At 42.2% G+C, this 144,179-nt stretch overlaps 2 protein-coding genes and 1 pseudogene across 3 annotated transcripts; 2 read left to right on the top strand and 1 right to left on the bottom strand.

Annotated features, from left to right (window-relative positions):
* The first annotated feature begins 11,017 nt into the window (after nt 1-11,017).
* On the top strand, nt 11,018-15,294 carry TEX37 (testis expressed 37). The gene is made up of 4 exons (XM_032880591.1): nt 11,018-11,116; nt 11,911-11,947; nt 12,689-12,781; nt 14,757-15,294. The coding sequence occupies exons 2-4, from the start codon at nt 11,921-11,923 to the stop codon at nt 15,183-15,185; spliced, it is 549 nt and encodes a 182-aa protein (XP_032736482.1). The 5' UTR covers nt 11,018-11,116; nt 11,911-11,920; the 3' UTR covers nt 15,186-15,294.
* A 20,344-nt stretch (nt 15,295-35,638) lies between these two features.
* Nucleotides 35,639-103,085, bottom strand: EIF2AK3 (eukaryotic translation initiation factor 2 alpha kinase 3). 2 transcript variants are annotated; one of them, XM_032880604.1, is made up of 17 exons: nt 102,584-103,085; nt 91,167-91,296; nt 69,380-69,574; nt 67,725-67,855; nt 65,918-66,152; nt 64,410-64,572; nt 63,287-63,427; nt 61,946-62,068; nt 60,348-60,568; nt 59,893-60,005; nt 56,510-56,632; nt 54,276-54,425; nt 52,374-53,151; nt 48,620-48,787; nt 41,066-41,167; nt 38,352-38,414; nt 35,639-36,866 (listed from the first exon to the last, which is right to left on the bottom strand). In XM_032880604.1, the coding sequence occupies exons 1-17, from the start codon at nt 102,892-102,894 to the stop codon at nt 36,687-36,689; spliced, it is 3,327 nt and encodes a 1,108-aa protein (XP_032736495.1). In that variant the 5' UTR covers nt 102,895-103,085; the 3' UTR covers nt 35,639-36,686. The 2 variants fall into 2 exon arrangements, with proteins under 2 accessions (XP_032736495.1, XP_032736496.1); XM_032880605.1 differs by lacking the exons at nt 69,380-69,574; nt 91,167-91,296; nt 102,584-103,085 and adding an exon at nt 66,615-66,745 and having other exon boundaries at nt 67,725-67,813.
* Nucleotides 103,086-112,338: 9,253 nt separating this feature from the next.
* Nucleotides 112,339-114,178, top strand: LOC116881057 (annotated as a pseudogene).
* Nucleotides 114,179-144,179: the final 30,001 nt, after the last annotated feature.

Raw genomic sequence — 144,179 nt, 5'->3', positions numbered from 1 at the left:
TCCTCTCGGCACTTCATTCCAACGTGATGGCATGAAGGGAGATCCCCTCGCAGATTACACGGCCGGTGCCAGGTCAGGCAGCGAGGGACAGAGGTGTGACTTACTGGTCACCTTGCCCTTTCAACATCTAAATGGCCCGACCCACCACTGACCCCAGACTCACGGCCCAAAAGGCATTTGAAAGAACTTAGAAAAGTTGACAGAGGTCCAAGAAGATAAAATAAGGGCTGTTAATATGTGTCGGTAACTGTTGGCAGAGTAAGGTCTCTAAGGAACAATCTTCTAATTCTCTTGGGCAGAGAATTTTCCCCATTACCATCTTCATCTTCATCATCATCATCAACAATCACAATAATCAATAGTTACTGAGCACCCAGAGAAGGCATCTTTGATTTACGATGGGCAAGAGACCCTGGAGGTTATAAATTTCCATTATTTCCATTCCATTTCCAGGCCCTTGGGCACAAGCATTTTATCCAGCTGTCTCCTAGGGTAACAAATCATTCTTCAGTATCGTCACAGAAATGGTTTCTCAGCCTTCCATTTCAGTTCTTCTGAAGATGTATCTATTTTTCTTTAAATACTTACTAGTATTTCACAGTGTGGGTATTTAATCAGTTCTTACTGATAATAGAGTTGGCTTGTTGCCCGTATTTGTTACTCGAAGCGATGCCAAGGTGAACGTGTCATGCCTGTCTTTGCAAATGTGAGCGATCATTGATGTAAGGGCAACATCTAAACACACAATTGCCAGGACACCTGGGTGGCTCAGTGGATTAAGCCTCTGCCTTTAGCTCAAGTTCTGATCTCCGAGTCCTGGGATTGAGCCCTGCATCCAGCTGCTCAGCAGGGAGCCTGCTTCCCCAACTCTCTCTGCCTGCTTGTGATCTCTCTGTCAAATAAATAAATAAAGTCTTAAAAAAAATAAAAACATAATTGCCAAAGGTAAAAAAGTACAGCCATTTCTTAATTTTTGGCAGATACCTCTGATAGCCTTCAGAAAGATTATGGCTGCTTATACTCATAACAAGAATGTGTGAGGAAGTGCCAGTTTTCCTTACACCAGGACTGGAAATTATATTGAAAGCTTTTATCTGGCACTCTGGTAGATGGAAAATTGCATATGTTTGTTTGCATTCCTTTTGATTTGATTCCGATGATGTGTTTATGGGTCGTTTGTGTACTTCAATTCGGAGAAATGCCTGCTCTTCTACTAAACATGAAAAATTTTTAAATTATTAAACAAGCTAATTTTTTGGAAATGCATCATTTAAAAAATAGTAAGCTTCATTTATTGAGACTATTTGGCCGCTGAGCACCTCACCCCTCTCTTACATCACATATTTTGAGTCTTATTGTAATAAAATAGAAGCTGATAATCTGGATGGATTTTTTTTTTAATGTTTTTGAGCATGACTGAAATAACAATAAAATAAAACAAATTAAGAATTGTAGTTTGCGGGGCACCTGGGTGGCTCAGTGGGTTAAAGTCTCTGCCTTTGGCTCAGGTCATGATCCCAGGGTCCTGGGATCGAGTCCCGCATCGGGCTCTCTGCTCAGCAGGGTGCCTGCTTCCCTTTCTCTCTCTCTGCCTGCCTCTGCCAAATTGTGATCTCTGTCTATCAAATAAATAAATACAAATCTTTAAAAAAAAGAAGAAGAAGAAGAAGAATTGTAATTTGAGCTCTCTCCACTGGTCACCAGGCTGGACGCGGCCTTGTATCTTAGCATTGACTCTTCTTAACAATTCTTCGATGTTGGTAAGATTCTCATCCTTACTTCAGGAGAGAATTCATGCCCCTTTCTATGGGAGAGATTAGAGAAACAAAAACGAAGCAGCCAAAGATGAGGACAGTGACACTTTCCCTGACCTGACAAATTTTTGGCTTCTGACTGGGAGAAGTAGTCTGGGAAATGGCTTGCGTGCTAAAACATCAGGATTTCCAGAGAGATGTCAATGACTTCCATCCAAAGACCATCAGGAATCGGCAGGGACTTGAACAAGTTGGGGTTCTGTCTAGTTGCGAAGAGGGAACTTCTAGCAGGAAGCTGTTAGCAGAATAAGGTATCCAAAAAGTCTTTATTTCTAGGGTATTTAGCATGATTTGTTGTTACCTAGTTGTGTTCAAGGGATAAGACCAGCCTAGGGTTCCCCTATTACACCGCCGTCTTTCCCATATGCTTTCAAAAAATTATTTATTATAGGATTTGGGTCTGTATTAGGTGATCTGAGGGTGGGCTCAAGGAAGCGGGGTTTTCCTTTAGATTGGACATTTTCAGGAAGCAGATGACTCTGTAATGGGCTCTCTTAAGAATTCCTGTCTATCAGGCAGGAGGAACGTGTTCTGGCTTCAGAAGAAGCGGAGGTTCATTAGCTGGCGTAGGGCAGTGTTTGGTCATTTTTGGGTCTAGGACAATGCTCCTGGTTTGTGTGTGTTCAAACATAATTATCCAGCTGTCTTGTTTTTCATATGACCCATTGTGATCACTGTGGTCTTGTCCAACATGGCATTGTGTGAAAGGGTTTATTTCGACCAGAGAGCACCATTCCCTCAGTGTGAGAGCGAGCCTCTGGTTCAGGAGCCACTTTTCATTCCGGCATATAACTTGCCTTCTTTAGAACCCCATCCTATTTCTCTCCATATGGCCCAGTGATTGAAAACATGAACTCAGGCCGCAGGCAGCTGGGGCTGAAATCCTGCCTCTGTCACTTAATACCTGTGTGGAACCATAAGCAAGTCGCTAATCTTTTCTGTGCCTCATTTACCAGATGAAGAGCGTAGGGAGGATCTATAGGGTAAGGTTTTGGCGAAGCTGTCAGGACAGACCCCAGGACAGAGGATGTGTCCAGTCGTTAACACTATCACCAAACATCCAGTCAGTTCTCCGGTGCCTGGCCAGTGGTAGGAGCCTCCAGTGGCTGTCATTTCTTTTGTGCCCTCCTCCTCCCTGTCTGTGCTGTGCCCTTCCCTGACACTGGTCTTCTTTAAAAAAAAAAAAGTCCCTTTCATCACGTCCTGTGGAGAGAGAGTCTCCACACTCACTCTTATTTACTGACGGTGGGCTAGGGGCCAGGGGCCAGACTGAGAAAGGCATTTACAGGATTGTAGTCCATTCTCCTGCCAAGCAGGTGTTTTTAAATCCCCATTTTACCACTTGAGAAGGAAACTGAGGAGATAATATAAGGAACTTACACAAGGACACCTGGATGGTAAGTGGCAGAGCTGGGTTCAAGTGCAAACTCATCAGACTCTCAAAGTCTTTGGGGTCTGTACTCGGCCTGCCCTCTGAGCATCCGTACTCCTTAGCCCCGCATGGAAGGTGTTTGGTGTGCGGCCCCCGCCGGACCTTTAGAAAGCCTCCAAACAAGCCAAGAACACGATGGGAGGGTCTAGCATTTATCAGCCTAGTCTGGCAGGCTCAGGAGAGGCCAAAGGCACTTCAAGTCTTTCAGAGAAGTAAAGAAAACGCATACCTAAAGAAAGACATGGAAATGGGATCCATTAAGAAACAGAGCTCTGTGGGAGTGTCATAAATATTCAGAAAGAAGGGATGTGGGTGACCACGAGCAGGCAGGAAGTGGTTCCCACCAGAGGTCGAGGGTTGCCCGAACTTTCAGATATGGGCCAGATTTGGACAAAAGGAGGCTCTTCATTTAAGACTTGATTTCATCACGTCATCTCTGCCACATGTCTAGTCCCCTCTTACGCCCGATGGCCCTCACTTCTGGAACCCCTACCTGAGCTTGCTCACTCTCTCTTTGGGTGCTTCCTCCTTCCTCCCCCTCACCAGTCTGCTAAGTTCTAGATGGCAGGAACCCCGTGTTTTCCATCTTGTATTATCACCCCGACAATGTCCCCTTCTTCCCTCTGCACCCGGGGACACGTGCAGCATCGAACGCCACGCCTTGCTCACCTAAGGCCACCGACAGTTGCCTGTTGAACAAATGAAGCAGAAGACCCTACATTCTTATCCCAGGTTCACAATTTCACAAGATTTTTTGGTATCAGTTCTCGAATACTGAGCACATCTACCGCCCACGTGCTCCCCATGCCAGGGCCTGAGTGGCTCTCTGTGCTGGTACAAATCCCTGGAAGGCTCTGGTCTTCACCTCCCTCCTCTATAAAGAGCTACGGATGGCCCGGCTATAGTTTTCTTACAGGTGAGTGTAAGAATCATGAGAATCTCCAGGGAAGCTTGTCTAAAGGCAGATTCTGGGCTTGGCTCCTCCTCCCAGAGCTTCTGACACAGAAGGTAGCGGCAGAAATCTAGGTTTTATTTTATTTTATTTTTAAAGATTTTATTTATTTATTTGGCAGAGAGAGACACAGCGAGAGTGGAAACACAAGCAGGGGGAGTGGGAGGGGGAGAAGCAGGCTTCCCACCGAGCAGGGAGCCCGACATGGGGCTCCATCCCAGGACCCCAGGATCATGACCTGAGCCGAAGGCAGACGCTTAACCGCTGACCCACCCAGATGCCCCAGAAATCTAGGTTTTCATATGTATCCGGGGGACTCTGAAGCAGGTGCTCCCTGGGCTGCACAAGGTGACCCAGCTATGGCTATGAAGCTAGAATGGAAGAAGTTGACAGGCCCCGTGTTTGGGGCCAATGAAGGCATCTGTGTGAGGACAGACCCCTCCAAAACACAAACAGGTCTTAATTTTCAGAGTCGTCCACTTGAAAGCTAACAACCCGGTTGTGTGAGTCCCCAGGGGAAATCTAGAAGAGGAACCTGCAGGACAATCTAGCATCCGGCATCCCTCTCCAAGATGAGATTCTTCCGCTGGGCCCTCTTGCCCCCCTGAACTATAGGGCAGGGGCTGATTCTAATTAAGTCCATGGATCTGTTTTTGTTTGTTTGTTTGTTCTCCATGTGAAGGGGTGTCCATTTCTGCGCAGGGCCCTCCCAGCTAAGGCACCCTGTTTGGGAAAGGCAGCGTTTGCTAAGCCCTTTGGAGGCTCCTGGCTCCTGGAGAGGGATTGGTATCCCCATTGCTCTGGGAGGAGGCCTTTGTAGTGTCGACTTGCTGTTTGTGTTTCGGGCTCTAAGGGAAGGTTTGCTCCTAATTAAAGGCGTAAATGCTTTAATCCCTGGCCTGAGGGCTTCCCATAGCGCATTAGCCGTATTAGGAAGGAAATGGATTGTAATCCCTTTAATATAAGCCTGGAGGAACTCGAAGGCTTCTGGTTTGGGAAAAGAATTTCCTCCTGTGATTTAACAATATTAACATGCTGAATTTGCATAGACAGAAGCTTGGGGCCCAGCTTTCCCTCCAGAAAGAGACCAGCGGATTCTCTCTCAGATGAATGAATGTTGCAATAATTAAACTCCTACAGCATACCAGACCCGATGCCAAGGCATTGTACATATTTTTCTCCTTTAGTTTTGTCCTCCAACCCTGCCCACATGTATTTTGTCACTAAGGAAATGAAGCTAGAGGGGTGATTATTCTCACCAGAGGAAGGGGACAAGGATCTCGGTGAGAGCCGTTGGTGTGCCCTGTGCTTTGTATATACCGTTCATGGATCTCTGTCCACACGATGTTTTCTGTGTGTGCTTTTAAACATATACTTCCCCCTAACCATGCTTTTAGAAATACACTCCTACCGGTTTTTATTGTGCAATGAATTTAGTCTTTCCCTACACAATTTGAACCCAATGCTTGTATTTAGGCTTAAAAAGAAACAAACAGGATTTGCTTTCTGGTTTATTTTTCATCCCTGACAAATGTTGAAAAGATTCCCCTTGCATGCTGCTAAAGGAGACTGCGAGAACTATGAGAAACGTAGCTGTGTTGCTTCAGAAAAAGAACATGGATCACACCACGAAAAGGTAAACGTTGGTACATGGGGGTTTTGCCATGCTTTGGGGTGAGCTTACAAAAGTTCCTAACAAGACTGATGAATCACAGACCTGTACCCATGAAACAAATAATACATAAATGTTAATTTAAAAAAAAAAAAGAATATCCTAGGAACATTAAAGAGTATTTTTAAAAGAAAAAAAAAGTTCCTAACGGTGCTTTAGTGTGGATGGAGGAAGTCTCCACATTTCATTTCTCAGGAGGAAAGGAGGGCACTGAGGCTCGCGCAGTGGACCTGCCCACGACGTGTGGCCAGAGGTGGCCCATCTGAGGTCCCGCCCGGCTCCTGCAGGTTGTTGCGTGGACGCCGCTGCATTCACTCTGAGATGGTGCAGAAACATGACCGCGATGAAATCGACAAGCACCGGAAACCAGAAAGAAGGCAGCGTAGGTAGACCCCTTCACTCTTTCCCTCCTGTGACCTGATTTCCCTTCCTGCTGCCCTTGAACACCCTTTTAGGGAGGCAGCAGAAAGTTCTCAAGACAGCCTTGCACTGTGTGGCCATGTTGGAGGGAGGCTATGCTCCCCAAATACGGCAGACTCTCTCTGTTAGCTTCAAATATCCCCTATATCACCAGCAATTCCAGAGTGTCCAGAGCTTTCTTCCCCGGGGCTGTAGATCCTCCTACCCAGGTGTGTACCCGGCTTCTCCACCTGGAAGCCAGGCCGTGCAAAGGCAGTATGGTGGTCTTACTCCTCAAGCTGGCTCCTCCGCCCCCATTTCCTACCTCACCAAAGGGCGACCAATCCCCAGCAGCTCATTCCAAAAATCTGGGAATCATCTTTGATACCTCTCTCTGTCACGCCTCTGTCTCTCCCTTGCCCCTGCTGATTCCTGATAATGATTAGTCTGTAGGGTTTACTTCCAAAACACCTCTTGAATCCACACAGGCTTCTCCCTCCATGTCACTGCCATCTCCTCCAGCCTGTCCCAGCCACCATCATCAGCCAGTGGCCAGACCGCTGGGATCCTGCTTCATCCTCCCCCCAGGCCATTGTCCACCAGTGATCTTTTTTTTTTTTTCTTTTTAAGATTTTATTTGTTTGACAAAGATATAGCACAAATAGGCAGAGCAGCAGGCAGAGGAAGAGGGAGAAGCAGACTCTCCACTGAGCAGTGAGCCTGATACAGGGCTTGATCCCATGACCCTGGGATCATGACCTGAGCCAAAGGCAGACAGTCAACTGACTGAGCCACCCAGGCGCCCCACTAGTGATCTCTGGTATGTTGCTTTATCCTGCTTAAACTCCCTGACATTTCCCATTATTTCCAGGATAAAACCCACTGATCCTCCTGTACCCCGCTGGACGAACCACCCCCACCCCCAGACTCACCTGGAGACACACGTGTCCCTCTTGTTCTGCACTAACAGAACAGCCTCTGTCTTCCACACAAGACCAGGCTCCCTTTGCCCTACAGCGGTCACACGGGCCAGAGCATCCTCCTGCCTCCCCAGCACTGAGGTAGGATGTCACTACTTGATGCAAGTCTTCCCTCCAGGACCGGATCAGGTCCTCGCACCCCATTTCTCTTCCATGACATTGTCACAGCTGTAATTAAAGACTTACTTGTGCAAGATATTTACCTGTCATCACCCTGTAACTTCATGAAGGCAGAGGCCACTCTGGGATTTCTTCGCTACCCTGATTACAGGGCCCTGTACCATGTCTGGCAAGGAGCAGAAAGTCAGACAATGCGAGTGAACCCTCGCCTGAAGAACACCAAGGACAATCACAGACACCTCCGTTTGACTTTCTGCATCCACTTCCCGTGGATATCACGTACCCATTTTACAGCAGGTGATCACACTGACTTCTATTGAACTTGCATGTTTTATCCAAGGGCAAGAAGATAGCAAATATCAGGATTTAAAGTCAGGACTCCAAAAGCTACTTGGTAATGTTTTCCTGAAAATATATTCTTAAGGCACAAAAAAATCACTTCTTATGGCCCAGCTGTCCCTCTACTTTCATCTCTCCGGCCATTCTGTTCTTTACCTGTTCTTTGTCATTTCCAGGATTATTATATTCAAAAGCACTTCTTAAATCCCTACATGTAAATGACAGTGCACTGGGATAAAAAGGTGACTAAGACCAAGTTCTTTACCTGAAGGATACCACAGTTGGTTAGGAGAAGGAACTACTTTAGCTCTCCAACCTTGAATTTGTTGGAACTATTTCAGCTGTAACTTACATAAACTCAACTAAAACCGGCTTCATCAGGAAAAGGAATGTATTGTATATACCTTTTATATTGTATATAAAGGAATGTATGGCATAAACCACAAGGTCCGGATGTAGTTAAGCTTCAGGCATGGTTGTATCCAGGGGCTTAGTTAGTATCCTCATGATGCAGTCACTCTCTGTCTTCATCTCCTGGGTCTTCTTTCCTTTGCTGATTTTATTCATGGCCAGGCTTCATATAGCTCCAGGCTCCCACAGTTCTTAGTGACTACTATCTTAGAAAGAGAGAGACTGTGCCAGGTGCTGAGGGTGACACTTATCAGCCCACCTCCAGTCATGAGCCTCTCCTTGCATCAATCGGGTGGCCTGGGGGACAGACTATTCTAGAGACAATACATCCGTTTAGAGCTGGAGTAGGGTCGGTTCCACACAAATCACATTATCCCCACAGGGGAGAGAAATAGTTCTCCAAAGGGAAACTGGCATGCCACTACAGAAAGGCAAAAGTCAAAGATTCACAACCCTCTTGCTCTTGGCCTCTTGCCCTTTCCCACTCCTTTCCTGGGCCCCCCTCACTCCCCTTTGTTCCTGTCTTACAGGCTTTGCACTTGCTGACATGTGCTGAGAAGCCCTATCTTCCAGATCATTCCATGACTGCTTCTGACACTTCAGACCTCTGCTGTAATGCCACCCTTTCTGAGAGGCCTTCTCGGACTCCCCTAAAGTGCCACTCAGTCATTCCCTCAGACTTCACTTTGTTTATTTGCTGGATCTAATAGAGCAGTTGAGCAATTATTACTTGTTTACTCTGTGTTTTGCTCTTATCGGAATGTAAACTCTGCAGTCAGGGGGATTCCCATCTATCTGGCTCACTTGAATCTGCAACATTAAGAACAGTGCCCAACACGAAACAGTGCTCAATAAATATTAGTTGCATAAATGAAAGGCATCTGTGGTGGCACCCAGTGAGAGACCAAGGAGAGCTTCATGGAAGAGGGGGCCCTTAAAGTAAGTGAATGATTTTTATTGTGGTAAATATATATAACATAAAAATTTACCATTTTATCTATTTTATCAAAGCATAACAAATTAGTGCTTTAAATACATCAACAAGGGTGCTTGGGTGGCTCAGTGGGTTAAAGCCTCTGCCTTCAGCTCAGGTCATGATCCCAGGGTTCTGGGATCAAGCCCTGCATCGGACTCTCTGCTCAGCAGGGATCCTGCTTCCTCCTCTCTCTCTCTGCCTGCTTCTGATCTCTGTCTGTCAAATAAATAAATAAAATCTTAAAAATAAATAAATAAATACGTTAACAATGTTGTGCAATCATCATCACCCCTATTCTTTTCCCAAAAGTTTTTATCTTCTTAAAACTCTACCCTTTCCTCCCAGTCCCCTGGCAACCATGGCTCTACTTCCTGTCTTTATGGACTTGAGGAGCTTAGGCACCTCATATAAGTGGAATATAGGGTCTTGTTTATTTTACTTACCATGTTTGCAAGGTTCCTTCATGTTGTAGCATGTGCTAAATTTCTTTTAAAACGGAATAATATTTGAACAAAGGAAAAAAAAAAGACCAAAAAACCAGACTTTTAACAATAGGGAACAAATAGCTGATTATCAGAGGGGCGGCAGGTCTGGGGAGGGGGACCTAGGTGATGGGGATTAAGGAGGGCACTTGCCAGTGAGGAGCGTTGAGAAATGTAGATTGTCCACCTGAAACTAATCTAGCACCACATGTCAACCATACTGGAATTAGACATCTTTTAAACTTTTTAAAAAACAGAATAATGGATACCTGGGTGGCTCAGTTGGTTAAGTGTCTGCCTTGGGCCAGGTCATGATCCCAGGGTCCTGGAATTGAGCCCCGTATCAGGCTTCCTGCTCATCGGGGAGCCTGCTTCTCCCTCTCCCACTCTCCCTGCTTGTGTTCCCTCTCTTGCTGTCTCTTTCTCTATGTCAAATACATAAAGTCTTAAAAAACAAAACAGAAGAGTATTTCATCATATGTAAACACCACATTTTGTTTATTCAGTCACCAGTTGACGAATATTGGGGTTGTTTCTATCCCTTGGCCACTGTGAATGCTGCTGCTATGAACATGGTCGCACAGGTGTGTGTTCGAACCCCTGCTTTCACTTCTCTGGGGCACGCACTCAAAGGAGGAATTGCAGGATCGTACGGCAATCTATGTTGATGTTTAATTTTCTGAGCAACCACCATACTGTTTTCCTCGGTGGCTGCACCAATTTACATTCCCATCAGCAGCACAGGAGGGCTTCAATTTCTCCATATCCTCATCAGCACTTATTTTATTTTTCATTTTTTGGATCACAACCATCCTCAAGGGTGTGGAAGAGGGTGAAATTCTGACGGAGGAGGGACAAGCCAGCCTTTCAGGCAACAAAGACCCCGGTGGTGGTGGGGGGAGGGGAGGGGGCTGGTTGTGGTATGCAGTAAATCGAGTCACCCACTGTCTGATGTCAAAATCCATGTTGGGGAGGAGCGCCTGGGTGGCTCGGTGGTTTAAAGCCTCTGCCTTCGGCTCAGGTCATGATCCCAGGGTCCTGGGATTGAGCCCTGCATTGGGCTCTCTGCTCAGTGGGGAACCTGCTTCCCTTCCTCTCTCTCTCTGCCTGCCTCTCTGCTTACTTGTGATCTCTGTCAAATAAATAAATAAAAAATCTTAAAAAAAAAAAAAATCCATGTGGGGTTCTGTTGCCCTCCCTCTCCTGGAAACGACGGATTCTGTAGAGTATTGGCTAGCACTCGCCTCCCTAAAACCTTCCAATGCCGCTGCTGGAGCTCATGTTGGCTCATATTTCTGGAACGCCAGCAGCTTGCCATGAGAAGGTGAGCCAGGGACCAGGGGACTGCCACACAGGAGGTGAGCCAGTCACCCCATCACAATGACCAGGGACTGTGACCAAAGCAGCCTGGGTCACATAGGTGAGGCTTCATCTCCAGGACAGGTGTGGCAATGGGACACAGCAGCAGCCTCTTCATGCAGTGGCGGCACCTGGAGTGGGAAGGGCAGGACCATTGTCATCCTCTTGGTAGCAGGAGGGGTAGGTGCTGTTTTTCACTGAAGCTGGCCCCCAGCCCCAGGAGGGGAGCTGTCCATGCACAAAACGGAGGGGACACAGGGATAATTTGAGGTTTGGCAGCTGCCGTGCTGGGCCACAGCACATGGAATGGAGTGACGTTCAGGGCAGTGGTCCGTGGGAATGAAGTGGAGGACCGGCCCAGAACTGGGAGCTCAGATTGCTCCCCAGGGGCCAGCTGTAAGGCTCCCCACTAACACTTCAGGGCTAGGGAGTGAGGGACAGGATTGGATGTATCTGCTGCTATTGCTTAACTGGGAACGCAGAGCCTCACAAAATTTTCCACCCTAGATACCCCCAACCCCACTAGAAAACATGGTTTGTGCTTCTGACCCAGTGTGCCACTAAGTCCTAGGCCTGCTGCCTGCTCCCTCAGGGCAGCTCAGAGCCCTGGTTCAGGGGCACCTGAGAGTTCGAGTCCGCTCGATAGATGCTACCAACCACTGTTGATTATTTGCCTCAAAAGGCTGTTGTTAAAGATTTATTAGCACACTACCCACCTTGTTTGAGAGGTGAACCTGCTGTTTTCCTCAGTTCTGATTCCTTCTGGGACCCGCTCCTACCCCTTGGTCCCAGGACCCCTGCGCACCTGCCCATTGATCCGTTCGGCTGCCTTCAAGCCCTGGGTGACTGAGTAACGTGCAGGGGGCGCTAAGAGGACTGGGGCAGTTTGCTTGCTTGACATGGCTTTGGGGACAACGGCTGCTTCCCTTGGCTTGGTCGGAGGAAGCAGGTCTAACCAGCTTGTCTGTGTCTAGGTTGTCTGCTATGGCAGGTGTGGTGTACCCCAGACAGGTGAGTGTTGTGGGTGTCTGTCCCCTGTGACCACCTCAAGGTCGAGCATCTTTAGCAAACAGGCCCAGGTGCCGTGGGGGTCCCTCTGGTCCTCATTCTGGAATGGGGTGTGTGTGTGTCGGGGGGGTTAATAGGCAAAGAGGAAAGCAAGGATATACAATTTTCTGGGAGTTCATTTATTATTTATTACTATTTATTATTTATATATCTCATTCATTTATCCAGCATGCATTTATAAGGCACCCTCAGCCCTGTGCTGGGCTTCAAGGCTGTAGAGATGCCAAAGGTTAGGTCCTGATCTAGTATACTTCATTCAATCAGTACAATCCCCCTGCTAAGTGCTGTAATGAGGGAGGCAAAATGTGCTATGAAAGCAGAGGAGAAAGAGTGTAATTTGGGGGAGGTGAGGAATAAAAGGATGGGAAGAAATTCACCTGGGTTTTAGAGGATGTGTAGGAGTTTGTCAGTCCGGGAGGAGTACCCCTAGCGTTTCCAGCAGGAGATAACAGCATGTGCGTCTGTGAAAAGCTGAGTTTTGTGAGGCTGGAGTGCAGAGGGCATGGAGGGGTGTCAAGCGGGGTGAGCTGGCAAAGGTCAGTAGAAACCAGATCATGAGGGGCTCCGAATGCCAGGCCCAAAAGTTGGTCTGGGTCCTATGGACAATGAGAAGCCGTCGAATGCCTTTAGGTGGAAGAATGGCAAGATGGGATCTCTTGTTTTGTAATCTCCCTTGCCCTCCAGGCCCCTGTGGATTTAGACATATACAAGAGCTCCTACATGGTTGACTACCAACCCTACGGGAAGCACAAGTACTCCAGAGTCACCCCACAAGAGGTAAGAAGTTACTCAGTCTTGTCTTCTGTTCGATGGCCCACGGAAATCACCTTCATTCCATCTTTATTATGTGTGGGAATTGGGGGCACTTCTTTAGAACAGTATCTGACGCCGAGAGATCTGAAGAAATCTTTTATGTGTGTGCATTGTGTGTATGTTTTAAAATGTACATCAGCCTGGGATGCCTGGGTGGCTCATCTGTAAGCGTCTGCCTTCAGCTTGGGTCATGATCCCAGCGTCCTGCTCGGCGGGAAGGCTGCTTCTCTCTCTCCCACTCCCCCTGCTTGTGTTCTCTCTCTTGCTGTGTTTCTCTCTGTCAAATAAGTAAAATCTTAAAAAAAAATGTACATCAACCCTAAGTCATGAACACGAGAGTATAAATGATACACATTCACGGTTTAAATAGCATTGACAAAACAAACACCAGTATGCCCATTATCAGTCCCCAGAATGAAAACATAGCACATTAGAAGTACCCTAGAGCCCCCGTCCCTCCCCCTTAAGAGGTAGCTACTATTCTGAATTTGGGGTTAATCATTCCCTTGGTGTCTTTTAAAAACAGTTGTGCTCTATAGGTATGTATCCCTATAAACTGTTGAGGTTTGCCTTTTTGAGCGCTGTTACACACTGTATCATTCTATTTGTACTCTTCTGTGGCTTTTGCTTTTTGCTGAATATTATGTTAATTATAGTATGTTATTCATTTTCTGCTGTGTCTTATTACATTGCATGAATGTGCCACCATATACTTGTCCCCTCTCCTGTTGGACATCTAGTTTTTTACTGGGCTGGTGCTCCCACTGCCCCGTGTTGCAATGAGGATTCCATAGCCTAAGGTTCAGGAGTCTGCTGCCCCAGGAGGGGAATTGCTTGTCCCAGGGAACATGATTACTTGCCAAAGTGGCTGTGTCACTGGAGCGGGCGACAGTCCCTTCTTTGGCTCTCCAACCTTGCCATCAACTTGGTGTTGAAAGACTTTCCGATTTTGGCTAATTTGGTGGGTTTGAAATAATATCTTCTTGTGCTCTGGTTTAGCATCTTTTCATATGTTTATGGACATTCATTATTCTGGGAGATGTCTGTCACGTCTTTGGTCCCTGTTAGTGGGATGCTTGTCTTTTTTCTTCTTAATTTGTAGGAGTTCTGTAGATATTCTAGACATGTTTCATTTGTCAGTTATAGAAATGGCAACACTCTTCACGGGCTGTGGTTTGTCTTTTCCCTCCCTTTCAGCCAATAGAAATTTTTACTTTAATATAGTTGGATTAGCAGTCTTTCCCTTTATCATTTGCCCTTTTAAAGTCTTGTTCAAGAAATCCTTTCCCATCTCCAGGTAGCTCCACTAAAAATAAAAAGAAAATCTGTACAAACAAGGAACAATTTCGGGGATATAGTATTTAGTGGAAGCAAAATGCAGAGTGGGGTCATAATATGCATCCATTGAGGACAAGCCAGGGGGTATAAAACTCCATTATATGTTTTTTTTTTTAAAGATTTTATTTATTTATTTGACAGAGAGAGAGATCACAAGTAGGCAGAGAGGCAGGCAGAGAGAGAGGAGGAAGCAGCCTCCCCGACAAGCAGAGAGCCCGATGCGGGACTCGATCCCAGGACCCTGAGATCATGACCTGAGCCGAAGGCAGAGGCTTAACCCACTGAGCCACCCAGGTGCCCCTCCATTATATATTTATATGAACATAAACTGTGTCTAGAAAGATAGGAAAAAACTCTTACCTCAGTGAATATGTCTGGAGATGGGAATCAAGGGAGAAGGAGAAGTGGGAAAGAGACAGACTTTTCACGAGAAACCCTTTTCTATTATTTCAGTATTTCCCTGGGTCATACATACCACCATTCAAAAACCAGTTTAAACTTTTTTAACGAAAGAGAAGTGTGCTCTGTCCTGGATGAGGCCAAGGAATCTTCGCCTTTCCCCTGTCTCAGCTGTCCATTCCTGTGTGATTTATTTCCACAGCAAGCGAAGCTGGATGCCCAACTCCGGGAGAAAGAATTTTATAGGGCCATCCCCAGCTCTAAACCCAAGCTAGAGGATGGATACCCCGCCTTCAGAAGACTCCACATGACCGCCAAAGACCTGGGACAGCCCGGCTTCTTCCCGCTGCAGGACCAGGACCACGTGGCCACAGCGGAGGATGAGTGCAGGTTCACCAGCATCTGCCATTCCATGTACCCCGTTTCCCATGCCCTGTACCTGGCCCAGGGTACCCCTAACCGGGTCCACCAGAGTGCAGGCTTTCCGTGCCTCCTGGAGCCCGAGCTCCAGCCTGTGCCGGAGGAGGGCAAGGGCTACTTTCTACTGCCTGGCTGCCTATGTCCGTATCACCACAAAGTCAAGTTCCCTGTCTTGAACCGATGGGGGCCCTTGATGCCATTTTACCAGTAGGAAGGGTGAGAGGGCCCTCAGGGGCCCTAGGGACATCCTCCCTCTCACAAAGGCAATCCCTGCAGGGCACTTGGAGAATAGACAGGAGGGCTGAAAATAAAACCCTGGAAAGACAGCACTGAGGGTGCTTGTTCTACCTGGTTCCCTGGCCTGCGCTGGGACAGCATCCACCCCTTCCCACCACCTGCAGAGGGGAGGGGCGGATGGGGGGTGTGGAAGCGGGGAGGGAGGAAAACTGGTGTGTAGGGAGGCTGGAATTCGTGGGATATCTCATGACACCGAAGAGTCCTACTGGAAAGATTCTTGTTGTTTTAGGCATTTACTTACAAAATGGGACAAATGAGGTTTCCCACAGTTGTCTCAAGTTGAGTGAATGCTGTTGGGGAGCTTCCCTTGTGTATTTTGTTGGCTCACCACACCCACCCTGTAGCAATCAGCAGTAACCGTCTCAAGGGCACCTTTTATACTTTCCTTCTTGCTCAGCGGAGCTTTGATCAACATATCCACATATGCGTGAGTTAGGGAGCCGCTGGAGCTGCGGAAGCAAGGAACCTGGGTGCAGTGGCTGGAACCACACCCTAGTTTCTTCCCCATCTAACAGTTCAGAGGTAGGCAGCCGAGGGGTGGGGCACCACTGCTGTGGCTCCCATCTCTGTGTCCCTGGTGGCTACCATAAGCTAAATTGTGTCCCTCCTCCCCAAAATTCATAGGTTGAAGCCTTGACCCCCGATGTGACTGTATTTGGAGATAGAGTTTTTAGGAGGTAATTAAGGTCCAATGAGGTCATAAGGGTGGGACCCTGTTCTGATAGGATTGGTGGCCACACACACACACACACACACACACACACACACAGGAACAGCCAAATGAGGGCACAGCAGGGAAGGCAGCCATCTGCAAGCCAGGAAGAGGGAAGAGAAGCCTCACCAGAGACCAGCCTCGGCCAGACCTTGATCGTGGACTTCCAGCCTCCAGAACTGCGAGAAAATAAATTCCAGTTGTTGAAGCCACCGGCCTGTGATATTTTGTTATGGTAGTCCAAGCTAAGATAGTGACTCATTCAGTTATCGACATTTTCCTGTGAGCAGAAAGCAAGAAACACCCAGACGAATACAGGGTGATTCCCTTTTAGGGGTGCAAGACAGACATATTCCTGACCTTCAGTCCTGTCCTCTTGGCTAGAGCGCAGCACCTGGTCCCAACAAACCGCAAGGAAGGCTGGGAAACTCGCCTTTAAGCTACGGGTGCAGCAAAAAATGAGAAGTTTGTAGAATAGAAGGAGAGGATTATTCGGATGGAAGACTCTCCATTTTTGCCACAACACATGAAAAGGCTTTTTCCGTGGGAATCACCCTACACACCAGGGCTCCCCTAGGAGATCTTGTTAAAATGCAGGTTCTGAGTCAGTTGGTCTTTTCCATTGAACTGATGGATCTCGATTTATGAAACTATTTCCTTACTGGGAGGAGGCAGTCATGCTTTTCCAATTTCTTTCCTGCAAATTATGCAGCAATAACAATTCGTGAGCATATATCCTTACAAGCGATGCTTTTATTTCTGTAAGTCAGAGTCTTCCAAGTGCTGGGTTAAACGGGGTAGATGCTTGGTGCTCATGGATAACACCAGAACAGCCCCCTTCCTCCTTCCCATCTCCTCACCAGCACATGGATATTAACAATCTTTTTGGTTTTTGTCAGTTTCATAAATTGGAAATGGTACCTCATCATGGCTTCGATCTGCAATTACTTGGCCGCTAGTGAGACACAGGATCTATTTTATCTAATTAGCCACTGGGTTTTCGAGTCACATTTTTGGCCCTGAATTATCTTTTGTCTTACCAATTTATAGGAATTTTTTTCACATGGTCCTGTTAGCTCTTTATCTAGCACGTGTTCCAAACATGTTGTCTTACCTTTTAAATACATGATTTAAAATATGTAATTTGAACATATTTTGTTCTAACATAAAATTAATACTTTCAGTAGCAAATGATGCATAGTGAAGAAAGGTGTGAAGAGGGGCACCTGGGTGGCTCAGTGGGTTAAGCCTCTGCCTTGGGCTCCAGTCATTATCCCAGGGTCCTAGGATAGAGCCCGCATTGGGGCTCTCTGCTCAGCAGGGAGCCTGTTTCCCCCTCTCTCTCTGCCTGCCTCTCTGCCTACTTGTGATCTCTGTCTGTGGAATAAATAAAGAAAAATCTTAAAAAAAAAAAAAAAAAGAAAGAAAGGTGTGAAGATGAAAAAGAAATCACCCCTAAACCCACTCAGTCAGTGAAGGCCACTGTTAACCTTTTGATGCCCAGGGTGCCAGATAACAGTCAGATCTTTGGGCTGCTGAGCCAGACAAAGGTGGGAATCCCCCCATGCCCGAGTTTACATCTCAGCAGCTGAGGGGTATTCTAGAAAGTTATTTCATGTCTCTGATCAACCATGTCCTCCTCAGCAGAAGCACTAGTAACGGTCCTCCCTTTTGAGCGGACCCTGTTTGCACGGCATCTGAGATACAGTCAGTGTTCAGGGAGACCTTTCATAGGCATTGTTACAAATCTCGTACTGAATATGTAATTTCAAATCCTGCTTGGTCTTTGTGGCACTAACTGTAAACATTGCCACTCAACCTCAAAACTTTATAAATATCCTTGCACAAACGTACCATAATTACTGTTGTTAGACATTCAGGTTGTTGCCAATTATGTATTTTTCTCTTACAAATTAGGCTACAGAATTAACTTTTTTTCTGTAATTAGGTGGAAAAAGAAGCAAGGTTACTGCGTCCAAGTGTATGGGTATAGTCTCAATGAGTATTACCAACTCGCTTTCTAAACAGGCGTTATCTTTACTATTAAGGAACCATTTCTTAGGTGTTATGATGGCATTTTGGTTATTCAGAGAGACTTCATTTTGAAATATTTACAGGAGAGATGATGTCTGAAATTTACTTTAAAATGCTGTAGCAAGTGGCGCCTGCATGGCTCAGTGGGTTAAAGCCTCTGTCTTCGGCTCAGGTCATGATCCCAGGATCCTGGGATCCAGCCCCGCATTGGGCTCTCTGCTAGGCGGGGAGCTGGCTTCCCCCTCTCTCTCTGCCTGTCTCTCTGCCTACTTGTGATCTGTCTGTCAAATAAATAAATACAATCTTTAAAATAAAATAAAATAAAATAAAATAAAATGCTGTAGCAAGAGGTGCCTGGGTGGCTCAGTCAGTTAAGCATCTCTCTTTGGCTCAGGTCATGATCCCAGAGTCCTGGGAGCGAGTCCTACATCAGGCTCCCTGCTCAGGGGGAAGCCTGCTTCTCCTTCTCCCTCTGCCTGCAGCTCTTCCTGCTTGTGCTCTCTTTGTCAAATAAATAAAATTTGTACTAAATAAATAAATAAAATGATGTAGCAAAAAGTGTTATTAGAACAAGGGAATAAATAAAATAAGATCAGTGACAAAATTAAAGCTGTAGCTGATGATGGGTGCATAGAAGTCCATTATTCTACTCATTCCACTTTGGTGTATGTTTGAAGTTTCCCATCATAGACAAATTAAGCAGGAAGGAAAGGAGGAAAAAAGAGAGATGCACCCCTTTAGAGAAATGCTAGCTATTTATAAGATGTTTAATTTTTACTATCCTTGTCATCCTTGCTACTCTCAGTGAGAAAGAAAAAGAAGGAAGGAAGGAAAGAGGAAGGAAGGAAGGGAGGAGGAAGGAGGGAGGAGGGAAGGGTTAAAAGAGGAAGGGGGAGGGAGGGAGGGAGGGAAGAAGGGAAGGGAGAGAAGGAGGGAGGGAGGGAGGAGGGAAGGAGTTAAAGAGGGAGGGATGGAGGAAGGAAAGAAGGGGAGGAGGGGGAAGGATTAAAAGTGGAAGGGTATGGATATAGGGAGGGAGGAAGGAGGGAAAGGAGGAAGGGAGGGATGGCGGGAGAAAAAGAAAGTCTGTTAGTTGCATAGTATAGTTTCTGGTCCCTGATGAGTCTGAATAATTTCACAAATGATTCTTATCTCTTCATCGCTTGTAAAATGCTTTCTTACTAGTGTGCGGTCCCTTCTCCCTTACGTGTTACAACCCTTAGTGAATCTGTTTTATCCATAATGTCTTCCACAATGTCTGTAAGAGTGTCTATGAGTGAAAGTTCACTACTTTTCAAATGTTTGTTGACAAATGACATTTTTTTGCAGTGCTGGGTCATATGGATCATAGTTATTTCCACAAAATGATTTAGTTGAGGTAAAAACATTCCTAACAATACCCACTCTTTATAGAGCACTCACCCGAGGCCAGGCTCTGCGGCATACATCACACACATTATTTCGTCCTCACACACTGATGAAGAAACAGAGGGTCAGGGAAGTTAAGTACCCTCCCAAAGCCACACATGGCAAAGCCAGAATGTGAATCCCAGATTTATCTGATCCTAGCCCCAATGGCTCAGTTATTTTTAGAATGTTGCATGCCATTTTTGTTCTACATAAATCATGGACAGCCCTTTCATATGATAGGTGTCTTGCTCTCTCCTGTCCAAGTTTCCTGGATTAACCATGCCTTTGGCGGGGGTGGGGGTGTGGGGGTGGGGGGTGGAGACAATGGCCCAACCTAGAAGATGGGCAGATTCAGAGCTCCCTCTAGATTCTGAATCCGAGGTGTTCAGGAGGTCACAGACCCCATCACAGACTTACAAGGGTTGCGACCGGCCTGGGTTAAGATCTGAAATGGGGCACACAGGTCCCATGGCTCCATGGGAGCCAAGGGACGCAGCAGGAAGGCTAGCTGGGATCTTGGCCCCTTGGGGCAGAGCACAGGGAGGGACTGGCTCCAGCCACGAGAATGAGTGGAGACCCCGACACGCCGCCCTCCAGACGCTGGCCACCCTGTCCACAGAAAGGCTCAAGGTGACCCTGAGCTGTGTCTGGGCTAGAGCCACTGAGGTCCAGAGAGCCCGCCTCCGAAATCTTTCTGGGGCTGGGCCCTCCACCAGTCCCCGCCGCAGCCGGCCTCCTCTGTCTGCATCCAGGAGCGCCCCCTGCAGGTTCTCCTCATATCTGCCCCCGCTCCTGTCCCCGAGGAATCGGAGAGCGCATGATTAATCATTCCTCATCGCCTGCGTAACCGGCTCTGGGGCCCTTCTGGACGCCGGGCCTTTCCGAGCCGGCTCCCCGCGCACACTCATGGCCCACGTCTGCCCCTGTGCACTTGCTGGTTCTTCCTGTCCGCTAGAAAACCCTTTCTTCGTCTTTCCCCCAGCAGAATTACTGTCTCCTCGGCAAAGCCTGTCCGGACTTTCAGCTTGTCCCTAAATTTGCCATTCCCGGGAGTCCCCAGGTCCTGTCATACCTACATCTCTCAGAGGAGTGCTGTAGGGATTACCGGACCCTCCACCTCGGGCCTGGCAGAGAAGCTCAATTCTTGCTCGAAGTTTTTCATTTTCACTTTTATTGTCTTTAAAATGAATCCAGTTTTATTTCTCTCAGAGAGTGTCTTAGTTATCTTTGCTGCTCCTGGAACCTGGCATACAGTAGAGGCTCAATAAATATTGAAGGAATGAAGGGGGTACCAGAGGAAGGGCTTTCCAAGGGGAAGCCCAGCAATCAGGAGGCCCCAGGCTTGACCTCCTGGCATTTTCTGTAGCAGCTCTCCTGGCTCTTACCCCAGGCAGCTTCCGGCTCCCTGCAGGGTGTGTGCCCACCAGGGGAAGCTCTCAGTACCCGGTGATGTCAGGTGAAGTTACCTCAGCGACATTCCTGAAGGTGGCCCACAGCTTTGCCCATTGAATTCTTCTCTTAACCAGATGGAGTCATCTTTGGGAAGACTGCCGGTCAGTGGAAACTCCAAATTGGGTTTGGGCCACCCCCTGTATGTTCCCAGTCCCAACTCTGGCCTAGTGCAATAAATGTGTTTATTTATTTAAATAGATTTTTAAAATATTTTATTTATTTATTTGAGAGAAAGAGGGAGAGAGAGAGCGAGAGAGCGTGAGCAAGCACAAGCAGGGGGAGAGGCAGGCAGAGGGAAAAGCAGGCTAAGGGAGCCCCATACGGGACTCGATCCCAGGACCCCGGGATCAGAACCTGAGCTGAAGTCAGTTGCTTAACCGACTAAGCCACCCAGGCGCCCCCAATAACTGTGTTTAATCAGTGGATTCAGGAGAAGCCTGCTTTGGTCAGTGGGCATTGTAATATTCTCAGAAGAAGATTCCTAGCTCCTTGTCCAGTTTATTCCTGGGGCAGAACATGGCTACATGCCAGGAGCCACGCCATCTATCTTCACTCCTCTTGCAATTTTTTAAAAAAGATTTTATTTATTTGGCAGAAAGAACAAGAGACACAAGTAAGCAGAGCAGCAGAGGGAGAGGGAGAAGCAGGCTCCCCACTGAGCAGGGAGCCCAATGCAGGGCTTGATCCCAGGACCCTGGGATCATGACCTGAGTCGAAGGTAGTTGCTTAACCAACTGAGCCACCCAGGCACCCCTCCTCTTGCATTCTTTAGGGTACCTGAAACATCTCAACATGAGGGAGAAAGCACAGACTTTGGAGCAAGTGCTGTGGTGTGGAACCCTGGTCTCATGGGGCGTCCCAGCCTGTGTCTGGCTCAGCACAGACCTTTTCTTACTAAAAACCTACCACAAACATGGAGTTAATACAGCTGTCGACCCCATTTTATAGCTGAAGAGAATGAGGGCTCAGGTGATTCCCCTGAATGAATGTCACAGGATTTGGAGCTAGGCTTCTTCATTCATGAAATCTCACTTCCATAAAGACCTTCCATTTTATCATCTGTAAAAAGAGGGTAATTATGATCATCTCACACGGCACAAACTAGAATGTGCACGAGTAGATTTAAAAAAAATTGCTTTAAGGTTAACAAAGTGCACCTTTCAATTATTCACATAGAAGACAAGTTGACACCTGTTTTGCAGCACTTGCTTGTGGATTTGCCCCCCCCCACCCCCCAGCACCGTGCCCCACCCCAGCCTGAAGTCAACCTGAAGGGATGTTTTTGTCATTCCTTAGCCTGGGGAGGAGCCCTGATTCCTGAGTCTGAGGCTGCAGAAACAGGATTGGGAGGCTCCAAGATAATGCTGGCGGCCCTCACATGTGTATATTCTTCAGCGTTGACAAAACACAGCCATGGATGGTATCTCCCAGCAATCTCATTTCATCTTGTGACACAGGAAATCTTACCCCCATTTCACAGAGGGGACAAGTAGCTAAGGCTGAGTGGGGAGGCAGACCCCAGGCTCGCACTGCACGGTGCCTTTTCTAGATCAAGTAGCCATGCACCACAGATCACTAGCTCTGAAAGACTGCCTTGTGTCGGAGCGCTTTGGTAAAATGCTGATTCCTTGGCTCCGCCAGGTTTGGATGGGGCGGGGGTGGGGGGCTCACTGGGTCTGGCGCAAACTCCAAGAATCTGTATTTTTACCCAGTTCACGTGGAGGTTGGGTCGCTGGTGCTCTGTGTATCACACTTTGAGAAGTGGCAGAAGAGGATGGGGAATTCTTGGAAGTCTTCAGGCAGACACCAGTAAATTGCTGCGGGCGATCAACAGAACTAGGAGTGGGTGTGGGAGGGGTTGGTGTGTGGGGCTGGGGGTAGATCAGAGCAGGTGCACAGGTTGAAATATCTCAAGAATGTCTGGGCCAAGTACCATGCCAGAATGTGTTTATTAATTTCCAAACATTAAAATATATAAATATATATATTCTACTTACGTGAAGTACCTCAAGTAGTCAAAACAGAGACAGAGAGTACAAGGGTGCCCACGGCTGGAGAGGGAGTGGGAGGCACAACAAAGTGAATGTACTTACTGCTACTGGATTATACACTTAAAAATGGGTGAAATAGGGGCGCCTGGATGGCTCAGTGGGTTAAAGCCTCTGCCTTCGGCTCAGGTCACGATCCCAGGGTCCTGGGATCTAGCCTCGAATCAGACTCCCTGCTTGGCTAGGAGCCCGCTTCCTTCTCTCTCTCTCTCTCTGCCTGGCTCTCTGCTTACTTGTGATCTCTCTGTCTGTCAAATAAATAAATAAAATCTTAAAAAAAAATGGGTGGAATAGGGACACCTAGGTGGCTCAGGTCATGATCCCAGGGTCCTGAGATCGAGTCCTGCCATTGGGCTCCCTGCTCAGTGGGGAGCCTTCTTCTTCCTCTCCCTCTCTCTGCCAACCCCTGCTTGTGTTCTCGCTTTCTGTCCAATAAATAAATAAAATCTTTAAAAAATGGGTGAAATGGTAAATTTTATGTTATGTGTATAATTTATCACAATAAATATATATACACGTACAAAAGGGAGCTTCTCTAAGTATGACCCCAAACCTGGAAACTATAAACTTAAAGAAATCAATACATTGCCTACATAATAATTAGAATTTCTGCATGGAAAAATTACCATACACAAAATCAAAAGGCAAAGAACAAACTGGGAAAATATTTGCAATACAAATGACAAAAGCATCTGAATTCCTTGTCTACCAAGAAGAAAAAGACCAACAATGCAGAAGAAAAAAAAATTACTTTTTAATTCAATCATTTGCTCTTTTAGCAAAAATTTGTTTAACACATATGCGCCCTACACAATTCTAAGTGATGGGAATGCAGCAACAAACAAACATACATACATAATATTAAGATGAGGGGATTCAATACCAGTTGGGGGAAATGACAATCAACTAACCCAGGAAAGTATGTAATATGTTGGAAAAGAATGAGTGATACGGAGAAAAGGAGAGCGGGAGGGGCGTGGAGGGCAAGAGAGCTGTGCCGCAGGGCATAAGTTAAGTGGCTCGTCAGAGCGGGTCTCACTGTGAAGGTGATATTTGAGCAAAGCCCCGAGGGGAAGAGAAATCTTCTCACGGTGATGAGTGGGGCCAAATGACCAGGAAAGACCCCGAAGGGTCAGGCCTGGGAGGCCGTCAGGGCAATAGAATGAGGTCTGGGAAGTCAAAGGCTCCCGCACAATTGTCTACAGATGGGGGAGTGGGTGCAAAGGCTCTTAGTCTCTTCTTTCACATGGGATGGGAACCAGGAGCAGGTAATGAGGAAAGAGATGACATAACACAATTTTTAGTTGTTGTCGTTTTTTTTCCAAAGATTTTTATTTACATATTTGAGAGGGAGGAGTTGGGGAGAGATTCAGAGAGAGAGGGAGATGCAGACACCCCGCTTAGCAGGGAGTCCCTCCTGGGGCTCCATCCCAGGACCCCAAGATCAAGACCTGAGCCAAAGGCAGACACTTAACCGACTGACCCACCAAGGCGCCCCCCAGTTTTTAGGTTTAAAGAGAGACTTTGGCCACGGATTACTGAAAGACTGAGAGGGACAAAGGCAGAGGCAGAGAAATGGATTAGGATAATTGAGGCAGGAGGTGCTGGTCATTGGGACCAGAGCATCAGCTGTGGAGATAATAAATGGTTGGTTTGGGGATGCCTTTGAAGGGACAGCCAATGGAATTTATTAACAGATTGGCTGGGGGGCACATGAAAGAAAGAGAAGCATCAAGAGGACTCTGTGTTTTGGACTTGGGCAAAGTAGAAAGGTGAGCTGCTTTTCTTTGAACTGGAGATGATAATAGTTGAAATGGGTTTGGGGGGAAGATCAGTTTGGATTCCACCACATTAAGTTAGAAATGCCTCTAGGACATCCAAGTGTAGATTTGAGGAGGCAATCGGCTACATGGAAGAGGTCAGGACCAGCTGGAGATAGAAACTTGGCAGTTAAGAGCTTATGGGTGATATTGAAAACCAGGAGACCTGACATCATTGCCAAGGTGTGGAAGTGGTCCAAGGACTGAGGTCTGGAGCAGGTCAAGATTGAGAAGTCAGGGGGGTGGGGAAGAGCTTCGAGGAGGGAGGAAGTCCAGAGCAATGTGGTGTTCTGGAAACCAAGTGAAGAGAGGTGTCAGGGAGGAGGGAGCCATCATAGGATCCATGGGGTCAGCCACTGCTCCAAGGCCAGGAGGCAAGACCTCCGAGGATTCCTGCTGGATGCTGGGAGGCAAGAACCTGAACTGGCAAGAACCCTGGGTGAGGGAAGAAGGCTGGCAAGAGAGAATGAGACAGAAGAATTGGAAGCACTGAGTGTAGAGAACTGTTGAAAAGCCTTGCGGTAAAGGGTGGTGGGGGGAGGGGAGCAGAAAAATGGGCAAAGACATGGAAAGTTCACAGACAAAGAAATACATGTGGCTTCTAAGCACATAGAAAGATGCTGTACTTCAAAATCAAATAACCAGAGAGATGTCATTTTATACTTATTAGATTAGGGGAAGTTAAAAGTTGATACTATATTGTTGGAAGGGCAGAGAAGCCAACCATCATCCCTTGTTTTAGGACTTGAAATTGGCACAGCCTTACTGGTTGGCAAAAATGTACTTACGGGGGAGCCTGGGTGGCTCAGTGGGTAAAAACTTCTGCCTTTGGCTCAGGTTGTGATCCCAGGGTCCTGGAATCGAGCCCCACATCGGGCTCTCTGCTCAGCAGGGAGCCTGCTTCTTCCTCTCTCTCTGCCTGCCTCTCTGCCTACTTGTGATCTCTGTCTGTGAAATAAATAAATAAATAAATTTTTCAAAAAAAAAAAAAAAGTACTTACGCTCCACTCCGTAATTCTACTCCTTGGAATGTCCCAATGCATAAAGTCCCACAGATATTCAGTGACTTTGTACAGGTATATTCACATTATTATTTATAATATTTATAATAAAACCCTGGAAGAAACCCAGATGTCCATCACCAAGCCCCATGGTGCAGCCATAAATGGAACACAAGCCTCTGTATGTAGATAAGGCAGAATCGTTCTGGACCAGCAAACAAGTAAAGCAAGGGCATATGATCTCTGGTTTGTGATGAAAGGGAGTACCTACATACATGCCTGTGTGAGTCTGAGAGACTTCTAGGCACACACACAAGAAAACAGGGGTGACCCTGGAAGGGCAGACTAGGGTTCAAAGGTGGAGACATAGTTTACATTCTATCCTTTTGCACTATTGGAAATTTTGCCCATGAACATGTGCTGTGTTAAGAATTCACTTTAGGGGTGCCTGGGTGGCTCAGTGGGTTAGGCCTCTGCCTTCGGCTCAGGTCATGATCTCAGGGTCCTGGGATCGAGCCCTGCATTGGGCTCTCTGCTCCGCGGGGAGCCTGCTTCTCCCCCTCTCTCTCTGCCTGCCTCTTTGCCTACTTGTGATCTCTCTCTCTGTCAAATAAATAAATTTTTTTAAAAAAAAAAGAATTCACTTTAAAATAAAAACTTCTACATTGAGGTCATATCGTGCAGAGTCAGAGGGGACTTTCAGGTGACCTAACCCAGTGGTTCCCACAGCCTAAGTTCAGGGTCAGCTGGCATCAGAATCACCTCAGCGCTGTGAAGATGCAGAGGTGATGTGCAGAGTCGCATATCGTGGCCCCATCAGGTGACATGGAAAATAGCTCCCGAGGCCATTCTGAAACACAGGCATGCTGTGGGCACTGTGCTTACTGCCGTGTACAGTTCCCCAGAGAAAATGAGGGCCTACAAGGGTCAAACACTGCTCCGGGGGCTGGTTTCCCCACTGGGAACAGTCAGGCAAGAGGATCCTGGGGAGCATCCCTATCAGTAAGAAGAGACCCTTGACAAAACAATGTAACAGTTTGCACGAAATGTCTTACAGAAGATAACTAAAGCCCTTAACAACCCTAGGAGGGCAGGCACTATTCCTATCCCCATTTTACAGATGAGAAAACAGAGGCACAGAAAAGTCACAAGCAAGTGAATGGCTAAGCTCGGATTTGGAACCCAGCAGTCTAGCACTTAAGGTTATAAACATGATGAAAAGAAAAAGAAAAGGATTCATACAGCGTAGAAGAGCACGTCTGGCATGGTGGTTGAAGCAGACCTCCCCACGACCTGATAGACAGGAGAAGCTCCGTGGGCTGAGAGACTCAGTGGCAAACACGAGGCTGTCTGATGGAGAAGATGGCTGGGTGTGCTCACAGGACAGAAGCAGGCCAGGGCCCAGCGAGAAGGACAGACTGAGGGAACATCTGATCACCTTAAAGCAGCATTCCTCTCCTGGTGTGAGCACCCTTGAGGTGGCAGTGCTGTTCTTTCGGAAATTCTTCCTTGGGCTGAGCTTTGCTGATTTCCCCCAACAGCCATTTTTCTCTTCTGTATTAAGAGAACCCCTAAGTCTTTTCAGCGGGGCCATGGCCACCTGGGCTAAAGACTCCATTTCCCAGCTTCCATGGCATAAAATGAAGCCACCTAAGTTTCAGCCAAGAGGCCCTAAACAGAAGTGATGTGTGCATCTTCCCCTCCTCCATCCTGGAGCTTAGGCAGATCGTGAGCCAGATAAACTTTGTGGGTGGGAAGACAAGAGAGAAGGAGTTTGGATGCCTGTGGTACACGGCAGTTCCATCAGCTCTGGAAGGTCTCACGGGAGAAAAACAAACCACCAGTCAACCCTGACTGAACATTAGACTCACCTAGAGGAGCTTTTAAAAAAAATATCGATTGCCTGTTCCCTCTTCCTCAACTCCTGATTTAATCAGCCTGAGGTATGGCTTGAGCATTAGATATTTTTTAAAAAGTTCCCAGCCACGGTTGAGAACCGACGGTTTATAACACCTAAACCTGTATCCTAACTAGTCCCAGCTCGGATGGGTTTGGGCTCTTTTTTTTTTTAAGATTTTATTTATTTGCCAGAGAAGAGAGACAGCAAGAGAGGGAGCACAAGCCGGGGGAATGGGAGAGAGAAGCAGGCTTCCTGCTGAGCAGGGAGCCCGATGTGGGGCTTGACCCCAGGACCCTGGGATCATGACGTAAGCCGAAAGCCGACACTCAATGACTGAGCCACCCAGGCGCCCCTTGGATGAATTTGGGCTCTTAAACAGCTGTGCCCAGGGACACCTGGGTGGCTCAGTGAGTTAAGCCTCTGCCTTGGGCTCAGTTCACGATCTCAGGGTCCTGGGATAGAGCCCCACATTGGGCTCTCTGCTCAGCGGGGAGCCTGCTTCCTCCTCTCTCTCTGCCGGCCTCTCTGCCTACTTGTGATCTCTCCCTCTCCCTCTTTCTCTGTCAAATAAATAAATAAATAAATAAATCTTAAAAAAACAAAACAAAACAAAAAAAAAAAAAACAACAAACCTGTGCCCAGGGGACAGTCACATTGCTTTTGCTGGCTGGTTCTTGAAATCTGAAGTCAGGTGATACGCCTCCCCCTAAAGTCATCTTGTTCACCCTTCACTGGGCTGAGGGCTGATCAGGAGAAGAGTCAGAGACCGTAATCCTGAGATCTAATCTAGGAAGCAGGGGTTTTGGAGGAGGGGAGGGTTCGTGTGCACAGAGGGAGGAGAGAAGAGGTGATGAGCAGAGAAGCTGGGGAGCTGGGCAGCTTGAGGGAAGGCGAGGGGACCCATCATTATTCCCCAGCAGGGTGATCACAGGGTGGTTATTCAGGGTTAAGGCTTGGCTGGTCAGCTGGTGGAAGGCCTTATATGCCAAGCTCTTGAATTCCAATTTTAAACTAAGGATGACCAGGAACCTTCAGAGGAGAGTAAGCAGGAAATAAATCGCATGGCCAGATTTGTGCTATAAAACATTCTGTCCCATCAGTGTGAAAATTGGAGATGGGGAGCAGTTCTGAGGTCCAGTGAAAGGAGATATATAGTGAAAGGAGAATGCAACCTACTTGGGTCTGAAGTTGTGCCAGAGGCCTCACATTGTCAATTTACTTTAAGCTTTAATCATCCTAGTGTTCTGAGTGAATGCCCTTATACTGTTTCCAGCTTGGTTCTCCCCCAACCTGCGTTGGCCCAGATTTTAGGCATCTGGAGGAGGATTATAGCTTCCTCCAGAACAGCCCATTCCCCTCAGGAGTTGCTCTAGAGAGATTAGCAGAATGGCCCTACTGCTTTTTGTCCTGTTGGTGCAGCCCAGAGTTCCAGCATGTTCTCTCAGCAGTCAGGCTTGAGCTGTAGGCTACAGGAAGAAAGCTGCAGTATATCTAAAATCACGCACAATCTCTATCGCAAATATTAATGTGCATATGGACGACTTGGGGCTCCTGGATTCTGGAGTGTGGATTCTGACCCAGCAGGTCTGGGGCGGAACCTGAGACTCTGCATTTCTGCTGATGTTCCCAGCCCAGCAGCCACACAAGGCCTGCTCTTCTCAGCCATGACTGCACTGGGGAGCCACCTGGGAGCTTTAACAACTCCCAGTTCCTGGGCTCCTCACCCAGTGGTTGAGTTCTAGGGCTGGAGTGTAGCCCGGCTGTTGGCATTTTTTAAAGAGGATCCAGTTTTTTTAAAATTGCTATCAAGATCGAGAAGAGGTGCTTTAGAATCACCTAGGGAGCTTTTTAAAAATGTAGATTTTAGGGTAAGGGCTCCTGGAGATACCCCTGGCAGGTGAATGATACTTACACTTGGAAGCTCCCAGCACCGACCCCCTTCCCCTGCTCCCTGCTCGCCCCCCACCAATGAGGATGCCTGATGGCAGTGATTCCCAAGAAAAGGTGTGAGGGGTGCTGATTCTCAAAATTAGCAAGCGCCCCTTTGGACCCCAGGCTCCTACAGCCGCAGGGCAACAAGGAGTAAATCATAAAATAATCCCCTTACTTGTCTTTCGCACTAAGGTTAACAGATCGGTGTGATTATTTCTGTAAACAGATCCCAGAAGTAAAATTGCTGCATGAAGAAGAACCAGCTCAGATGAAGGCAGACACCGACCAAAAAAGTCATTGAAATGCATCCCTGGTAAATCTTTTTTCCATCTAGTGTTGGAGAAAACGAGATCCCGTTGTGGTTTTCATTTGTATTTCGCTGATGAGTAGCGACGTTGAATTCTTTTCATTCATTCATTCATTCATTCATTCAAACCTATTTACGACTCACCTCTGATTTGCCTGATTAAACTCAACGGGGGTAACTCCTTAGACTTAGTAACTCCCAGTTTTCTCCCAAGGTCAAAACGGGGGCAGTCACATCTCCCAAGGTCGCTGTGAGGCTTAGGTGCGATTTCATGAACGCGCAGTGCCCGCTACAGAACTGGGTATGCGGCAGGCGGCCCAGAACCGCGTGCATTTGGAAAGCCACCAGGGGCCGGTGCTCCCGCCACGCCGGCGGCCGCGGCTGCTCCGCTGGGGGGCGGCGGCGGGCAGAGGTCCCCGGTCGGGGGACCCGCGGCTCCCTCCACCTCCTCGGGCTCCCGCGCAGCCTCTTCCCCCGCCGCACGTCTCCTCCCCACCGCGCTCGCTGCCCCGCCCGCGCTCCGGCCGCGGCCGCACGAAGGGACCCCAAACCCTGAGCCCTAGAGGGGGAACTGGGAGCCCAGCCTTCCCTCGGTGTCTTGTCGCCCCCGCGTGGCCAGTGTGAGCGCCTCTTCTTCCCGGGGTCCGTTCCTCCCCGACATTTCCTGGCGCCGCTCCCGCCTGCGCGGGAGCCGGACGCCCCCGGCCCAGCCCGGAGAATCCTGGGCGCGTCCACACGTCTTTGATCTCCAGACCCTCTGGCCACACTGCGCCCCGGCTCCCTGCGGAGGCAATCGGGGGTAGACACGCAGGCTGCCCCGTTGATCGGCCCCTTGGGGTCAAAGTCCTGAAGAAGGCAGGAATTAGCAAACCCTAGCCCCTCGCCCGGCCCCACAGGCAGTCCCAGACTCCTCAGGATAACAAAGGACGCTCCCTGGTTGCTTTAATAATAACCAGACTTTCACATCTGCATAACACGGTATCCCCACGTGATCAAATGCCAGCCTCTCTAGTCCTTGTCCCAGCATATTCAGTATCTACATTTATGTGCAATGGTTTATCTTTCCTTCTTGACCTCCTGTTTCCTTCCTTTCTGCTCCCGAGTACCCAACAATAATTAGCCAGCGTTTCTCTTTGTATCTTTCCCTCGGGTCTTATAATCATCGAATTGCACGTATCTGCGTGACTCTAACCCATACTTCTGTCATCCGGACCTCACCGTAAGTCTTGCCCAATTATGCCCATTTTGGAGTTCAGGACACTGAGGTCGTGATTTATCTATTTACTGAGTGCTTACTACTTCCCAGGTTCTGCGCTAAACCTTATTATATCTCTTACCTGAATCTTCACCACTTGTTATTTGCTGTTGAAACAGTGCAAGGGAAATTGTAAACAAGTAAATAGGCATGTGGCCAGCAGCGATGCCAAAACCGGGTGAGGTCTTGTCACCTGTCACTCCTCCAAACGCCCTCTGGATTGAAGGGAACTCGGGGAGGTGGAATTGTTATGCTAAGAAGGTGGTGGGATGATGAGGGCCTTATTACGAGCTCCCCGCTGTTACTCTAGTTATTTTGATAATTGTGTTCCTTACTCACATGCAAAACAGCAACGTAAAGATCTGAGTTGCAGAGGTCCTAGCAGAATTAAGTGAGACCATGTTAAATCCTTCTAGATTATAGAGCGGGGTACAACGATGAGATCAATGAACATACTGTAAATGCTGCCTATTGGTTTCCTTTTTCTTGTCTTGTTCATTTGATATTATTAGTCCTGAATGTAGTGCATCTGTTGGAAGAAAAACAATACTGTTATGAAGTTAATTGAAATGAATAATCTCCCCTCCCCCCTCCTCTAACCCCCACCTTCTGAATTAACCAGGGTGGCATTGCGGAAGGTGCGGATACTTCTAAACTTTACGCCTATGGAAATACTTCCTTTACTCTGATACAGAGGCTGTTACATTTGGTAGCACTCCTGCCACTCCCACCTCTCTGCCACCTGCAGATTTGTCATTCATCTGCTTAATAGATAGTTCATAATTCTACTTATGCTGCTGACTCGTCAGCATATGTCTATAGTATGAATGTATCATATCCTTACTTAGGTAGCCATGATCCTGAGTATTTCTTCAAATGGAGACAGAGAACATCTTTTCCGCTTCATTTCTTCTCTGTATCAAACTCTCTCCCTGCTTCTGGGCAGCTGTGTGACCTTTTTAGTGAACATTTTCCCAGATAGTGAACATTTTCCCAGAGTCCTCCTGGAGGCCCCTGAGCCCTGTGCCAGCAAATGACACTGTTCTTTCTCCTCTTCCCGCCCGCATTCTTGCTCCTAGCAGGACAGGAGCCGATCCCAAAGTTGCTGCCGTCCTGACAATGTTCTCTTTAAAAAGTGCATGTCCTTTCAGATGGAGGCAGATGGGGAGCCATGCCCTGAAGAACCCCCTTTGGAGAAATCCTTCAGGATGCAATATTTCAGAGCAGTGGCAAAGTGTCCTCCTCTGGGCTGTTGGGGGCCAGTGCCACGGGTATGGAGGGACAAAGGACATCTCTCGGCTCCCACTGACCTGGCTCCGGGGCCTCTTACTCTCGCTGGTTCTCGGTCTCCAGCTAATTCTCCCTCCAGTCAATCCTCTTCCTCATTGCCACAGTAATACTGGCAATCTTCCAATATCATGATGTCCTTTTTCAGCTCAGCAACTTGCAATGACTTCCGATTTCCTCCAGAATAAAGCCCCAGCTTTTTACCACGGAGTCCTGGGAAACTCGTCATATTTCAAAGGGCACCTCTGTGCCCATCCTCGTTCTTCTGGATTCTATCCAAGGTCTTGCACCCGAAATCGGGGAGCCAGCTTCTCCTTCACCTGTGTTCAGTTACTGCCGGGGTCCTGGCTTTTCTGCCTCAAAAATGATCCTCAAAATCATCTATTCTCTCCACTCCCACTATGGAGAGCTCTCTTCTTCCTTCCTCCCCTTCCTCACAAACCTTTTCCCCTGGGCTGTTCCTGCTGCCTTCCCCCATCTTTTCTTAGTGAGCCTCTACTGCTCCCAAAAAGGGGGGAGGGGTGCTCAGGGAGGGCTTAGGGATGCCAAGACTTGTTGGAAGCAGTCAGGCACATATTGCCCCAGGTTTATTGTTTTAAGTCACTTGTCCACTTGAATTTAAAACCCGCTTATGGCAAAAGCATCATGAGACGTAATGTGGTTGAATTTTATCGTATTTGGTAGGTTTTTGTCAATCACCTGTGGATACACATTGTGTTGTTTTCATAATGTGTGTTGTCTGTTTGGAGGAGGGGAATACCTTTACAGGTGAAAGAATGTTTGTTTATCCCAGACCCCACCTATTTGGGGGGGTGGTGGTGTGAAGAGGAGCCCCCTGGGGGCAGCCACCGTAGTTGCACGGGTAGAATCTGGATAAGGAAGTGTCCTGAAGCAGTGCCTCATAAATTTAGCTATGGAAGGAGCAAATTGTCCCCAGAGGTGGACCAGAAAACATCCAGCATTTTCTGCTTAGTCCTTGACTTTTCCAGGAGTAGGACCAAGTCCCTCTATGGCCCGTGGTTAGATTGGAAACTTGCTCCATGTCCATGTTCTTGTAGAAATAGAATTGCTTTTGGTGCAAATGCATCTAGAGAAAAGTTACATGTGAGAAACAATATGGAAAAAGAAAACCACCCCCAGCATCGTAAATGTCTGCTTTTTAGCCTACCTCTGGGAGGCAGAGGGCAGAGTGGGTAGCTGGCTTTCGAAGTTCTCACGGTCCTCCCGACCTTGGGACCAGCACTCTCTTCAGTACTGTCTCCTTCCACGAAGGCGGAGCCTGGAAGCTGGAAGCTGTGCCTGCGCTTTCTCCTGGCACCCTGTCAGTAGGCCTGCGGGGCTCTCCCACCGCATTCCACCCCCTGTGGACCTGGCTGGAGGTGCTGGATACCAAGCCCCACAGTGACAGCTGAGGAACGAGCCAAAGGGGGCCCCCTATCAGGCAGAGCCCCATTGTGCCAAGTGTCCCAGGCTATCGTTCCTCTCATTTAAATTAAAGCCTAAGGCTTCATTCCTTTAGGAAACTTTCAGGGTGTGAGACTTCTGTTTTTAGCATTAGGATTGTTCAACTCTCTTTCCCCCCATTTTTGCCAAATCTTTATTGCAGTGACCGGTACATTTCTTTCCCTCCTCATCTGGCCACTTTCCGAGGGCTGTGGCTGGATGTTCTCCGAATTCAACCCCCAGGCTTTATCATCAGGCAACCAAGCTTTAGGCTACATGTCGGGGTGACAGAAGGTGCGCCCCTACCCTCCAGGGCCTTTGCTAGTAAGAAGGCTGATCGGCACCAGAGGACAGGATCATCTACAGCGACTGATGGTAAGTGTTATTAAGCACAATGTGCTAGAAGGAGAGGCAAATGTGGAGGCAAGAGGGCTCGGAAAAGTACCTGAAAAGCAACAACCCAAAAGGTGTGGAGTCAGGAGACAGGGTTCTGGGGGAGAATGCAGGGGACTCTGTCCTGGCTATACTGAGGACCTGCTAGGGCCCACTGGCCCAGCCCCTCCATTTCCCATGCCTGCTTTCCTGCTGGTAGCCAGCAAAGGTGCACACAGAATTAAAATGAAAGAAGGCCTGGGGTGCCTGGGTGGCTGTCAAGTTGAGGTGAAGCAGCTGACTTTAGTAGGTTTTGGCTCAGGTCATGAAATGGCGTCCTGCCTCGGGCTCCAGGCTCAGCGGGGGTTTGCTTGAGATTCTCTCTCTCCTTCTCCCTCTGCCCCTCCCCCTGCTCACATTCTCTAGAAAATAAAATAAATAAATAAATCTTAAAAAAGGTGGGGGGCAGATTTTGTCATAAAAGAAATCTGCAAATCCTTAGACAGCTTGGTACAAGAGAGTAGGCAAAACCCTGACTGGAAACTGGAATATCTGTGTTTGGGTCCCAGTTCCGCTCTGGCTTTGTGGTCCTGGGCACATCATAGCATCCTTTCTGGGACCCGAGTTTCACCAGAAGGGTAATAATGACACCTGTCATGGCCAGCTTCAGGGTTGTGACTGAGAGAGTCTGCAGCTGGGACCGAGTGGCAGGCCGGGAAGAGAGTGATTGGATCCCTTCGCAGAGTGAAGAGGAAAGGGGTAATGGGACCTGAGGCTGACCATGAGATGAAGAAGAGAGAGGGAGACGGGCCGGCCGGGAGCCAAGTGGAACACCGGCAGGAAGACCACGTCCAAGCTGTACCTGCAAAGCAGGGTCTGAGTAGAGGGCACAGAAACCTGTGACGTATTTTTCCAGCTTACACACTGCTCATGACCTTTGCAGGGCAGGCATGACTTGTGTGTAAAATGGTAGTAATCATGCATTTTCATCTCGAAAAGTTGTGTTGGGCTGGTGAGTGCCTCGCCGGCCCATCAGGCCGCATGCCTCCATGGGGGATGTGCCAGACATGCTGTGACGTCAGCACGGCTGGCATTGTCCCAGCCCTGGTCTCTGCAAGGTCTCCCTTGGGGGCGGGCTCCTCTTTCTGTCCCCAGTTCGGGGCATAGAGTAGGCACCAGCAAACATCTCCTGGTTATGAGTCCAGTGACTTTTGAAAAAGACTGGGTTTTGTTAAGTCTTTGGGAAAGAACAGAGAAGACACATCTGCTTGGAATAGTGAGGAAGAGTTTTCTTGAAAGTAGGGTTATGACCCTTCTGAGACCCATGATCCCGTTTTGTAAATTTGAAAAACTACCACTTGGGGCTAATTCCCCCAAATAAGCATCAACTATAATTTTTTTTAAAGTTTTATTAAATCATTTAGACTTGAAAGAAGTCACAATACTTAATGCACTTAAGTGTGCTCTGTACACCACCAACCCAAATGGATTGAGTTCAGAATTTTTATAAATAAAAAATAAACATATTTACAGTGAAAAATAAAAACATGTTAGCAAGTTAGAGAATGAAACTGTTATCTATGATCGGTTTTGGGAAAGTAACTACCTACAGGATTACACATAAACATTTAAGATTTCATTAGGTTTAAAAAGTTCATAATTGAAGAAGTTAGTTGTAATATATGATTCATGTCTTACTACGGCTTTTTACTTCCCCAAACCAGAACTTTTGGCCAATTTACACAAAAAGCTTCATTTTCCCTTTATTGGAGGTAAAAGTACAAAAAAGGTCTTCAATTCTCCCTAGAACCATCTAAGGAATAAAGCTATTTAATGCTGCAAATATCACTATAAAACTAGCTATGGACATAAACCATTATACAATTTGTGCTACTCGTCCTCCAAAATAGTGCAGATTCTTTCTTCTTTTACACACCAGGACAAAAATGGAGTCAGCTTTTTTGGAAATTAGTTTCAAAATCATGATTTCAAAAAGATGATTTCAAAATCATCATCTTGCCTCTAGAAAGCGTATTTCTAGAACAATGTAGTTACCACATGTAGGAACTTTCTTCTGTGCTATAAAAATATTTCCCTTTTATTTCTCTTTTTTGTTTCAGGGATTGTTTCTACCTCCCCAGGCAAAAGTCAGGGCTATCAAGCTTGGCCAGCCAGTTTCAAGAGACCATTGAAGAAAAAGGACCACATATGATTTACGGATAGCCCTTCCTTGGAGTTTAGCAGTTCAGAGTTGGATCAAATTAGGTCATGCCCCCAAATCCAGTTTAAATATGACTTAGAAAAAGCAGTCCAAAATAAAATTGAGCAAAGAACAAAATTTTCAAGTTCACAATTTTGGAAAGCCACATTCCCCGGACAGTATTCTGTGTTACCTGCTAGGGGTGCGAGCGTAAGTTAAGGCTAATTGCTTGGCAAAGGGCTCTAGGAGCTGCTGGACTGTCTTGAATGTTTTGTTCCTGATGAACTCATGGAGCGAGACCTCTGTCTAAGTACTGTTTTTCCTGGAAGCTCCAAGTCTTCAAATACAGCATTTTCAATGATGGTGGTAGCTTCCGGCCGTTCCATGGGGGATGGAGAGAGCATGTCTTGAACCATCACATACTGAAATATAATAAGCGTTTTGAAATGAAGGGCCAGGTTTAGACCATGAAATAGTCTGCTAAATCAGGAGTCAGAACAGTTTTTCTCTAAATGTGTTAAGTGTGCGGGCCAGTTTCTGATGCAGCTTCTCAACTTTGCCATTAAAGTACAAAAGCAGCCATAGAAAATAAGTAAACAAATGGGTACGGCTGTGCCCCAATGAAACTTTATTATATAATTAGACAAGAGGCTGCATTTGGCCTGTGGGACATAGTTTGTCAACCCCTGCTCCAAATAAACATAGACCATTTTGTGGTAATTGGTTGTTTTTTTCTAACATATAACGGTCTTAAATCATGTCCTTTTAACACAGACATAATCTGACTTTAAAAATAATTCCATCTTATAACTGTGTTATATAACTTCAAACAAATCTATAATCATGTGAATGTACAATTATCTCAATAAAAATTTTAATTAAAAATAATCATGCCAGAGATCAGTACTTAACCTCTTTCCTTGATTTTTTTTAGCCCTTCTTAATGTAACATATATTCTTATAAGCCTCCCTGGAAACTGAGTCATCAGTTTTGCAAAATATGTAACAAAGTAATTTTTAGTAAAACATATTTCATCTTAGCTTAGTGTACCTCTGTATTATAAAGTACTTTTTAAAAAAAATATTTTATTTTCTTTTAAGTAGGCTCCACACCCAATGAGGGCTTAAACTCACAACCCTGAGATCAAGAGTTGCTCACTCTTCTGACTGAGCCAACCAAGAGCCCCTATAAAGTTCATTTTTCTAATGCAATCCTTTATTATACTTATAATCCTGAAAGATAAATTTAGACTGTTCCCAACTTGATAATTAACAGGCAGTCTAACTTACTTCAATTTAATTATTTAAGAAAATTCAAGATGGATTTGTGTGTAAATTATAAAATGATGTGTTTGTGGACCAAATATATTATGGAATAAAAATGACAAAAATAACAAAAACAAACTTCAAAGGCTCATTATACACAATTTTTGCCATCAAGACCAGTTCAATTTACTCTTCTGAGCCATTTTACTGTGTCATTCCGAGCGCTTTAACTCCAGTCAATGGACAGTAGTGAAAACCCCTCCTTTGTAAAGAAAGAAGCCCATTTTTAAGATCCTTCCCAAATTCACTAAAATAGAGAAATCAGTGGCATAGCCACAGCAGCGGCTCGATTCCCCTGAATGTGCTAGGAGTTCAACCTACTGAAGCAAAAGGATACTACAACCTACACATTACCCAGATGGGACCACAGAGCACCCGGACAAGGACCGCGCCGAGGACCCTGGGCCCGGGTTCCCATTTGTGATTTTAGCAAGTTGCGTACTCTTGGGATCAGGTCCCTCTCCTCCCTACACCTCTGGCTTCCTCATCTGTAAAATGGGAAACTGATGAATTAACTGCTAAGAATCCTTGAAGTTCTAAATTTGATTCTCAAGAAAATAAAAGATTAGAATCATACAAACCTCACGAGGATATTTCTGAGTAAATAGTGGTGGAAATTTGAGATTTCTTACATCAGTTAAGATCTACAAAGAAAGAAAAGTGTTATTTTTAAATGTTTTGGTATGTGGATCCATTTATTTAAAAGTATTTTTTGATACTCTAATGGAATGATGAAGAAGAAAGGTTGAATATTAAACAGATGGAAAACTTATCAACAGCTTTTCCTGACCTCATAATCTACACACAGTGTTTCCTGAGCACAGATCTACATGCCACCAAATCATCAAAATCCAGAAAACAATTCAGATATAATTATGCTTGAATTGTACATATTATACTGATGCCTGGATTTTAACTGAGAATGGACTGATTTGTGTAAAAAAAACTAACTTATTCATGAGTATACAATTTGTGCCCTTAAGTGAGTAATTTTTTCTATTAGTATCTCGCCTCTTTGTATTGTATATGAAAGAATATATGCTTTCTTCCTCTTGCTCTCTCTCTCTCTCTCTCTCTTTTTTTAATAATCTCTCTGCCCAACATGGAACTCAAACTCATGATCCTAAGATCAAGACTCACATGTTCTTCTGACTGAACCAGCCAGGCACCCCTCTTTTTCCTCTTCTTCTTTTTTGAGTTAAACACACACACACATAGACACAGACACAGACACACACACACACCCCTCAAATCAATTGTGCTAATTACTGAGTATAAAACTAAGCTTTTGAAAGTTCATTAGGAAATCTTCATACATATTATCATTCTCTTTATGTTTCAGAAGATAAAGACAATACTTAAAGCATATAAATACACATAACTGAGATTCTAGAGAAAATACTGAATCCATGTAAAAAGAATGAAATGTTATAAAAAGGAACAATCTTGGACATTAAAACTGGATTGTTAAAATACAAAATTAGGAAATTGGAATAAATTAAGGAACTCTTGCAAAGAACAGTACACAGAGACACAAACAGATGGGAAGTAGGAGAAAAAAAGATTAGGCATTTATAGGATTAAGTCAGGGTTCCAGAAAAATAAAACAGAAAAAGTGGAGAAGAATTTATCAAAAACTAACACAAGAAATTTATTAGAACTGAGAGTCACATCTTCTACCTGAAGGGACCTACCTGTTTAAGTACAATAAATGGGGAGGAGGGAGACCAATGAAAGGACTAAATGTCATAATAGCACTGATAAAGGGAGAGACCTAAGAGCTTCCAGAAGGGAAAACAAAACAGTTCCAAAGATCTCATGTCAAAGAATGAGGCACCAGCTCTTCAACAGCATGAGTTTCGGGGAGGGGCAGAGGCAGAGGGAGAATCAGACTCCACACTGGGCAGGGAACCCAATGCGGAGCTCGATCCCAGGGCCCTGAGATCAGGGCGTGAGTTGAAGGCAGATGCTTAACTGACTGAGCCACCCAGGGGCCCCTCTATGCTTGATTTTCTAAGTAACAGTTGGACTGCTTCCATAGCACCTGTACCATTTTACATTCGTACTGGCAATGTATGGGGCTTCCAATTTTCTATGTCCTTGCCAACACCACTTCTTTTCTGTTTTGTTTCGTTACAGCTGTCCTAAACGCTGTGAAGTAGCATCTCATTGTGGTTTTGATTTGTATTTCCCTAATGAATAATGATGTTGTGCTTACTGGCCATTTGTGTATCTTCTTTGGAGAAATGTTTAGTCAAGTCCTTTGATCATTTTTTAATTGGGTTGTTTGTCTTTTTGTTGAGTCATAATAGTTCTTTTTATGTTCTGGATTACTAGGCTTTATCAGGTATGTGGTTCACGAATGCTTTTTCCCATTCTGTATGTTGTATTTTTATTTTCTTGATAGGGTTCTTTGATGCACTTATAACTACATAAATTTTGATGCTGTATGATTCTGATTCTTTACATATGTTGGACCCATTTCATATCCTTCTAGAAGCTTTTAGAATATTCTGATATTTAGTCATTCTGGCTTTAAAACTTTCTTCTTTTTTTTCCCATTTATTGGGTAGAACACCTGGTAGATCCCTTTGGTTAGAACATATGAGCCCTTCGGTTCTATATGAAAACTACATCCTCTTCTGCTATGGACAGGAGTCAACAGATAAGAAGTAAAATTGATACAGAAATGGTGATAAGGGCATAAACTTTGAAAATATTGGAGGTATATACCTGGGACAATGGTTAGAAATGTTGAGAGTGACCACCTATGAACAATGGGGAAAATGTGACTGACCTCCTTTTAAAAGACTTTCAGGAGTCTTCCTCAAAAGCCATGGTCATGGTTTATTTTGAGAGAAAAAAACCCCAACTAATTATGTTTAGTTTGTCAGTTTTTAAGTGTATGAGTGTATGATCACTTGCCTTCTAGAAAATTCTTTTCTGACCAATGACCACCATGTCACTTCCTCTCCAGCTCCATTACCCTGAGGTTCCCCTCACTTTGCACTTATTACAAATTTACCGAGTGCAGGATATTGTATGAAGTGATAACAAGGAACAAGCAATTTTTGAAGACTGAGCTTGAAATGGAAGCAAACAGTCTACAAATCCTCCCTATAATGCTCACATGAACTCTTCCACTTGCAGTATTAAGAATGGTATTAAGAATGATGGTATTAAGAATGACTAACTGGTATTAAGAATGACTAACTCTTCTTTTAAAATGCTTTCTTTTGTAAATTTAAGAATATTTTCTTTTTCTACCTGTTTTGAATGGGGGGATGGAACTTACCCTGACTCTCTCCATCTGAGTGCCGAATGGGTACAGCAATTCAAACAGAATGAGGCCTAAAGAAAAGATGTCCACTTTATGAGAGTAGTTGTTTCCATGAATCTGAAATACCACACAAAGAGGAAATATTAGAAAAAAATTAAGAGAGATCATACAAGTATGGTAACACTGCATTAGTGAAACCCAAAGTTTGACCTAGTTACTTCCTGGGTTTAGATGTAACTGTTCAGGTAAAAAACGTTAGCAAAGAGTTAATGATCTCTGCAGCCTCTTTTCTTTAACTCACTAGAGCAAGAGTAATTAAACTACTCAGCATTACAGAAGGAAAGCCCAGGTACTGCTTAGAGATATGCATCAGTAAAATAGGCCCTGCAGAAACCTGGAGCCTTGCAATGCTAAAAAAGTTTGTGGGAGCCAGTAAAAGTGGCTCCACTGCCCCCGAGGTGAAGATTTTCAAAGCCAACACTATCTAAAGCAGATCTCTCATTTCTAATCATCTTAGACCTCACCCATTTTTATGAGAAAATCTTCATTACTCCAAACCACTCATCAACTGCGGTTAGCCCTCATTAACGCACTTAATTATGGACTACTTTGCATTCTTAGTTGTATTTTACATGTGTCTATTTCTTATTGTTCACAACCAGATTATAAAGTCCTGGAGGGAAGGAACTGCCTCTTTTGTGTTCCCATCATCCCGCACTGGGCTAAGTATAGAGAAGGCCCTCAATAAAAACTTACTTGTTAAAATGAACAGAAGAATTACAGCCCAACTACTCTATTAAACAAAGCCTCATTCAAATTAAAAGTGACCTCCTGGGACTTAGAAGAACTCTTTTATTTGTGAAAATTACCCTAGGCACAGAACTTCATATTTGGCAAACGTTAGAGAAGGGCGTCACTTTGAAACCACTCCAAAGAGGCATTTCTTAATGGGGGGACTCCAAGCCCTCCTCCATCACCTACTTCCACCACCTCCTGTCTAAAGAGTAGTTGACACCCGTCTCCCTGGCTCCTTCTGCCAGCCAGCCCACCTCTGTGTGCACAGAATATCAGATCCAAAGTTTCAATGACCACATCAACGGCATGACCTTCCCCTCCTTTCCTTACCTCTTGTCCTTGGGGTTTGATAAATATTCTAAGAAAGTATGCTCAAAGACAGAGCTTACAGCGGTACGGTGAAAAGCACACCCTCATACAGTATTTGGAAAATCTAAACTAACACACCTTCATGAAAAGCAACTTGGCAATAAACGCTGACTTCCATTTAATAGTCCTATTTAATCTCATCTGCCCAAAGGTAGTGGAAAAGGGGATAGAAATTAGTACATAGGGAGAGTTATTTAGGTGATATTCTTAAGGGCAAAGTTTATAAGTAACTAAAAATGTCCAAATCAAATGTTGAATACATTCCTCAAAAGAGAGAATACTGCACATCAAAAACTATTCTCTAAAAACATGATATAATGTAGGAAAGGCTTGATTTTAATATTTTATCTAAGTTTTCTGGACTAGAATCCCAATTTTGTTTTCTGAAATAAGGTATATGTAAACACATGTTGTAAGATGTGTATACGTATACTAGAAGGAAATAATGATGACTGGTAATTTAGAGATGTTTTTAAGTAAGGGATTTTTATTTTTTTCCTTACACATTCCTATATTCCCTACATAGAAAATAGATTATATATAATGAGAAGAAGTATTTTATTTTAAAAGATTTTATTTATTTATTTGACAGAGAGAGATCACAAGTAGGCAGAGAGGGAGGCAGAGAGGAGGTGGGGGAAGCAGGCTCCCTGCTGAGCAGAAAGCCAGGTGATGCAATGCGGGACTCCATCCCAGGACCCTGAGATCATGACCTGAGCTGAAGGCGGAGGCTTAACCCACTGAGCCACCCAGGCGCCCCGAGAGCAAAGAAGTATTATTAAGTACATTTAAAAAACAAATGTAGCTTCATGAATACATACAAAGTGGTCTTTACAAAATACCTAAAAAGAAAAAAAAAAAGGAATTAAGTGTAAAATCTCATGGGGGGGTAGAATATAATATACCTTTTGAAAGTTTAAATTGATTGCTTAATCACTGTGTAATACTAGAATGAACTGTATTTCTTGGTAATCACAACAAAAAAAAAAGTACCTGGTTTCTGTTCACTTTCTCCTAGAAGGATAAGAAAATTAAGAGCTTTGATAAAATATATATATATGTATGTATATATATATATATATATATATATATTTAAAGATTTTATTTATTTATTTGACAGACAGAGATCACAAGTAGGCAGAGAGGCAGGCAGAGAGAGAGAGAGGAGGAAGCAGGCTCCCCGCAGAGCAGAGAGCCCGATGTGGGGCTCGATCCCAGGACACTGGGATCATGACCTGAGCCGAAGGCAGAGGCTTTAACCCACTGAGCCACCCAGGCGACCCTGATAAAATATATTTTAAAACAATGTCTTAGTACAGCTTTTGAAGCTTGGGTAAGATAATTCATATAAAGTATTCTGAGAGACTTCTAAAGGGACACTTTATAAAGTGACAATTTCTATATTTAAGAATGGGGGAGAATACAGACTAACAAGGAAATTATTAGGAGAATTGTGGCTGTCCATTTTTAACTACCATATTTTCATTACTGTGCCAATGGCAAAATTTCTCCAGCTATCCTTGATTTCTAGTATCTTCAACAACAGTTATCACTTATCATGGATCTCTTCCTTTCTCAGATGGCAGCCCTTTCCTCCAAAAAACACACACCCACGTGTGTGCACATGTGTGCGCACACATCAGCTGCGAGCCGTGGTAGTCAGCACCGCAGTGTGGGGGCTAGCCAAGACCATCTAGTGTTTCTGTTTTCACGGACATTCCCATTGACTCATCCACTAAACGTTTCAGCACACCTGCTGAATTCTAGCGCCACTGCAGGTGCTGGGGAAAAAGTAAGACAAGAGAAAAGCTACCTGTCTCTTCTGATAGCTTATATATTTAGAGAGGCATTTTCAGAGAGTCAAAAATGCTGTAAAAAGAATAAACAGTACACTGGGAGTGGAGGGAGAGTCACCTATCTCAAAGGGTGTTTGGGGGTGGGATGTAGGTGGGTGAGGTGGGGGAGTTGGGGGAAGAGCTCTCCATCTACCCTGCTTTCTTAAGCACCCAGACAGGAGGCCTTTTATTTAGTCATTCCCATTTTCATAATACTTAAAAGTGTGAAGGTGTACTTCCAGCCTCTTGAATAATTAGGAAAAAATAAAATCATACTATTAAAAGCATATTAGTGTTAATTCTGATCTGTGCCTATGTAGAAAAATTGGAAAATACAGAAAAGTCCAAAATATCTTTCAAAGCCTCCTACACAGAAGCAGTGGCTGCTGACATTTTCTGGCTCTTCCTTCTGATCTTTTTTCCTATGCACAGAAACATGTATTTACAGTATTTTCATATTTCATACAGTTTTAATTTCTCCTTTCACCAAGTCCTGGTCACACCATTTGACCAGGATGATTCAGTTACAGGGCCAACAGCTTTCTTTTCCTCCTTAAGCCAGTCTGGATACCTTTGGTCATGCATGATCAACTATGTTTAATAACAGTCTCATAAACTGAAATCTCTGCTACATGTATCCTTGCTAACTTCTAAATTTATTTGTGATTTTTCCCTTTAAGTAGATTTGCTACAGAGGATATTTTTTTTGACTTAGTACGCTTAAAATCTACCATCATGTGACTTTATCGTTCCACTGGTATCAGTTCTTTCTTTTTAAAAAGATTTTATTTATTTATTTGACAGAGAGATAGAGAGAGCACAGGTAGGCAGAGAAGCAGGCAGAGGGAGAGGGAGAACCAGGCTCTCCACTGAGCAGGGAGCCCGATGAGGGGCTCAATCCCAGGACCCTGGGATCATGACCTGAGCCGAAGGCAGATGCCCAACTGACTGAGCCACCCAACTGCCCCTTTTACTCACTTTCAATAGGTAACACATTCACATGGTTCACAAAGCAGCATATATTTTTCCTTCCCACCTGTGCCTCAAATGCCCAGTTCCCACCCCCACCAGCTACTTCCCCAATACACAAAACCATGTTACTTGCACATCCTTCCAGAGTTCCTTTATATAAACATAAGCAAAATACACATTTATCTTTCCCTCTTTTACACAAAAGGTTGCATACTATGCACATTATTCCTGAACCTGCTTTTTTTACTTAAAAGATTCTTTTTAACTCTTATCTATTTAATAATGCTTGATTTCTTCAGACATGAGTAGCTTTGTGGCCAGATACAAGATTCATGCAGGAATTTTTTCTTCAAAATTACACATGTTGCTTTATTGTCTTCTAGCACTGAGTGCTATAGGAAAAAGCTAAAAAACCTTTTCCTACCTCAATACTTACATCATTTGTCTTTTAGCTTTGCAATTCAAGATGTCTAACTATGGGGTTCTTTATATTCTTTTTATTTTTGTATTTTAATAGTAAATCTATCACAAAAGAACCTCATTTTGCATGTAAAGATTCTTGATATATGAACAATATCCATTTATTATTAATTTTGAAATTTCCACTACAAACCCTATTTCTCAAAGAACACATTTGTAAGCAGAACTTTCCATTTTGAAAATGTGCTCTCATAAACATCATGTTTTGAGTCTCACAAATCTGGTAAGTGCATCTAAAATTTTTTTAATTAAAAAAAATAAAATATTAAACAGAAAGAATAAACACTTGGATAATGTAAAAACTCAAAGAGCATAAAAGGATATTGTACAACAGTAAAATAAAATCCTTCTTTTCAAAGGCAATTCCTATGACTGGTCTGTGATAGAACCTTCCAAAGATAATCTAACCCATAGATTCTCAAAGTTTGGTCTACAGATTCCTAAGGATCCCAACATCTTTTCTGGAGGTCTGCAGGGTCAAGACTATTTCATAATAATACCAAGGCAGGATTTATCCTTTCTATGTGCTAACATGGGCGCTGCTGGAACCTTAGCGGGAAGCAAGGCAGCAACACCAAGCTGTAGTACTAGTAAGGGTGCTTCAACGCTATATATTCACTGTTAACAACAAAAAAGACAGTTTCACTCAAAATGTCTTTGCTGAAGCAGTAAAAATCCTTAATCTGACTACATCTCGACCCTTAGATACACATCTTTATAATATTCTGCATGATAAAATGGCAGGTGTTCATAAAGCATTTCTTCTGCTCCATATCCAAGCACAGTGCTTGTCTCAAAACAAAGCAACTGTGCAATTGTTGGAATTACAATTTAAATCAGTCACTTTTCTCATTCGTTCACCATTTTGACTTGAAGAAACAATTGGTGATGAACTATGGTTATTCTGACTTGGATACTTTGCAGACATTTTCTTAAAGGTGAACAAAGTGAGAATGGCATTTCAAGGAAAACTGAACAGTATTTATAGCCAATGATAAAAATTGAGCTTTGACATGAAATCAGAATTTTGGAAAAGTCATGGGGAACCTGACCACTTCTTAATACCTAAAGCCTTTCTGGTGAGATTGGTGGTGATATTAATCAAACTTTTTTTTTTTTAAATACTGTATAATGCATCGTGACAACTTTTGGAAAAGTTGCATAACTTAGGGAACCAATAGTTCCCAAGTTACCGATGCACAATGTTACAAAATTGTGCAAGGGTGAGAGATCCATTCACAATGCAAAAAAGACCAAAGGATGTAAAAGTAACAGAATACAGTGATAGTGCTTTGGATTCCACAGGGCAAGTAACTTTTTATTTATTTATTTATTTGATGGAGAAAGAGAGCAGAAGTGAGGGGGGTGGCAGGCAGAGGGAGAAGCAGACTCCTTGCTGAGCAGGGAGCCAGATGTGGGGCTTGATCCCAAGACCCTGGGATCATGACCTGAGCTGAAGGCAGGCAGATTCTTAACCTGAGCCACCCAGACTCCCCGGGCAAATAACTTTTAAGAAACTATCACTTACTGGGTTTTGATGCACTATCAAAGACAACCCAAATTACCTGAAGATGCTATTAAATATTCTTCCCTTTCCAACTATCTATCTGTGTGAGGTCAGCTTTTCTTCATTTACTTTAGCCAAAATAACACACCAACAGATTAAATGTAAAAACCGATATGAGAATCTAGCTCTTTTTGTTGTTCTTGTTTTAAGTAGGCTCCATGCCCAGTGTGGAGCACAATGAGGGGCCTGAACTCATGATCCTGAGATCAACACCAGAGCTGAGATCAGAGGTAGATGCTTATCCGACTGAACCACCTAGGCTCCCAGAGAATCTACCTCTTTTAAGTGAGATATTAAAGAGATTTATAAAAATGTAAACAAATGTGGGTGCCTGGGTGGCTCAGTGGGTTAAGCCCCTGCCTTCGGCTCAGGTCATGATCTCAGGGTCCTGGGATCAAGTCCCGCATCGGGCTCTCTACTTGGCGGGGAGCCTGCTTCCTCCTCTCTCTCTCTGCCTGCCTCTTTGCCTGCTTGTGATCTCTCTCTCTCTCAAATAAATAAATAAAATCTTAAAAAAAAATGTAAACAAATGTCACTCTTCTTGCTAATTTGTTTTATATTGCAGAATATTTTTCATAAAAATACCTTTAAGATGTGATAGGTTTAATATTATTTTTAATAAAATTTTTATGAAATTCTCAATTTTATCCTCTAATACAGCAAATTTTTAAAAAAAAAGATTTTATTTATTTATTTGACAGCTAGAGATCATAAGTAGGTGGAGAGGCAGGCAGAGAAAGAGGAAGGGAAGCAGGCTCCCCACTGAGCAGAGAGCCCGATGTGGGGTTCGATCCCAGGACCTGAGCCGAAGGCAGAGGCTTTAACCCACAGAGTCACCCAGGTGCCCCTACAGCAAATAGTAATAGATGAAATCCCATAGGAAAAACTCTTGGGTTCCCAATCATGTTTACAAGTATAAACAGGTATGGAGAGCAAAAAGTTTGAGAACCGCTAATATAGAAACATATATAAGCTTGTGAGCATCATTAGCTGGGCTGGGCATGCTTCTCTGATGCTCCCAGGATGCCCTGCTCCCACCACTCTTCCAGGCTCTGTCCTGTTCACAGCACTTTTCCTTTGGAGACTAAGAATCCCCACAAGGCAACATATCCCAACCCATCTACCTCTGTTTCCTGCCATGGTACATTCTAGAAGTTGCTTGTGATTATTGGAATGAGCAGCTCAGTACAGGACCTCTGGCTCTAGCTGGCTCTTTTCTACATAGTTTACACAAGAAGAATTGGTGTTAAATTTGGGAGAGAGGCATTCAAAGTCTTTTTCTAAATTCGGGTTGCTGTCAGGTTCTGGTTCAGGGGTGAGTGCATGTTTTATGCACTGTGTGTTTTTCTTAATCCATCCCCAGTTCAGGCTCTAGAAATTGCACCCTAGCTGTGCTACCTGTGAACCCTACTACCAATTTTCATAATTTTCAGATTTTATCTTACTGGGTATTTTAAGAAGAATGTGGATGGAGATTTATGGGGCACATCTAGCTTGGAGCCATGCTAACCAAAGATCCATTGTTAATTCAGAAGGAAAAGAAAAACTTGCCTGCTCTGGGCTCATATACAGCTTGGTCCCCACTTGTCCTGTGTGTCTGGCATATGCTGGCATCGGGGTCAGAACCATCTGCTCTTCCTCGTCCTGGTCCATTTCGGTCACTAATCCAAAGTCTCCAACCTTAACCACATTGTCCACTGTAAAGAATATATTGGAAGGCTGGAAAAAAATAAGACAGACAAAAGCATGATAGGTGTGCATGGAGAAGGAGAGAAAGTGAAGAGAATTGAAATAACTACAGAAGAGAAATACAAGAAACCAGATGTTCTCAAGCATTAAACAGACTAATTAGAAAATAAAAGCAAGCCTTCAATAATGAGTAAGTATTGTTAGAGTAAGGAAAAGGGAAGGGTAGCAGAGGAAATGCACATTTATTGAACGTCTATTTAAACTCTTACAGATTCACATTCTCTAGGGCCCAGTCCTCAATCTCAGTATTCTTTATACTCTCCTTTGGCAAGCTTTTTATGTTTATAACCAAAGCCATGATATAATAGTAGTAATAATAGTAAATGCATACAGAGCACTGGTAATGTGCCACGAGCTGTTTTAAGCAGTTTACTACCATTAATTCATGTAATACTTACAACCCTATTAGTCTCTTAGACCCTCATTTTACAGCTGTGAAAACTGAGGCCCAGAGAAGTTAAGTGCCCAAGGGTATCCACCTAGCAAGTGGTAGAGCAGGATTCAAACCCAAGTGGTCTGGCTCCAGAAGAAAAAGACTTCTGGTTCACTGCCACAGAACCAGCATTCAGTGAAGTCCTTGCCCTGTGGTAGCTCATCACTTCTATTTGATGAATGAATGAAACAAACTGGCCTTTTGTTTGTGTCTGAGGGTGGGAAGTAGGTTACCAAGGGGAATAAGAGCTCCTCACTACAACCTTGTGCTGCCTCTTTTATACCTGTATGCTTTTTATACCTGTATGTCCTGAGTTCTACACTCTCATATGTAACTGTTTATATGACATAGCCAGCCAGATTTCTCATGGGCCCTCAAACCTCCCTGCATGAAATAGATCATCTTTCCTTCAGCACCTACTCTAACTGTGGCTAACATAACCACCATTCAGAGCCCTTAAAATAAAGAAAAAGAGAGCCATTCAGCTCATGAAATGGAATTTCATCTGGCTTCAAATACTGCCAGACAAAAACCATTTTATTCCCGAACTCCAAAATATGATTCTACAGTGCTGGCTTTGAAGCAATTAAGTTATTGCATATAACCAAAATCTATAGTAATAACCTCCTGCTCTCCCATAGATGATCTTTTGTGAGAGAAAACACAAGACTGTGATGCCTTAAATTTCACATTCCCTCCTCTCCCCTACCTTCTGGTGTCAGTTGTTAGTTACTAAACACTGTAATAGATTTTTTGGGGTGTGGGGGGTTCTCCAGCATCTACCCCCTGTGCTTCCACCAGAAATACCCTGACTTGACTTTGAGAACTCCCTTTTCCCCAACTGTGCAGCAACCTCATGCTTCAGCTGGACGTTATCCTGAGGTTACATCCAGAGGTTAGAGAAGTCCATCAGCACGATTCCATCCCCTGGCCAGGAGACTGATTTAGAGGTAGGTATATGTCCTTGGCTTAGCAGTTAGAAGGAAACCCAGGACTTCTGATTGATACTGGGGGAGAGAGATACTTTTTTCCCATGCCCTTTTCTCTCCATACCTATCTACCCAACCACCTCTAGAGACTTATAATGTGTAGCCCTGAGAATTGCTGGCAGCTATCCTAGGCCAGTGAAGGGAGAGCATGCCTGAAAATGGAAACAAGAGACAGTGATGGGGCAGGGGACAGCTTCCGTCTACATCACTTGATCCTAGATAAAGGATCCTGGACAGATGAGTTATATGGACCAATAAATTTCCTTTGGGCTGCAAGCAAAAGATTATTCAAATAAAATGATATGGGTATATAGACTATGTCAGGCATTTTGACAGGAATGTAACAGGGGAACAAAATAAACACAGAAACACAGAACTGAAGGGTAAATAATACAAGTGTGATGAGAATTTAAATAAGAAATACCAGGCTCTATGAGGACTCAACGTACTTAAGGAACTGTGAAAGGCCCAGCGTGAAGCCCAGCTAGAGTGAAGGGGAGAGACTGGAAGGAAGTCTGGAGAATCAGAGGCTGGAGAGTGCCAATGACAACGACTGAACAAGGTACAAAAGGGGGAGGGCCAGAAGGTTTAACAAGGAGCTCAGAGACTTGGGTCAGAGCGAAGAGAATGCAGAGCTATTCAAACTGGGAACAGAAATCTTGGAGGTAATTTTTCTGATACCCTAGAAATTGTTAAAAATAATGTATCTTTAAAAAGGAATCAAACTTTTTGGTTTCTAGAAAAACTAGGGGAAAATTAATTTTCTTCCTAGAATTTTTTTGGTACAGAGACAAACACAGAAAAAAATCTGTATAGACAATGTTGTAGCATTTGACAAATATTCACTAATAGCTCATTAACATGATAAAATCAGCAGGATACTCATTATCAGTGAAAACATAATTACATTGTCTTCCAACTTGGCATTTTGTATGTATAGTAAGGGCTAAGTGCAAAATGAATGTGTAAATCAGTTAATAGGTTCTCACCAAATGATAAATGTTTACTATAGTCATATAACTAGCACCCTCTCATGCTAGTATCTGGCTTTCTGGAAGTTAGTTGTTTTCTCTTTTCCAACCAAAAGAAATCATCTCTGAACCTTTCCTTCAGTGCAGAATAATACCTGTCAGTCAGTTTAGGCCCACATCAAAATCACGGAAGCACAGTGATTATGTAATAATTCAATAACAATTACTCTGGAAAATAGGAACTAATTCTAATTCTTGTCCCCCTTATTCCAAACTCAAGGATTAGAAGATGTACAGCTGATATGAGAAAACAATGTCCAAGTAGCTACTTTGGTGCCTGAAACAAAAGTTTTTGGTTACATGAAACAAAACTGAAAATACTTCAATAATTTAAGCTACTTCCGTCAGAAAAGTACTTATATATTCACTGTACATTTACTGATGATCACTATGAGCATACAAAATACGGCAGAAATTAGTCAAGTCAGAGTTCCATACAATTGTTTCAGAAACACATACCCAGGAAATATTGAGTATTTTAGTAAGAATCTTATATAATTTAGCATCCCATTGCCACAATATTCAACATTGTATATACTGAAAACAGAATCAAAGGCTTTAGAGCTGCAAACAGTAACCTGGCTATTTGCTTTCTTTCTCCATCCAGCTTCGCATGCCCTTCCCCAGGGCCTAAATAGTTCAAGAATAGGAGCAAAAAGCCTGGCGATTTGCCCCAGTTCAGAGCTGGCTACTGAAGGAAACTATGCGTCTCCTTCCACTTGGGTCCCCTTCACCACGCTACCTTGGGGCCCTCGGGAACTTACATCAGGGTTACCCAAAGCCCTAGGAAAAACAGAGTCTATCTGCTGCTCATGGTGGCTTTGTCTTTTTAGCTGGAGGACGGGGAATACTTATGATAAAATGAACATGAACCCATCACAAGAGAGAAGACATGCTCTGCCTCAAGTTTTCAAACCACGAGACTTCCTTCTGCAGCAGGTTCCTCGGGCCACTTCCCCGGGCCTCTGCTCCCCTCTCTGCTCCCCTTCCTCTCCTTTGCTCTTTAGGGCCCTTCGGTTAAAATCTGACAACTACCGAAAGTACTGCTCTCAATCACAGAGGGTCAGACCGAACCCCTCGGGTGATGTTCCACGAGTACAGACCTTGAGGTCCCTGTGCATGAGCCCTTTACTGTGCAGGAACTGCACGGCCTCCGCGATCTGCAGGAAGATGAGCAGACACGCGCTCCTCTCCCTCTCCTCTAGGGTGCACCGGCTGTTCAGCCAGTCTTTGAGGTTTTCCTTTCTGCAGAGCTGCATCTGAATGTAAAGATACACCTTCGGGGAACTGGGCTGGAGTTTTTCCGCGGTGTTTTTAGTGAGATCTAAACTTAAAGTGGTGGGTCTGGGAGGAGAAACAGAGAAGGTAGGTTCAGAAGAAGACTGGCTACTGGAAGGCTGGAGGGCAGTTAGTTTATTAGTGCAGTGGTTGCCCAGATGCAGTCTCTTCGTTCTGAGCTCTTCTTTACTGGACGCATTATCACAGCCAGAATCTTCAAATACTATAGAAGAGGATGTTCTCTCCCTTGACCTTTCATAAGGAGAAGTTCCAGAAGGACACAGTTCGAAGGAGTGACCCTCGTCATGGCCGTCCAGAGTACCATCTCCCGCGTCGCAGTCCGTAAGGCAGCTGTCCCGGAGGTTGCACGCGGCATCCGCGGACTCACTGCTGTCCCCGTGGTCACTTCCTAAAAATTCCATCGGAGAGAACTGGCTCTCGGAAGAACTCGTCTGGCCACAGGAAATCCCTACTGAAAAAGACCTCCTTTGTGAAGAAGGAGCTATGATTTCAATATGCTCCTTTGTAGAGAAAGGATCCATTTGGCGTATCTTAACTGATGGGGCATCCATTGGACTAGGAGAGCTGAGTGGCCAGTCTGTGCTGAAGGTGGAACAGACACAAAGGGAAGAGAGGGCATATGTGCTGATTAAATGATCTGAACCACAATCTTTATTCCAAAAGCTTTATTTATAAGAAAGCCAGTACCAAATGACATACAACACACAGAAGAAATAAAAAACATACTATGGGAGACAAAGAACATTATATGCCTTTCATTGCTTCTAAAAAATTTCAACTGGAAAGCTTAATTTTAGACTTGAAACAGTTACGTGGGACTGTCATGCCAGAGCAGCTAGGGCCTTTATGCAAAACACAAAGCCCTGAGAGACAGCCAAGGACAGGACTCCTCAGGGGCCACAGTTCCGAAGCCCTTGTCTGAATTAGGGCAGCAGTGACCAGGGCCATGGGGCCACCTCACTTGGATCTTCCGTGGTTTGGCTACTGACTGTGTCTGTAAATGTCATCTGGACAAGTTACTACATGTGGGTCTAGGGCTGTGTTCAGTATTTTAGGCAGGAATTTTACTGCCAGTTATTTGGTAAACAGCCTATATGCAGCCTGCTTCCTCTCTGTTCTCATTTACTCATTTTTAAAAGAGCCTTCCTTCCTATAGCAGAGCATACTTAATACGGGCATTATCTTTAGGTGGCCCAAGTTTAAGTATTTTTAACTGCAAATAACTTTAAACTAGTTTTTTTTTTTAATTGTGTCAAGGTAGTCACCATAAAATATATCATTAGTTTTTGATGCAGTGTTTCAAGATTGTTTGCTTTAAATTAGTTTAATAGTTTTAAAGGAGTTGTAAACTGTTAACTACTGAGAAACTGAAAATTGAAAATAAAAAAATGGTGACAAAAGCAGGCAGAACCTCTTAAAGAGAAAAGCCACTGTAAATCCCTTAGCAATTTACAATTCATACAGCCCTATCTACAAATAATTTTTAAAATTCATAGTCTAAAATATAAACTTTTCTTTATTTTAAGTAAACTTTTCAATTAACAAGTGGATCTAGAATGTTCCAAAACATGACAGAGAACATTTTTTTCTTAAAACAAATAAGCAAAACTCATCTCTAGTTATAGAGATGATATTTTGTTCACATAAGCAAAAAAACTAGCTTAAAAAAAAGTACTAGACTTTAAGTCTATGTCTAACCAAGTTACCTTTCATCTTTCAGCCAAATTTCATCCATTTTTTCTTGCCACTTTTCTGGTGGGGCTTCCAACCAAGCATTGAAATACCTAACAATCCCTGGATGGTCAAGCTTGGCTAAGGCTTTAACTTCCCGCATTACCTTTTCCCGAGCCAACTCCCTGAAATACAGAGAGAAAGACAACACCGAAGGTCACTCTTACTAGAAAAAGTAATCATATTTTTGGTGAGAAATAAGAAAATAAAATTCTCTCTTGAATCTAAAACTTAGCCCTAGTGGCACAATTCTAAAAAGCCATACAGTAAGTTTTAAAAACATGTATTTTAGGATTTTTTTTTCTTCTTTTAGAAATAAGTGCTATGAACACATTCAAATAAACTTTCATTCAAATAAACTCTCCTGGATGACTAAAAATGAACGACTACAGACCATTAAAGATATAAAGACCACTTAATGTATGTCAATTCAATGGGGGGATGAATAGGTATAAGTGAACTATTCAGAAAAGAGAGCTGAGGAGGACAGTTCAGGAGGAAGGAGAATGACCATACTTGGTACATATGTAACTGGTGCATATTACCATCCAAAAAACCTGTATTAGCATGTTTATTTGTTCAAAGCAAGCCTCAAATACTGAATATCACAGGCAATGAAGTCTAGTTAAAAAAGCATCCGGATTTGATTTTCTGCTTTGATAGTTTTTCTGGTGGCTCTAATCTCACATTTCTAGGGATCCCACTAACTCTTCTCTATATCACCTTGAAGTGCTTTTCCTTGAGCCTTTGTCAGGTCATTTTGTGTAGTGCCATCCCTCTGCTACACTCTGTCGAGTGAGTGACAGCCTACTCTTGAATACCCAGCACAAATGTCACCACCTCCAAAAAGCGTGCCTTCTTCAGTTTCAGTTACATCTGCACTTTCTCAAGAGAAGCTATTTACTATCCTAAGCCCCCAGGTCACAACCATTGTTGCACTGCAGTTATTTGTGTATATATCCAAAAGCCTCAAAGAGTCATTCGTTCTTGGAGGCAAAAGCTTTGCTTAATTTCATATCCTATGTGGTGCCTGCATATATGAATACTTAAAGTACTCAAAAATTATATACCAAGGAAAAGAATTAGTCCCAAGGAGAATTAGTACATAAAATCCTCCCAGTCTTGTGTCCCTGTCTGACAGACTAATTAACTACCAGTTACAAAGACACCAAAGCGATCAGTGCACATTTAATCAAGAATCAATAGGAACTTACGGGCGCCTGGGTGGCTCAGTCATTTAAGCATTTGCCTTCAGCTCAGGTCATGATCAGGATCCTGAGATTGAGCCCCATATCAGGTTCCCTGCTTAGTGGGGAGTATGCTTCTCCCTCTCCCTCTGCCCCTTCCTCCTGCTCTTGCTCTCTCTCCCTCACTCTCTCTCAAATGAATAAATAAAAAATCTTTTTAAAAAATCAATAGGATCGTTCTAAAATAGATGGAGAATGCATTACTCAAAGCCCATCATCTTAAGCATGAAACTGTTCTGAGTTAGAAATGCTACTTCTAGGAATCTATCCTATGAAAACAGACATGGTCAAAAATTTATATAAAAGATGGACACTACAAAGTTGTTTTTAACTGCAACAAATTTGAAACCCAAATATTTAACAATAAGAAAGAGTTAAAATATTTCCCATATATCAACTGGACTATTATCCAGCCACAAAATACTTTCAGTTTATTTTAGCATGTATACTCTTAGCCTATCGTTGGCATGGAAATTGCCAAGGATACAATAAAGGAAGCAACAGATTAAGCTGTACTGTATTGTTAACTATGCTACTAACTAGGTAAATTTATGATCAGAAAAAAATAAAAGGAAATACCCAAAAATGGTAATAGTGAGCATTACTAGGAAGAGAAGACACAGATGATTTTTAATACTTTTCCCTATTTTCCACAATACATGGGTTATTTTTAAATGGTGCTACATAGTAAATATGAGAGTCATCATAATCCACTTTGGAAAAGTCCTGAGTGTTTAAGAATCAAAAACAAGGGCATATTTTTTTAAGTCGAGGCAAAGCAATCTAAATACATCACCCCTTTTCGACAGCTGGTCACCTAGTGGCGCTTAGAAGCTAAGGTTCAGAAGGTCAGAAACGATGTTTTCTAGAGGATATACAGACTATAGCAAGAGGGGACATATTGCCTATGAGATGAGCAATATGGCGCGAGTTGCAAGCCCACTAACAACACCCTCCCTTACCTGTTGGGGAGGCGGATTCTCTTGATAGCATAATTGCAGTCATCTACTTTGTTTCTGGCTTCAAAGACGACTCCAAATCCACCACGACCCATGCACTGAACTGGTTCAAAATCTGTTAGATAGCTTAAAAAGAAAAAAAAAAAAGGAAATTTCATAAGATAATAGTTCAATCTTACTTTATGATAGACATATAAAGAGTACATAGACTCAGTAAGCCTCATAAAACTTATTTTAATAGATTGTAGTTTAAATTCGACTATTAGCATTCTTTGTTCTTCTGTTTAAATAAATGAAGCAAACCCATTCTAACTTCTTTCTAGGAAATTTATAAAAAATAAAAAAGCTACTGTTTATTGGGAATTGTTTATTAATCACTTGTTTTTATAGCAACTGTACTACTGTTCTAACCTGTCCAGCACTTTCCATCACCTACCAAAACATTCTACCCTTCATTCTCTAAACTTCTGCCTTCTGTTGCATTCTGCACTCAATTAGAAAAACACAGCTTAGGTATCTGGATGGCTCAGTCAGTTAAGCATCCTGCTCCTGGCTTCGGCTCAGGTGCTGATCTCAGGGTCCTGGGATCAAGCTCATGTCAGGCTTTGCATTCAGTGGGGAACCTGCTTGAGGACTCCCCCTCTCTCTCTCCTTCTGTCTGTCCCCCCATCTCCTCACTGCTGTCTGTTGCGTGCACACTCTTTCTCAAATAAATAAATAAATCTTAAAAAAAAAAAAAGAAAGAAAGAAAAAGCACAGCCTAATTTTATGTCAGACTCTATAAATTTTATAGAAAAAATGTAATCAATCCTATTAAGTATTTTTTTTTTTTCTTTTAGCCAGAAATCTTTCTAGGAACCAAAGCTGTGTGAAGTCAGCTGGGTGGCTTCATGAGTCAGTGTGCTCACCACCAGAGGAATTCAGACAGAAGCTAACTGCGCATCTGTGACTTACAGGCTGACACACACATTGTAGCCTCGTCTCCCTTCCGCGCCTGACTTCTTCACTTGGTGCTCCAGATTCCAGCCGATTGCACCAGGCTCTCTCCCAGCTTTGGGGCTTTTGCTTCTGAGATGCTCTACTGAGATGGCCTATTTCTTTGTACTTAATGAACCTCTATTTTCCCTTCATTGTGGAACCTTCCTAGACCGTCTCAATGTTCTCATAGCACTTTGCACATAGTTTTTTGAACTATTTAAACATAATCTCAATAGCTTGCAGCTCTTTGTACATAGCTTGCTCTCCCCGCTGCCTCTGTATTGTGGGGGCCTTGAGTGCAGGAAGACATTCGTGCTTCTTTTTGTATTTCCAGAGCTTGGCCTTACCTGTCAAGTGGAAGGTCTAACAAATCTCAGTCAGATAATATATGAAAAAATATATGAACACATGCACTCTCTAGAAGTTGTTCTTCCAGCCATATGGGGGAGAGTTGAATTCGATTATCTTTACTGTCTCTCAAAAGGCTAAGTTTTTATTACTTTAGGATTTGCACACTCATATTCATTTAGTAGTTGGCTCAGCTGGTTACAGCACAGAGCTGAGGGAGAGGCAATCGATCCCAATCCTCTGTGGGCCAATTACCTTCACAGAGAATGAAGAACGATAATCTGTGTCTCTAAAAATAGCTAGTCAAGGCACTTCAGTACAGATCCATCTCCCCAACTACAAAGCTCATGAAATTCACATCCTACTCCTACAGGCCCAATTGCATTATTGTCCTATAATAAAGAAAATGAATACACCTTCTGAAAAGAGAGACATCTTATATATGATTATAGACTCTATAAAATGAAAGTATCATCTTGCCAAAGGTCCCAACTCACGATGACCAAGCTAAGACTTGAATTCATGACTGAACCCAGAGCTCAGGTTCTTCATGATGCCCACCATATAGCAGGCATTCAATAAACATTAGGCATTAGCATAGAGCCACCTGGATTTGAAAAACAATCAGCTATACTCACCACATTGAATAAAGTAAAAGGAAAACTAAATCGAATTCAATTGCAGAGTACATTATTCCAGTTCTCCTCACAAGAGCCTTATAGATGTAAGTTTATTCACTCCACCTACTCCTCCCTGTCTTTCCCTAACTCTTCCTTACTCACAATTTAAGGTTCAATGAAAATGTGACCTCATATATGATGCCCTCTTGAATCATTACAACCAGTGACTAAGTCACTTAGTTTGCCGCTTTCTTCTTAGCTGTTTGTTTAGTCCAGTATTATCTTCCCTCATAGACTTTAAGCCCCTCTGGCACAGGCCCAGTCTTTTTATTTCTCCCAAAGCCAGAAATAAATGTCCTACGCTCAGATGTTCAGAGTAAATGCTGAATAAAATGCTGAATGACCCGTGAATGGCTTCGGTGGCAGATTACCTCATGAGAGTTGTCAGGTCCCTAGTTTCTCCCTCTCTCTGCCTGCTGCTATTGCCAGCCACTGACATAATTAGTCAGCATCTTTTATCAGAAAGGGTACTAAAGCCTTTGCCATTTCTTAGTCACCTGGTAAATTCTGCTCTGGGAAACTTGTAGCCAAAACAAATGCATTACAGTCAATTCTCAGCTTGTGATAATACAGTATGAATGCACCTTAGATAAATTATGTCTACACATCATCTAAGTACCACACATTTTTTCACTGTAATTTTCAATCTTTTCTGTCATAAAACCATTACCCTAGATGTTAAGCAGTAAGGTTCTGTATCTCTTCCTTGTCCCCATATCATCAAGCACTAAGTATGATACCAAAACAAAGAGAAAATGTATCAAAACAAAGGGAAAATGTAGGAATAAACCATGTAATATGAAAAGGGAAACACAGCTCCACTTCCTGTACCACAAAGAATGAAAACCAGTATGCCTGACCAATACTAACAGATTCTCTACTTTTATTTTACCTTCAAATTATTTGAATTGCCTACTTTTTATGTGACTCACCTCCCTCTTCTAATTTAAAAATGACCTACTGGTGTATTTCCCCCCATTTTTCCATTTCTTATCTAGACAGAATAAAGACTAAATAAATAATTGAAGATTAAGTAACAAATAGAGATTTAATCATACTCTAGTAACACAGTAATAATTTGATTCTGTTCATACTAAGCCCAGTACACAATACACCTTTGATAATATAGTTATCTGAATAAGAACTTATTTTGAACTTCTGTAACACTATTTTTATACCTCTTAGGGTACATATCACTGTGAATAAATTTAAGTTACTTCAGGGCTAAGTCTATGTTTTACTTCCCTGGATATTGACACATTAAAGGAAAAGTTAAACAAGATCTTAATGATCAAGAGGTCATTTCTTCCTTGATTCAAACAGCTGTCACTAGAAGCTATAGTAAACACGTACATACTTTATATATGACAAGACTCTTACCGTGATACATATCCAGAATTTTTTATGTCATTCCAGCTACTGTCCTTAGCTTCTCCATTGACAGAATCATATTTACTTTCAGTTTGGCACTGAGTTTCAGATTCCTTCCTTTGCTAATAAGGTGGGGGAAAAAAATCACTATCAAAGCTAAACTGCAGTTAGCTAACAATCTTAAGCTATAAAATAACATTTAAAAAATAAATAACAGGGACAAAAAGAAAAGTATTAAAAGAACACAGAATACAGCATTTCCCTTGTCAATGAGAAGTGAAATGGGAGGGGTGAAGGCCAGATGGGAACAGGTTGAGAAGTGAAGGGGTGGTAAGTCAGGAGAGATGAGAGGATGGGTAACACTGACTTCATGGTGAAACTTAAGTAAATGTCCCCTTAGCCCCCACCACACACACTATTCTCCCAACACTCTGAAATACATTAGATTCTGAAAAATGTCTTACTCTGTGAGGATGAGGATGGAAAAGTCTACGCACAATAAAAGTTGTTGCTATGATACAAAACAGAATAGTTCCAACTATTTCTTTCCACCAGTGTAAGAGGAGGACAGGATCCTTTTTGCGAATGTTCTTGCTGTAATTTGGGTTATCGAGGAATCGGACTGTGATCTGTGTGCTCCGTTTGCTCCTCTCCCTCTTGTAATATGGTAGATAATAACCATTATCTCCAAAAACAAACATAAAAATACACATAAAGACAAAAGACAAACACACACACAAAAAAGATTATTTTTTAAAAAAGATAAACCAATACAGTCTCCTTTAGTTGTTAAAAATTATCTATTTTCCTGTCACTTCTATTACTAATTCCTTTTATTAAAGTTTCATCTCTTCCTTAGCACTTTTCAATAGCCTCATTACCCTACTTTTTCTTTTTTCCTACACAAACATATTTTCCGTTATTCCATAGCATCATAGTTTTTTTTTTTTTTTGTACTGAATAATAAGACTAGCAAAAAACCTTAAGGGCCACCTTCTTTGTTACCTCATTAATAATCCAGTTCTTTAAATGCAAGAAAGAATTAGACAGAACTCAATCTTCCTTCAAGGTTTTTAAGCTTTACTCTCATTTGGCATCAGTGATATACAAATTTTACCATAAATTATTCTTTGCAAACTCAGAAGAAAACTGCTCTAACAGTCTCCTTGGTTCATTTCAAGCTGTCAAAAGGAGGCTGTCCTAGAAAGCAGCCTGTTTGGCTTCTATTTTGTAGTACGTGGACAGACTACATAATTCTCTCTTATCTTGTATTTGGATCAGCATCAGATAAAGACTGTTGCTTCTAGGTCAGAGTCCTGTGTTTTTGTCAATTTAAATTTTACAATAACTTCCCATTACTGGCATCTAAGGTGAACTCTTAAGGAGTCTCTTTTTGTCTAATGCAGACTGACAATTTTTTTTTTTTTATATCTAACTATTCAAAGTCCTTCCATGGCTGAATGCATCCTAACTTTAAATACCCTAGAATGTATTTCCGGTCAAATTTCACCTACTCTTGACTTTTGCACTAATTTCTCTTGTTGGAGGACAAAATTAAAATCCCCTCATTTTATAGTGTTTTCGTTTAGCATTATAGGAAACACCTATTTTCTTTATTACTCAGGCTGATATTATACAGATTACATTAAACAGGCTGATAACTGAATGAAAGCCAATCACAAGAATTAATGCTTACTGAACACTTACTATTTGCCAGACACAGTGCTAGTTAAGATTATACATACATTATCTCATTTAGAAGTTATAACAATCCAATAGGTAAATATCAGGATTACTATCCTTGCTTCACAGATGAAGGAACCATGATGCAGTTAAGTTAGGTGTGCCCAACCTAGTATGTGGCAAAACTGGGATTTGAACCCTGGCAATCTAACTCTGGAACTCACACCTTTGGCCACCATTCATACTATTTCTCCGAGGATATTTTTGACCTTCCAAATGACTACCGTTCATTTGAATTCTACTAATTAATTTCAAATTAATAAATAAACTAAGAGGAAAAATGAAACCGCATTTTCAATGCAAGCTTCATCACACTTACCATATGGGTACTGCAAGATTGAAAGTGCGCCATTACTGTACTCTTCATGAGAAAACTTATCGTTACTAAGACATTTGTCAAATTCATCAGACCCTACCAAGACAGGAGTTCTGGAAGGAGAATCTAAAAGAAAATGGTAAAATCTTAACTGTTAAAACTTCAGTGAAAATGCATGTACTTCATTCATTCAAAAAAACAGGTTTTCAACCACAGTTCTGTTCAAATATGTTAAGTAAATGGCTCAAGGTTCCTTCCCCTTGAAAAGCAGTCTTTTAGTGGGTTAAAGCCTCTGCCTTTGGCTCAGGTCATGATCCCAGGGTTCTGGGTTGGAGCCCTGCATCAGGCTCCTTGCTGAGCAGAGAGCCTGCTTCCCCCTCTCTCTCTGCCTGTCTCTCTGCCTACTTGTGATCTCTGTCTGTCAAATAAATAAATAAAATCTTAAAAAAAAAAAAAAAAGTCTTGTAGAGAAGATGAGTCATTTAAATAAGTAATTAAAATAGGATGTGACATGTGCGATAAAAACCATATGCAAGCTACGGAACGATAACTGACATGGCTTACTGTTTGACTTCAACTCATTTAAATATCTCAAAGCATATGATGTAATAACCAGATAATGTCTCATAAATATTCTTAAAAAAATTTTTTATTGAATAACAGAGAGAGAGAGCATGTGAGCGAGCACAGGGGGTGGAGAGAGGGAGAGGGAGCGAGAGAATCTCAGGCAGGCTCCATGCCCAGCACAGAGCCCAAAGTGGGCTCAATCCCAGAACTCTGAGATAATGACCCAAGCCAAAATCAAGAGTTGGAAACTCAACCAACTGAGTCCCCAGTGCCTTTGTTTCATAAACACAAAACAGGTGCCCCTGTTTCATAAATATTCTTTTTATTTTATTTATTTATTTTTTTTGTGAGAGAGCTCACAAGTAGGCAGAGAGGCAGGCAGAGAGAGAGAGAGGAGGAAGCAGGCTCCCTGCTGAGCAGAGACCCCCCCCCCATGTGGGGCTTGATCCCAGGACCCTGAGACCCATAAATATTCTTAATATGTTAAGAGCTAAATGATACTTAGTCACCGTCAGCGAATGGTTAAGAGTTTTTCTATGTTTTCTATGTTTTCTAGAGAAATACTTTATTAACACTGATTTCTTTAGAAGCAGCTGCTGTTTGAATGAAATCAATCTGTAAAAGATAATTCAAATCCCCCGACATCTGAAATACCTTCCTAGTGTGTCAGAAAATAAAGAGTTGTAATCTCTGTGGTATTCAATACTAGGACAAAGACAGTCATGAAAAGGCCTCTGAACACCTTAATAATACTACAAAAGTTCATAATTCACTTACGAATTAAGGGTTTCCATTTGATTGTTGGCAAAGGCATAATTGCATACTCATTATTGACAGATTCCAAGGCCTTGGGACTTGTAGGAAACTTTTCTGAAATTCTGACTGATGACTGCAGATACAGCTGACCTCGGAACATTCCTGAATCAACGAGGACATTGTCAATTATGTTTAGAATCAAGCACCAATTTTTTTCAAAAAGGTTCATTTTCATTTAGTACAGTTAGATTCATTCATTATTTCTTCATGTGCTTTTATAACTCTTTTCAAAGAAGAATCAGGCCTCAAATACTCGAATGCAACTCAAAGGTTATTTAACAAAAATAGGAAAGGAAAGTTATACACAAGTTACAATGTTTCTCACTAAATAGTAATTGTCAATAGTTACTGGAACACTTCCAGTAAGGAAGTTCAAATAAACCACTGGACACTTATAAAACTAATAGCCTAGATGAAGTAACTTTCTTTTCAAGGAAACCAAAACACCTGCAATTCCAGAGGTACTGCTAACACATCAGTTAAATACTATCACGATACATGTGTGACATGTTATTCTTCCAAATGCTTGTATTTCATTAAGATTGAGGAGTGGGTAGCACACTGTCAGAGCTTAAAAGAATTTTATGAGTATCTGACCACCAACACTAGTGCAAATAATGAGACTCAAAGGTTTGCAAATTTTATTTTATAAAAGCCTCCAACTGCCCAGGCACACAAGAATTTTGTTACTATTTTTCAGATAAACTATAAAGATACATAGAAAAAAAAATCTTTAAGGGGGGGCAAATTGACGTAGATGCAAATACAAATGTAGAAAGTTTTAGAATCTGAGGATATATGAGTAATTCACAGCATGTTGTATCATGGAAACATTTCTAAGACTTTCTAATAGGGTCTCAGAGGAAAAGAATATACCAGAGTAATTCAAAGTTTCAGAATTGGGTAAATGGAAAAAACCCAGCAGGAATGGAAATCAAAGTATAAATCTTAAGGGCAATCTAAGCCAGGGAATGCATTTAGGAATTAAAACTGCTATAGGCATACTTGAGGTACAAAAGAACAACGCAGGAGTAAAACCTAAATGTCATTAAGTCCTATCACTACATAAGAGACATCTACTCACCCAGGTAAACGCTGTTTTCTGTGGCTCCTCGAGCAGCTTCTACAATGTCTTCTTCATCTTCTAAAACTTCATTGTTAGATGCATAACTTGTATCATCAAAAAGACTGATGGGAATGACTTTTCCGTCCTTAACCAACCAAGCAGATGCAATGGGAGTACAAAACTAAACAAAAATAGAAAATAAATTTTACAATATTTCAAGCAGTATTTATGTAATTCAACTCCTAAAATGGCATTTAAAAACCACAAATTTTCAAAATTTTTTCCGGATTTTCCATGTATAACTGATAAATAAAAACATATATATTTACAGTATACAATGCCATATTTTGATGTATGTATACATTATGAAATGATTAGCACAATCAAGCACTAGGTGGCTCAGTCAGTTAAGCATCTGCCTTTGGCTCACATCATAATCCCAGGGTCCTGGGATTGAGCCTCGCATTGGGCTCCTTGCTCAGCGGGGAGCCTGCTTCTCCCTCTCTCTCTGCCTGCCTCTCTGCCTACTTGTACTCTTTCTCTCTCTTTCAAATAAAATCTTAAAAAAAAATCTACCCTCTTCATTTCACAATGCATATCAAATTCTCATGCTATATACCCTCAGTTGGTTTAAGTGTCTGTCCGACTCTTGATCTCAGTTTAGGTCCTGATCTTGGAATTGTGAGTTCAAGCCCTGATATGAGATCTACTCTAAGCAAATTTCAAATATATAATATAGTATTATTAACTATAGTCACCACACTGTACATTACATCTCCAGAACTTATTCATCATGCATAACTGAAATCTTGTACCCTTTGACCAACATCTCTCCATTTCTCCTATCACCACCCCCTCCAGCCCTTGGCAACTACCATTCCACTCTCTGTTCTGTGAGTTCAACTTTTTAAAATTCCATGAGTAAGTAAGATCATGCACTATTTATCCTTCTATGCCTGGCTTATTTCATTTAGCATAATGTCCTCCAGGTTCATCCATGTTTTTGCAAATGACAGCATTTCCCTCTTCCAGGCTGGATAATATTCCACTGCATACATATACACACTCCATTTTCTTTATCCATTCATTTACTGACGGACACTTGGGCTCCTTCCATATCTTGGCTATTGTGAACAACAAAGCACTGAACATGGCAGTACAGATATCTCCTTAACATACCGATTTGGCTCCCTTTGACTATCTTCCCAGAAACGGGATGGCTGGATCATAGGGTAGTTCTCTTTTCAATTTTTCGAAAGCACCTCCATACTCTTCTCCCCAGTGGCTGCACCACTTCACACCCCCAGCACCAGGGCACAGAGATACAAACATCCTCACCAGCACTTGTTTTCTGTGGTCTTTTTCAGAAGAGTCATTCTACTAGGTGTGGCTTTTTTAAAGCACTTCTTAAAGCATAGAGAACGGGCTAAGAATCCAAAATGACAGTTTTTTCCCTCTACCCAAAAAGTCTGGACAAACCGGAAAAGGAAAAAATGTATTTACAAATGTTCAGTGGTCTCTAGTACCTGGTATTCCCATTCCAGATGTCCTCCCTTCTTGCTAAACGCCATAACCTTCCAGTCAGCAACTGAGACCTTTATCACTGTGTCCATCATGGCGGCTTCCTGGTCTTCCACATCTGAAATAATTTTAGACCCTTCTTTGTTCCCACTGGGCTTCAGGGTGCTTTCAATAAATCCGGCTCTAGTTTCCATGTCTGGAATATACCGAAGTTCAAAGTGGCCAACACTGAAATTCCACCTTAAATTTACAAAGGTTTATTTTAGAAATTTACACTTAAATGGACCAAATAATACAGAACAGTTCTACATTCAAGAAGCAAACACTAAAATGTTGCGATGAGAAAAAGAAAAACTCAACAGCATTTTCTGAAGTGCTCTGCTGGTTTTTGCCACAAGAGGGCATCACTTCGTTCTGATCCTTTAGAAACAATGTTTCTAAGTTATAAACCAACAATGGCTGTGGGGCAGATTTTCCCTCAAAAATTAACAAATCACATTTCCAAATCAGAATGATTTTTTCCAGACACACCAAAGTCACCTTAAAATGAGGGTAGCAGCAGTCTGCTTTCTTTACTAAAGTCCGCACACATTTCATTCAAGTGCAAATAAATTAATACATTCCAATAAACCAATTACACAGCAAGTTGAATGCATCAATTTTTTATTTATATGAAAACATAGCCCTGAAAGGCAATATCACCCAGTGCACCAAGCCTGAAGGTCATACCACCTCAGTTCCAATCTGAGATCTCTCCTAAGATCTGGCAAGTCATCGAACCTTTCTTGTGTTTCAGTGTCCTCATTCATAAAGTGGCAGTAATAATGTTTCCACTATAATCAATATGCAGAAAAATCACTTAACTATTGACAATATAATAACTTGTCATTTAGATATAAAATGGCTTAATAATCCTGACATCTATTAAAAAAATATACTTAAGGAACACTGATCTTAGACCCCAGACTCTTCCCATTCTGGTGATTCAAAATTCTGTTAAGCTGGACATCTGTTTCTATTGGTGGCTGGACACCTATCAGGCACTCAGATACTTAAGGAAACAAAATCCCATCAGGATAAAGAAGGTCAGGTTGCCAGCAGATGCAAAGCCCTATTCACAGTCCAGTGAACATAGAAATATTTTCTTAACTGAGTTTGAGAAAACAGGAAAGGAAACTGAATTATATTGCATCAGATTAGACAAAATCTGAAAGTTTGGTTCACTTTCAAAAGATAGAAAGATGAGATCTCAAATGATTTTTACTACGCAAGTTAAAATTTAAAGAAGTTTAAAAAAAAAATCCAGCATGTGATTTAGGACCAGCACTTGTTATCTAATGATATTACTTTTTAATCACATATTTAAATGTAAAAATTACATAAAGAATTCATTATTTGAAAAGGGAAACAAAAAGCCACTTGACCAAAATGAAATGTGTTCTAAAAATGGGGCTGTCAAACACACTGTGAAACTACTTACTAGACAGAACTACAGAGTTAGAGACCCACGTTGAAATAAAGCACATTAACTTTGTCTTAAGAGTGCTCTGCATTCAAAGAACTTTGATCAATGAAGTTGTCACTGTATGGGCCTCACCTGGTTACTGCCTCCAGAGCCTAAGGTGAGTTTCAACTCCGAATCTGTTAATAATCATGAGACCATTTTTAATTTAGGGCCTACATTTCTCTTAAAAGAGTTTTATGTTTTAAGGACATGAACAGAGTTCAGGAAATATCCATAAAGGAAAATCAGATAAATTTGGGGTTTGCTGAACTTGTAATTATCAACAGGAACGTTCTCTGAACACATACTTCTCGTTGCCACTGCGAGGTCCGACAGCTCTGACAGTTTTCTGGGAGCGTTGCAGAAGAAGGATGTCTTCTTGTTCCATATCATCATTATCCCATTGGCGACAACCCAAAGCTGAACAGATGTACCTCACCTGAAAAGACAGAAATAAATTTTGTGAAGAATATAAGTTACAGGAGATCAGAGACATTAAAAGAATCAAGATAATTTGTAAAAAATTGTGATGTCTAAGAAATACCCAAGTATTAAGAAGCATCAGTTAGACTACCAACTCCTAAAATGAGTTACTTAGAACCATAAAGGAAACAAGAAATATTTAGTTCAGGGAATGATTTTAAGGATTTAGATAATTTTAGTTTTATTTGGGGCATTTCTATGGAATACATGAAAAGAACAGAACCAGTTGTGATCTCCTAGCAATAATATCATTAATAAAATTCCAGGTGAGTTTAAAAAAATCAGCCTCAGAGTTTCCATTTGATGGAAGTATTAGGTTGTTTAAAGACTTAAACCTTACCGAACAGATACTGTATTTAAAAGTGGCTCCTTCCCAAAAAAAAAAAAAAAAAAAAAAATGCCTCCTTCAAATCTTCATTAGGAATAAAAAGGAATCTTCACATGATCTGAACTAAAATCCTCCCAGAAAACAGCATACCTGCTAGACTACCAGAAATTTGTAGCAGCACATCAAATCAGAGAACCAGATGATTGGGTTCAATCCCACTGTTTTACAAATGAGAATACTGAAGGCAACAGAGGATTCCAAAGCCTCCTCAGTACAATGCTGATGTGGGGATTGGGGAAGGCAGAAAAGCGTCAGCAAGAGCAAGGAGGGGCTATGGGCCTAACACTTAGATAAGGAATCACTAATGTTCAAAAAACTCAAGGGTCAAAAGTCATTTTTCTACTCTTCCCTGCTTTAGTCTTTTTTTTTTTTTTTTCCCTGCTTTAGTCTTAAGTCTATATATAAAATACTCACATATCAAGGGTAAGGAATTAAAAAAAGATTTTTACTTTTCTTCAAAGGATGTTTTTAGTTATTCCTAATAAGAGATCTATAGTATAAGACCCAATCTTAGAAGATTATGATTGTATCCTAAAAACTAACATTAGAGAAAATCTAGGTCTTAATAGTATAACTTTATCATCAGACAGACCTAAGTCAAATTTAACCTCAGACATTTCTGAACTTTTTAGTCTCAGTTTTCTCATCTGTAAAATGAGTACAACTTTCCTCTTGGATTACAGGATCAAACTAGATAAATAAATTGGTAGCCATTATTCATATCAGGATCATTAATATTTGGAGAAGTCCTCATCTGTCCAAATGGAGACAAAAATGTATGACCTTTAAGAATATTGTACAGATTTCAAAATAATGTATGTAAAATGCAACTGAAACACACTAGACATTATTTATTAATTCTCTTCCTCCTGCTATTCCTGGCTCTGCTGTTCATTCTGTTGTCTTGGATACATTTAGTTTCCTTAATAATATTTTGCTCTTTCTACTTTGCAGTGTTTTTATTAAAACAAATGATATCCTTGGGGAACAAATAATAATAAACCTCAACCAGTAATAGTATAGCTTAATACATTATTTCTTCTATCCCTATTTATCTGATTTCTCCCCAAATAATTCAACATTTTCACTCACCTTTCCACTGTATGCGCTGAGTCCATATGTCGTGAGAGACTTTCCTCCAACCAAAACAACATCATCTCCAAATTTATAAGAAGATTCAAGAAGTGATTCAACTGTAAAAGGAACTGTTTCCATGCTCTCACGGTCCCGGTCCCATTGGAAGAGGTCTCCATCCAGAGAAGGAATGATCATCTTATTCCCAAATACCTAAAACAAAAGCTAACTTTTAAAGGCATAATAACTTTAGTAACTAAGAGCTGGAGTCTTGAGCCTGACTTTCTCTGGTCTCCTTCAACAGTATGCAAGTTGGGGTGGTTCATCAACCAAAACACAATTTGAAACAATGGCCAGTCTCTCCCGGGGCCTACATATAATACTCTAGCATTCTCAAACTCTGCTTGCTGTGGGTGTCCCATAATGGTAAGCGAGTTGCCAAAAGGAAGTTTTATAATCAAGTGAGTTCAAGAAGGGGTTATTATAGGAGTTCTTGCAGCAGTTAAGATGCTAATGTACGGGGCACCTGAGTGGCTCAGTTGGTTAGGTCCTGCGGAGAAAGTAACATCTGAGCAAAACCTTAACTTGGGGGAGTTAACCACAGCTGGGGAAGAGCCTCTGTAAAAACCTTAAGGTGCAAGACAGTCCTTCACGTTGGAGGAATCACAAGGAGCGGGAACAAGGCTATGGGGCAAGGGTGGAGGCATGGAGAGCAAGAGATGATGATGGCTCCAATTCAGGCGATAGCACTGGAGGTGTTGCAGGCAGTCAGATTTGGGATATAACAGGAAGGCAAAGCCAACAGGATTTCATGGAGGAGTCCCTGTATAGTATAAGCAAAAGCACAGAGTTCAGGACAACTCTAAAGTTTTTGGCCATGAACATCTTGTTTCTTGAGAAAGAGTTATTAGTACATGGCTTTATAACATTGACCTTTTGGTGTTTAAAAATATATGCATTTTGATTCACTTCAGCTAATGACACAACTATTTCCCCGACGGGCTCAGAACTTTGGAAAAAAGGAATATAAAGAAGTATGAGTTTAATAAACAAACAAACAACCCCCCTCCCACAAAACAAGGGGCACCTGGGTGCTCAGTCAGTTAAATGTCTGACTCTTGATTTCGGTTCAGGTCATGATGTCAGGGTTGTGAGATCGAGCCCTATGTCCAGCTCTGGGGCTCAGCAGGGAGTCTGCTTGAGATTCTCTCCCTCACTTTCTGCGCCCCCCCCCCAGTAGATAAATGTTAAAAAGAAAAAGTCTAAAAATGATCTTAACTTTTATTTTACAGTAAAATTTCTCTATGTACTTCTTTGTTTCTCAAGTAGAATCCTATCTTCAAAGGGATACTTACCTGAAAATGCCCATATAGTCACTACAAGTGCTTACACATCCTCCCTTCCCTCTAGCTTGGCCCCACACCTCAGGATTCTCAAGGGCTGGCAAAAAATCACTCTTCTCATCCACTTCTTTCATCTTTTAGTTCAAATCCCTGTACATTCTGCCTGAAATATTATAATAGCCTCTTTACAGTTCTAAACTGGCAGTTTCCTCAATCTAAACTCTATGGTATCTTCTAGATTAATCTCTGAGTCAGAGTTAAGCTTGTTATGACTATTCAAAAGACTTCAACAATTCTCCATTATCTTCTTATTAAAGACCCCAAATCCCAAGTCTGACATTTTCAAAGCCCTCTAAGCATGACCTCAAACAACCTCTTCCTCCTTGTTTTCCACTTTCCCCACATGGGCAGAAATCAGGTCTCACCTCTTAGGCGTGATATTTAATATAATATTACTGTTATTGTTCAGTGATGTCATTGTCAATGTCACCTCTTCTCCCTGGAACACCCTCTGGTACCAACACTGCTCACTGAAATCCCAGCTGGCCTTCAAGTTAGCCTCACTTACACTTTTGCTTTCAAGTCCAAGAAAATTTTTAGCAGCGTAAGGTTGCTGACAAAGATCTCCCAGTTCCTTAACACTGTACTTATTGCTGTAACTATAAACTAAGATAGCATTAAGTTCTCAAAAATTGTTTACTGTGCCTCTACAGTGCCTTTCTACAGTTTTTATACTGTGGCTATAAAAGCAATGCACCCAAACTTAGTGCCCAAATTTTGTTTTCCAATTCCACTGCCCACTAAAGGAATCAAGGCTCCTCACAGAAATGTCTGATTCCAGGGCTGGGGCATGGGAGGGAAAAGATGAGACTTCAACATCTTATTATTCCAGAGAGTAAGGATATGCACAAAAAAGAAGTACAGGGACACCTGGGTGGCTCAGTTGGTTAAACGACCGCCTTTAGCTCAGGTCAGGATCTCAGGATCCTGGGATCGAGTCCCACATCAGGTTCCTTGCTCAGCGGACAGCCTGCTTCACCCTCTGCCTGCCACTACCCCAGCTTGTGCTCTCTCTCTGAAAAATAAATAAATAGGTGCACCTGGGTGACTCAGTGGGTTAAGCCTCTGCCTTTGGCTCAGGTCATAATCTCTGTTCTGGGATCGAGCCCGACATCAGGCTTTCTGCTCAGTAGGGAGCCTGCTTCCCCCTTTCTCTCTGCCTCTCTGCCTACTTGTGAGCTCTCTCTGTCAAATAAATAAATAAAATCTTTAAAAAATAAAAAAAAAGGAAAAAGGAAAAGAAAAAATAAAATCTTACAAAAAAAAAAAAAAGATAGAAGTACACCACTGACCAAATCTGGAACAACTTAAGTACCAAAATAATAAAGTACTGAATTATAAAGTACTAAAGGAAAAAAAAAAAGAATTCATGAGGCCTACTGATAATAAATTGATAAACAAAACATGGAGGAGAAGGGAGGGCTCTTATTGTAATTAAATGCCTTTAAATATGAAGGGAGGGACGAAGTTGGAAAAATCAAAATTTTTAAAATATTGTAGTAGAGACTGAAAGCAAAAATCAGCAATGGTGTTAAATCTAGGAAGGTGGAAATTTTGATGAGGAGTAGGATAACTGCACGGTCTTAAAGCATCTGCCCATGGACTGCTTATTAGTTACAAGAAACTAAAAACAGAAACAAACAACAAAAAAACCTAGTAATTATACAGTGGAGAATTTAGATAATACCCTGACCAGATGCTCAAAATCAACATCATCAAAGAGTGACAGATGTGACACCCTGACAGAGGGCACTTCCCCTGTGTAGGATTCTAAGCTAAGAATTAACAACCTAGATCTAATCACAAGGAACACTGGACAAGCACACAATGAAATTTCTTTTTTTTTTTTCTTTTTTTTGAGAGAGGGAGTGCATGTGGGAATGTGCATGCAGGGGCGGGGGCAGGGAGGCCGTGGGCAGATGGAGAGGGAAAGGGAGAGACTCTTCAGTAGACTCCATGCCCAGCTCTGAGCCTGTCATGGGGCTTGAACTCACGACCCTGAGATCACGACCTGAGCTGAAAGCAAGAGTTGGACACTTAATCTATTGAGTCACCCAGGTACACTGAAATGAAGAAATTTCCTTTTCTTTTTAATAAAAGAGTAGAGAGACTGTATTCTTCAGAATGCCAATATCATAAAGACAAAGTCTGTGGGTAAACCTAGATTAAAAGAGTCTAACAAGACAAATAAATGTACTACCTGACCCCAGACCAGAAGGTGTACTGGAAGTAAAGGACACTATAAAAGATATTACGGCGTCCTTTGGGGATATTGTGGGTTTGGTTCCACCTCAATAAAAGGAGTCAAATGAATTTTTGGTTTCTCAGTGCCTGTAAAGGTTACATTTATGCTATACTGTAGCCTATTAAACGTGCGCTAGCATTCTGTCTACCAAATCATATACACAGCTGAATTAAAAAATACGTTTTTGTTAAAAAAAAAATGCCAACCATCATCTGAGCTTTCAGTTAGTCACAATCACTGATCACAGATCACCTTAACAAATACAATGAAAAAGTCTGCAATATTGTGAGAATTACTGGTGGTGACACACAGACGTGAAGTGAGCAAATGCTGTTGGAAAAATGGTGCTGACAGACTTACTCGATGCAGGGTTGTCACAAACCCTCAATCTGTAAAAATGCAGTATCTGCAAAATATAGTAAGACGAGGTATGCCTGTACGAGGTCAACTCACAAAACTGCAACATGGATGGCAGATTAAAGTATCAATATAAATTTATGAAGTTGACAACTATGCTGTGATTATGTTAAAAGAATATCTCTGTTAGGAATAGATAATGAAGTATTTGAGAGTAAAGGGCCCCAATGGATGGATAGCTGATTTATCTCCAAATGTTTTAGGGAAAAAAAAATGTGTAGGAGAGGTTGGGAGAAAGAAAAAGTAAGAGAGACAACTCAAAAGATAAAGCAAACAAGGTTTGGGGTAGGTAAACCTCAGTATATAATGATTGGTCCCTTTTTGGGGGGGTATCATTTTTACTTATGTAACTTTTTGTAGTTTGAAATTATTTCCAACTAAAAGGTTGAAAAGAAAAGGACGGTACTCAAGAGCCTTACAAGAGCTCTGTAATTAAACTCAGAAGGCTATATCATGAAAACAAACGTTCATCATAATTCTGGGTATTTAAAGGTCACTATTGCTCTTTACTGAAAAAAACATCTGTGGGCGCCTGGGTGGCTCAGTGGGTTAAAGTCTCTGCCTTCAGCTCAGTTCTTGATCCTGGGATCAAGACCCGCATCGGGCTCTCTGCTTGGCAGGGAGCCTGCTTCCCTTCCTCTCTCTCTGCCTTTCTGCCTACTTGTGATCTCTGTCTGTCAAATAAATAAAATAAAAATCTTAAAAAAAAAATCTGATTTTTAATGAACTCTCAAATGGGATCAGTATACTGCCTCATACAGTTTTCACATTATTATCTTATTCTTTGCTTTCTTACTTTGTTTTTTAAAAATTGAAACTTTTCTTTTCATCTTTTGTAGAATGTCCATCTTGAAGCTGTCATTAAGAACCGAGTTAGGTCATTAGTATACATACCCTATGAAAACAGTATGTAGACAATATGATCTCCCATTTTGAGTTAACTATCAGTTAGAAAATCAAGTATTTACTGCTTCCTACCCTTCATCTTATGTTAGGTATTCTTTATTTTATTCACTAGAACAGTAAATTCAAATTATGATACAGTTAAAAAATAGGTATTTCAGTCGTCTGGTCGTATCAACACTAGTTCTAGTTAAGTACAAACAAGGAAAGCAGGTGTGCATCACTAAAAGAGGAAGAGTCGTCAGAGGGTCTGTAGGAAACAGATAAAATTTATTTTTACTTGTTTCCTCTTCCATTAACCACCTCTTTTCTCCTAAAGCAGTAAGAGATCCTTAAGAAACATAATTAAGTGCTGCAAAAACCCCCCAAAACTAAAAAACAAACAAAAAACTGTCAAACTAGTACGGACTACAATTCATCTTTGCTATAAGATGGATTTGCATGCCTCCAAATGTAAAAGAAAACAAAATTTTCCACAATTAAAAGTAAGGTTTAGTGCTCACTTTGGCCACACATATACTAAAAAAAAAAATTATACACGTACATACATATATAAAGATATGTGGTTTAAACAACCAAGAAAATTTGACATGATGGACCATATTGAGAAAAGCTGCCTTGTTTATAAAAGTGAAATCTTCAGCAGCATCAACTCGGTGAGAAAAGTGCAAAACCCAAGGCAATAAAAAAGCCTTCTGATTTAATACTTAATTATCATGTCATATTTCTGGATGATTTTAAAAGCTCACTTTGAAATAGCTGCTCTTTGCTAATTGGCTGCTGATGAGTCATCCCCATGGCTGCTAACCTTTGCACCAATCCTGGTGATGTCTTCCAGGCTGCATATGTGAAAGCAGATGGTGCTTTTCCTTGACAGCCACAAGAAATGCTATATGCACGCCGTTCAGGTAGTGAGATGACATCAGCCCTCACCAAAGCATTACCTCACCCTCCCAGCACAGGAATGAGTCACTCGGAGAGTCAGCTGCAAATCTCTTGGTAGAAAAAAATGTAGGTTACGGTGAAGTGATGCATTTTCACATTCCACTGATTCGTCTCCGTGAGCAGCTGTTTGCTCGGATTCGCTGTTCTGCCTCTCAGGCTAATTGCGTGACTTGCTTCCTCTAGCAGTCATTTTTTTAAAAATATAAATTCTTGTTATTTTATGGGCTTTCCCCCCCCTCTTCCATTTGTTTTTTCCTGTTCATAATTTTAAAATAAAAGGTTGTCGCATTCGTTGGCAAACTCAGTGCCAAAGAGCCAATCAAGATCTTTATCCCTGCAATCGCAAAGCAGTCTGGTAAAATAATTCAATTTCTATTTCTGAACAAAACCTAAATGGCATAATGAATACCAGTGGCACATGTAATCAGGGAGCACTATTTGAAATTAGAGTGTGAAAATAAAAATTCTATTGCTAAGTGACAGAAGGAACTTCAACTGAGAAAAATGTAGGATGTGCTACTACTAAAATGAATATAACCAGCAATAAAAACACAAATTCTTATAACTGTATAAAATACATTTTTAAAATTTGGTTCTTCCTTCTTTTTCTATGTACCCCCACCCCTCATCATGGGCACATGTACTTTTGGGGGTATATCCAACTTTATTTTAACTTATTCTGAACATTCTGAAACATACAAAGTATAAAGAGACAATCCTTCATGCATCTATCACTCAGTTTCAATAAGTAGCAAATTTTGCCAATTGTTTCATCTGTTCTCCATCCACCCAGGACATATATTTGTTTACTAGAATTTTTTTTTTTTTTAGATTTTATTTATTTATTTGAGAGAGAGACAGTGAGAGAGAGCATGAGAGGGGAGAAAGTCAGAGGGAGAAGCAGACTCTCCAAGGAGCAGGGAGCCCGATGTGGGACTCGATCCCAGGACTCTGGGATCATGACCTGAGCTGAAGGCAGTCGCTCAACCAACTGAGCCATCCAGGCACCCGTTTACTAGAATGTTTTAAAGTAAATCCCAGACATCATGCCATTTCACCTATAAATACTTCAGGATTCATTGCTGAGAAGTAACTACCATGTCAATATCACATCTAACAGAACCGAGAGTAATTCCTTAAAATCATCTAATATTTAAATTTCCCTGATTGTCTCAAGCATATACAATTGGTTTGCTCCAACAAGGAATTCAAACTCCATGTATTAAATTTGATTCTTTTCTGCCCTCGTAGGAGCCCCTCTAATTCCCTCTTTTACGCACTGATTTGCTTGAGAAACCAGAATATTATTTATCCGCAGACTGTCCCAGAGTCTGGCTTTTGCATGTCATTTAACTTGTTCCTTTATCCCCTGTATTTTCTTGAAAGTGTGTTTTTAAACCTGAAACTTTGATCTGATGCAGGTTTGGTTTTCTTACAAGATTACTTCATAGGTGGGACACCTGGGTGGTTCAGTCGGTTGAGCGTCTGCCTTCAACTCAGGTCATGATCCCAGGATCCTGGGATCAAGTCCCACATTGCGTTCCTTGCTCACCCAGGAGCCTGCTTCTCCCCTCTGCCTGCTCTGCCTGCCACTCCCTCTGCTGTGCTCTCTGACCCCCCACCCCCTCCAAAAAAGACTACTTCATAGGTGGCACTACACACTTTCTGTTATGTCGAAGGCCAGCAAGCTACAGCTTAGAATCCAAACCTGATCCACTGCCTGTTTTTGTAAGTAAAGCCTTATAGGGCGACAGTCATACCCATTTACTTATGTATTGTCTGACTGCTTTCCCCCACAACTACATAGACCATCAGGCCCACAAAGCCCAAGATACTCACTGTCTAGCCCTTTACAGAAAAAGTTTGCCAACCTCTGAGTGATGTCATATTTGTTACTATTAATCAGTAGATTTGGGGAAGTCAGCCTGATCTCTCCATTTTAAAGTGTTCCATCACCTTTTCGCCATCTGACTATCAGTTGATGACCTACTATTTCAGTTAAGGAACAAAACCATGACATCTAATTCTATATCTTCCTGCATTTATTAGTGAGAGTTTTTCTATAAACAAGAAGTTTCTCTCCTGTAGCCTTGGAAGCTAGATTTATATACACTATTATTTTCTCAAGGGGTGATTCAGATGTTAAATCCTTTCAAATCTAAAGAGTTGCATCCAGTGTTCCCTGACCAGGAGAGAGGGAAAAAGAATATGCTGGTCCTGAGAGATACAAAAGCCAAGTCCCAAGTACAAGCTAAGAAGCAATAAAGTTAAAAGGGAAGAGAAGGTGAACAAAAGGGGTCATAAACAGCATGTGGTAAGACTCAGACTTGTCAAGAGTACAGATAAGGAAGAAGGAACAAAGGCTATGAGAAAGGACAGGAAAAAACTATTCTAGAATATTCACTAAAGGGGCACATCTCAAGAACTTGTCCCACCTCAAGAACTCTAAGCATCTCTAGAATAACACAAGAGTTGATGCTTCCAATGATAATCTCAAGGAATAAAAAGATAAAATTCACGAAGACTGGGAAGATGTAAAGTACAAGAAAAACATTCCACTGGAAGTGTTAAATTGTTGACTTTTTTATTAGATGGAAATCCTCTTTTCCCTGAATAATTACTTTCCTGGCCATGCTAGCTGTTTTGCTAACATGGGGCCACAGCAGGCATCCAACAAATGAAATGGAGCTGTGTGCACATGGTAATGAGCGCACCTCATCCAGCTTCATTTCTGGGTCCCTGACTCTGCATGCCACTTGCTGTGTGACCTTGGACAAAACCAACACTACACTGTTTTATAAAACTCCCCACACTGGGGCGCCTGGGTGGCTCAGTGGGTTAAAGCCTCTGCCTTCATGATCCCAGGACTCTGGGATTGAGCCCCACATCAGGCTCTCTGCTCAGCAGGAAGCCTGCTTCCTCCATTCTCTTTCTCTTCCTGTATCTCTGCCTACTTGTGATCTCTGTCGAATAAATAAATAAAATCTTAAAAACAAAAAACCTCCCCACGTTAACTTACTGTACTTGATCCTCAAATTCAATTTCCATGGCTATTTTTTTTAAGATTTTTTTTTAAAAGATTTATTTATTTATTTATTTGACAGAGAGAGAGAGCGATCACAACTAGACAGAGAGGCAGGCAGAGAGAGAGAGAGGGAAGCAGGATCCCTGCTGAGCAGAGAGCCTGATGCGGGACTCGATCCCAGGAACCTGAGATCATGACCTGAGCCGAAGGCAGCGGCTTAACCCACTGAGCCACCCAGGCGCCCTTTTTTTAAGATTTTATTTATTTATTTGAAACAGAGAGAGTGAGCGAGCACAAGGGGAGAGAAGGGCAGAGGGAGAGGGAGAACCAGACTCCCTGCTGAGCATGGAACCCAACACGGGGCTCAATTCCAGGACCTTGAGATCAGGACCTGAGCCAAAGTCAGACACTTAATGGACTGAGCCATCCAGCTGCCCCTCCAAGGCTATTTTAAAAGGTGTGTCTTTTGGTCCCCAGACAGTTGATGTTTCTACCTCTCTGGGGATCCATAGGCCTCCTGCTTTTCTCCACTCCTATCCCTGTTGTCCCAATTCCTCCGAGGTCAGAACAGAAAGGGATTTTGACATTCTCTGGAATTAAATTAAGACCAAAGGAGGATTTAGGAGTGACTTAAGAACAGGTACAGAAAGGAAGAACTGGAGTATTTTTACATAAGGTGAGTTCTGAGTGACTGAGAGAGCTCTCAGGCAGAGACGTTAAGGAGGCATTTGCCTGTACAGGTCTGCAGCTCAGAGGAAAGATCTGGGCTGAAGAGAAAAATAAGAATTGCTGCTGTCATAGGAACAGAGACACAATCTCCTTGAAAGAGAATAGGGTGAGAAGGTGACCTATACCCAAACTTCTAGAATTCTAAAATTAAAAATTCTGGCAGAATGATGAGTCAGAGAAAAAAAAAGTGCTTCAAGTGATTGGTTTTAGTAGAATTTTAGGAACTTTCCTATTTTCTTCCAGGTTGCCCCAACTGCTAGTTGGTGTGAATACTTTGCAAAGGTTTGTAAATATAAATACTTCCACAGTTAGAGATAACTGGCTTGTAATACAAATGCCTCACAAGGAAACCATCTGATTCATCACAGTCTCATGGAAAGTCTCAAAGCAGAAGAGAATGTCAAGAAACCCTTTCCATTTTGAATGTGGAGGAATCTCTCCCACTTAAAATCTTTCATTCATTGGCTTCCAATGGCTCAGGATAAAATCCAAAATACTCAACACAGCTTCCTAGGCCCTGTTATTAGCTGGTCCTGGCCTCCCTTAACAGGCTCATCTCTCCTACCATCCCCCAGCCCGCACGCTTGTTGCCATCCTCCGGTAATTCTCACCTCCAAGGCCTCCACACAGGCCATTTCCTCTCCCAGAGCAGTCTTTCCCTGCTGCTCTGCCCATCTCTTGCCTGGGCAGCTTCTTCTCCTCATGGGATCTCGATTGTAAACACTGTCTCTTCTGAGAAGGCTTCTCTGGCCTCCTATCTACATAGGCCAGGCCTCCTTGCTAAGTCTCTTCATTCCACCCATGCATGTGGCCGTTTCTACAACTACATTATTTACATTGTAATTATTCAAGCTGGCTCCACATGATGCCATGTGAGTTCCACAAGGGCAAGGATCACATGTGTCCTGGGCAAGGCTGTACAGTGCACAGTCCTGTCAGACTCCCACCCCACTAAAGAGGGGTTCCATTTGGGATGTGTTAAGTTCAGGTACCTTTGACCCCCCCACTAGGGATGTCTAAGAGGCATTAAGTGCTCACGATATGCTAAGCAGCATGCTACGTCTGCTATATACATGACATCTTTCAGCAAATCTGGGTAAAGCACATTAAGAATTATAACTATTATTATAGAAAATGCAAATACATAAGTACTGAAGTATTTCAAAAAGCATGAAGCACTGTTGTTCAAGATACTGAATGAAGCCACTCTGGGCAGAACACATGAGAGAGGAGAAGAGAGGACGAGGGACAGGCCCAGAGCTCAAAGTCTGGCCAGCTCCGGAAGGACCCAGCAGGGAATGGTAAGCAAGTTGAACCTTATTTTTAAATGTAATAGGGAACCACTGGGGGGCTTTAGGCAGAGGAGAAACAGGTTGATGTAGTCTTTTAACATCATTCAGATGGCAGCATGGAGACTGATGATAGCAGACAACAGAGGAAATAAGGGAGCAACTGGGAGGCCTGTGCAGTGGTCCAAGGGAGGTGGTGGGGGCTTGCATCACGAGGAGCAATGGTGCTGAAGAGAGTAAATGGATCGATGGTGTGTTTTGGAGGGAGAGCAAAGGGACTTGTTAATGGAGCAAGTCTGGAAGACAATGAAATGAAAGGAACTCAAGGATGACTTGTAGGTTTCACCTAAGCCACAGGGAAGACTGAGACTGAGGTTGCAGATACTGATTTGATGTGACTTTTAAACCTCCCTCTACACAGAGATGTGAAGTCAGCTATCAGCTCTATCAGCAGAGATGTATCTGGGGTGTCAACAGCACACAGGTTCTATTTAAATCCAAGAGCCCAGAGATCATAATTTATTAACCAGTATCCTTTTGAAATACAAAAAATGTTCATCATAGTGTTATTCATGATTTAGAATTTTAAAACAACCTATAACCAACAACCTTTTAAGGAACATACAAGTTGTTTCTAAATTTTAAAATTATGAATAACGCTATGATGAACATCTTTTATATTACAGATTCTTTTTTTAGGAAAGACTGTCAGAAAAGGAACTCCCGGGAATTTCCCCCCAATGTATGGATTTCTTTTTAATTATAATTTGAAATAATTTTAGATTGAGAGAAAAGTTGCAAATTAGTACAAAGAGTTTCTATAAACCTTTCATCTAGCTTCCCCTAATGTTACCATCTTGAAATTTAGAAAGTGGAAGAATGCCATTAATAAATTATAGACTGTATTTAAATTTCACGAGTATTTTCACTAATGTCCTTTTTCTGGTCCAGGATCCAGTCTAGGGTTACATATTGTATTTTCATATTTTTCTGTTTCCTACAATCTGTGACAGTTCCTTAGTCCTGCTGTTGTTCAAAGCCTTAAGGCTTTGCAGACCTTAAGGCTTTTGCAGAGCACCAGTTAGGTGTTTTGTAGAATGTCTCTAAATGTGATTTTGCCCAATGGTTTTTCATGATTAGATTGAAGTTATGCATTTTTGTCAAGAAAACAACAGGAGTGATGTTGTACCCTTCTCACTGCATTGTATCAGGAGGCTCCTAAGGATGATAAGTCTTCTTTTCGTTGATGTTAACCTTGATCACGTGGTTAAGGAGATGTCTGGTATCTACTGGGTTTCCCCACTGTACAATTCCTTTTTTCCCTTGGAAAGAATAAATATTTGGATGATGGGAGATTTTTTAAGACTATGAAAAAAAAAAAAGCATGAAGCATCAGAAAGAGGACAAGGACTTGTCCAAAGATCTAGGTTTGAGTCGTGGCTTTATCATATCAGACAGATCTCTGACCCATTTTGAGCCCTAATTTTGTCATCTGAAAAACAGGATCTAATAAGAATATTTATTTTATGGGGCACCTGGGTGGCTCAGTAGATTAAGTGTCTGACTCTTGATTTCAACTCAGGTCATGATCTGAGTCTTGAGATTAAGCCCTGAGTTGGGCTCCACACAGGGTGTGGAGCTTGCTTAGGATCCTCAACCCCTCTTCACATGCACGCTCTCTCTAAAATAACATTTAAAAAGAATATTTTACAAGGTTATGTAAAGATTAAATAAGAATGGCTTTGGTATCACTTTATGCACTATAAAATAATAATCAGGGGCGCCTGGGTGGCTCAGTGGGTTAAAGCCTCTGCCTTCGGCTCAGGTCATAATCTCAGGGTCCTGGGATCGAGCCCCGCATCGGGCTCTCTGCTCTGCGGGGAGTCTGCTTCCCTCTCTCTCTGCCTGCCTCTCTGCCTACTTGTGATCTCTCTGTCAAATAAATAAATAAAATCTTTAAAAAATAATAATAATAATAATCAAACAAAAGTTGTTATGTATATGTAATGCTACTCTGAATCTCTAACATAATCCATATGTATATGCATATATATGTATACTTATTAAAGAAAAAATGTTTAAAACAAAAATATAAACTCTTCATTTGAGTAGTTATGAATTCATCATGAACCTTCCTTTATTCTCTACAAGGTAACTTCAGAAAGTAACTATGGTTCATGAACACCAAATTTCAAAAATTGCAAAAAAAGCTTTTAGCATTTAAATGGCTTCTCCAAAAGTAAATTTAAGGAGAAAGCAGAAAGCTTAACTATGCCATATCAATTATTTCTTTCCCAACCCTGGATTTACAACACCCCTTTAAACACAAAGCCTCAAAGGTAAATAAAGATGAATTCAATGTAAGAATTAAATACACCAAACTGTACCAGTCTTGATTTACCAGAAATCTCTATCAATCCTAAAATGTTCCTTTATCACGTAGAAGTTCTAAAGGATGTAAACTACTTTATTTATCTCAAAGATGAACAATATTAAAATTAACAGGCATATTTTTGTATATTTTGTTTCCTTAAAAATGATACACTGTGTATTCAATATAAAATGGTTAACTTTTAATAAACAAAAACCAGTAAGTGACTAGATGACTAGATGCCAGAATTGACTTCTTGTGACTTTAAGGGGAAAAAAAATGTTCTAGCACTGTGCTAAGGAAATACTTTTTTTATTTCCCAGAAAACCTTGAAATTATCATGATAGGGAGAATAAAGAAAGCTTTTCTGCTGAAAGTAAAGTGTTCCTGGGAATCATACCTCACAAACTAAGGAAGGGGGCACGGTTATCTACTACTAGATGATTGAACGTGAGGGATTATGAGGTCTTTCAGTAGATCTGGGTATTAGAGAAGGCGTCCCACGTGATGTGCTAAAGAGGAAATGTAGACTTTTTTTTTTTTTTCTTAAAAAGGAAATGCTGAAGAAAAAACAAATCCTGAAGCCTTTTGGTTATTTCTTGTCACCAAAGATTGTGAATTAACACCCAGAGCAGTGAGATGCCAAGGAGATAATGACTATTTCATTCATTCCTTTTTTTTTTTAATCAAAGATTTTATTTATTTATTTATTTGAGAGAGATTGAGAGAGAGAGAGAGAGAGAGAGACTGAGAGGGAACACAAGCAGGGGGAGTGGGAGAGACAGAAGCAGGCTTCCAGCAGAGTAGGGAGCCCGATGTGGGACTTGATCCCAGGACCCTGGGATCATGACCTGAGCCCACGGCAGATGATTAACGACTGAGCCACCCGGGCACCCCTGAGCCACCCAGGCGCCCCTATTTCATTCTTTCTTTTCTCAAACTACAATCGACCTATAGAACAAAATACCTAAAGGAGTATTGAGGTAAAAGTTAGTTTTAGGCATAATTTTCACATTCACGATGAAAAACACCGATTTTAGTAACTTCCTCTCCCTTCATTTAGATCATTATACATTCATGAAGTAGGTAATATGCATGCAAAGTCAATTTCCTAAAAAATAAGGTCAAATCAATTTCTCATTTAGCAATATGCATGCTAGAGTAAACTGGTTTAGTTCACAGCAATGCTTTCACCCATGCTAAGGGATTAATAAAACAAAATTAAATCAAAGCACTCTTTCATTTCTATAATTAAAAGAAAAGCAATTAACCTAAGCAATTATTTACATATTGCATTGCTACATGACTAAATTGAGAGTGACTTTTCCAAATATATCGCAATCTTCAAGGATAGATCCAAGCCCAAAATGTGCTGGTTTATGTACAAATGAAAAAATACAAAATGACCAGACACCTTTCAGTGTAAATTAGAGAATCTTTAAAAGAGATTACGGATCTTCTCTTAATAAAAGCACTACCCTAACCGTCTACTAATGAATTCTTTGTGAGCAAATCAAGTTAACCATTAAGAGTATACCCTTTTCAAAGGCTCTCCTCACCCCCACCTATGAAGGCCCTTCTCAATGAATGCAGTCTGATGAGGGGTGAGGAAGAGGCTGGAAAGCTCTAGCATCATAGTTGTCTGTTTCTGCACCTGTCTGAAACAGAAAGGCGGTGTCCCTAGGGGAGAAACATGCCGAAAATAAAACAAAACCCCAAACTCTAACTATAGACTTATAATAGAGTTGTTTGTTCTTTTTAAGAGGGGGAAGAATAAGGCATTTTAACAGAAAACTGAAACAAAAAACAAATATGGTATCTCTAAAGATATAGGTATTATCTAAGGACAAACTATTTACATGTATATAACATGCATTCTAAATAAAGATAAGGAAGGTCTCAGTGTGTTTAGGAATGTGCTCCAAACACAGAAAAGTGGATAGTTCAAGAATATTATATCTACTTAGATTTGAAGTGTGATCCAAATGTCACCCACAGACCCCAAAGAAAAACTATGCCAATATGTTACAAAACAAAATTTTAAGACAACCAAGGAGAGGCGCCTGGGTGGCTCAGTTGGTTAAGTGTCTGCTTTTGTCTCAGGTTTCGATTCTGGGGTCCTGGGTTCAAGCCCCACACCAGGCTTCCTGCTCAATGGGGAGTCTGCTTCTCCCTCTGCCCCTCCCACTGCTGATACAAACACACACACATACTCGCTCGCTCTCTCTTTCCCTCAAATAAATAAATAAAATCTCTCTCTCTCTCAAATAAATAAATAAAATCTTAAAAATAAGAACCAATTAAGAACCACAGCCAAACCTCCTCAATGCTTTTTCTAGGCTTAATCTGCATATAAATTACCAGAGGAAAGCAAATCAGATTTCACCTCAGGTGGTCTTTTCAAAAATTAAAAACAAAATACTTAGCTACTATTATGTAAATATTAGGCTTAAAACCTAGGGCACATCTGTTACAGCTAATGGAGTAAACGTACACACACACACACACACACACACACACACACACACACAGAGTTTTAGCTTGGTTTATTATCATTATTCTTTTTTTTTTTAAGGTTTTTTTTTTTTTAAGATTTTATTTATTTATTTGACAGACAGAGATCACAAGTAGGCAGAGAGGCAGGCAGAGAGAGAGAGAGGAGAAAGCAGGCTCCCTGCTGAGCAGAGAGCCCAATGTGGGGCTCGATCCGGGGACCCTGGGATCATGACCTGAGTTGAAGGCAGAGGCTTTAACCCACTGAGCCACCCAGGCGCCGCTATTATCATTATTCTTTTGAGGAAGTTTGTAAATACCTAATCAAGAGGAAAGAGTGGCAAATCAGATCTGTGTCCCAAGACACCTCAACCTTCCAACATCAAACTGTTCTAAATATAATATAAAATGCTTGTTTAATGAAACCATCAATCTCTCTTATCCTCTAGGAATTTATTTTTTCATTGACATAATCAAAACACCATTAAAGCAACATAATACACTATTATATATGCTTTTGGATCAGAGAAGGTTAAAGATCGTATCAGAACAGGCCAGGAGGCAGTAACATATGCACCTAATGGTAATTTCTAATGAATTGAGTGCTTCATTTTTTAAAAGAATCCTTAAATGTAGTTTAAAAAAAAGAAGGGGGAGTTGAAAACTCCCTCTAGATAATTTACTTACATGTATCATGTATCTGATGGTACTTGATCCCTGAAGTTGCAACAATCTTTAAGATTTAGTACAATCCCTTAATTTTACAGAGAAGGAAATTAAAGCTCTATTGAACTGAAGGATTTAACTGCGCCATCTAGTCAGTTAATGGAAGAACCCTAACATTCTAGAACTCAAGACCCTGAATCCCAGCTCCTCCTCCACAATCCTACACAGTGTAAGAAGTTCCTGTGTGGCTTTATTTTATTATTTCAGCAAAAGTACATGTGACTCATCAGCAATTGCTCTATCATTAATAACTTAAATTTTTTAAAAAGAATTTATTTATTTATTTGAGAGAAAAAGAAAGATAGCGAGAGAAAGTATGAGCAGGGGCAGGGGAGAGGGGAGGGAGAAGCAGGTTCCCCACTGAGCAGGGAGCCTAAACCAGCACTGGATCCCAGGACCCTGTGGGATCATGATCTGAGCCAAAGGCAGATGCCCAATTAACTGAGCCACCCAAGCGCCCCAGTAACTTAAAAATTTTTATACAGTTGGGGCACCTGGCTGGATCAGTTGAAAGAGCATGCAACTCTTGATCTTGGGGTTGTGATTCAAACCCCATGGGGGGGTGGAGATTACTCAATAAATAAAAAAAAAATTATTACACAGTCTATCTAATCCTTTTCATTAGATTAATAAGTGGCTTTACTAATTGTTCCACAGGGACTATATCTTCCCTGACCTTCTAGGTTTTATCTGTTTCATCTTCATAGCACTCCTGATGAAAGCATGGAAAGAGCAATATTCTAATACAGAGGCCCCACGTGGAGCCATGGATCTACCTACTGTCATCTGGGTGGTTTTGCCTTTATCTCTGTACCAAACACTGGGCTTCAGACAGAGAAAATTAACTATTTCTCACAAAAAGTTAGGGACCTTCATAAAATACCAGATCAGATGCATTTAAAAAGGTAATATATGCATCATATTCAGGGCATTTCAAATAGCAATTTTTGATCTTCTTTCTGTGGTATTTTAAGATTTTATTTATTTATTTGAGAGAGTGAGAGAGAGAGAGAGAGTTAGAGAATGAGCAGGGAGGAGGGGCAGAGGGAGAGGGAGAAACAAACTCCCTGCTGAGCAGGGAACCCAACTTGGTGCTCCATCCCAGGACCCTGGGATCGTGACCTGAGCTGAAGGCAGACACATAACCGATTGAGCCACCCACACGTCCTTTTTGTAGTATTTTGTCCAACTTCTGAACACAACTTGTAGATGCTGAGCAATGCACACCTTGCTGAGGAACAGATGACTCAAGCTCACAATACATTCCTGTTCATCTTACACAAATATTCTTATAATATTTCTATCCCATACTAGATCAGCAATTCTCAAACTGTGGTCTGCATATGCTTTTAGAGGTGCAGAGTCAAGAAGCTTTGCTACTAAGGTGTTATTTGCTTTCTTACTGCAGTGATATTTGCACTGAGGATATAAAAGCAATGGTGACTAGAGGCGCCTGGGTGGTTCAGGCGGTTAAGCGTCTGACTCCTGATCTCAGCTCAGGTCTTGATCTCAGGGTCATGTTAAAGCCCCAGTGCTGGGCTCCATGCCCTACTTAAAAAAAAAAAAAAAGAAAGAAAGAAAAGAAAAAGAAAAAGCAATGGTGACTAAAACTGCTGGTGCCTTAGCAAAAAAATCAAGAGAATCAAGCACCAAACTAGCAGTCACTGTACTTTTCACTGGATATACTCACAGCAAGAAGAAGAAAAAAAAAAAAAAAGAAAATGGAAAGAGAAAAGTTTCCCTTAAGAATGTTCTGATGAAGCAATAGAAAGTATTAATTTCATTCTTTTGGGACCTGAGCACACATCTTTTTACTCTTCTGGCATGGCCACAGAGGAAGTACGCACCAGCACCCTGCCACATACCGAATGAAACACATCTTGTGTGGTCGAGTTGTGAACTGTCTGTTCACAGAGCTCTGTTTCTACTTAAAAAACTGAGGGGAAAAAGATGTTTATGAGACTTGGGTATCTGTCAGGTATTTTTTCAAAAATACACAAAGTCACCCTCTCACTTGAAGGAAAACAACAGATTATATTTGTGATAAAATTCAAGTTTTCAAGTGAAAATTAGAATTTGGGAAAACCTCTCCCTACCAGTGTGAGCTCAACAGTTTCCCAGGACTTATAGACTTCTCTGATGAGATCAGTGGTAATAATAGCAAATTTGATTTTTAAAATATTCTACCAAGAAACAGGTCAACATCTGTAAGATCTGTATAACTTGTTGAATCAACATTTATCAAATGATGTTAGAACATCATACATGAGTAAAAGGCAAGACAGACATATGGATGTTGATGTAACAGAGTACAGAATGTTCACTGATATGGTTTCAGATCCAAAAGTGCAACTAACCTTTAAGAAATTTCCACTTGTTTTGGTATAGTATCAAAAAAGAATGATCCAATCATTCTGAAAAGGTTTCTAAAATACATCTTCCTTTTCTAACTACATATATGCATGTGCCTTCTTCATATAGTTCAACCAAAACAACAACGCAACGCATTGAATGCAGAAGCAGATATGAAAACCGTCTTCTTCTATTAAACTAGAAACTAAAGAGCTTTATAAAAGTATAAAACAATGCCACCACTCTTCTCACTAAAATATTTTTAAACGAGAAAAAATTCTTCATAAAAATATGTTTTTATGCTATCATCAATGGGTTCATTTTTTTAAATGATTTAATAACAAGTCTTTAAAATTTCTTTTTTAATCTCCAACATGATTTAAGTCTAGATAGACAAAACCTATAGAAAAAGCTCTTTGGAACTCTCCACAATTTTTAAGAATGGAAAGGGTCCTGGGACATAACAGTCTGAGCCCTGCTCTACTAGATGAGCAGTCTGAGTTTGTAATGCGGAGGTATACCCACAATGGGGAGATGGCCCCAGAGCAGGCAGAATGGAGCAGTCAGGCAAGCCCGGGTTCAGCTGCAGCTTTATCATCCAGCCGGTCTGCAATTTCAAGCAGATAATGTCTCTGAGCTTCTGTTTCCTCTTCTACAAAATGATACCAACACATCAACCTCAGGAGGATCTTTACGAGGATTATACTGTGTGTAAAGTACATAAGGTGTATCTTACAACTCCGAAAACAGTGTTGTTTCAAGAAATGGTCTCAAGAACCTGGGGCAGCAGTAAAGTCTAGTAAACCTATCATGTTACCCCAGAGGGTCAGTATCTTTAGATTTTCTATTTTTTTCCCATAAAATAGAAAATGAAAATCTGGATAATGCAAAGAGGCCTCAGGATTCTTCTCCTGCATGGAAGGCGGCCAGTGAGCTTTTCATTTATTGTGTAAGAGTGACACAATGAAACTTCACGAATATACTTGAGATTCAACATTTCACAAGTGTTCTAGCCAAAGGATCTGGGGTTTGCAGTGGGTGGAAAGGAGGGCACTTAAAACAAGAGAGCCCTAATAAACCACAGAAAATGGTATGGACTAGGAACAATGAGAAAGTTGAACTGTACTTAAAAAAATGGCTAACATATTTTAAACACACTCAATAGCACTCAAGATATTACAACTATTTGCATCTACTTTGTCAAACCATGCAATTTATCTTTTGTTCATGTGTCTATTTTACTTTGCAAACACACACATGCTTTGTACCACTAAGACACACCATAATATTACCTCATATGTAAACAGCTTATAATCTTCTGATTTTGTTGATCATCTTTTTTATCTAGTTTAAAAAATAAAGTAAAACATGCATACCCAAGCATAATCCCAGCAGAACACAAATCAATGAATGTTTAGCTTAAATGGCAATTCATCTGAATATTATACCTGATTCAAATTTATTAATGTAATTTACAATAAAATTGCTATTTATATTAATTTATATTAATAACTCACAATACAACAGAAGTTCAGTATTCTTCACAGATATTTTCAGCAAACTGTATAGTTTGATAAATAGTAAGTACTTTGAAAGCCTTGTCAGGGCTTAGCATACACAGAGGTGGGCAGTGCTGTTTCCCTAAGAACCTGCCTGGGTGCTCTAGGAAAGCATCCAGGCTGAGTTTACAGAAGAGCAGATGGGGTACTGGTAGCAGTATTCCCATTAGAAAATTCCATCACCACTAATCAGGTCATTCTTAAGTCCCTCATGTTAGGTTTTGTCTTTTTCAAAGTTGATACCAACTGGAAAGCTTTTAGTTTAGTTCTGTTTTTAAGTAGGCTCCATACCCAGCATGGAGCCCAATGCAGGGCTTGAACTCATGACCCTGAGATCAAGACCTGAGCTGAGATAAAGAGTTGGATGCTTCTCTGACTAAGCCACCCAGTGGCCCCTAGAAAACTTTCTGAAAGGGAACAACTGATGATGAAAGAAAAAGAAAAGAAAAAAAAAAAAAGAACACCCAGAGAGAGTGTCCCAGAGGAACAGACTGGTTAGATGGAAGGCTGAGGGTATTCTGGAAAATAGAGGTGACAGCTTCCATGTTAGCAGTTACAACTCAAAAGAGGGACTTACTTAGTTTAATGACTTAAACTAGAGAATAAGGCTCTAGAAGAGGATAGAAACTTCATCTGTCAGAGTCAAGATAAAAGGTGAGAAAAATAAACTCTTGTTTAACCCATCCTGAACCTCAACAAAGTAGGCAGTGTCCTTACTTATTGATGAGGACACTAAAGCTCTGAGGAGCTAAGTTGCTGTCCAAGTCTTGAAGTCATGTGTCAGTGGCGTTTTTAGAAGCACCAGCTCTCCTTTTGTTTTTGCAAATAATCAAATTTGTCTAAAATAACATTCTTAGAAAATTTCATGCTTAAAATTAGGATATATGCTTAAGGCAAAACGCAGGGAATAATTTATGGGATTTTGCAGCATGTATTTCTAACTATTAAGATGCAGTTACTAAGTTACTTATATTTGTTTTGTTATTCCTAGGCACCTTGCAATAATAAGGGGAAGAAATGATGATCATATTACAGCTCAGATAATGAGCTAAACTGATTGATATAACAGGTAGTATTCTCAGTCACTTGTGTATATGATTAACTCATTTAATATTCAAAACCATCCTAAGAAGTAGATGATATCAGCCGCTCATTTTAAAGAAGGGGAACTGAGGAACAGAAAAGTTAAGTAGTTGCCAGAAGGTGATACAGTTCACAAAAGGCAGACTGGCCTCACATCTAGGCCATCGGGCCCTGAGCCCCAGCTGTACCAGCAAATACATACTACGAGTATGAGCAATTGCTCATTATAGCTTTCTTGAACCAACGTTTAATAGGAAATTCTTACCTCTGGTTTGCTGAGGCTGGATGAAACCAAGGAACCGGATCCCACGTCCAAATCCCACTGTTTTTTACCATGATTCTCAGGATCCAAGGCAGCAATTCGCCCATCTAAAGTGCTGATAATCACTAATGATCTATAAATTTAAAAATTAATAAGACAAAGTTTAAAAGGTATTTATGGTATCAAGCACTTACAGTATACACTGGAAAGAAAACCAGGCCGTCCCCAGACCTCTGGCTGCTGGGGGAGAGGCGCCACCTCCTCACAACACTTGCAGTCTTGCTATCACTGTTGGTCTAAAGCCCACCAAGACCACTGCAATACGGCCTTTATCTGTTTATGTCACTTATGAAAAGCCCCAGACTCCTGCGTCACCACTTGTTCTCACACTGTAATCCCCACATGGAATTCAATATTCCCAGTGCTGTCCTCTTCTTCCTTTCCCCAATCCCTGAAACCGGAAACCATTCACTTGCCTTCTTGCTTGAGTAGAAACCTGGATCTTCCTGAGAACGTCACTTCCAAAGCAAAGAGACCACTTTTCAGACCACCTTCTTTCTCTCCTCTCTACAAATCCTCAGGATCAGATTGCTCCAGCCACTACCCCTCCAGTAACTGTCTACTGATCCTTGGGTCACTAGCCTCCCTCCTTGAGGATTTCAGGTCCTGGTTTTAACTGTAACTATTAACACATCCTTTGAGTTTTCATTATCTGTTAACCCTGCCTCATCCACTGCCATGGCAAGGTCCTAGCTCTTGGCATTACCAATTGCCACAACTCCCCTGCCCCACTGAAATTTCAAGCATTCCAGCCCCTGCCACCAATGCCTTTCCAGCTCATTTCCTCTGCTTCCCACTAATCTCTGACCCACCAGAGCATACAAGCCATCAATCTGACACTTTTACCCTAAGCTTCACCACCATTAGGCCCTCACTTCTTTTTTTACTCAGTTTAAATCCCACAGTCCTTCATTTTGACCACTTTCTGGCCCCTCACTCATCACACTTGGCAGAACTCCAACCCTGGTTAAATTCAATGATCTGCATTTTCTCACTCTTGCTTCCGTGCAGTTGAATGTGGCCAAAGTAAAACATAATCATGCTGACTGGACTCACTTTAGTCATGGCCACCAATGTGAAAAGGGCTATTAATGCTGCCCCACCATCACAGCGTAATACCTTGGTCTATCTACTCAACTAACGGCCTAGGTTAAACTATGTTATTTCTCCTTTCTCTTGAATTTCCAACACTAGCTCTTCCAAGCTCATTCATCTCAGCAATAATCAAAAGAAATTCCACCATCAAGTCTTTCTTTATACTACTTGGACCCATGAATTCTACCTTTCCTCCAATTACTACGGGTGAATTGTTCATGGTCCCATGCACTACCCACACTTCTGCCCAGACAGCAGATCCCTATTTGCCAGTCTTCACATCTCTCCTCATGCTCTTATATCAATTATTTCCCCTCTACATTCCTCTCAGTGTTCACACCTGCTATTATTTTCCCCAACCTAAAAACCAAACCAGTTAAACAAAATGAACCATTCTCCCACCTCTAAGCTTCCAAACCACTCCATTTCGCCTCTGGAACAAAACTCCTTAAAAGAGTTCATAGACTTTCTGTCTCCAAATCCTTTCCCCTTCTTCTGTCTTGAACTATTTCTAATCAAGATTTTGCTTCTGCCACTTCACTTGAAAGGTTCTTGTTGGGGTCATTGAGATGACCTTCATCTTGAAAAATCCCATGGTCAGGTCTCAGTTCACTTAACCTGTTGTAGCAGCACCTGACCAGCAACATCTCCTGCCTTTCATGCGACATACTCTTTGTGTGGCTTCCAGGACACTGTACTATCCTGATTTTTGTTTCTTAGTTGTAGGCTACTCTTTGTCAGTTCTATTTTCTGGTTCTTCCTCACTGCTTCTATCTCTCAAAGTGTTCTCTACCCAGATGTACTTTTTTTGATGTCCTCATCCAGTCTCATAGCTTAAAATACCATCTATATGCTGGCAACTCTCAAATTTGTATCTCTCCCTGAACTCTGGACTTATATACTTACATACCTAACTGCCTACCAGACTTTTATGGTAGAATGGCTTCTCCAGAATGACTTCTCTAATTCCTCAAACACATCATGATTTTCCCTCAAGGCCTTTGCAGCTACTGTTCCTTCTGCCTGGAACATATCCTCCTAGATATATAACAGGCCCACCCAAAATATCTGTTGAATGAAAGAATGTATTATACAGTTGTTCTAGGAATTTGTTAGGTATATTTGTCTGCTTCAAAGGCCATACAAATTCCAAATACACACATTTATGTTCCACTTTAGGATTAAAAATACAACTTTCATCTTTTCTATTTCACTTGAAATACAATGTATACAAATTCAAAGTGAAGCTATAAGTTGACCAAGACAAAACAGTTTAATAAACTCATTTGAAACCTTTCAAAGAACTTAATTGTTTATTAAATGAATAAATTTATCAAGTGAATAAATAAAATTGTTAATTTACTTCCCAAACTATATACTAATTCTCATTCTGAATTTTTCAAATGGTGACTCTAAGTCTAATTTGTGAAAATAAAGATTTTTGACACATTACAAACTCTAGTAATTTTAGATAACTAACCAAAATAAAAGGAACAACTCAACTACCCTCCTCACACATTACCCTGCTTTCTAAAGAGAGATAGCAGGAACTAGGGGGGAAGACGGATACTATGAGGAAGAAAATTATTTTATAATGAAGGGCATAAAAAATTCACACCTTAGATGTGCCAATTTATAAATAAATGCAACGGAATCTAATTAAGTTAGTGATCCAAGGTTCAGAGCCAAGTTAACTCTTTCCTAGTACCACTGCAGAAATGTCTAATTATTCTGTTCAGTAACCATTAACCACAAATAAATGGCTGAATGAAAACCACTCTAATTGAAATAAAACTTAGTATAAGCAGTGTTAACCCATGAAAAATTTAGATCACTGCAACACTTCAGATACTATTTTTTGTTTTAAATTCAGAATGAACATTGTTTATCACCCTAGCCATTCTACTTATAACAACAACAACAACAAAACCCTGTAATTTTTCTGAGTATGTAATTTTTCTGAGCAGAGAATGGTAAAATTCTAGGTCTCATCTTCAAAAGAAAGAAAAATCCAACAATAAAATACGCGTATGTGTCTGTGTACATAAAAACTACATTTTAATAAGCCACTTGGAGTTTAACATCTAAAGATTCTTTCACTGACAACTTATTGCATTTGAGTCAAGAGTTCTGTTTTTTTAAACAAGATAGTTTTAGATTTTGTACTATATCTAGAGAATAAGTGTAAATTTGAGTAACAAAAGAAATACAAACATGGGGGCAGGAACAATTAAGCATATTATTCTCTTAACTGCTTTCAATACTTAATGTAATCTGGTTCTTAGATTTGAATGGGCTACCCTTAATTCTTTTAACCCTCTTAATGGGTATAAGAATAAATCGCCTACAACTCCGTCAGGCATTAAAACAAACAAACAAACAAACAAAACCCCCTTCACTTTCTCCTCTGCTACAAGCTAGCCATAATATTCACTGTGGGCTCCTTCCCAAGCCTGTCTCTGGAAGGAAGTACCCCTTCTGCTGTGGCTGAAATTGAGCAGCAAGGCAGGGCATAAAAGATGCTATGATTTAGACTATTACGTCTAATCACATTCTAAGAGAGAGATGCTCACGGACATACTACCGACTGAGAAAAGCATCAAGTAGACAGACAATGCTGAATGCAGGGATAAACAGAGGATAGCAGTGAGTGTTCAAAACAAACATCAATCAGAGAAGAAAAATGAACCCCTCTCCCCAAATAGGGAGAATATAAGGCCATTTGATATCCCCACAATCCATTTGCTCGGTTTTCAGGTTTCTACAAACGGGATAAAAGCCCTTAACATATTCAAGAATTGACGGGACTGCAGAGGCAGCATTTCCTGTGGAGAGAACCGGAGCTCCGCAATCAGACTGGTGCTCACATCCCCATGACTATGCACTTGTTCTGCTCACAGCTTCGTTCCCCCTGCTTTCTCACAGGTAAGATCTGACTTCTTCCCTGGGTCAGCATAACTCAAACTGACCCGATCATAAACATTATCTGGGGTGCTTGTGAAAAGCCAGGAAACATTCCTGGGTCCCATCGCCAGACGGGGCTTGGGAGCCAGAGCTTGACAAGTACCCAAGCGGAGTCTTACAGTAAGACCAGCTTGGCCGATACTGCCTTACCTCAAAGGGCTGATCCCTTAGAGTAAAAAAATAATCTATTACCTGGATGAAGAAGGCCTATTGGCCAACTCTGCCAATAAACTCTTTAGAAACTTCTCTCTCTCCCTCACACCTTGCTCTAGTTTACAAAGGCATTTGTTTGGGTGATTCAACAGCAGGCACTGTTCGCTTACACATGACCCAATTCTTCGAAGCTATTCTCAAGGTTTTCAACAAACTCCTCCTGCCAGATCCATTCTCCTCATCAAATCTGTCTGCAGCAGCAGCTGAAAAAGTGCTGGGCTCCTTATTCTAGACCTTCTCCTTACTCCGGCTTCTACAAGGCCACTTCCCTTCATCCCATCATTCCTAGCGCTCTCAAACTCCAGGAAGCAGGCCATGGAATTCTGGCTTTAGCCATTGCCCACAGCTTTGACTTCACCTGTAACATGACAGCTCCCAAACCTATATGGTGTTTACAGTCCACCGACTCTCTCCCCACTCTAGTTCTGCATTTTCAGCAGGGTATGCTTGTTACCCCACAATGTGTTCAGATAAATCTCCTCTCCTACATAGTTCTCCATGTACTCTGTCACTTAACATTTACATCAGACAACAAGTCTACCTTCTCCCTCACGCTCTACATTTAGCCAACAGTCAGCTACTATTGATTCTATTTCTGAAGCTTTTGAATCTTGTCCTTCTTCTTCATTACCACTGCCTTTGCCCTAGAACTGATTCTCGCTTCTCATCAGAACACCTTCAAAAGCCTTTCTGGCATCTCTTCCTGCCTCAGGTCTCTGTCCCCTCTGTAGTTCCAACAGTTTTGTTTCTATAATAGAAATCCGATAAACTTCTGAAGCTTCCTGTGCTCACAGAATAAAGGCCACACTGCTTGGTATACCACATAGAGCCTTTCATAATCAGGCAAAATCTCCTATCCCACTGCCCCCACCGCCCCCCCCCCACATTTCTTAAATTTTCAACAAAGTTCCTTTTTAATTTATCCTTTATCTCACATCTTAAACAATTTCATTTTGACCAATAAACATTATTTTTAATGAACTCCCCCATTTCTAGAGAAAAAATTTAAGTACCAATCAAAATACTGAAAATTTCTGAGAAGACATAGCTAAGATTAGTATATTAAGTTTGATACAATTCTAGTTCAAAGCCAAGAAATTTGACTGTTTAATTAGCCTTCTCCTCACTGGATATCCAATTCGTTCAGTTATTAAAAATTACTGACAATCTCATAGATCCCCATTTGTACCTTTGCAGATCCACAGATACCAGGAGCCCCGGCTTGGAAATCACAGTTCTGGGCTCTGCTGCCTAGACTGGCCTTGACACTTGACATTCAAGGACTCACTCACTTGATACTTCCATTGTCTTTACTCTCAAACTACTCCTGTGTCACTCACTATCCATTCTCGTGTAGTTAATTCTTTAACACAATGATCTCCCTGTCAGACTTAGGGCTCAAGGGCTAGCTCAGCGGCCCATTTATCTACTTAGGGCACCAAACAGTGCCTAGTCAAGTACAATAAATGTTTGTTGAATGAAAATGAAACATCTTAGTCGGGCAGACACTATGATACATATAAAACAAAAACAAAACAGAAGCTGAGAAAGATGTGAAAAGATGTGACTCGCCTCAAGTCATGCACCAAATAAGAGGTTTTAGACAAAAGCATGAATTTAGGTTTTTAAACCTCTATCATTCTGTTAACAGTAAGTTTTTATTAAGTAGCGACTACTATATTACTATAATGTGCAGCTTTTATTCATTCTCATCAAGAAGCCATTTATTCTGTTACTGATTTACCCTCAACCGAGCAGAAATGACCTTATGCCAATGAAGATCCTATTTTAAAAAAACTGTTTGCTCTGACTGAAGTCACCCAGAATACCTGCCTATTTACAATTAAGTTTATCAGAGTCTGAGAAGTAGATGCTGAATTCTTTGATACAATAATTCTAAAGGAGGCTTACTACTTGTAAAAATTTCCCATGTGAAAGAGAAGCAGGTGACAGGAGAACATTACAGTGAGTGAATAGTTTCTACATTAATAACTGCTTATTTTTAAATTGCACATTTTCTTTCTTTGGAGAGAGGAGGAGAGGGAAAAAAGCTCTAGAAAATTAAAAATGTGATTTGGTTACACCTGCTTTTTGATAGATGTAGCCAAGAATCCTCCATCAAAACACATGCTATTAGTCAAGAAAGCATATGTTCTTGTTCAAAATCAAACTAGTACTAATTGGACTGTACTTCTCAGTCCTCACCTACTAAGTAAATCCTCAAATCAAACTTCCTTTATTTAAACATATCACAAGACTAGCCCTGCCCCAAATCAAAACAAACATGTCAAATACTACCAAATAGACTGTGTAACTTTGACATATCAGCTATACCTTAAAGAAATGCCATTTAAGTTTTCAATGTTATAGACAATCTGAGCGACATATATTCTTTCTCTATCAGATTAAAACAATTTTGGACACACATTTTCAACTTTGTTCTAGGAAAGATTTTTAATCAAAATGGTCATTTACAAACAGAACAGTGTGAAAAAATAAAAAACAAAGTTACCCCCCCCACATTTAGTTCTGTAACTTAAAAGTTCTCCTCTCTGTATTTTAAAATATTTTGTTGCAAAAATGTTCAGTAGCTTCTCTCTCACAAAAAGAGGAAAAAAATCCGATGGGAGTTCTCAGGCAGTATTTAAGAAGTAAAGAGGTGTGTTGGAGCTACAGCTCACAGCAGCTGCTGAAGACCAAGTCCCTTTCTGCAAAATGCCTAGGTGTGTAAAGGCTTCAGAGTTCGAATAAAGAAAGGAGTCTCCTCAGTCCTCTCACGTATCGTATCTAGAGCCTAGGTGTCAATAAAGCTAAAAAGACAACTGTAGACAGGAAGGATAATTCATTACTTGCCTCAATGTTTATTTTGGCTTACAAATTGCCTTGAAAGTTATGCATAAGTTCTTTTTTTTAAATTAATTTTTTGAAAGATTTTACTTATTTATTTGACAGAGATCACAAGTAGGCAGAGAGGCAGGCGGGGCAGGGGTTGGGGCGGGGGGCGGGGGGGTAGCAGAGCAAGCTCCCTGCTGAGCAGAGAGCCCAATGATACTGATGTGGGGCTTGATCCCAGGACCCTGATCATGACCTGAGCCAACGGCAGAAGCTTAACCCACTGAGTCACCCAGGCGCCCCTTGATTCTTCTTTAAATGTGATTTCTAGTTAACTTTAAAAGTCGGGGTCAGAAAAGTGAGCAGTACTGGGACCAGATGACTGAGTTCTCTTTCAACACTGTATGCTGAGATTCTATTATTCAATGGGTATATTAGCTTAAAAAAAAAAAAAAAAGCCTAATTATGAATCTGAAAATCTGAGGATGTCCAGATTCCGTACCACGATTCACAGCCAATTAGTTTGTGAAAGGATAGACAGGAGAGAGAAATAAATGATATCATCTTACATTTGCAAAACATTTTCATGTTATCTCATTAAATACAAAGAATTCAGTTCAGAGATGACAAATTAAAGAAACACCACAGATTAACATTAAATTTAGTAATACTGTTGTTAGAGGGGAATTAGAAGGGGGGCGGAGGGAGGTAGAAATAGGTTACAAATTAGTGTGACAGTTAAGATAAAATTAGTTCTTTACAACTCCTGAGGTCATCAGAGGCAGTCACTACAAAGATGCCCATCCCATCCCCAAAACCCCAAGTAACACTTAGCAATTTGCCGGTCTGCATTGGAGTCAGGAAACAGGGAATTCGTAACTATGCCAATGTGCACAAAATCTAGCAGTGAGGCGAGACTGCAACTTTCTTCCCAGCTTTCCTTAGGGAGCATCCCATTTAAATTTCAACTAAATGTAACGTTTAACAGAAGCACTGACAAGGCCGCTATCAGAAAAAACAAGTTTACTTTAGCTACTTTTTAAAGAAAAAAATGTTTATTCATTCCCATGCTCTTGAGATGTAGCGAAAAGAAGTTAGGATAAAACCAATGAAAACTCCATCAAGGGAAGAAAAATGAACCAGAAAGTCTATATTGCTTCCTGGGCATCAAAAGACAACATGCAAACAGAGCGACCTTAATTCCCTACCTCCCTCTTTTTAACACAGTTTTGCAAGTACCATAGTTCTTCACAGCTGTTTGTGAGAAATGCTTGGTTAATTCATGTCTGTTCCCCTAATCCTCTACCTTTAAACAAACAGGATATTGGTCTGTTATTATGGAACACTGACAGTCTCTGGGTTTTCACTTTTTTAAAGAGCACTTAGAAAGAAGTTTTATAAACTTTGCATATTGATCTTTTGTTGATACTATCAATTTACTTATCCAAGGCTTCTCAAACTTTCCACACTATCTCAAGCTACCAGGCACACCCCTAAACACGGGCCTATCTCTTCTTAGAGAATTCTGTTAGCAGAAGATCATTTACGCTCTGCCAGGCCCAACTCTTCTATTTTCACTCTCATTTCTGAAGAGGAAGTGGTCCTCCTGCTTGCCAAGGAGATCCTCTTCAACTACCTCCACTCCCTCCTCCATTCCTTTCTTTTTCAACGTGTCTATGCAGACTCCTTCCTCTGAATGTATACACTTGTCTGCTGTCAGGCTGAATAGGGCCGGAAGCAGGAAGTAGGGCTTTAGAAGGAAGAATCCTTACCGTCTTACAATCTGAGGGCTCTCTGCTGCTTGACTTGAATTCTTACGTATGCTCACCTCCAAATCCCTCCTCATTCTTCTCAGCCCTCAACCGACACCTCCAATCCAGCCAGCTGGATTTCTGTCTCCTCTGCTGGCTCATCTTCTCTAAAATTTAAGGCATTCATTAAGGTCTCATCATGAGCCTCCTCTTTCTCCCACATTCACCTCTTTACCCTGATCCCCCTCCAACTACAGTTGGTCTCTTCTACCTGCCTCCCAAATCTCTCCCTCTGGATGGCCTGCCTGTACCTTCAAGTCATCATGTCCCACAACGAGACCTTGACCTTTTCTTTCCTGCTCTCCTCAATCTCCCCACTTTCCCATGTGTGCTCCCATCTTCTGACCATCCCATCTCAATCTGTGGATGGGGGCGTCACCGAGGAGGAATCAGTTCATTTGCCAAGAACCAAGATTCTGCCTCAGATCTTTCAAATCTCTCCTGTCTGTTCTAGACCCACTTAACAACAAACTGTAATCAGACCTCGCATTCAAGATATACTACACAACACTTCTCAAACAATAACTCTCAAACTGTCACGTCCCTGGGAATCATCTGGTAATCCTGTCAAAATGCATATACTCCTTCAGTGGGTCTGGGGTGCGCAGGCTTCTAATTTCTAACACATTCCAGGTGATGACGATGCTACTGGTGTTAAGACTCGACACATACGATCTGGTCCTAACCTATTGTTTTAGTTTCATCTTCCACAACTCCCTGCCCAGCACACATGTGCATGTCTGTATCTCCCTCACATACACAGAGCACACACACGCACACACACACAGAGGAATACAAACAAAAATGTTCCCTAAACATACTTTCCAGCTTCTGTGCCTCTCTTGCTGTTTCTTCAAGTCCAGTGTCTGCTCATTATGATCCTACTCACATTTCACAAACCAACTCACTCTGCCACAGCCTTCTCTTACCTTTTTACCTACTTTACCACAGACCCCACCCATGGAACACCACAGAAACCTTGGGACAGTCACGGCACTTCATTTGCATTACTTCTGCTCTGTCCTGTCCTTACGGGTCTCTTCAGTCAACCCTCACTGCTAGGCAACACCCTCCTCCTGGAAGGCAGGGACGGTCTGCCTAACCTTTGTTAACCCTGGGGCATCATGTGGGTTGTACGTGCCAGTAACCTCCAGTGGCGGGTGGGTCTGTACTCCAAGAAAAATGAAACATCTCACTTTACTTCATGTAACGTACTTCGAGCAGGGGCTTCAGACTCTTAAGATAAACAAATAAACTCTTCCAGGAAAGTTAATCCCTTAGCAAAATCTATGAAAATATTGTCAAATATGTGCTACTTAAAGGAAAAAAAAATCTACACATAAGCATTCATACAGTGCCTAGAAAATTTTGGTACTTATCCAATTTTAGTAGTCTCCAGGTATATAGATCAAGGTTCTGATATTTAACTGAAAATCAAATCTAACTTGTTGGGATCTAGCAATTGCTACATTATAAACTTACAATACGTTCTAATCCAGATTCTGGCCATCTCTGGTTTAATTTACCGAATGCTCCTTCTATCCCCCCCATCTGTTAGATGGGACATCACTTTCTCCCCAGTTGTGCTGAGATCAACTGCCTGCAAAATACTTTAGCATTAAACATACCTTATATTTGTGTCCAGATTTTGAAAAGTGTTTAAAAACACGTACCTTGCAGTAACATTTTAAGGACGCTAAGCAAATTAACCAAAACAACCCTATTTTAAATGTCTAGGTACCTTAAACCCTCTAAATATCAAAGAACTGCCAAAATTCAAGACTTACCAGCAGCTCTTAAACTTCAGTGTGTTCAAGAACTGCCTGGAGTGCTTGTTAAACTTGCAGATTCCAGGTTCTTGCCCCAAGAAAGTCTAATTCAGTACCACTGGGGTGGGGCCTAAAACACTATACAGTTAACCAGCACCCCAAGGCGATTCTGATGCAGATGTTCTACAGATCTCAGTTCGAGAAATACTGACCTCACCCCCGGTCCAGGGGCCACTACAGGGTTGAAAGGTTGAAATGGAAATGTAGAAATGTCATAGTAAAGTCCCTTTCCCAAACTGATGTCAACCCAGCAGAGATACGGAAGAAAGGAAAAGGGGAGGAAGTCCTTGCAACACGAATAAAGTTCGAAAACCAAAAAAGAGGGAAAGTGACGTTTTTTTCCCACCCTTGCTTTCCATTCTCTGAGCATCCATCCTCCAGACACCTTTGATGATGCTGCTTTTGCCTGCGAGCAAGGACGGGGGGAAAAGGCCCGTCGCTGGCCCGGGGGATGGGAACGCGGCCCCGCGCTTGCTCCTGGGTCACCAGCTGTCCATCCTCTGAGAGAGACCACAGCAGAGGGGGTACCCCGAACCCCAGATCCTCCGCGGCACACGTGCCATAAACAAGTGGCTTCCCGGGAAGACGGCCCCGGCTCTCAGCCTGCACCCCTCACCTGCCGCGCGGTCGTAGCTCGGCCTCGTCGTCGGGTTCCGGGTCCAGCGGCTCCTGCTCCACAGCGGCCGCCGGCACAGCTTCCGCGTCCTCCACCGTCACTTCGGCCGTAGCCACGGCCCCGGCCGCCGGCACCCGCGCTGCAGAAGTGGGGGCGGCCGCTGCCCCCAGGCCGAACACCGTCTCCGCCTTCGGCGCGGGTAGGTCGGGGGCGCGCCCCGCGGCCACCGCGCCCGCAGCCAGTCCCAGCAGCAGCAGCAGCAGCAGCAGCAGCGCCCGCGCGAGCGTCCCCGGGCGGGTGGCGCGCTCCATCAGCGTCCCGCCCCGCGTGCGGGCATGGAGGTGCAGCCGCCCGCGCCTGCCCCTCTCGCTGCTGGAAGCGCCTGACCAGGACGAGGACGCGCTGGGCACCCCGCCGCCGCCCCGACGGCCTGGACAGCTGAGCTGAGCTCCACGGGCCACGTCTTAGCCCGGCCTCCGCCACCGCCACCTGAGTGACAGCCTCCCTCAGTCATCGCCCATTGAACAAACTTTCCGCGCGTTTCCCCGGTGATTGGCCACGGCCACCGTCACTCTGGATTCCTAGGCTGGTCCTCTTGGAGAAGGTGGGCTTTCCCCGGATGTCAACATCACTCCTGCCAATCAAATCGTATTGCCGTCTCCCGATGCTCGGCCCTCTTCCGGACGCGATTACCAATGAGAATCGCCCCTCCCCTCAATCCCCTCTCCTGATTGGTAAGTTCCGAAGCCCGAATTACATTTCCCCGGAGCAGATTGGTCATCGCTGCGGTTGGCCTCGCCCCTAAAAAATGAGGCGCTAGAGAAGACTCGAAGATCATTGGTAGAAGTGGATGCCCCTCCAAAGGTCTGAAGTAACTTCTTCTTGATTGGTTGGAAGCGGCACTTAGTACGTGGCCGATTCTGACTGTGGAAGTGTATGGTCCCAAATGAAAGCAGGAGTAGGAGGCGAGTCCCTGGTGGCAGGGAGGCGGCCAACCTTAAAGGAGCTGCCACTGTGGTTCTTCTAAAGCCTGTTCTGTTTGGAAAGGCAAAAGCGAAGCAGGAAAAATAAGTGACGGTCCGGGAGGTGTGGTCCCCAGAAGTGGAAGAGACAGTGCGGGCTCAGGAGAGTATCGTGCGTGTGGCCACGCTGGGGCTGAAATTGCAGCCTGCTAGAGATGTCGGGGACCCACGGAGGATGCAGTGTACCTGACACGCCCCCTTCCTCGTTACAAAGGGGAAGGAGCCCGGGCCCAGTGCCCTCCCTTGTCTAAAGTCACACGCCTAGTGCTTCTGGCTCCCCGACTTTATCCAACCTTTCCGACTCTGGTCTGGCATGCTTTGCGCCTCACCATAGGGCTCTGACGACGGCAAGATCAAACTGCAAAAGGCCAAACTGCAGAAAATTTGAATGTTCAGCTAAGGCATTGGAACTTTTCATACAGCAGTTAGAGACTCTGAAAATTTTTGAGATGAATGAAACGGCAAAATGCGTCCATCGGCAATGTGTTCAAAAGAATAACACCAAAGATGAGGAAGCTAGCTGGGAGGCCATTGCCTCATCAAAACTGAAGATTTTTTTTTTTAGAAGACACTGACGTACAAACAGGCTCTGATCTCCTCCTCCGAAAGCAAAACAAAAAGCCCCACTTCCTCCTGCACGTCCTACCACATCTCCCTTCTCTTCAGAACAGCAAAACTCTCCAGTGTTCTAAACTCACTGTCGTCGATTCCTCTTCTCTCCCTCTCAAGCACGCTACAGTCGGGCTTTCAAGCTCACAATTCCACCAAAACTGCTCTCGCTGAGGCCACCATTGCTGAAAAGACAATTCTGTTGTCATCTTTTCAGCTATATTTAACCCAGTAACTCAGTCTTCCCTGCGAAAATACATTTCCCTGATTTTCCTGCCCCATGGGCCAGGTCATAACCTTCGTTAGGCATCATTTTAACTGAATTACCTTAAAGGTTATCTACAAATACAGTTACATCCAGAGTTACTGGATGTAACATGGGGGGGGGGGTGTTAAGGACTTCATAGGACTTTGGAAATGGGGGAGGGTGTTCAGTTCAGCCTCTAACAACCAGATATTTTCACTTTTCAAGGTTCTGTTACATTCCCAGTGAAGCCTCTCCTGACTACCTTTTTTTTTTAAAAGATTTTATTTATTTATTTGACAGAGATCACAAGTAGGCAGAGAGGCAGGCACAGAGAGAGGGGGAAGCAGGCTCTCTGCTGGGCAGAGAGCCCGATGAGGGACTTGATCCCAGGACCCCAAGATCATGACCTGAGCCAAAGACAGAGGCTTTAACCCACTGAGCCACACAGGCACCCCCTGACTACCCTTTTTAAAACTGAAACATGTCCTACATGTCACTTCTTAATTCATTCAACAGGACAGAAGGGAAAGAGACAAATGGAAGGGAAGATTGTAGTTGCTATAGATCGAAGGAGATGATTAAGGAAGCAAGATTCCACAGTATCAGGGGAAACAGAGGCATGTCTTCCATGTTGAAAGCTGAAGAAGTACCCCTAAAGAATAACTTACCTTTTTTTTTTTTTTTTTAAGATTTTATTTACTTATTTGTCAGGGAGAGAGAAAGCTCAAGTGGGGGGGAGCAACAGGCAGAGGAAGAGGCAAGCAGAGGGAGAAGCAGACTCCCCGCTGAGCAAGGAGCCAGATGGGGGACTCCAGGACCCTGGGATCATGACCCAAGCTGAAGGCAAATACCCAACCAACTGAGCCACCCAGGCATCCCAAGAATAACTTACTTTGAAAGAAAATATAGGTAAGAGAGTTCAAACTAGCTGATCATGATTTACTCAATAAAACAGAAAATAAGATTTCCTGCCAAAGTGATATTTAATGGATAATATAAGAAAGGTGTCAAAAAAATTAACAGGAGCTGAAAAATGATTATTGACTATTTGTAATGGTCCATTTGAAATTAGCTAGTGTGTATGTTAGTGAACCTAGTCTTCATGTTTTTTTAACTTTTTCAAAAAGTGGTCATGGCATGAACAGTAATCTGAACTAATGAATTAGGAGCCTGCTTGTCACCTGCAATTGATGTGGAAGTTGTGTTCATTTATTTATTCATTACCACTTAGCAAGTACCATATGAATAAGGATCTTAACAAAAGAGGCATGGTCCCTGCCCTTCTGGAGCTTAACATTTCCTCTAGTTAAGGAGACTGACACTGTTTTAATAATTACATACGTATTTATATTATGAAAACAAAATAAATGCCATGAGGAAAAGGCACAGGCAGAAGAGTTTGGTGGTGGAAAATGCCAGTAAGGACAATCAAGGTTTATACTCTGAAAAAAACATGAGACTATTTCCATTTTGGAAAAAGAAGAGTCATAATCATGAGTCATGGTCAGCTGACTAGGAAAATAACTTGAAGGGGGGAAGAGAGAACCTGCCAGTTTGGGGACAACATGGAGAGTCATGGTGGCTGCATGGGAGCCATGGACTATGAGTGTGAGTTCCTCAGGGAAATTTAGGAGTAGTTGGAACCAGGTAGGATAGCTGATCAATGAGCCTGAGCCGGGAAAAGAAGTTGGTGCTTAGGTATCTGAGCCAGCATTGCCACGGTTAGAATTGAGATTCTGAAACTGAGCATGGTCTGGATGTAAGCAAAAGAGGTCAGTGATTTCAAATCATAAGACTCAGTCTATTAGCAGAGAAAGTCTATACCTGGTGCTGTCTGAATTTGCTCTCTGTCAAGAGCTTTCCTCAAAGCCCCAGTAAGGGACTTCTGCTTACCTTTCACAGGCCAAGACCATGTCAAATAGTCATCTGGAGCTAAAAAGGAAGCATACTGCCACTCTGAACAAAACTAGGGTTCTGCTGGTGAGGATGAGGGAAAGAATTTGTAATCCACACTATTGCAGTTTAATACATGTACTTGTAGAAAGTGCCTGCCTGAATAAGTTTCAATAGAGGTACACACCAGACAAGGTAACAGAACATTCCCACCATGCTTGAGAGCTTCCTTGTATCTCCTCACAGGTCCTTCTTTCACCCCAGACCCCAGGTAGTTACTGATCTGTCTTCTGTCACAATAGATTTTCTAGAATTTTTAATGTAATTGTACAGTTATACACTTTGTGTCTGGTTTCTTTCACTTTATATAATGTTTTTAAAATCGTTCATGTTCTTACATGTAGCAACACTTTCTTCATTTTTATTTCTGAATTGTATTCCATTGCCGGTTGGTATACATTGGTATATTTCGAATTTGGGACTATCGAAGGTAAAGCTTCTATGAACCTGCATGTTCAAGTCTCTATGGAGGTGTAGATTTTTATTTCTCTTGAGTAAAGTGGAATTATTGGCTCATGTGGTTGATGTATGTTAGCTTTATATGAATCTGTCAAGCAGTATTTGTGCTCTGCCTAGATCAGTCAATCCCCATGTGAAGCGGGTGAGAGTATAAATTTCTGTTGTTTTAAGCCTTGCATTTGGGGATGGTTTTTTCCTTCCTTCCTTCCTTCCTTCCTTCCTTCCTTCCTTCCTTCCTTTCTTTTTTCTTTCTTTCTTTCTTTCTTTCTTTCTTTCTTTCTTTCTTTCTTTTCTTTTCTTTTCTTTTCTTTTTTAAGATTTTATTTATTTATTTGACAGAGAGAGAGAGAGATCACAAGTAGGCAGAGAGGCAGGTGGGGCTGGGGGTGGGGCGGGGAGCAGGCTCCCTGCTGAGCAGAGAGCCGGATGCAGGGCTCTATCCCAGGACCCTGAGATCATGACCTGAGCCAAAGGCAGAGGCTTAACCCACTGAGCCACCCAGGCGCGCTGGGGATGCTTTCTTACACAGCATTATAAAGACAATAGTCAACTGATAAAGCACTGTATGTTTCACTGTGTGCCAAACTGTTGGGTGCCTACCCATATAAATTCTTTCCTTTGTAAATGCTTTGAATTGCAATCATACCTAAAAAAGAGATGTAACTCTCCAATAAGGCAAACTGTGTTCTAAAGTGATTTAAAGACACCCCTGCCAGTGGTGTCTGAAAGTTCTAGTTGTTTCATATCCTCAATAAATTTAATATTGTTAGTCTTTTAATTTTTGCTTTTCTAGTGAGTATGTGGAGATATTTCACTGTGGTTTTGGTTTGTATTTCCACGATGACTAATGATTTTGACCTTCCTTTGATGTGCTTGTGTAACATTTATACTTATATGGAACTCATTCCTTTCACCTGGGGGGTGAGGGTCGGTCTAGCCAGAACACGTCTTTTTTTTTTTTTTTTTTTAAGAGAGAGAGAGAGCGAGCATGGGGGGCAGCGCAAAGGGAAAGAGAAAGAATTTTTTTTTTTTAAGATTTTATTTAATTATTTATTTAGAGAGCAAGCAGGAGGAGGGGCCAGGAAACTTGGAAACTCTACACTTGGAGCAGAGCCTAACCAGGGGCTCAATCCCATGACCCTGAGATGACCTGAGCCAAAACCAAGAATTGGACACTTAACCACCTGAGCTACCCAGGCACCCACAGAACACATCTGTCATATGGCAATGGCAGAAACACAAGAAAGATGAGTGGAAGTTTATAGGGCCTCTAAAAACTGGAGTCCGAACTGCAGTATTGCCACTTCTGCTCAGATTCCATTGGCTAAGGCAAGCATATGACCAGGTCCAATATCAACGAAGCAGGAAAATATGTCTTGCCACTAGTGAGAGAAATTGCAAAATCACATGACAAAGGTCATGGGTATAGGATTTCAGAGAGCAAAATTCCAATTGAGCCCAAGTGCTATGAAAGTAATCAATTATATCTGTGCCTGAGTCTAGTATGAACAATTTGCTTCAAAGCAATATATACAATGAGATCACTCCATGGCTTTCAGAACAGCTCTTGGAGAAAAAAGGACCAAGGGCTGGTGAGGACATAGAGCAGTTGGAACTCTCATAGATTGTTGGTCTGGATGTAAAATGGTAAAATTGTTTTGGAAACACTTTGGCTGCTTTTTACACAATTAGACATACACTTACCGTATGACCTCACAGTCCCATTCCTAGGTTTTTACCCAAGAGAAATGAAAGCATATGTTCCCACAAAGACCTATATGTGAATGTATATAACAGCTTTCCCTGTAATTGCCCAAACTGGAAACACTGATGTCAACTAGTGAATGGAGAAGAAAATGGATGGACAGCCTTGTGATGGAAAACTACTTAGCAATAAAGAAGAGCATCACACATACATATTTCAAACCCATGCTTTTATATGTCTGATAATATCCCTGTAGCCAAAGTATGCCACACAACCATGTCCAAAGTGGAAGGACAGGAAGCAGAGCCATCACAGGAAGAGTCCATGGCTATAGTGGGCATGTGTATTACTACCACAGGAGAGAGAAGACCAGACTTCAGTCGACCACACCTATTATGTGTACTTGTTCCCTTATCTGGGTGACTGAGTCTACAGAAGTGCCTTGAGGCTTCACCTCAGGATACCATCAGGATGGTAACTGATGATTATCAACTTCGGAATTTACACAGTTGGGTCTAGTCTTGGATGGATATAGATGATCCTTTCTGGTACCCATGGAGATCTCTCTAAAAGTGGGATCTGCAGGCATGTATGCATAAATGCAGGAACAAATCCCTACATATATACCCACACATGTGCTACGTGTGTGTGTGTACCTGTCCAGTTATATGTGGCTTTCCTTCAAAAGAAGTTGAATCTCAGAGATTTTCAGAGGCTTAACTCTTAAGTAGAAAAAGGATTTTTTCCTAACTGTTCCATAAATTGCAAAGAATCCTATTTCATAATGATATTAAGATTTTACATTATGCTGAGTAATATCAGTGCCTTTTCTTCAATCTTACCTTTTCGTGATCAAATCCCTGTGGGTCTGCCAAGAACAGGAAAGCAGCCAGCATTTCCTTAAATGCATGAAGACTGTTGCACTGGAAAATTCTTACTCAAGGGCTTCATTGCTTTTATTTTCTATCTGAAGGAAAGGGAGAGGGTAGTTTTAGTCTCCCAGTTGTATGTAATTCTTCCAATTTAAGGCAAAATAGAGACATTAATCAGCACTAATTTTGGAATGCCAAGTAACTTGCTGTGTTCTCTGGGACAATCTGCTTCTTCCCGAATCTCAGTGTCTTCTGTGGTCATTTGTCCCAGATGCTCTTCTGTTAATTGTCCCAGGGGCTTTCTTTGGTCCCTTACACCAGGGACTCTCTTTGGTCACTTGGTTTCATTTTTCTATAATGTTATGCCTCTTTTTTCTATAGAGAATATTTATATAACATTACATGTAAAAAATATATATATAGGGACGCCTGAGTGGCTCAGTCGTTAAGCATCTGCCTTCGGCTCAGGTCATGATCCTGGGATCCTGGGATCCAGCCCCACATTGGGCTCCTTGCTAAATGGGGTGCCTTCTTCCTCTCCCGTCCCCCCTGCTTATGCTCTCTCTCTCTCTCTCTCAAATAAAGAAATCTTTAAGAAAATCTAAACAACCGGGTAACAATAAGTAAAGACAAATGCAAGTATCTCTTTATATCTCTTTATATCACTAGTCATAGCTAAAATTATTTCTCTCATGGGCCCACCAATATATTCTTAATGGTCAGCAAGTACAGAAGAACATATTTTAAATTTTGTGTTTCTATTTGAGTGATAATTTTTTTAAAGATTTATTTTATTTATTTTGGGGTGCGGGGAAGGACAGATGGAGACAGGCAATCTCAAGACCTGGAGATCATAACCTGAGCTGAAACCAAGAGCTGGATGCTTAACCGACTGTGTCACCCAGGTGCCCCTGGATGATAATTTTTTAAATAAAAATTAAATATAATTATTGCCTCATCTGGCTAAACCTCTTTGACATTTCAGGCCCAAGTTTGCATCTGTGTTTATTGAATTAGCACGAATTTTAATTCTCATAAGCAACAGAGAAAAAAATAAGCTGCACTTTATATATGAAAGATTCATTCCTACCAAAAAACAAAAGACATGGTTCCTCTGAGAGCAAGTGTTCTACATGGTTCAAATAAAGAAAAGTGGTAGGAGAATCAGATCCTCACACTACACATAATTTTATGAGGCAACCAGACTGAAAACTCTATCTTAGCTGTCAATATTTAAGTAACTGCTTCTAGCTCTGATGTAAGAGCTGCTTTTAGAACAAATATCTCACTGAGAATGATGGTAAATTCAATTAAAAAAAAAAAACCAAACTTTGAAGGTATCGGAAAGCAACCAAGGCATTTAGGATTCAAAGGGCTAAGAATAGGAAAGAAAGAAAATGTAATGAGATCGGGGTAACATTCTCTATCATTCCCTGCCTGAGACATATGCTGAATTATAAGCAAAAAGTGCAGGGCCTAGAACCCAAGCAGAGAGGTGCTTCTCAGGGAGCTTTGAAGAGTCTCTGGGCTACCAGAACAAAATGTGGAGTTCAAGGCTAGCAAGAGAGCCAGGATTGGAAGTGTTCCCACCCCAGAGAAAAGAGAATTATTGAAAAGTGAGCTGATGTTCCAACTCCTTTCCCCACCAAGGTATCTGCTGATTCCTTAGCCACGCACCATGCAGGGAAGAGATCGGGAGCCCAAGCAGAAAGAAGCAGGTAACAGGCTGATAAATGAAACTGTCTCATCGGGCTGGAGAGTCAAAAAGTGGAAGTCAAGACCCAGCAGGGAGTTGGAGCTCCAAAAAACATTTCCAGGTGAGTCTCTAGACACACTATGAAGTGAAATGAGGACAAAGTAGAAATAAATTTGCCTTAAAAAACCAGCCTTAAAATACTGTATTCCCTAATTGGATGAGGGTGACCTGCCTTTACTCTTTCTGCCAGAAGAAAGTGAAATTATCTCTGGAGAAAGAAAACATTATATAAAGCTGCTACAATTAGTCATACACAGTGTTTAGCATTTGAACAAAAATCTAAAAGTTATGTCAGTAAATAGAACCAAGTGACAGATATTCAGAAGAAAAACACAGAAATAGATCAGATCCACAGGAAACTGAGATATTGACGATATCAGACACAGGCTATAAAATAATTAATATACTAAGTGCGTTGCTTCTTCCATGTCATTTTGTGGTTGTAAATAGTTCATTTCTTTTTTAGCACTGGCTAATATTCCAAATGTCTGGATGGACCCTAGTTTGTTTATCCATTCAACCACAGCAGGACATCTTGGTTGCTTCCTGGTTTTGGCAATCATGAATACAGTTGCTGTTCACACCCATGTGCAAGTTCTTGAGTAGACACAGGTTTTGAACTCCATTGGGGAAAAGGTAAGAGTTTATTTAGTTTTGTAAGAAACCAGCAAACTGTCTTCCTAAGAGGCTATATCATGTTGCATTCCCACCAGCAATGACCCAGCGTTTCTGTTGTTCCACATCCTTACCAGACTTTGGTATTGTCAGTGCTTTGGACTTTAGCTGCAGTAATAGATGTGTAATGGTATCTCATTTTAATTTGCATTTGCCTAAGGACACATAATTTGAGCATGTTTTTCTTTGCTTATTTGCTTTCTATATATAGCAAATGGGTGTTTGTTCAGGTCTTTTGCCTGTTTTTTTTTATTATTAAGTTGTTCTTTATTTTAATTGTTGAGTTTTAAGACTTCTTTGTATATTTTGGATAACAGTCCTTTATCAGATATGTCTTTTGCAACTATTTTCTCCCAGTCTGTGGTAAAGTCAACTTTAAGGTAAGAAAGATTTCTAGAAATACAGGGGAACATTTTTTAATCATACGTGGGTCAAAGTGCATGCTTTCTCTCCCAACATGGCAGCCCCAGTGAAAAACAAGAATAAGAATGGGAAGACTATCTACCTAACAGACTTACTGGTTGAGAATGCGGAACTGGTGGAGGAAGAACCTAGGTCCCTAAATCAGTAGACTGGGTTGATGAAACAGATAACCTGGAAGGAGATGTTTCAGCCACTTGGCACAGTACCAATGACCATGGGTGTAGGATTCCTCCAATTGACCATTCTATCCTGCCCACTGTTCCATGGGCTGCTCAGGAACCCAATATCGAGGACACCTATCTTCCCAAATTGCCACCCTCACTGCTTTTCTAGGGAACGTGCCCTGTGCTGTGACAGAAGACACTGTTAAGGAATTCTTTGGAAGGTTATATATCAGTGCAATACATTTGCCATGTGAACCCAGCAACCCAGAGAGGCTGAAAGATTTGGGTTATGCTAAGTTTGAGGACCTGAGTTGGATTTCCTTGCTCAGTGCCCTGAGCCTCAAATGAAGAGTCTCTAGGCAACAGGAGAATCTGAGTGGACCTTGCTCCTCAGACAGAGGTTGAAAGCAGGAATGATCATTCTTCTGTTGGAGATAGAAATCAGGATTCTGACAAAACAGATACACACTGGAGGGCCCATCCTGCTACATACAGCTTTGATGACTGCCTTCCTAGAAGAGGCAATGATAGCTTTGGAGACAAGTTCAAGATTGTTATGATTCTGGCCAATATCCTGATGGGCATTGAGATGTGGTACCATGATGGCCCACACCAGAATATGGATTGGTATGGGAGCTGGGATCACTATGATGACTGAAGCAGTGGAGACCAAGACAGAGGCTATGATTCCAGGATACGCAGTGGCAGAAGAGCATTTGGTAGCAGGTACTGTAGGGATAATGTCTATAGAGGAAGAAGGGACCACTATGAAAACAGATATGACAGAAGAAATGATTGGTCATGGAGCTCCAGAGATGATTATTCTCAGGACGATTATAGGCATGATGATAAAGGTGCCCCCAACAAACTGAGTCTAAAGCCTTAGAGTACTTCCAAGGAGGATGGTTCTTCTGCTAGCACCTCACAGCCCATTCAAATAGCCTGTCTATGGAGAGGCAAAGCCTGTTGACACAGGTGCTAGAGCAGGAGAGTAGAAGAGTAGCTACAGAAGGGACAGGGGGAAGAAGGAACAGAGGGGTGTCAGCTGGATGAAGCAAAGCTAGAATGTCAGCCTCGGGGAGATTCCAAGCTGGCAAGGTAAAGAAACTCAAGTAAGGGAATGGTTGAGGACAGGAAGTGAATCATCACAGGCTGGGACCTCAGCCCCAGCTGGCAGAAGTGCACCAAGGAGGGAATGTGAGAAGTCTCTAAAAAGGAAACACTCAATTAAGAAGAAGACTGTCACTCTCCAACTTTTAAACCTCCCAAACCTGAACAGCCTCTAAAGGTAATGCCAGCCCGTCCACCAAAGTAGAATACTTGGGTATAGTGAAGTTCTAGCCATCCTGTTGGATCTCAGAGCTCAGACACAGAGCAGCAACCCTCTGCAAGGGTGAGGTAGTTCCTGCTCAACCATCTGAGAAAGGACCAGCATAGAAAAATGAAAATTAAGTATGTGGGATGAATGTACAAAAGGTCAAAGTGGGAACTCCAGCTTTGGTTCAGGATTTGAGGGAAGAAAGACCACTGGAAGGAGTCACATAGGAAATATGGCAAAAGAGGTCAAGTCCTCCAATCTGAACCTGAGGCAAAGAACCTAAAGAAAATATGGCCTCCAAGTTCAGTTCCAAGTCCAGGTCTGCAAGCAGGCATGCTGCTCTCTCAGTTGATAGTGGAGATAGGAATGAGAGAAAAGGTTACATGGAATAGGTCTCTACATCCTGTGCTTCCTCCTAGTCTCTCACCACCCTGGAACATTCAAGAGCAAATCAACCTCTGTCTAGAAAAGATAAAATAAAACTCACCATCTCCTGGGAAGAAAAAAGAAATAAAGGCTATCAATCTACTAGGATGATTTAATAGTTCTGGGACTGGGAGATTTTCTGGAACTTTTGTTTTAAAACAGGAAGTCCTGTGCACACTGAGATATGTTTGCCACCATTTATAGTCATAAAAGACCAGGGAGTCTGGGTGTCAAACTAAGCGGAGCTCGATTCCAGGACCCTGGGATCACGACCTGAGCTGAAGGCAGAGTCTTTAACCCACTGAGCCACCCAGGCACCCCACATAATTTAAATTCTTAGGCTGTCACCAGCCCCATAAGCACTGAGACTGCATACTCAGAAAATAATCTTGTACTCAGAAGCGTACAATGTTCCTTTTATGTGTTCCTAGGAAAATTGGTATCCCTATGGAGTTGGAGGAACTCCAACTGTATGTATCCCCTTTTGCATTCTGCAGCCCTCAGTAGTTGGGGACACACATTTGGTGCTTATGGGATCCATGCAATGAAAAAATAAAATAGGGCATAAGGCATACCCCAAATGGAAGGAACCCTCAATGTTTTAACGAAAACATTGGTTGGGTAACTTTTGTGCCAACAATCAGAGAATGGACGGAAGCTCTCTGGGTTCCATGTTTACCCTCTCTTGCATCTCCAGGGACCTGCCTTTCGCAGAGCATTGATTTCAGAATAGCACTCTGTCAGCATTTTCAGGTTCTTGTCACCAAGCCTGGATAGCACCATGTGCAATGAGTGATCATACATTTGGTCTCTTAACTCCCTCCAACTTGGCACAAGTTAGAGAGTTTTCAAAAAGGTGTTTATGTTCATCTTCAATATTCTTTCTTAATTCACTCTAATTTGCTATAGTGAATCTATGTTACCTGTGGGTTTTTTGTTGCTGTTATTGTATGTTTGTTTTTGGTTTTTGTTTTTCTAGAGAGAGAGAGGTTGGGTGGGGGGGCAGAGGGAAAGGAAGAGAGAGAGAAACTCTCACATAGGCTCCACTCCCAGCACAGAGCCCAACCTGGGGCTTGATCTCATAACCCTGAGATCATGACCTGAGCCGAAATCAAGAATTGGACACTTAACCAACTGGGCCACCCAGATGTCCCTACCTGTGTATTTTTTAAGTTAAAAATAAGTTAGAACTTAAGGCCTCCTATAAGAATCCTTCCTTGACTCCTCCTTCAACTTCCCATGGTAGTTTTGGTTCCTTTAGTTTCCATGGAACCTATACTCACCTCTAGCGCAGCATTTACTATAAGGTATTTTAATCACCTGTTTAATTACCTAGGTCCCCTTTAGACAGTGATTTCCTCAGGGCAGGTGCTGTGCCTTTCATAACTGGATCTCTGGGGTTTTGCATGGAGACTGGTGCACAGAGCTTTCATATTTCTACCTCCCCTAAGTGTCCTGCTTTTCACATCCAACTCAGTCAACAACCCCACACCTGATCTCAAAGAGCCCAAAGACTTCTCCTCTTCAATTGGCTAACATGTCTTACTAAGCCCCAACCATGTGCAATGAATAGGAGAAAATGAGGATTCCAGACAGACTTGATGGGCACACCATCTCAGGAATGCTAGAAGTTAAAGGCAGCAACTCAGGCATGTAATTTAGGTGAGAGCTATATTCATTCATATGTTCATACCTACGGAATGAAAGGTAAAGAAAGGAAATGGGATGGTGAGTTATGGACTAGAACTAGATCTTGATTTTTTTTAAAAGATTTTATGTATTTGACAGAGACACTGCAAGAGAGGGAACACAAGCAATGGGAGAGGAAGAGGGAAAAGCAGACTCTATGTGGGGCTCAATCCTGGGATTCCAGGATCATGACCTGAGCCAAAGGCAAACGCTTAAGGACTGAGCCAGCCAGGTGCCCCTGGAACTAGATCTTGAGACAAGATACAGATTTGGAGCTGGAAAGGCCAGGAAGGCATGAATCTCTGCTCTGGACGACAAACTGATGGAGGACAAGCGGAGCATCAAACAAACACTGAGCTTGCATAGATTCAATCAGGTATACTTGGCAGAAAGGAAGGAAGGAAGAGGGAAAGTACAAAATGGGGGAGGGTGGGAAAAAAGATACAAGAGAAATAATCATTTAAATAATACAGGTTTTTAAAAAAGATTTATTTATTTATTTGAGAGAGAGTGAGTGCAGGGGAATGGGGAGAGCCGAGGGAGAGGGAGAGAAATACTAAAGCTGATTCCCCACTAAGCACAGAGCCCAACATGAGGCCTGATCCCAGGACCCTGGAGATCATGACCTGAGCCAAAAATCAAGAGTTGGACACTTAACCTACTGAGCCACCCAAGTATTAGGTTTTTAATTTTTTTAATGTATAGGTGATCCTACAGAACATTTCACATAGTGTTGTTCCTGAGGAGTTTAAGAAGGGAGAAGTGACATCTATTTTACCTTTAGTAAGCAGGGATTTACCTTGACCCCTTGGATTACCAGGGGAGCTTAAAAAAACATATATAGATGCCTGATGTAATTAATTAGTCAGAGGCACAGCCTGGGCTTCAGGTTAAGAGCTCCACAGTGATTTTTTTCCCAATTTAAAAAATTGTGGTAAAATACATATGACATAAAATTTATCATCTTAACCATTTTAAGGCTATAGTTCAGCGATAGTAAATATATTCATAATGCTGTGCAACCATGACAACCATCCATCTCCAGAACTCTTTTCATCTATAAGACCAAAACTCTATACCCATGAAATAACAACTCCCACCTCTCACCCCAGCCCCAGGAAACCATTATCTTACTTTCTGTCTCTATGATTTTTTTTCCCAACTACATCATATAAGTAGAATCATGCAGTACTTGTCTTTTTGGTCTGGATTATTTCAATTATCATAATATCCTCATGGTTCATCCATGTCATTAGCATGTGTCAGAATCCCCTTTCTTCTTAAGTCTGAATAATGCTCCATTGTATGTATATAACATATTTTGCTTATCCATTCATGTGTCATTAGACACTTGGGTTGCTTTCATATTTTAGCCATTGTGAATAACACGTCTATGAACATGGGTGCACAAATATCTCTTTGAGATCCTGATTTTAGTTCTTCCATGAAGATAGCCAGAAGTGGAATTGCTGGATCATATGGTAATTCTGTTTTAATTTTTGGAGGAAACTCCAAACTGTTTTCCATAATGGCTGCACCAATGTATCTTTCCACTAACAGTGCACAAGGGTTCTAATTTCTCCCCATCCTTATTGACATGTGTTATTTTCTGGGGTTTTGGTAGTAGCCATACTAATGGGCATGAGGTGATGTCCTGTTGTAGTTTTAGTTTGCATTTCTCTAATGATAGTCATGTCAAGCATCTTTTGATGTGCTTATTGGGCATTAATATATTGTTTTAGGAAAAATATCTATTCAAGTCCTTTATTCATTTTGAATCAGGTTGTTTGTTTTTTGGCCGTTGAGTCTTAGAACGTCTCAATATATTCTGGATATTAACCCTTTATCAGATATGGGATTTACCCATCGTTTCTCCCACCCTGTTGGTTATCTTTTTATTCTGTTGATGGTATGTTTTGATGCATAAATTTAAATTTTTTTTCATGAAGTCCAATTTGTCTATCTTTTCTTTTGTTGCCTGAACCTTTGAGGTGCTATCTAAGAAATCATTGCTAAGTTGAACATCATGAAGCGTCTGCCTTATGTTTTCTCTTAAGAGTTCTATAGTTTTAGGTCTTACATCTAGGTCTTTGATCCATTGTGAGTTAAATGTTGTAGGTGGTGTTAGGTAAGGGTCCAACTTCATTCTTTTGCATATGGATATCCAGTTTTCCCAACACCATTTGCTGAAAAGATTGTCCTTTCCCTGCTGAATGGTCCTGGCACCCTTGCCAGAAACCATTTAACCATATATGTGAGAGTTTATTTCTGGGCTGCCTTTTCTATTCCATTGGCCTATATGTCTGTCTTTATTCTAGTACCACCTTGTTTTTGATTACTGTAGGTTTGTAGTAAATTTTGAAATCAAGAAGAGTGAGTAATCCAGCTTTGGACTTCTTTCTCAAGACCCTTCTGACTCTTCACTGTTGCTTGAGATTCCATATGAATTTTAAGATGGGTTTTTTTTTTTTTCTGCACAAAATGTCACTGGAACTTTGTTAGAGATTACATTGAATTTGTGGGTCGCTTTGGGTAGTATTGATGTCTTAACATTTTAAGTCTTCCAACCCATGAACACGGATGTGTTTCTGTCTTCTTTACTTTCTTTCAGTAATGTTTTATAGTTTTTTTATACAAGTTTTTACTCAATTCCTAAATATTGTATTCTTTTTTTGCTATTGTAAGTGGAACTTTTTTTTTTTTAACTTATTTGGGAGGAAGGGAGAGAGCACAAGCAGGGGAGTGGCAGGCAGAAGGAGAGGGATAGGCAGACTCCCTGCTGAGTAGGAAGCCGGACATTGGACTCCATGTCTCAGGACCCAGGAATCATGACCTGAGCCAAAGGCAGGTGCTCAACCAACTGAGCCACCCAGGTGCCCCATAAATGGAAATTTTTTGAATTTTCTTTTCAGATTGTTTATTGTGAGTCTATAGAAATGTGACAGATTTTTGTGTGTTGACTTTATATCTTGCTACTTTGATTTATTTAGTTCTAACGGTTTGTGTGTGTATGTGTGTGTATAATCTTAAGGGTTTTCTCCTTCTAAGATCATATCATCTGCAAACAGAGATCATTTTACTTCTTCCTCAAGAATTTTACTGTGCAGCCAGCATTGAGAATCGCTGGGGTTGGTCTTGATTCCTAATCACTGCTCTTAGCTGGGACTTCATGCTGTGTTGAGTCTGATTTAGTATTTAAAGACATGTATTTGTCACTCAAAATGACCACCCCAATTCAAGCCTATAATTTCATCTGGTGTTTTCCAGGGGAAAAATTAACCTGTTCCAGTGTTGACTATGTCTGACTTATTAGAGTTTATACATCTGTATTCTCTTCTTTGGGGTATTTAAAGGGTTTCAAGTGTGATTTTTAAAAAATTGCCCATTACCTCCTCCTTTAATGCCTCAAAGGTACCACTTTTATTAGTTCCTTATGAATTCTTCTGAACTTGGTTATACAAATTCAGCTAATGCAAATGTTTATTATTTTCCCTGCTTTTAAAAAATACCATGGTCTCTCTATTTTGCACCTTTTAAAAAAAGATTTTATTTGTTTTAGAGAGAGTGAGCATGAGCGGGAGTGGAGGGAGAGGGAGAAGCCGACTTCTTGCTGTTTAGGGAGCCTGATGCGGGGCTTGATCATGACCTGAGCTGAAGGCAGACACTTAACCAACTGAGCCATTCAGGCACCCCTGCATTTTTTTTTAAGAGATTTATTTAGTCATTTTCTAGAGAGAGGGAGAGACAGCAAGTGGGGGGGGGGGGTGCAAAGGGGCAGGGAGAGAATCTTCAAGCAGACTTCCCATGAAGCATGGAGCTGGATGTGGGGCTTTATCCAGGACCCTCCGAGATCATGACCTAAGAATCAGACGCTTAATGGACTGAGCCACCCAGGTGCCCCTGCATCTTTATTTTAAATTTAAGAATATTTTGGTGGGATGCCTGGGTGGCTCAGTCATTAAGAGTCTGTCTTCTGCTCAGGTCATGATCCCAGGGCCCTGGGATCGAGCCCTGCATCAGGCTCCCTGCTCAGTGGGGAGCCTGCTTCTCCCTCTCCCACTCCCCTGCTTGTGATCTGTCTCTTACCATGTCTCACTATGTCAAATAAGTTAAAAACTTTTTTCAAAGAAAAAGAATATTTTGGTATCCTAGCACCTACATCTTTAAATATCAATTTTCACTTAAAGGAATCAGGCATTCTTGAAAAAAACAACTCATTCCAGATTTGGGTACGATATGTGCAAGATGATTTTAAAATATTTTGTTTTATAAGAAAATAAGATAGCTCTCAAAGACCAGTAGAGGACACAGAGGTTACCTCTGGGAAAAGATGGTACAAGAAGAACATCAACAAGATTAAAATCATCAAACGTATTTAAACCCATAATTGCAAAAGATATTCCAAAAATGTGTCACTGTTGGAGGATTTTAAAGAACCTTAATTTAAAACTGCAAAAAGTGGGAGAGTGAATCAAGCATTTCAGTACAAACTATACCATTTCAGTACAAACATGATGAGGGAGGCTTCTCTTTATAGAAATAGTCTACTAATGAGGAAGTAATGGTAGAATTCAAACTCTGCAATTTTGTACCTGTGATGAATTAATGGGTATAGAGCCTAGAGCCAAGGCAATGACATCACAATAGATAAACACCCAGATATAATATACCACCTGATAAAAGTACACAGGACTACTTACCAAGTCACCCTGCTACCAAAGATATGTTAAAAACCAAACTAAATTGGACCAAACCTATAGCTATAACTACCAGTTCATGGGAAAGACAAGGGACAGAGGACTATTTCAAATAATTCCACAGGAATGCAAGTAGCAAAATCCAGACGATGGGAAACAACAAATAAATTACAAGGGGTAAAAAGAGGTGGAGGGGATCCTATAGATTAAAAGAGATTTAAGAGGGGCGCTGGGTGGCTCAGTGGGTTAAAGCCTCTGCCTTCAACTCAGGTTATGGTCTCAGGGTCCTGGGATCGAGCCCCGCATCGGGCTCTCTGCTCAGCAGGGAGCCTACTTCCCTCTCTCTCTCTCTCTGCTTGCCTCTCTGCCTACTTGTGATCTCTGTCTGTCAAATAAATAAATAAAATCTTTAAAAAAAATAAAAGAGATTTAAGAGATATCAACTAGTTGCAATGTATGCAACTGTGGAGGAAAGAGTTAACTCAGCAGGCCCAAGTGTGCTACCCTTACAAAGGCCTGCTTAGAAGGATGGCCCTTGACTGGCATCTGGGGAGGGTAAGATTGGGGAGGGTTCTCACCATTTCCTAACTAATAAGAATGGCTCACTGTGCATAAACTATAAAAACAATGTAATCTGTGCTAAATACCTGCTTTCTTACTGGGAGTCTGGAATTTTGGTATATGCTAGGCACTAGGTGCCTATATGATCAGTCCTGAGTAAAAACCAGGGGCATGGAGTCTCTAGTGAGCTTCCCTGGCAGACAGCATTTCACATGTATTGTCACAATTTGATGCTAAATGAAGTGTGTTGTGTGTGACTCCTTTGAGAAGGATTGAAGAAGAAGAATGCTTGAAGGGAAGGGATTTTTGGAAGCTTCCTTCTTATTTCCTCTAGACTTCCCTCCATGTGCCTTTTCCCCTTGCTGATTTTGCTTTCTGCCCTTTCTCTGTAATAAATCATAGCTATGAGTATGACCATATGCTGAGTCCCGTGAGTCCTCCTAATGAATCACTGAACCCAGGAGTTGTCTTGGGGATGCTAGACACCATACCTTATTTGGATCTTGATAAAACATATAAACAAAAGGGGGGGGGATGAGAAATCAGGGAAATTTGGACCCAATATAATGATCCTGAGGAATTAGTTTTTAGATACCATAATAGTATCATAGTTCTGTTTAAGAGATATGCACATATATTGAAATATTTGTGGATGGATTAATATGAAGTATGAGATTTGCTTCAAAATAATCTGGAAGGAAGGCTTGGAAGAGGGTAAAGGTATAGATGGAAAAAGATTGGCCATGAATTAAAGGTTGTTGAAGCTGGAATGTGTGTCTCTGGGACTTCATTTTGCTATTTTTGTCTACCTTTGTATATGTTTGAAATTTTGTGCATAAAAAAGTTTTTTAAAAATATATTTTAGAGTTTTTAAAATTTCAGCTTAAAGATAACTTCTTTGTTTTTTTTTTTTTTTTTTTTTTTTTTGGGTTCCCCCCCCCCCCACTGATGCAGAATATCCCACTATATAGGGTGGTCCCAGTTCTATGCGATTTGCCTTGCCACTGGCTTTAGGACATGCCCCTCATGTCACATGCAAGGTCTCTTACAACTGCTTCTCAGCTGAGCTCATAGGGGCTTGTCCCAAATCCCCCAAAAGACATAACCATTAACCTAAAAGAACTGTAGTGTCAGCCATTCCATACCAGGTGAAAAAATGCAGTGATTCTTAGAGGACATCCTACTAGAGGCAACATGAACAAAGACAAGCAGTGTGGTAGAGAGTGAATGTTGTTCCCACAGGAGATCCAGGGTTTAGAAACATCCTGAACTATCAAGAATCTGGAGTGGGGCAAATGTGAGTCTGTAACACTATCCTGGCAGGGTCTCCAGGTCTTTGAGAAACTAGAGGGGAATCGTATGGCCAGAGGACAACAGGTCTGTCTCTCCAGGGTCTCCAGATTCCATGGTGTGTGTTGTCTTAGGGTAACTGATCCCAAGGCTTTGGGAGAATATATTAATCAAGATTCTTCTGTGGCAAGCCACAGAAACCAACTCTAACCACTTTAGGAGAGATTCCTAAAAGGTATATTGTTGTTGGAAGGATGTTGGATATTGAATAGCTCACGGAATTAAAGGAAAAAGCTGAGCAGCCAAGTCTCTGTAAGTACAGGAACTGCAGCAGCTTTGGGGGAATCTAGAAAGCTGTCCCCACGGATAATCTCTTAGAGATAAGTCATCAGGACAGAACCACCTCTATCATTGTTTTTTCCTGGTGTCACACCATCAAACTTTATTTTCTCTAGAGAGAGGGATCTTTGACCTAGCTTGTATTATCAGTCCATTCTCAGCTAGAAAAGGGCAAGGCCCCTCTGGTCAAGAGACCTTTCAAGACAGCATTCAGTGGGTGGGGGAGGAGTGCATTCCTATGGGAAATCAGAGTTCCTCTATAGCTGATGGGGGATGGATTCTGGGCAAACAAAACAACAAATGTGTAATACTGAGGAGAGGAGGAACTCTGGGGCAGGGCCTTAGCATGGCCAATTGTGGAGCTGGAGCTCCAGGAAGATTGGGTGGGCTTTAGCAGGTCCATTTCTTTGGCTATAACCTGGGCCATTGATTTTCTTTTTGCTGGTGTAGCCTGGGACCAAAGGGCTGCACTAGAGAAACAGATGACCTATGACTGTCCTGCCCTTTCCTGTTCAACAGAGATTTTAAAACACTCTGGACATTAAAAAAAATATAGTGCAGGGGCGCCTGGGTAGCTCAGTGGATTAAGTAACTGCCTTCAGCTCAGGTCATGATCTCAGGGTCCTGGGTTGGAGCCCTGTGTCAGATCCCTGCTCAGTGGAGAGCCTGCTTCTCCCTCTCCCTTTTCCCTCTCCCCCTGCTCATGCTCACTCTCTCTCTCTCTCAAATAAATAAATAAAATATTTTTAAAAAAATATAGTGCATATGAATGAAAGAGGAGAAAGAATGCAAAAGATTCTTGAACAGGAGGGCTTGCTATAGCTCAAGGCAAGAGATCTGCTATGTGCTGTTATCAAAGACGGTTCTATTCATTGGCCCAGTTAGCCAGCCTTGTGTTCAGTCCCTTCCCAGTTCCCCCCCAGCACCTACTCTGGCAAATCCCACCGCTTGAGAGGCCTGGGCTGACGCTGAGGGATGTGGCACCATGATGCTGAATTGTGAACATAAAGCATGTAGTGCTCCTGGTCACAAAACCAGAGCATATAAATAAACTCAGGAGAGCAGACTTAGGGAAAGTTAAGGAGGTTATTGAACAGTGAAGTGATTTATCCAGGAAGCTGTGGAATTTCCTTCCTAGGATATCTTGAAATACACAATAAAATAAATTTCTAGCTAAATGTCAATTTCAAGATGGCTGTTCTGGGCATCTACAATTCTAAGGCTTTTTATTTCCTCAAGAGCCAAAATGTAAAAATAGAAAATATAATGTGTCTTTCAGTTGTAAGTTTGATGCCTCTTTGGGCATGTTGCATAATTCCCAGCTTCCACATTCTGAAGCTTGATTGCTCAGATTTGGAGAACAAGTGACTGTTATCTTCACTCATCAGCTTTCAGAAAGATTTATAACCTTTGGCACAGTGGTTATGAGAGGCCCAAGAGATAGCATTAATAAATTCTAATCCTGCTTTATCCACAGTCACAGTGAATCACTCTGGCTAGCTCCTGACTTCTTTCTTAGGAAGCTCCATTTCTTTTTCCTCTTCTTCATTACCCTTTCTCTTCCTATCACTTGTACAATTCCTTTGTTCCAGCCAAGGCACTAGTGGTATTAGGGACATTATTTAATTCTTGGTTATCTTTGAATGTGCACAGCAGGAAAAAGAAACTCTTATCCTCCCTACCTCTTTTTTATGGTTATAGAATAATTTGCATTAATTTTCTTTAAAATGAATGCAGTCAGCCATAGATTGGGCTGATAAAAAGGATCTGAATCAGTGCTGATCCAGAACTAGAAAAATAATTCAGTGTTCACACTCTCCATCATGAGCCAGTCAGTGCCATTTCCCTGGGTGTAAGAGAAACAGCACTGGTAGTCAGAAAATGAACAAGTCAAGAGATAATCTTGACAGTCCCTTCCGACCCAAAGGTCATTTGGCTCTCCGTTTTCATCTCTTTGGGTGGCTAACTCTTCTTGCATGTTGACTCTTGGCAATATCCTGTCCAGTCTCCTGTAGCTCAGTGGGTGACGCTGTCCCAGCCGGGGTGTGGGCCCTTTGGCCAACTGCTCAGCACCTGTGCCCAGCCAGGCGCATGGCAGGCTCTGGATAAGTACTGGATAAGGGACAAGTGGTGACTTGAAGGAGCAGCATTTGCCTGGACTTGTTCTCCAGCTGAGACCATGGGGACCTCTGCCCTCCTCTGAGTGTGGAGTTTGGAGGACTACGAGGGAAAAAAGACGCAGAATAAAGGCCAGCGCCATCCCACACCTCACCCTTCCTCCAACAACCGCATGGATTCTGACGGGGGTTGCTGTCAGCCCGCCAAGTTGGCCCCTCTGTTCTGTTGTAGGAACCCAGGCTTCCTCTTCTTTGGCTGCCCTTTAAGGTAAAAAGGTGTTTCCATACTCGCCCTTTGCCAACGCTCTGTAGCTTCCTCCTTTTGCTTTGAAAGCAGCTTCTTGCAGGGCCTGAATTCCAGAAGCAGGTAGTGTGTGCTTATAATAAACTCTTCCTGTTGGCTTGGTGATTGTGTTTTCAGTAGGGTGACAATCACCTGACCCCAGAGTCCAGCCCCGGCTGTACTCGGAGAGGCCAAGAGTGACTCTGATCTGTATCTGCTTTTCTGAAGGCAGATGTGGCTGCGGCCTGGCCACTGGTGGGTGGGGCCTGGAGGAACTGGGCCTTTCTTTACCAGTTTATTCTGGGCGAACTGGCAGGGCCTGGCAAAGCCAGACTGTGAGGTGAAGCAGTGTGCCTTCGGCCATCTCCCTGATGCCCATCTCCCTCTTGGCTAAATTAGAGTGGAGAAGTGTTGGTTAATAGAAAAAACCTTGATCTTCGTTCTGAAAGAAGGTACAAAGAAGGGCAGTTTTGATACATGGCTCTGGCCTTCCACATTCCTCTGAACTGTTTTTTTAAGTTTAAAGGCCAAGCACAGGGGTGCCTGGGTGGCTCAGCCGTTAAGTGTCTGCCTTCGGCTCAGGTCATGATCCCAGGATCTTGGGATAGAGCCCTGCATCGGGCTTCCTGTTCTTTGGGAAGCCTGCTTCTCCCTCTCCCACTCCCCCTGCTTGTGTTCCTGTTCTCACTGTCTCTCCCTCTGTCAAATAAGTAAGTGGAAAAGAAATCTTAAAGGCCAAGCACACCATGAACTTGAAAATGTAACTGGTAGCCTTAAGCAGCTCAACTTAGCTCAGCAGGGAGGAGCAGAGACAACCCCCAACTAAGGGTTCCTAGAGGATGGCAGAGAGAGAATGCTCTTTCTGAAAGGAAACTTTTGAACCTTAGTACTGTCGTACCAACATGGTACTGTCTGCACAGGCCTTTGGGTGTATTTCTCAGCCTAGGAAGATACCAGACACTCCTTTTTTGTTTTGTTTTGTTTTTTTGTTTTTGTTTTTGCTGTGTGGCTGAAGGAGGAAACTATAATTGGTCCTCTGTATAACCAAAGCATAGAAATAACCAAAAATACAAAGAGGGAAATGTTCAGAAAAATCCTTTCAATATAAATTCCAGCTCTTACAACTAGCTCTTAGTTCAGATTTAGTTTCTCAGAGATGTAAGGGCCTCAAAGAACCTAGTAGTTAGTTCTCCATATTTCTTATTTAAATCCAGAAGGCCCTTTGTGCACCTGTGCTAGGTCAGGACCTGTGGGCATAGGTCTTTATTGTCCCAACAACCCAATGAAGTCTTCTTTAGTGACTGAAAGATGGGCCGCGCCTTGATGGGTTCCAGCAATGGTGAGTTTGGCTACAGAAGCCCATCACTGCACAGCAAGTATGGGAAACGTGTCTAGAGAGGAAGGGGCTAGATGGCAAAGAAGAGAGCTTTTCACATCAGACTGAGGGATTTGTTCTGTAAGCAAAAGAAGCAGAAAGCTGGGGAGTAACAGGAAAAGCATCTTCAAAAGAAGATATCTTTACAATTATTTTATGGGTTCTATGAAACACTAATTCCAAACAATGCTTCTTGAAAATGGGGACAAAGGAGTTTAGGAAAGCCAATCCACTCTAGGCCTGGAATCTCCTGAAGGCTCATAAAGCACATTGTCTTAAAGTCTCTGAGAAGTCACAAGAGACTAACTTGACTTGGCTTAACTCAGGGGAAGAGTGTATTGCAGAGAACCTGGTTCCATTTTTCTAACCAATCTCACAACAAAGAATTTGTAAACAGCTTCTTTGTACCAGGATACTGTCAATCAACTTAGTGCCAGGCAAATATAACTTGCATGTCGAAACCCCACTAGCAAATGACCTCAGAGTCAAGTTCCAGTGATGGTAATGTTACAAGACTCAATGCTCAGTGCTTCTAACACAAAGTCTTGTTCAAATATTCCTGGTATGCTCATAAGTATAGTCCCAATGCCCCCTGGGCTTGGCCAGTTCATAGTTCTAGTTAAGTTTCTTTTCCTCTCTGGCATGAAGAACTAAAGGGCTACAGGGACAATCCCTGCCTTGCTCAGACCCTCCCCCTGTTCTCATGGTCCTCTCCACCAGCTCCTGCTTCTCCCCATGGCCCACTCATTGCCTGCTCACATTCATGGAGACCTTCCACAAGACTCTTCATCATGTTTGCCTCCTCTCTGGCCAACAAGAAAACTCATTTCAGTGGGATTGCTCCTAGGAGAGTTGTAGGGCCTGGGTCACACTTTTCCCTTAATGCCACACTTCTCCTTTTCTCACAGTATAAAACCCACCAGCATGCTGGATGTGTGTGATGGGCAAAATTGGACCTGGTGGAAAAGTCACTTCCTGTATTAGCCAGTGTTCTCCAGAGAAACAGTGTGAGTGTGTGTATATATGTAGAGACAGAGAGTGTGAGAGAGAAACCTATTTTAAGGAACTGGCTCGAGTGTTGTAGGGCCTGGCCAGTCGGAAATTTTTAGGGTAGGCTGGCAGGTGGGAGACTCAGGGAAGAGTTGATGTTGCAGTCACAAGACAGTTTAGAGGCAGAATTCCTTCTTCCTGGGGAGACACCTCACTCAGTCTTTTCTCGTGTGGCCTTCAACTGATTGGATGAGACCCACCCACACTATGAAGGATAATCTATTTTACTCAAAGTCTATTGCTTCAGATATTAATCTCATCTAAAATTTATCTCCCCATGACATCTAGACCGGTATTTGACAAAAAAGTGGGTACAATGGTATAGTCATGTTGACACATGATATTAACCATCACACCCAGGTGTGCTATAAATTTAGGCCCACTCTGCCAGGCTCCTGGGTCACTTGCAGTGACTTTCCTTTTAGACTGCTTTTCCCTCTCTGCAATCTGGGTCCACACTACAGCCACGGCGATGTGTCAAGTGGACAGAGCCCTTCTCTTAAGTGCATCAAACCAGCTTTAGTTTGCATGGCATTCTGTAGTTTGGTCATTAAAGTCCCTCTTCCAAAGAGCTTCTTCATTCTTCAAACACTAAAAGCTCTAAGTTCAGTTATCTAAACACTAAATAGAATGACAGTGTGGAACTGGAAAGTGAGCAGCTAGCTACCAGACAACAGCAAAGGCAACCACACCATCCAATACACTGATGTTCAGAAGACTGAATTCAGAGCACAAGGGGAGATTTGCAGATGTCGGTGTGCCATGGGGCAGGATGGGTTGTACACAGTCAGGGAATCTGCGTCATGCTCTGTGGGTCCAGAGAAGAGCAGGAAATATCTATAGCCGTAGTGATTTGGTTAGGCCTGCCTGGACTCTCAGCCTCAGATTCATTGAGACTTCTTTTCTTTCCTTTCTTCCCTTTCCTTTCTTTTCTTCTTTTTCTTTCTTTCTTCTCCTTCTCCTCCTCCCTCTTCCTCTTCATCTTCTCCTTCTCCTCCCCCCTTCTTCTTCTTCCTCTTCTTCTTTTCTTCTTCTTCTTCTGCTATTTTATGGTTTTACCTACTAAAGATCCTCTAAATTTCACTTCTCTCTTCCCATTCTGAAATCTCACCCTTGCCTTTTTCTTTTTTTTTCTTCCCATCTTTCCTCTTTAGAGATGCCAGTGCTAGGACTTTTGGAAACCAGGCCTCTGTTACTAAACAGTACCTGATGTCTAGCCATCCAAATGGATTTTGATACTATTTGTTCATTTGACACAATAAACTAGCCCCAGCATCACAGTCCATGGTGAAATGTTAACTTTTCTAATTCTGGCTACTAACAACGCATAAGAGGGGGGCACTTATGTCTTGTCAAAATCAAAAGCTTTGTGGTGCCTGGGTGGCTCAGTGGGTTAAAGCCTCTGCCTTTGGCTCAGGTCATGATCTCAGGGTCCTGGGATCAAGTCCCTCATCGGGCTCTCTGCTCAGCGGGGAGCCTGCTTCCTCCTCTCTCTGCCTGCCTCTCTGCTTACTTGTGATCCCTATCTGTCAAATAAATAAATAAAATCTTTAAAAAAAATCAAAAGGTTTATCTAATCCAAACTGGCCTCATTATGGACTATAGAGGCCATGGCAACATGAATGCCAGAAAGGTGAAGGGAGATTGCATACAGACTTTGGGAAGTGAACAGCACTGTTCACCTCTGTAGCTCTACTTCCAGTCTTTGTAGGTGGGATGTAACTATCTTCGAATGAAAAAAACAAATGCACCTGAAGCCAGAAAATATCTTTGAGCAAATAGCCTAGGTAAGACGCTATATTGATATTTATATCCTGTAAAACAACACCACATGTTTTTGAGTGCCATAATGTTTAAAATTTTTTGTTATAGCATGGGTCTATCTTGGAGCTAAACCAAGGGGTTGGCTGCTGTGGAATATAGTGGACCACACTAGGCCCCAAGACATGGAGCCCAAGAGTCATCATCATAATGAAAATTGTTCTAATCCAAGTGTACAATTACATGTACAATGCATATTCTTAGGAACATGACCAGTCTGAAATCATTTGTAGTCATGAGGAAACAGCATGTCATCAATATCCAATTCACTGCCGAGGCTACTTTAGGGACATGTGTAATGTGGTAGCAATTGTGTTACGTATCTAAGCAGGAGACTCTAAGGGAAGGGTGTAGTCCAATCTGCACCTTGTCTTGGATTGTACTTCTCCTGATAACATGAGTACTTTAGTATTCAGTACCATTGTGATTTTCATGGTCTCTCTAACTAAATAGTGAGTCCTTGGAATAGTAACATAGCTCTGTGGATTGCTTGAGACCCTTAGCAGGGCTTAGAGAGCAGGTGTTAGCATCTAATCTGTGAGACCAGTGCAAATGCTCAGCACTATGGCCAAAACACAAAGTGTTTCTCTTTTCCCAGGTTAGTAGTTTTCTGACTTCACCACATATTAGATTTTTAAAGTTCTGATGCTCAGGCTATATCCCAGACCAACAAAATCAGAACCATGGGGAGTGGGAAGCTGGCATCAGTGATTTTTAAATCCCGCCCAGTGATTCCACTGTACAGCCAAGTTTGTCAGCCAGGGTCTCGCCAGTACTTCTCAAGCTTTAATATTCATAAAAATTACCTAGGGATTTTGTTAAAAGTCAGATTCTCATTAAATAGGAATAAGGTGTGAGATTCTGCATTTCTAAAAGCTCCCAAGTGGTGCTGTTGCTCTTGGTCCACAGCTCACTAGATTATCAAGGTACCAGAAAATCTGCGTAGGATGCTAAGATTTCCACTAGCGGTAGAGTCAAGAGGAAGTGAGAGCAGATGCAATGGGTGCTGAGGACTGTGTCCCTCCCTATCTGTTCCAGCCTCTTCTAATGTGCCTTCCTGCACTGTAGAAGCAAGAAATCTAAACACCTCATTTCCCATTGATCTAGGGCTGTGAATCTGAGTCCCATCCCACCAATCGCAAACACTCAGGTGATACTTGAATTCAGAACTCAGTGGGGAAGGTGGCAGGATAAGAGGTCCCCATCTTGCTCTGTGGATTGTAGCAAACATTCTAGAGCTGGGGTGGGGTGGCAGCCTCCCAGGGCAGCGGAGCTCCTGGTGGCCCATTTCCTCCATGTGGATCTGGGAATTGTTCCTGAATGCTCAATCTTCCAGATTCTGTGTCTTCAAGCCATCCCACAAGGCTGTAAATTTTTAAATATTCTGAATTAGATCCCTTTTGCATAAGCTAGCTAGGATGAGTTCTTTGGAACTAAACCTTGGCCAACACACCAAGTATTTAGATTAAGAGATAGCAAGTTAGTAACATTGAATGGACCAACAGTAACATCTATAATACAAAAAAAAAAAAAAAAGCTAGGGTGAAAACAGGTGCAGCTTACAAAGAGAGAAGTGGGATAGAGGCAAAAAATTCTCATGGACATGTCTGATGGCATCCAGGATTCTTTTAAGGACACAGAATTTCCTTTATGTGAAAGTCCCCCATGTTTTGTTTTGTTTTTTGGTAGTCAAAGCCAAAGACCTTTGAACTGGCATCCAACCCCTAAGAAGTACTAGAATTATTAAATGTTTATTTGGAGGATTTTGAAAGAATGTCTTTCTAGAAGGTTTGGGGGACTCAGAGCTGACATTGAAGGAAGAGTTGAGAGGTTAAGAAAGAGAAACTCCCTTGTTTTCCTAGGAGCCTATAGAATGGGAGTCTCCTGAGTTTGGGGTCAAGCTGTACCTCGTGGCCAAGTTACCTTCTCTTTTGTAGTGTGTTGAGTCCTAACCTTAGGGACCAAGGAATGATTGCAAGGCTTCTGAAAACCCACACAATCACTAAGTCTTTGGCCGTAAGCTGAATAAACAATGTCACACACAGGTATATGATAATCTAATAAATACAGAAATGACATGATTAATAAAATACAGATATATTTAAAATCATTGGAGAATTTAGAGTAGATTTTTAATTATGAGTTTTGTTAGGTCAACAAATACTAGAATAACAACTACTAGCTGGTAGGGGTCTACAGGATGTTTTCTTACATAAGTGAAAAAGAGAGCCCTCATACTCAAAAGGTGGGTTTCATTGGCCAGTCCTTAATGAAGCGGAGATTGGATGTTCCAGCTGTGATACAGATATAATATGAATTGTTCACAGCTGAGCAAGAAGAGGAGAAAGACCAAAGGGTCTGAACAAAGGTACAACGTCATAGCCCAGCTGCCTATACCTTATGTGGCGATTCTTGGTCTACTGGAGGCTCTCAGTTTTGTTCTTCTTAAGAAGACCCCAGTCTTTGATTCAGGGTCAAGGTGGGAGAGAAATCCCACTTGGAAGCAGTCTGTGGTAGCAGCATAACGGTGAAAGAACCCAGAAAATTCTGGACCAGAATCCAGTTATTCACTCATTCAATAATCTTGATTATCAACTATATGCCAAGTAAAGCACTAGGCTCTGGGGATGTTTGATTCCAGCCCTACCCTTAGGAAGCTCACAGCTGAGTGAGGGAGACATGCAAATATATGGGCAACCAAATACAATGGTAGAAGCAGCAGAATGGGGTGTTTTCAGTCAGGACCATGCTGAAAGTGATGGTGGCCTAGAAACACAGAGAAAGATTCACTCCTTTATCCTTCATTTTATACAAATTTCATCTCAGACTAGCCCAAGAGTAAACAAGTGAAAGCTTATCTTTATAGACATCTATCTGTTCTCTCAGAGCCTAACTCTACCCCACTGAGGTTGGAAGAAAACCATACTAGCCAACAATGCCTTGTGATTAGCCCAGACTAGGTTGACGTGTCCCCCAAGCTCACCAGCCCTCCCTGACTGCTGCCATTCCCAGGTGGCCGCATTCTCAGGCACTGTCACTAGCATAGCTATGAGTCATTATCATGGGATGTTTGTCTCTGCTCCCACCTTGGTCTTGCCAGTTCAAACATACTGGCCACGGAGGCGATTCGCCACGGAGCCCTGAGCCTTGTTGACCTTGAAAACTTGGCACAGTCAGTACAGCATATCCATTATTGATTTATAGGCTATGTACCACGCAACTGGAATAGGCTCTGTGCTGGGGCCCAGGTCCCTACTCCTCTGCCCCACTGTCCCTCTTTGTTCCCAGCAGTGCTTGTCCAGGTGACAGCTTTCTTAGCCCAGGTGATACCCTTGTACAATCCTCCTAACTTATTTTAAACATTTATTTGATGGCTGCTCTTAGCCCTCCTTAGCCATGGGGGTGGGGGTGCATAGGTGGCTCAGTCATTAAGCATCTGAATGAGGTCTTGGTCTCAGGGTTGTGGGATGAAGCCCCAGGTTGGGCTCTGGGCTGGGCGTGGAGCCTGCTTGGGATATTTTTCTCTCTCTCCTCTCCTTCTGCCCCTCTTACTTGCTCTCTCTCTAAGAAATAAGTAGATATAATAAATAGCATATCCAGTTTAATACAGTAAACATTAAAAAATGCAGAGGTGTGTAATTCACATGCTGCTCGGCCTCAGGGGGTGGGAGATGGGGGTATTGCTGAAGACTGATGATGTATAGTTGGGTGTTTTCATTAGCACAGGCTGACTGGTTCATTGTCTCTGTTTCATTTCCGAATTGCTGTCTGTATGCCTATGCCCAGTCCAAATGTGAAATGAGGTTTCTGGAAAAGCAGACAGCATGGCCATTTTGGGGAGGGGGGACTACTAAAGTTGACTCTCTCTCTTAGAGCTTTTGCCTTAGCTATCAAAATTCTTACCACTACCCTGGAGCTGGGGATGCACCATAGGCTCCATTCCTCTCTAGACCCTGACCACTCCCAATGACTTGGGACTTTGGGGATGTGCATCCGCCGTGCTGGGGAAGGCTGTCTGTTTTTGACTGCCCACCCCCATTTATTTAAAGGTTATAGCAGTTGCATCCTGAGATTCTACGAATCTTCCACTGGTTTTCTGGTCAGGTCCTGCATCAGGCTGGATGGAAGGGGACAAGCTGGTGCTGTTGGGCAGCAAATGTGCATTTCAGGATTAAGAGTTCGTTGCTTTCCTGTTTCTTTCATTTTTCTACCAAATCTCACTCATCTCTTCTTCCTGCTTTCAGGTGAGGTAGTGTGGAAAGTAATGTTCTATGTGCTAGGCATCTGTCTTTGGGGAAGTCATCCTGGGTCCACAGACTCTTTGTGAGGTCTCAGTCTGGGTGACTCAGCTGCTTTTAAGCCAAAAAGTAGGCTGTGGGACGCCAGGGTGAGATTTTGGGTCAGGAGCCGTTCTTGGTGGTGGTCCTCTGTCCTTGTACCATACTCTGTGCCTCAGATGGTGACAAGGGGGTTCTTCCCAGTCTGACAGTGTGAGTTTGATTCAAACAGTGTGTGCCTCCTTAATGGTTTCTCCATTTCCCCTCCAGCTACCCTCACCGTCCGGCGTTCCCACAGTAGCCAGGGTGGTCTTTTACAACACAAATTGTGTCATGTCCTTCCTCCTGTCAAGACTCTCCAATGATTTCACTTTACCAAGAACAAAATCCAAACTCCTTCCCAAGGCCCACAAGACCATGCCTGAACTAGCCCCTGCCTACCGTGACAACCTCAGTTCTTACTCCCTTCCCCTTTTCACTCTGCTCCAGCCACACTGAGAGGATTTTGGCTGCACCAATACTTGAAATTTCTTTCTTTCTCAGGGCCTTTGGCACTCAGGGTCTGACCCAGTGTCTGTAATGTTTTTCTCCAGGACTTTAATGATTTTATTTATTTATTTGAGATAGATAGATAGAGAGAACAAGTGCACAAGCGGGGGGGGGGGGCAGCAGGCAGAGGGAGAAGCAGGCTCCCTGCTCTACAAGGATCCCAGATTCCTGGGATCATGACCTGAGCCAAAGGCAGAAGCTTAAGCAACAGATCCAACCAGGTGTCCCTCTGAAGGACTTCAGGTAGCGTCTCCTTCTCTTCATTCAGGGCTCAGCCCAAATGCTCCTTCCTCAGATTGGCCTTCTTCTGGCCTTATTGCATTTACCTAGGCTTTGCTGTCTCAGATTTGCTTGTGGACTCTGTCCCAAGGATCCAAAGTGTAGCTTTAGGTCTACCAAATAGCTAGACGTGGTGCCCTGGTCAGCAGGCCACCTTGTACGACTTTATAGAAGGGTTTAATCGGAAAACATCCTGCAGTAAGTATACACACACAATCTAGCCATATAGCCTGAACACTTAATATGGCTCTGGTCCCCAGCCTTTTGCTCATATCTGTCATATGAGCCTGGATAAATATTTGATAAACCATTGGGCCAAGTTTAACTGAGTACATTATTGTACCACATTCAAAGCCCCAGGGCCCGAAAATCTGGGGAAATTGGGCTGTTTCAGAAATTCTTCACAGCAGGAAACAGAGAAAGACTTCATAATCTAAATATAGCTGGTTACAATCGCCTCCCGGCACCCAATGTGTCCTTCAATAGAGAGGATGGTCTGCCACCTTGCGGTGATTCTTAGCATTGCGCCCTGGTAAACCACCATGAATTTCCGTGTTGACTTAATGACTTGGGCACAGAATCATAGACGGTAAGAGCCGAGAGAGACCCTATTTATGACTATATTTCTAACAAGTAAAATAGAGAAACCTGACAAAGAATTAAACATTTTTTTTTGTTTCAATTGACACAATGTTACAGTATAATTCAACTTCTATGTTACGCTATGCTCACCACAAGTACGCTACGGTACAACCCTTTATTGGGGTTGAGGGACGGGAAATGGAGAAACCATTCAGAAGGCACCCACTGTTTGTGGATCATATTTGTGGTGTCATGTTTAAGAACTCTTTACCAAGTCCTAGGTCCTGAAAATGTTCCCCTATGTAATGGCGGCATTGTGATATGACAGGAACTATACTTTATCCATTGAGACACAACTGCTAAAACCCTTGCAATTTCCTAAGCAATAAAGAACAATTAGAGCATCTTTTGTTATAGTATTTAGTTTTTGTTCCCAGCTCCTGAGATAGCTGGAGAATGTAAAGGTGAGAGGAATATTTTGTTATTCATTACAATCCTCTTTCATCCATACATGAGGTCAGGTTAATAAGGTGACTTTTAGAAAGTCCCTAAAAATGGGGGGGGGGTTGCTAAGGAGGGAGGGAAGAAGCTGGTTACTAAGGAAACCAATCATGTGATTAGAGGGTTGGAACTTTCAGCCCGACTCTCACCTTAGGGGAGGGGTGAGGGGCTGGAGACTTGAGTTTGATTACCAGTGGCCAATGATTCAATGAATCATGCCTACGTGATGAAGGCTCCATAAAAATCCCTAAAATAAGGGGTTTGGAGAACTTCCAGGTTGGTGAACAGGTGCAGGTGCTGGGAGAGGGGTGCCCTTGGAGAGGGCATGGAAGCTCTGAACCTTTTCCCACATACCTTGCCCTATGCATCTCTTCCTTCTGGCTCTTCTGAAATTGTATCCTTTTAAAAAAACTGATAATCTACTTAGTAAACTGTTGCCATGAGTTCTGTGAGCTGTTCTAGCATATTACTGAGCCTAAAGAGGGGGGTTGTGGGAACCTCTAACTTATAGCCAGTGAGTAAGAAGCCCAGGTGACAGACTGGGCCTTGTGATTGGCCTTGAAGTGAGGGCTGTCTTGTGGGACTGTGCCCTTCACTTTTGGGATCTGTGCTTACTCCAGGTAGATTGTGTTGGAACTGAGCTGTATTATAGGACACCCAGTTGGTGTCTGCAAAAGTCAGAGAACTGGTCAGAGTGGGGAAACACCCATACATCTGGTGTCAAAAGTATTGAGAGCAGCAGTAGAGCAGAGAGGAGGAAGGAATTTTCCTTGTAGTGATCTTCTGAAAAATTTTAGTTGTATATTTTACATTTAAATCTATGAACTATTGTGAATTAATTTTTCGTACAAAGTATGAGGGTTAGTGGCATCTGGGTGGCTCAGTTGGTTAAGTATCTGCCTTTGGCTCAGGTCATGATGTCAGGTTCTTGGGACTGAGTCCCACATCAGGCCCCCTGCTCAGTGGAGAGTCTGCTTCTCCCTCCCCCTCTGCCCCACCCCACCACTGGTGCTTGTGCTCTCTCTCTCTCTCAAATAAATAAAAATTAAATTAAAAAAAAAACCACCACAACAAAGTATGAGGGTTAGGTGGATAGTTTTTGTGTTTTTTTGTCCTTTTTGTTGTTGCTGTTTGTTTGCTTAGTGTTATTTGTGGTAGGCTGAATAATGGCTCCCGAAGGCAGTCCAAATCCTAATAACTGGAACCTGTGATGTTACCTTCTACGGCAAGAGGGATTTTGTAGATGTGATGAAGTTAAGGTTCTTGGGAGGGGGTGATTATCCTGGATTATCCATGTAGGCCAGGTGTATCCACAAGGCTTCTAACAGAAGGGAAGCAGGAGATCAGAGTGAGCAGTAGGAGACGTGACGGTAGACCAAGATGTTGGAGTGATGTAGGAAGGAATCATAAGCCAGGATATGCAGGCAGTCTTTGCCAGTGAGTACAAAGACAGGACAAAATATTAGTTCTTCTAACTCAATTCTTTTTTTCTTTCCATTACATCATATAGTTGGGTGTGATTTTATATGTTAATCGTATACATTATATATGTCAAATCATATTTTGATAAACTATAAGCAATTATACAGTTTCTTGGTTGTACTGAAATTTTAACATGCTGATTTTGTCCATTCGTCATCCACCCCATTCATCCATTCACCCATCCAAAAGCCACATACTGAGTGTCTCTCTGGTGCCTGGGCAAAGCCCTGAGGATTTGAACATAAGAAAGGTAGGCTCCAGGCTCTGAATCAGAGAGCTTGCCCTCTAGTGGTCAAAAGTAGGCATAGGCATACAGTGTGTATCAGTGCGAAAATGTGCTGTTTGTTCAGTGAGTGAGCGAGGCCTGAGCTGGGTCTTAGAGGATGAGGTAGGAGTAAGTCAGATGACAGTGAAGGCTGGGGGGGATGGCAGGGTTGTGGAGAGGACACTGTAGGCAGAAGCACAGGCTCCTAGAGAGGTGTGAAGGCAGAACATGACGCGCTGGGGAAGCCTTGCCGGCCGGCTATGATTGATGCTTGATCCCTGAAGGTTTTAGAGAGGGAGAAGAACCCTGAAGGAAAAGGCAGGGGTCCACTCACGGAAAGCCCCTGCATATCTTGTTAGGAGATTTGGGACTTATTCTGAACACAATGAGGGGCCATTGTGAGATGTAGGCAGAGATAGTGCAATCAGATTTGTTTTTTTTTTTTAAATATTGCTCTGATGTTTGTGGAAGAGAGTTGAAAACGGGGAAAGGGAGAGAAGTTATGAGGTTGCTGTGGTAATCTAGACTTGACAAGTGCCTGAAAGGGGGCACGACCTTTGGACATAAAGACAGGGTCGGGGTCTAACGGTTACAAGGGAGGTAGGACATATAGGTAGAAAATGATTAGTTGGATATAGTGAAAGGGGGACTGTTCCTAAAACCCTGACATGGAATTTGCTTATTCATTCATTACAATGGTTCTTGTTTGTTGGTTGCCTAAATATATCATCTGCAGAGAAATAGAGACATTTCCAATGATCTGGTGTTGATTATGACAGTAATTCAGTAGAATAGCATTGTAAATCAACTTTCCCTTGTTGTGTGTAAAATATCTAGAGTGGAAATTGCCGACAAAAATATTTTAATTCCAGCTCTTTTTTTCCTTTACCACATTGCTCATTCATAGACTGTGTCTCTGACATTAGCAGAGGATGGTTGCATCGGGTAGATGACAACTCATCTTAATACTGTATTGATTAATGTATTTATAACTCTGTGTGTTTCCAGAAAGAATTTGGAACAGTCTAATTTGAGTCACAAACACAGTAAGGGTGAACACAATAGATACAAAGCAAAAAATTGAGATAGTCTTGGTACTCCCATGCACAAGTGGCCATGTCCCTTTTCAACTTCCTAGTGTCCATTTTTTTTTCTCCTACCCAGGAACAGTACCCTAATTTTTATTCCACCCCTCTTTCCCCTAGCCCTTGGGCCAAGGTGACTCTAGCTTCTAAAGAATTTGGGACTCAAACTAAACAAACCCTCCCCACTTCCCACATCTGCCCCTGTTGGTTCTGAGTGGGCATATTCCCTAAATCAGTCTAATTAAAATAAAGCTGAGGGCTTTTGCTTAGAGGGTAGGAGAGTCTGGAGACACTGTTGGTTACAACTGCGGGGTGTGGGAATGCTATTGGCATCTAGTGAACAAAGGCCAGGGATGCTGCTGTTCCTTACAACAAAGAATTGTGTGCTTCAAAATGTCCATAGTGCTGAGTCCAAGAAATCCTGTGCCAATTCCCTGGAGCTTGAGAGAGATAGCATCTGTGGGAGCTTTGAAGTTGGCATTGCAGGGAAAATTCTGTGCTTCGGTGGAAAACTGCATTGTCTAGACTGTAGAGGACAATCCTCCAGGTTATCTGACCCAGGTCTGTAAACTATAGATAAACCAACAGCAATTCAAAGTCATTCTTGTCTACAGTCATTCTTCTCTATAGACATGCAAAGTCTGCTTTGCCCAGCAGGAGTTCAACTGATGTCCCTGTCCCACTGTGGAATAAATTCATTTTTCCCCCATTGGCATGTTCAGTTCAACATCCCAACTCCATGTAAATTTGTAATTTGGGGGGTTTACTTTTCCTTTAAACTGGTTGTAACACATCACCAGTTTCCTCTTTCATGACAGTAGAACAATGCATTCATTTTAACCTGTATAAGAGTCATACATTACCTTTTTTTAAAAGGTGTTATTTATTTATTTGACAGAGAGAGATCACAAGTAGGTAGAGAGGCAGGAAGGCGGGGGGAGCAGGCCCCCCACTGAGCAGAGCGCCCGATGCGGGGCTCGATCCCAGGACCCTGAGATCATGACCTGAGCCAAAGGCAGAGGCTTAACCCACTGAGCCACCCAGGCACCCCTACTTTACCTTTTCTTTCTTTCTTTTTTTTTAAAGAATTCTCTTAATGGCATCATCTGCCTTTGAGGAATTAAGTGAATGAAAGCACTTCCATTGGAAGACACTCTGGTCTCAGCAATGGAGGCAGGAACCTGGATTCCCATGGGAGCTTCAGAACAACAGGTGCTTGTCTGTGTGGCCCATTGCTGTGTTCCTGGTGCCTAGAGCAGCCCCCAGCATTTGGTAAAATGCTCCATAAATGGCTTGTCCACAACTGAAGGGACATCTTCTGCTTAGGGTGAGTAGATTGAGAAGAAAAAGGGAGAGAGAAGACATGTTCTCTGTGGAACAAAGAAGGGGAGATTTCTTTAAGGAGAGGGGAAAACTGATAACGGGAAGACATTTGTGTTAAATTTCTTAGGGTGCTACCACATTTGGGACCCCTTACATTGCTGGTGGCTGTTTTGTTTGGTGCATAATTCATGATCCAGTCTAGGTAGTTGAGCATAATTTCCAAGAACAGGCGGTGACTTCTCTCCTTACTGGATAGTGTGGCTTTGGGAATAAGTATATTTATTTCAAAAGCTTCTTGCGGTAAAAATTAAAGGCATTCATAAGATACGTAAGGTGCAGCACTGCCTATATTTTTGATCCCGGGTGAATATATAAGGGAACAATACAAGGTAACTTCAAACATACTAGTGACAATAGGAAACATACATAAAGTAGGAAACCCTAATTTAAATCTACAAGCTGTGTTCCACTACTGAAAAGTGAAAGGTCTGAGCTTCTGAATAATCTGATGATAGCTCTTATTGTCTAATAGCAGGAAGTTCTCCTGTTAACCAGGAGACGTACACAAAGATTTCTTGGGAACTGAGCTCTAAGGGAAGTTGTTACAAATGGTTCTGGAACATGCGAACATTAACCTAGACAAAGAACTTATACCCTTCACAAAAATTAAATCAAAATGGACCATAGACCTAAATGTAAAATGCAAAACCATAAAACTAGGAGATAATATAGGAGAAAATCTGGAGGGCTGTGGCTTTGGCAGTGATTCTTTAAATGCAACACCAAGAGCACGATCCATGAAAGAAAGAAGTGATAAGCTGGATTTCATTAAAATTAAAATGTTCTGCTCTATGAAAGATGCTGTCAAGAGAATTAGGAGACAAGCCACAGACTGGGAAAACATATTTGCGAAAGACATGTCACATACAGGATCATTGATTAAACATACAAAGAACTCTTAAAACTCAACAATAAGAACACAAACAATCCAATTAAAAAATGGGACAAATACCGTAAGAAACACCTCACCAAAGAAGAGCTACACATGGCAAATAAGCATATGAAAAGATATTCCACGTCATATGTCAATAGGGAAATGCAAATTAAAACAACCATGAGAGGGGCACCTGGGTGGTTCAGTGGGTAAATGCCTTTGCATTCAGCTCAGTCATGATCCCAGAGTCCTGGGATCCTGGGATCGAGCCCCGCATCAGGCTCTCTGCTCAGCAGGGATCCTGCTTCCTCCCTCTCTCTCTGCCTGCCTCTCTGCCTACTTGTGGTCTCTGTCTGTCAAATAAATAAATAAAATCTTTTAAAAAACAAAACAAAAAAACAACCATTAGTTACCACTACATACTGATTAGAATGGTCTAAATCCAGAACACTGATAACACCAAATGCTGGCGAGGATGTGGAGCAACAAGAAATTACCACTCATTGTTGACAGGAATGCAAAATGGTACAGCTACTTTGGAAGACAGTTTGGCAGTTTCTTACAAAATTAAAACTCCTCTTACCATATGATCCAGCAATTATACTCCTTGGTATACAAAAAGGAGCTGAAAATGTGTCCACAGAAGAACCCTGCACACTGCTTATGACAGTTTTATTCATAATTGCCCAAACCTGGAAGCAAATAAGATGTCCTTCGGTAGGTTAATGGATAAATAAACTGTGGTACATCTAGATACTCGAATATTATTCAGTGTTAAAAAGAAGTGAGCCGTCAAACCATGAAAAGACATGGAGGAAATTTAAGTGCACACTAGTAAATGAAAGAAGCCAATCTGAAAAGGCTACATGTATACAATTGCAACCATCTGATATTCTGAGAAAGGAAAAACTATGGAGACAGTAAAAAGATCAGTGTTTTCCAGGGATTAAGGAGGAGCGAGCGATGAACAAGCAGAGCACAGGATTTTCAGGGCAGTGAAACTACTCTGTGTGAAACTTCATCACATGTGTTACTATGGATACCTGTTAAACTATGCATTTGTTGGAATCCTTAGACTGTCCAACAACAGTGGTTCATAATGCAAGCGGTGGACTCTGGGTGATATGTCAGTGTAGGTTCATCACCTGTAACAAATGTATCACTCTACTCTGGTGGGGGGGATGTTTCAGAATGGGGAAAGCTAAGCATATGTGGGGGCAGAGAGTATACATGAAATCTTTGTAACTTCTGCTCAATTTTGCTATGAATGTGAGACTGTTTTAAAAAGTGAAGTCTATTAAAATATTATAATCAAAACATCTGAGCCATAAAACCAATACTTAGATTATAATTTAGAAAAAAAAAATGAAGCCTGGGAGAGCCTGGACTTAACAACTTAAACCAATTTAAGAAAAACATGCTGAGAAAGTTAGCAACTTGTTTTGCTTTTATCCTCTCTGTAATAATAAAAGCAATGCTTATTTCCTGCAGCTTCTTTTTCCATTAGTAGAACTTTATGTCAGGTCACTTAAATGGTATTCAAGATATATCCTGCTTCTCTAGTGGTGGCGGAGAGCAAAAGGTCAGCAAACCTGACCTCAGGTCTTTTCCTCTCCTGCTTCCACGCTGCCCATGTGGTGACACCAGACCCAGCAGCCTCTGCCAGAAGTCTTTCCTCTCTAAGCGCTGGTTGAACTTTGAATCAAGGAACTCAGCAAGGAAACAGTTAGTGTAAAATTGGTCAGAATTTGATGCCTGCGATGTGCTTCATACTTAGCCAACAGCCTCAGAGTTACAGGAAAATCTCTTAATGGAATTCGTTTGGTCTGTTGTTTTATCACTGTTTCTTAGCAAAATTATTTCCTAAACTCTCTAAACTGCTTATAAGCTAATAATGAGGGGAATTTTTCTGTACCATGCCTGAGGTGGCATAGAGTTGACTGTGGGCAGTTGGAGGATGAGGGGAAGGAGGAGCCAAGAGCTGGTTCCCCGTATTCATTCATTCTGTAAATTTGGGCATCCATTAGTGAAGGAAGTTATGTTTTCTGCTTCTATTCTAGAAGGGGGAAATACAGGCAATAAACAAACAAACAGAAAGACAGATTACTTAACAGGATGATGTTTGAGCAGAATAGGATGATGTGATGGGTCTGAGATGGGGGCTAGGGGGCTGAGGATTGGGGCAGGGGTACTTTATTAAGTGAGCAGGGAAGATGACTGAGCAGGCAGGGACCTAGATGAGGTGAGGAAGCCAGCTGTGAGGGTCCCTGGCTAAAAGGTGCAGTCCAGCCTTAGAAAGGGCCCCTCTGCCCTTTCTGGAGAACCCATTTGTATACTAAAGTGGCAGAACAGATTGTTTTCTTCCTTTCTTGCCTCTTTCTTGAAGTGAGACACAAGTCCATCCCTTCTTTGGGGCTGGGTACTTGGTAGATCAGACTTGCTCTGCTCAAGGCTTCACAGAGACAAATTCTTGGCATATCTATCTATCTATCTATCTATCCATCCCATTCTGAGCTAAGGAATGGGATAGGCAATTTATAGGCAATAAGGGAGCAGATGATGGGTACTTAGATGTTTGCTCTGCTATACAGATGTGTCAGATAAAATTTATCATTGAGTAACTCTTATTCTAAGAAAGACACCCAATTTAGATACTTCTAGGCAGTTAAGGGGGGAGCAGTTTCTTTTGAGTCCTCAGGGTCTGGATTGCTTTCAGGTCAAAACAGTCCACCTGACAAAGTGGCACATTTTGGAGACACCTATTCTGAATTCCTTCATTAGTCAGCAAGGAATGACAGGTCTCCGCAGACATACTTTTATGTGGGTCCAGGCTCCATCGTGGGATGGTAAGCCACCCAAAACTGTCTGGTGCAGAACAACGTCTAAGTCTGGGAGTTTAAAACTTTAGTCCTGGGCTTTCAGCTCTAATGATAAGATTTCAGCGTATAACAGCACTCCAACTGTCTAGGTTTAATTTGCTTCATGCTTATGCACTATTTGCTTGCTAATCTAAGTCGTTAGATCTATAGCAGAACCAGCCTGCTTTCCTTTGCAGACCACTGGCCTTGAGGAATGAAGGCCCAGAAGACAAGGCCTGACTACGTTCTAAAACAGCTGCCACTGACGCCAGCAAGTCTGTTTATGGTCATGGCCACATACGACTAGCAGCCTGGGCACCGGCTTCTCTGCACGCAGCCCCCTTTGCTTTTTCAATGCCTTCCCCTTTAAAACTCTGGCTTCGCCTGATCGTGGAAGATGGTCTTTGAGACATTAGTCTACCATCTTCCCAGGTTGCCAACATCCTTAATAAAGTAAACTTCCTTTTCCCACCATGACTTGTCTCCCGAATTTTGCTTTTCCAGCGGGGAGCAGCTGAACTTGAGTTCAGAACCCGTTTTCTGTCCAATAACAAGCCCGCCAAACCGCATGTGCATTTCGCTGGGGAGTGTCTATGGAAGTCATTCTCAA

The sequence above is a fragment of the Lontra canadensis genome, unplaced genomic scaffold (assembly GCF_010015895.1).
Source record: "Lontra canadensis isolate GAN:19392208 unplaced genomic scaffold, GSC_riverotter_1.0 scaffold71, whole genome shotgun sequence".
Classification (NCBI taxonomy): domain Eukaryota; kingdom Metazoa; phylum Chordata; class Mammalia; order Carnivora; family Mustelidae; genus Lontra; species Lontra canadensis.
This window is presented reverse-complemented; position numbering and strand designations above follow the sequence as displayed.

What these genes read in the sequence shown, in the direction of transcription:
- TEX37 (XM_032880591.1), top strand. Translation starts at nt 11,921, where the DNA reads ATGGCAGGTGTGGTGTACCCCAGACAG. An exon ending in GTGTGGTGTACCCCAGACAG is followed by an intron (nt 11,948 to 12,688) that starts GTGAGTGTTGTG and finishes CTTGCCCTCCAG; the next exon opens with GCCCCTGTGGATTTAGACAT. An exon ending in CCAGAGTCACCCCACAAGAG is followed by an intron (nt 12,782 to 14,756) that starts GTAAGAAGTTAC and finishes TTATTTCCACAG; the next exon opens with CAAGCGAAGCTGGATGCCCA.
- EIF2AK3 (XM_032880604.1), bottom strand. Translation starts at nt 102,894, where the DNA reads ATGGAGCGCGCCACCCGCCCGGGGACGCTCGCGCGGGCGCTGCTGCTG. An exon ending in CAAATGGAAACCCTTAATTC is followed by an intron (nt 62,069 to 63,286) that starts GTAAGTGAATTA and finishes ATTTTCTTTTAG; the next exon opens with ATTCTCCTTCCAGAACTCCT. An exon ending in AATTCTGGATATGTATCACG is followed by an intron (nt 56,633 to 59,892) that starts GTAAGAGTCTTG and finishes TTTCTTTTTAAG; the next exon opens with CTATCTAACAGATTTTGAAC.